This window comes from Cydia fagiglandana, chromosome 1 (genome assembly GCF_963556715.1).
Source record: "Cydia fagiglandana chromosome 1, ilCydFagi1.1, whole genome shotgun sequence".
NCBI classification, from domain to species: Eukaryota; Metazoa; Arthropoda; class Insecta; order Lepidoptera; family Tortricidae; genus Cydia; species Cydia fagiglandana.
The window spans coordinates 5661037-5805215 of record NC_085932.1 but is presented as its reverse complement, the minus strand read 5'-3'; the positions used below and the strand labels follow the sequence as shown (position 1 = coordinate 5805215).

Below are 144179 nucleotides of genomic sequence, written 5' to 3'. Positions count from 1 at the left end.
TTGTTTGATGTTGTTAAAATTCGTTGTCGAAAATGCGTCAAGTTGTCAAAAGTTAAGTTAATTATTTATTCATTTAATTACCTATTCTATCATTATGTGCATTAGACAGAGACAAGAGAGGGGAGGCAGAGGGGAGGCAGAGGGAGGGAGCAGTGTGGGACACACTAATAGGTTAACGAAAAAAAAAAATCTATGTCCCAAGTTTATGTTTCATAGTTTGCAGTTGCACGAGCGACATAGAAACGTTAAAATCGAAACATTTAAGTAGATGCTCCTTGAAAAAGATTATGCCAAAATACGTATATTTTCTAATTTATGTAAAAGTTTAACGCGAAAATTTTGACGAATGTCGAAAAACCGTGAGCCCACCCCTAGTACGAGTATTCCGTATGTGACATCTCAGAAGCCGTTTGCGCCATTGAGCAGAATAATCGGGCTATTATTCGTGGTTCCACCGCGGCCGTGAGCGAGACGCTTATGAAAACTTATTATAATTAAGGTTACCTCGACTGTCGACTGTGACTGTCCGTTTTGTGTGAGTTGTGTGACTCCCGTTTATATGGTTAACACGTATTGTTGATATGCCTTTTGTCTATAATAGAGAAATGTCACTCAAAACTATGTGTAGCGTTCTGTACAGAAACGAAGGACCGGAAGAAGGGATAGTGAGTGAAAATTAATGCTTTCGGAGAAGCTTTTGTAACTCAGAAGCTTTTGTAACTAAGTAGGTATAAATGAGTTTCAGTTTTAAAATACTGACTATTATAACTAAATATTTTAGTTCGTTTAAATCTCTTTAAATATAAATCTCTTTTTTGGTCTACCTCACTTATTAATTAACTTACTTAAATAAGTAAGGTATTTTTTACCGAGTACCAAGTATTTTAGAGCAACCTTAAGCTAGCATTACAGCAAACTAAACTCGTACACGACATGGTAAGTCCCAATGTTGACATTCAATTTGCAGCTAAATCCCGATACTCCGTGAAGCTGAAGGTCTGGAGTCACTCTGGAGTATGTTTAGTGTATGCGCCTTCGTACATTCGCTAGCATTGGTAATGCAAACAAGTTCCGTGAGCTATCTTGGTATGGCTACTTTCCATAAGAGAATATTTACAGGAAACTTGTATTATACTTCTCTATTTGGCTTAACAATTTCTAGATTTTCATCTTAAATAAAACTTTTATTTAATACAAATTCCTTCGCCACATCTTAATGATTGTTTGGTTGCATCCCAAAGAAGCCCAGGATCTGATTGACTGTCTAATGAAGAGTTAGCGACAGTCATTGCCATTTTGACCACTCCTAATTTATTGGAAAATTTGTCCTTGTTCAAAAATATTATGCTTAGATTTTGTCTTTATTACAACCTTGTGTTTATAGTCGGTAACGTATATGAAATTATTGTTTATCTTTTATGAAACATTACAATCAACAAAATATGAATGTAGATTGATTGCGGTTACGATCATTGTGAACAGGCTGGAAATGTCACCGCAATAATTAATCAACAATGGAAATGGATTAAGGGACCATAGTTAACGTGGCATAAATAATAAATACAGGGGTTAACATGAAGAATAATATATTACTTCTAGAGTTCAGGTGAAAACTCTTAGTTTACGAGTAGGTACGAGATATTTTTATTTTCTAAAACTAAGAAGTCCAAGTCTTCTCGTGTGGGTACAATACATCTTAAGACACCAAACTTACTGGCACCTCGCTGCAACACAGCTCTCAAGCCGCGGTTAGTTTTCTATTTCGGCCCCAATTTGAAATTTAAAGGACGCCTGCCGTGTCGCCGATCTGCTTTGTTTGCATAAAACAGAAGTGAAACGAGAATAAACACCGCTTTGAGAATAGCTACGTAAGCTGGGCACCAATTCCGGCTGCTAATTAATAAAATTAAGACGTAAACCATAGATATTTAATAAACTTGTAGTGAAGATTCGTAGAAACTAAGTAATTTTTAGGCAAACATGGGAACAGTCTACCTAATAGTAAACGAATAACACCTCCTATGGATAAATTTAGCTCCAAAAATACCCAGAGAGATCCTTTATGTACGCTGATAACTGATATTGATAATAGTGTTAAGAGCCCCACGAACTAGTCGCCAAAAAGCGGCTCCCGTACAATATAGGTTACGCTTTTATTTTAAAACTACATGCCTCAATTATGCCTCATGCCTGAATTAAATGATTATTTAATTTTACTGACTTATTCACTCCGTTGGCTCAGCGACCCAAAATGTGACTTGACTTCCGACACAAGACAGCGCCACTTTAGACCTCTCGCCAATTGTAAAATTGTTGACTCAAGTTCGCGTAGATCCTCCTCCACCATGTCGCACCAGCGATATCTGAGGCGTCCGATAGGATGGGCGGTCCAGGTATGCTCTTTTCACGTTCCGATCTTCATTCAACATTTTCTCAAGGTGGCCCAACTAACGGAGTCTGTGAGCTTTAGTCTTCCCCATGATGTTTGGTATTTATTTTTAATTTTTAAATTACATGACAATTAGCATGAACATTAACGTAACATTATAATCAAGGTCTGATACTAGTTTTTATTGCTAATAATGGTTAAAATAAGAAAATTAGAGCAAGTAGAAGTTTTATATGTTAAGTTTTATGTGTTTTATATGTTATATGTATATTTATCATAATATAAGTGTAAATATACATATTTCCGTGTTCTTATAACCCGGCAACCTTCAAATCAAGAGTGAACAGGCACCTTCTGGGCGAGCTCGCTCCATCGTAGGCCACGTCTACGCCTCGGCTAGTCTGTGGCCATGAGTAAGCCCATTCATAATAAAAAAAAAAAAAAAAAAATATGTAGTTCCCCATCTCGCTGCTAGAATGTTATGTGTGTAATCTTGTCCGCACTGTAATGATTATTATTATCGTCTGACTATCAATGTTACTTTAGTATCTATTATCCTGTTATACCTCAATCAGATGACAATGCCACTTAAATATCCTAGGTTTACAAATCATAGTGGGAATTGTCTCAGGATGTAGGTTGCACCTACTAATGTATAAATCTATGTCCTCTTTTGTATTATATATCTGCCTATGTCTGTTTTTTTCCCCAATAAAGAAAATAAAATAAAATAAACTTCTACTCGTAGTGTAAACACAGATATTAAATAACAAAATAAATAAATCATAAATCTAGCCCTAAATTAGCCTGAGGCATTGTTCCCAGGACGCTGGCCGCGTTCCCCCTCTGCACAGCGAGGCTGAGTTTTTGTGCGAAAAAAGGGGCAGTCTAAATACTATTCACACTGCAATCTAAATAAGTATGTACTTTGCCGTACATATTTATCTTGTACCACTTACTGTGGTAATAAGTAGGTCAATATGTAGTAGATTGCCACATCATATTTGTTTAATTATTGCAGAAGTCCCATATCCCTATGACAAAGACAGCCACTGCCCCAGGCCCCAATTTCACATCGGTGACAGGTGCGACGAATTGTAAAATCACTGTTGCTGACGTCACAGGCATCCATGGGCTACGATTACCACTTACCATAGGGCGGGCCGTATTCCTGTTTGCCACCATCATTTTATTATTTTAAAAAACTTTATTATATCGGAAAAAAAACAGATATTTCTCCTGCGAAGTTTCTGACAATTGTCAAAGATTTAGAAGAATTGTAGGTAATTCTTGACAGGTAATCTATACAGGGTGATTCATGAGACGTGAGCAGGACTAATGCTACACAGTCAGTAACTGATAATTGATCGATCACCGTAGTATTTAGGTGAAACAACCACACTTTTTCCTATTTTTTAACTTTTCGGTGAGGGCAAATTTAATTCTCTACAATCATGGTCACCCTACAAAACCTAATTAATAAACATAAAACCTCTTTTACCGTAATGACAGCATTTTGATTACGAAGAAAATAAACTGTCAAACTTGGTGAGATACGAGTTTTCAAAAGTAACCAGACTGTGATGACAGTGATGACATTCAATTTGACACAGAATATCGGTAGTTTGGTATTCTAATTTTAGGGTGACCACGCATGTCGTAAATAAATGAATAACTTTTTTTTTTCAACATGACTACAAAATTAACGTTAACCTCACTAATACTGATACGAAACAGTTGCTTATAATTTACGAAATGCGCAGTGTTAGTCCTGCTCACGTCTCCTGAATCACCCTGTATATATAAATGCAAGTGTCCTGACTGACTGACTGACTGACTGATTCATCAACGCAGAGCCGAAACTACAAAAGCCAGAAAGTTGAAATTTACACACCAGATTGCATTTATAAAGTGTACAAGAGATAAGAAGCGATTTTGAGAAATTCAACCCCTAAGGGGGTTAAAAAGGGGATGAAAGTTTGTATGGGGTTAAAGTTTTCTTTTAAGCTAGGAATTTGAAACTTCTTAAAAAGATATATTATTAAAATACAAGAAAACTAATTTCAGCGTTTTTGAAAATTCATCCCCTAAGGTGGTGAAAAAGGGTTGAAAGTTTGTATGGATATCAAAAAAAATTTCAAGTGGTGGACTTGAAACTTTGTATTTAGGGATATTATTAGAAGACAGGAAAAGTAATTTCAGCGTTTTGTAAAATTCATCCCCTAACAGGGTTAAAAAGGGGTTGAAAATTTTAATCCATTACAAATGCTTTCAAACTTCGTAGAAAGGCATAATAGCCGATTACAAAAAAAGTGATTGCAACGTTTTTGGAAATTCAACCCCTAAGGGGGTTAAAAAGGCGATGAAAGTTCGTCTTCGGGTGCAAATTTTATTTTAAGCTAGGAACTTGAAACTTTGTAAAAAAGTATCAAATTCAAATACAAGAAAACTTTTTCAGCGTTTTAGAAAATTTATCCTCCAAGGTGGTGAAAAAGGGGTTGAAAGTTTGTATGGATATCAAAAAATTTTTCGAGCACGGGACTTGAATCTTTGTATTTGGGGATATTATTAGAAGACAATAAAAGTAATTTCAGCGTTTTCTAAAATTCATCCCCTAACAGGGTTAAAAAGGGGATGAAAGTTTGTATGGGGTTAAAGTTTTCTTTTGAGCTACGAATTTGAAACTTCGTTAAAAGATATATTATTAAAATACAAGAAAACTAATTTCAGCGTTTTTGAAAATTCATCCCCTAAGGTGGTGAAAAAGGGGTTGAAAGTTTGTATGGATGTCAAACATTTTTTCGAGTGTGGGACTTGAATCTTTGTATTTAGGGATATTATTAGAAGACAGGAAAAGTAATTTCAGCGTTTTGTAAAATTCATCCCCTAACAGGGTTAAAAAGGGGTTGATAGTTGGAATCCATTAAAAATGGTTTTGAAACTTCTTAGAAAGGCATAATAGCCAATTACAAAAAAAAGTAATTGCAACGTTTTTGGAATTTCAACCCCTAAGGGGGTTAAAAAGGGGATGGAAGTTCGTCTGCGGGTGCAAATTTTATTTTAAGTAACTTTGTAAAAACGTTTGAAATTAAAATACAAGAAAACTCATTTCAGCGTTTTTGAAAATTCTTCCCCTAAGGTGGTGAAAAAGGGGTTGAAAGTTTGTATGGATATCATGCATTTTTTCGAGCGCGGGATTTGAATCTTTGTATTTGGGGATATTATTAGAAAACAATAAAAGTGATTTCAGCGATTTGTAAAATTCATCCCCGAACAGGGTTAAAATGGGGTTCAAAGTTTGAATCCATTACAAATGCTTTGAAACTTCTTAGAAAGACATAAAAGCCGATTACAAAAAAAAGTTTTTGGAAATTCAATCCCTAAGGGGGCTAAAAAGGGGATGAAAATTCGTCTTGGGGTGTAAATTTAATTTTAAGCTAGGAACTTTAACTTTTTGGAAAAAAAGGTATAAAATTAAAAAACATGAAAACTAATTCAAGCATTTTTGAAAATCATCCCCCAAGGTGGTGAGAAAGGGGTTGAAAGTTTATATGGAGATCAGATATTTTGTGAGTGCGGAATGCGGAACTTGAATCTTTGTATAAGGGCATAGGTACCTATTATGAGAATACAAGAAAAGTAATTTCAGCAACCAACATCAAAATCCACTTGACTTTAAACTTCATACAACTTGCTAAAAAAGAAAAGTACTTAATTTCAACATTGCTTGGATATGAAAATTATAGGTACTAAAGATGTAAAATGTTGAAGATAAGATTCCACGCGGACGAAGTCGCGGGCAACAGCTAGTGAGTTATATGTCGGAATTTCGTGACAATTGTAGTGTTTCTTGTGACAATTGTCATAAACTTAGCAAGAGAAATGTCGGTTTTTTTCCGATATCGTAAAGTTTTTTTTAATAATACAATGATGGTGGCAAACAGGAATACGGCCCGCCCGATGGTAAGCGGTAACCGTAGCCCAAGGATGCCTGTGACGTCAGCAACAGTGATTTTACAATTCGTCGCACCTGTCACGTTGGTGAAACAGGGGCCAGTCTGTCACTGTAATTTACGGCGGTGGATCACAGGCAGTGCGAGCATTATGCATAAAGCGGCGCTTAGCAATGGCAGTCGCAATGAAAATGCACCTGAATATTTATGCAAGCGGCGTGTTATGCGTTTATGGTTTATGCGGATAGGTTTTTTACTATTAGGGATCAGTTTATTCCCACCATGATGGTTAGCTACAAAAAAAAACCGGGCAAGTGCGAGTCGGACTCGCGCACGAAGGGTTCCGTACCACAAAGCAAAAAAAAACAAAAACAAAAAAAAGCAAAAAAAAAAACGGTCACCCATCCAAGTACTGACCACTCCCGACGTTGCTTAACTTTGATCGAAAATCACGTTTGTTGTATGGGAGCCCCATTTAAATCTTTATTTTATTCCGTTTTTAGTATTTGTTGTTATAGCGGCAACAGAAATACATAATCTGTGAAAATTTCAACTATCTAGCTATCACGGTTCGTGAGATACAGCCTGGTGACAGACAGACGGACGGACGGACGGACGGACGGACGGACGGACGGACGGACGGACGAACGGACGGACAGCGAAGTCTTAGTAATAGGGTCCCGTTTTACCCTTTGGGTACGGAACCCTAAAAAAATTACCAAGGAAAGTCTGCAACGATTTTGATAGCCCACGCAGTGCAAGTGTAATTTTAAACATCAAACTTCTATGAAATTATGACGTACAAAGTCGTTGCAGCCTTATCTTGGTCTAATTCTATTCGTTTGTCACTGTAAACATAATAGACCAAATGTAGTAGTAAATAGAACATACGTTAACCGAAGGGTAAAAAATATGACTGTCCTTGAAAACCTGATTCTCTACGTGAGACTTTCATAATTAAACGTAAAATGTAAGTTGTTTCATTACATTACACCTCCGTATGTATATTTTAAACCACATGTGTCTGTTGACTTATAATCTCTAATTTAATTAAAACATCGTCCCTCTATCTACTTCAAATATAAAGAAACTGAAAGATCAAAGTGTGATACGGCAAAGTCTGAATAGCGCTCACCCCTTCTATCTGAAAGGTTAACCACTAAACTAACCTATGCAAAATGAAATGTAATGGAAGAAATACGAAAGATACCTATGTTAAAATTGTTAAAATTCTGTTATGTAAACGTGCATAAAATATTAAAAATGTAGATATAATTTCAAAAACACTATCTACACCTTATAAAACCTGTGTAAAATAAAAAAGACTATAGAAATTTGTTTAAAATATGTAATATTCTTCCGGTGAGTCTTAAGCATAAATATTTAATTTTGTACAACAATCAATATCAATATCAATCAAGAGCATACCCAGTTACACCGTAACGATGTTTGTGGAACCAGGTCCGTGTCTGCGGGCAAGTTTGTTGTGCCGAGGGTTACTAATTACTACGGCGATAGATGTCTTCATAAACGCCTTCCCTACATACTCAACAGCCTGCCCTCTGACATCAGACAGGAAGTCAATAAAGTAAAATTTGGTAAAAAGCTGCGTAGTTACCTAGTAAATCACATTTAGTAATTGTTGAGCATTATTAGTAATGACAGATGTAAACTTTAATGTAATATAAGAGAGTAGAGACTGCATGATCCCACAGTCAAACCGTGTAAACTGTTTTGTGGGACATTGTATCTGTATAAGCTCTACACTTTTATGTTAATAAATAAATAATAATAATAATAAATAAAAACAAATTCCCCCGCCGCGTCTGTCAGTGTGTTTGTTTGCATGTTCGCAATAAACTCAAAAACTACTTTACGGATTTTCATGCGGTTTTTACTTATCAATAGAGTGATTATTGAGGAATACCTATATAGGAGTATTTGGTAACATGTGTGAAGCCGGGGGGGCCGCTAGTGAGTTATATGTACGGGCATATTTTCTTTTACTACAATTAATGCGTAAGTAGAGTGCGATAGAGATGCCCGCAATTTGCGAAGATCGTGTTCGCGGTTATAGCCCACGGCTCGCACATCATCAGGGAATACAAGAAAGTGTGCGTATCGTAAAACCTTCGGTCGCTGGCAGTTTTACGATTTCTACAATTTACGAGTTTTCCTGCAACAAGTACCTACCTACAGATGAAATGTCGCAGCGCTGTGCAACTAATGCAGATCACACCCGAGCGGCCAACATTACATTTGCATTAGGTACACTGAGAGAAAAATCATCACCAGGAATTAAAAAACAGTTCTGTACTGGGGGAAAAAATTAAGTTTTAGTAATAATTATGGACGTTTCACTATATCTGTAAAGTTTATTTATTTCTACAAACAGCTCAGTAATCCCAAATATAATTTCAACAAACAGATAATAGAAATTGCCAGAACTAATAGAAATTGCAAAAGTCAATTTGTTCCTATTAGTTAACTCTCCTTGTCCCCGGATTAAGTTTATTTTTGTAATTCTAAGTGTATTTTTGTTGTACTTTTCTCTCAGTGTAGTTTATATTATAAGTATTTTTTTTTAGTTTTTAGGGATGTAAAATTTACTTTGAAGATAATACAAATACATGGAACGTCACATAATTGTTAGAATACCTACTAGTGTTGTTTTTGGAAAACCATCCTAGAGAAGTAGGTAAGAACTACATTAGCTCAAATCCCATGCGGGCCGAGCCGTGGCTCGATTCTGATTTACGAATTTCGTTCTAATCATCATCATCATCTCAGCCATAAGACGTCCACTGCTGAACATAGGCCTCCCCCTTTTTTGGGGGGTGAATACCATAATCGCCACGCTTGGCAGGCGGGTTGGCGATCGCAGTCGAGTACACCGAATTTGAGGGACGCTGCTGCCCGTCCACCGGTGGTCTTGGACGTCGTTTAAGGACATACCCGGGTCCTGGACGCAGTTTAAGGAGTTCGGGGAATTTCGTTCTAATGTTAGGTATTAGGCATTTCACACAATGTTGCGGACACCTTACAAAGACCTACATTAGTTTCCTTTTTAAGCCTGATCTATGTTATAACATTTTTGTCGTCATGATTTGAAACAGTAAATAAACATGTCAATCAGAAAAAGTGTGCTTTATTTGTGAAAAATAAAAAATAAATATCATTTATTTCGGAACACAAAATATATTACAAATAAGTAAAAATACTTTAATGTAACGTATCGTGTTACCGCGCGTCTTTAACACGCAAACTAATAAGAGCGAACGTGATGCCTAATGTGTAACATACAGATTGCAACTCGCTTGGACTAATAAGCGTGAGCCATCGTCAAGGTCGTATCAAAACCAGACGAAAACGTCAGCAAATCATTCCACCAGGAGCCCAATTCAGATTTAAAAACTTCGTATCAAAACCAGTTGAAAACCATAACAAATAGATAAATGAGAATAGACCTCGCGACGGGACGCAGCCATGCGGTAGAATGAGATAGCAATATCACTTGCTCCCTCTAACGCATAAATGCGTCCCTTGGAGTGGCCGGCGTTGACCCATCGTGTAGAGGAGCCACGTAATAAACGCAAATACATGTAGGCAAACTACACTCGTTGGCTACGAATATGATTATCGTAGACTGTGCTACGGGATCCATTGTAGCGATATAGCGATGGATTTCGTAGCACATTATTTCGTAGTCTGCACTTACAATGCACGTTCGAAGTTCAAGGAAACGAAATGAGATTCTGAGGGCCTACCGCGAACCACGTTTGACGTGTTGCCTCTCTGTCGCACTTGTAAATTCGTACGTAAGTGACAGGGAGGCAAGACGTCGAACGTGGTTCGTGGCAGGCCGCAGCTCACCACCCGTGCAGCGACTCCAAGTGCTTAACGCGCTTTCTCAACTCCCTACTCGTCAGCCTTCGTGCATTAACGAAGTAAGAACCTTTATAGAGGCTTAATGAAAATGTATTCTGGCTCTAAATGCTTAACTACCTCAAATAAAACCATTTATTTAGTTTTGTCGCGTAAGTATAATGACACTTAGTTCAAAAATAAATACTTAAAATAACTTGCTAAACGTTCAAACATTGTTTGTGCCAGAATTAGTACTAACAATTGTTTTAAAACAAAACCGAATTTCTACACCACGCATATGGGGCATATGGAGTTAATCACATTCGAAAACTCATTCAATTGTTCACCGTATTCTCAAGCAATAAAATACAAGTTGGAACTGATTTTCGATTGGTACATACGGTTGTTATGCGCGTTAACGTAGCAAACGTTTGAATATTAACGTACATTCAACACGTAGCTAGTCGTTACAAACACATACAGTCAGCAGCAGAAGTTGCTAACCGGGCGAGGTGTGCAAAATTACCTTGACACGCTCTTATTCTCTTAACAAAAAAGTCGCGTCAAGATGATTTTGAACACATGGCCCGCTTAGCAACTTCTGCTGCTGACTGTACATTATACACGTGTTTCTTCCACGCGTGTCGTCTAATAAATATTTCATTTATTGAGATAAAACCAATCAGAATACACCAGGATTCCTGTAATGTAGGAACATATAAGACTTCAAAGAAATCAACTCTATTATGTTGGTAATATTATGTAAGACGTGAGTTGACGTAGAGATGGTCAGAAACCGAACAGCTTTTACTTAAGTAAAGCTCTTTAATTCTGTATTACTTAGCGTTATTTATAATTATAATTAAATATTATTTAAAAAAAAACATATATCAAGATATATAACTCACATTCTTCAATCATCAGTTACTTAGTTTAGGTATCGATGTAAAATATTATGTTAGAGCCAGTTACAATTTTTGCTTGTAAGATCTTTTATTTTATGTTTACTTCTAGAAACCATGATTGTACATTTATAATATTTAGGTAACTATTTATGCGTATTACGATTGTTTTAATTTTTGATAATTTTCAATGAATCATGTAAATATCGGAAGATTAACAATAATTATATTACAATTTATTCTTATTTTTATATTAGGTGTGTACACCTAAGCTAATTTTTGAAAATATTTCTTATAATGGATATGTATTTACGCCGACGACCCCTTAAAACTATTAATCTTCAAATACCATTATTAAGAGATATTGTATTTATTTACTTCCAAGTACATTTTCTGTTGTGATAATCACAATACACTGGCCTTAAACATAACATTAGTTTAACTACAATATACGTCGCTTGCAGCATACCTTTATTCCCAGGCTAATGTCCCTACAAATTAAATATCTAGTGTGTAATGCCGACATTATCGCCCGGTGGGCTATTATTCACCGTGGACAACGTTTGATAAATTATGGCACTAGGGCACGTTGCCTCCCGGCGGGATAAATAATTAAATAAGCCGCCTAAGCGATGGCGATGAGCCCGGGACGACCTTAATGTATATTAGGAATTTGTTTCAGTAGTTTTGTGTCTGTGCTATGATGGAAATAGTAAACTATTTGTGGAAGATATACAAGAAGGCATATAAGCCTGTTAATATTATAAATGTGACTGTCTGTCTGACTGTCCATAGATGAAATTTAGTATTGAGATAGATTGAGTCCCAGCACCTCTAGCACAACTGGCCGCGACAGGCGCGAGAAGTGACAGATCGGCGCGACTTGGCGGCTTGTCGCGTGTTGGCAGCACAACTCACGCGCGAGAGCCGCGACAAACTCGCGATCAAGTGTCACTGTCAGAAAATGACAACGATCGCGACTTTGAACTAAAATCCGTAGCACAACTGCCTATTTTGAGACAAAATATTCTCTCGTCTTTATGTCAATCCGCGAGTCGAAGTCTACGCGACTTTATAACGCGACTCGCTCTCGCGGGTGGTTTGCTTGTACTTTTTTAACTAAACTCATGATAATTATAACTTGAAAACAAGTTTCATATATTATGAAATAATATAATTTGTATAATTACTTATTGCCCTAAGGAATAAGGAAGTATGGAACAATCACTAAATGCGCTTTACGCACTCTTATATCGATTATGCACGGTGATACCTACAAGTACCACAACACACCCATCATGTTTACAACTTTAATTTCAAACAGCTAGCTTGTAGGTACTCAATTAAGTAAATAGGTACATATGTAGGATTTTAAAATTTTAATTCAGGTTTGTAAGTTTGTAAAAGTAATCCTAATACTTCCTTACACAAAACTTTCATCAACCTAACAACGGAGCCCGCTTGCTTGTACATAAATGAAGCCAATGAGGTGGGTAGGTACAAATGTTCAAAACAAACTATCCAACTTATTAAGTAAGCCATAGTCTTAGTAGTAATATTTAGGATGACGGTTAGATGTCTAATTTCAACAATCTCTTACTATTTAGTTACCATTTGGAACCTTCCTCGACTTCAACAAAACATACCTACATGTGGCCTGTGCCCGCTGCATCGTACTGTAACAGAATGATGTAATACGTGGCTATAACAGGATCATGTCCGGCTCAAAATCATGCTTTGTATGAAATATTATCAGTCATCACCCACTAAACCATTCCATCCCCTGCCAACACCATACCGTGACGTGACTGGACCGAGCTGACCAACAATATTTTGAAGGAGTCGTTACGCTCATGTCATAGTCTGCGTAGCATAGGTACGGTAATCATATGGTCTACCATATTGAAACTCCTCTAGATCATACCCGTGTTCTAGATGTTTCACTTCATGTTTGACAGGGCCTGATACGATCCTGCTATGATACATTGCTGTCAGCATTAGGTATGAAGTGGGCCTTGGGGAGCTAATCATGGCTTCTAGGAGTTCTAGTTACCTACCTACTTTATTTTTGTTTATTTTCAGGTAAAAATACAGGAGAGAAAAACAAACAATATTTAAATTAATAGTATATTGCTTTGCCTTATATATTCTTGCAATATTCGACTTCTTATTATTAAACCTAATATATATTAACATCTAGAACCACAATAGAGAAATTGTAAGAATCTTCTTTATTACCGTTGAAAAGTATTTTCTCTCTTCCTTTTTCTTCGACCTGCGGCGTAGGACAATTAAATATCACCCTGGAAAGAAAATTGGTTTGTAAACAAAACAATAAAATATGGTCATGACTTCATCGAGGACTATGAAATAAGCTTTTCATATCAATTTGTCAAATCATAAACAGTTACACAGTACAGACACATGCCGTCCATTATTGGCACAAGAAAACTATATGAAACTTATTTGAGAGTTACTGCGGCAGCTTAGATAGGTACGCCATAACCATTAGGGTTATTATTAATAGTTCACTTCCTCGGTGGTGTTCTTAAAGCTAAAGCGCTTCTCACATCTTAGTTAATTTAGAAAAGGGGACAGCTCCGCGTTTGAAACCTACAACTCCTACAAGCTTGCCTAGTGTGTTTCTTTTCCTGACTCACCACTTCGGGTTCCGTTGGCACGTTCCTGTTAACAATATTTTCCTTTGGGTGCTGGGTTATCAATCGTGTCTAGGATAATGCTGAACTTATTCTGAAAAAAAAAACACTATTTACAACAGGAATATGAGAACAAAACCAATAATAGCAATTCCATTAATTATAGTTACTTACGAAAATATTCTATTTAAAAGGTTTATTAAACAGATATTTTTAAACAATATATATTTTAAGGAATATTATCAATTAATAAGTATATTACTTACATTTTTTTCATATTTTTTCCCGTAATTAAATGTTGACAAAATTTGAAAGTTCCTTGACTTTGACAGGAAAAACTTAACCATCGACAAAAAACTAAATTTTTTTCCACCAAAGAACGAATGATTTAGCGCATCCCTGGTTTCCGATTCAGTGTTGCCACTTGCAAATATAGATTTGTTTAGACTTTGATTTCGCCGGGTAACACTGACGAGTCGCGCCGCGACTTTGAGTTCTCTACGCGGCTGTTGTAGTCGCGGGTACAAGTTATGCTACGGAAATCGACAGATTTGACAGCCGCGGGAATGGCGACTCGAGTCGCGGTCTAAGTCGCGGATGCAAGATGTGCTAGAGGTGCAGGAAATGAAACAGGGTTATTTTAAAGGAATTTACTAAATACGTGGGATATCAAAGTATCTACGTAGAAGAAGGCCTGGTGAAATGCTAATTTGTACATACGGTGACTAAAAAATAACTGCATTCCCGTTGCCAGGGAAGTTTTGGGAATATACTGAGCAACTATTACTATAGGACCAACCCCTAAATTGCAAAAAAACATTAGGCTGTTCTGTTAGTAGGTATAGAAATATAAGAGAGTGAATTACGGTGATTATCTCTGTGAAAGGGCAACCATAAGCTTACTGGGAAATTTTTTTATTTGCTTAAATATCCCATTTGCTAAAACACTAAATTGAAGCATGAAAAAGAACTCTTGCTACCTTGTAACATTTTGCTATTCTACTTACGAAAAACAGCTGAAAGTTGAAATGCAGTCAGTTTAATTCTGCTTTTACCATACTATGTAAAATCTTAAAGCCATCTCCCGCATTGGATTATTCGTACCTCGTGCAGATGTTCACCCTTGTTCAACTTGGCTATACATACGTCTTTATATTTTATTATCCCCAAAAATAACATCAAGGCGGTATAAAAAATACCTACAGGTTGACTTCAACAACGTATCCTTCAGAATCAAATAAAATAAAGGCACCTGGACGTAAATAAAAGAATCCCTATGCTCCAGTTGGTATTGTGAATCGAACAAATTAGATTTAAGTTGTTGACTTTGATGCCCCGCTGTCGGACAAATCATGTATTCACCAGGGATGGACGGAATGCATGCACGTTGCTTGGTTTTTTGTCACCATTTGTTAGAGTTTGGAATTTTAGAAACAGAACTTGCTTACTGAAATATAAAAACCCGTCGAAAACTAGATTCACTCGTGAATTGATTACAGCTTGCAGTATAGGCGTCTCAAACGCTTACGTCGTGTACGGCTGCCATCAGTTTGGCATTGACATAAACCCTATCGTGAACGTAATTTACTTTCTATGCATCTCGCTCGTACTGACATATTAGTGCGAAAGAGATATATAGAAAGTAAATTACGTTCACGATAGCGTTTATGTCAATGCCAAACTGATGGTAGCCAAAATGGTAGAACGTCACTGACAGTTAGGGTCAGTCGATGTCAGACTGCGAGCAAAGCCGGTCATACTGTGTGATGTTTGTGCTGGCGAACCGTTGGAAATACATTATATCGTATGATTTACTAAGGTAAATACAGTACTTTACACAGGCCCAGTGCCCCCTCTCATACTTAATCTAAGATATTTATATTATGGTCTGCCAACAAGAAGTTGATAACCACGTCAACCAGTTCCAATCGACAAAAATCGATGAAAGATTATATTAAATATTCCCTTTTCGCATATCCAAATGTCCGCACCTATCACATTTCAAACGCACCGTACCCACGTACCTACAGTTGCAATAGAATTACTAAATAACTTCATAACTACAGTACAAATCGCAGATAAGTGGTCGTCCTTGCAACGTAGTATCAGGATTTTTTTAAACTCTACCTTACATAGGTAGTTAGTACCTAATATATATCTTTAATTTAAGTTCCTAGAGATAGTTTGAAAAGTGTATAGATGTTCATGATACTGACTATGTATGTAACAGTATAATTGTCTTGGCAAAGGTAAACTTATACTTGTGTTTGTTAGAATAAAGAATAAACGAAATGAAGTATTCTTCAGATTCATCAATAAGGTTTTCATTCGTCTCCAGTCTTCACCTATTGCGAGTGTTGTCCTTTTATACGATCTCTGTCACGTATCCAAGAAATTGCTTCGCTCCAATTCTCGTGATCAAATATTTCATCGGAAAATATTTTTGGTAAAACTAAATAAGGCGCCTCCTGTTTCGAACAAACACTATTATGTACAGTCGGTATCAAAAGTAACGGATAAGACTACGCGTCAAAAGTGTGTACTATTCTTTAATAGTTTAACAAAAATATATAGTGCTTTTATGTACGTGTAGTTCAATAAGACTGTGATGAATACTTTATTTATTATTTTATTTAATGTCGATGATAGTAAGCTTCACTTGAGGTCAAATTTAATAAAATTATTAACATACTACTATTAATAAGGTTTATTATTTGTTACTCTACGGCGGTGTAATTACACGTGGAAAGTGTCAAGTGGTTGTTTACACGTTAAAAACTAGTGCCTACGCCAATTCTCGGGATTAGTTGTCAAGCGGACCCCAGGCTTTCATGAGCCGTGGCAAAAATGCCGGGGTAACGCGAGGAAGAAAGAAAGTAGATTGTTTAAATAACCCAATATTCCTTGTTCCAGCTCGGGGCCACACCGAGGTCCGCGTGGAGCTCCAGATGGAGCGCTGGGCGGCCCGCGGCGGCTCGGTGCGGTTACGCTGCGTGCACGACGTGCCGCCGCACCTGCTCGACAAGGTGGTGTTCCTGCGGCACGGGACCAAGATCTTCCAGTACATCCGGGACCGGAAGCCGCCGTACCGGAACTTCACTACGCCCGGCGCCGTCCTCAACGTAAGTATTTCGACATTGACACGCGCTGCAATCCGCAACGTAAAGGCGGGACTCCACCTGTGTGCGACACTATGCAGCACAAGCATGTGCCGCACAGTGCCCCGCACTGGTGGAATCTCGCCGTAAGTATACCTGGCGTGTGTGCATGCCCGCTGCGTTTACGCAGCGTCACAGCCCGCGTTATGTGTTCCAGCACCAAGGTGAAGTTTCAATAATGTACCTATAGGACAATGCCATTATAAGTAATAATGCCACAGGTTGCAGCTCTGAACTTATAGTGTACTAAGGCGAAAATAAAAGATTTAAAGTAGAGGGGCCAAGGTTCAAGCCACATACATATAACCTATTCCTTTATTCGTCCGTCCACTCATACATTACCTCAGGTTAGATCCCGATCATAAAGCGCATACTTATTGGTATTGATGACACTCTACAAATTTTAATAATCAGAAAGACGGTCAGAACTTCGGTCATATACCTATTCATATTAAATATTCGTTTCTGTGGTTATCAACTGTTGTGTGCGTAAACTATGGTAAATTAAAGACAAATTTCTTAATATGTATAAGTAGATAATATGTAAGACCTTCAGCCATTTACCACAAAAAGGTGGGTTTGGAGTGTGGCTGTAAAAACACTCCAGAATTAATTATTCCTGGATGATCCGCTGAAGAAATGTTCATATGAGTGATAAGCCCAAATTAAATATAATATATGCTATGTCTAATGGGAAACAGGGATTTGTGCTCGGCACACATAAATCGTTCCACCACATCTAAGTTTCATGTTGATAATTTCGTGTTTTACCGCAATTAAGGGCAAGACAATAAATCAACTGCTAACCCAAATTAATCATTACTCGCTTGATTACTTCGATTGATGTTCCGACTTGTTTTGTTTCACCCTTTTACTCGAAAGTGACTTGGGGAATTAGAATTATAAATGCGATGTTTGAATCATCATCATATCGACTGAAATCCTGCTGCTACGTCAGTCATCTTAAAGATCGTATTGAAAACGATTCATACGCTGTTTTCATCCTAGAAATGACATTGGACAGTAGATATCCACCATCTACTTGCGCCATCTACCAGGCACAAAAAGAAGTTGAAATAAAATTAATGAGATGGTGGATGGCACAAGAACGTTGAAATAAAATGTCATTAAAATAATTTAGGCACAGTGTACCTATCTCAAAAGAAGACAGATCACAGACAGGGGCAACCTGTATCAGTACGATCCAAAACAATTAACCAAAACGATAAATTAGATCATTACTTACGCCCGTCCACTTGTGTTCGGGTTCACCCAAACCCTATCCGTAACGGTTCAGATTGAACGTTAACGCTCATATTTATTAGACACGGAAATAGATTCTTCCGAATCCCATAAAATAAAACGGTAGTGGAACATTTACAAAACAAATTCGGGTCGGCGGGCCTCGGCTTCATTTCATATGGATGAAGCGTACATACGTATTGAAAAATACTTGCCGCGTATTGCTCGGCACCGACACCTAGTGAAATGTGCGTGAAACATATTGATTACGTTGCGTTTGCTTTGTGAGTCAGTCAATGTCAGATAGCTGGATCGGTGTATTTTTGAATGTCAATAAAAAGTGTGGCTTTTTAGGGTTCCGTACCCGAAGGGTAAAAACAGGACCCTATTATTAAGACTCCTCTGTCTGTCTGTCCATCTATCCGTCTGTCTGTCACCAGGCTGCATCTCATAAACCATGATAGTTACCGTGGTAGTAAGTCCGCCTTTTATACTGTAAGGTTTTCTTTTGTGCAATAAAGATTAAATAAATAAACAGTTCAGCTATAGTTGAAAATTTTCAGATGATGTATTTCTGTTGCAGCTATAACGATAAATAAACTAAACAAATACTAAAAACATAGTAAAATAAATATGTAAGCGGGGCTCCCATACTACAAACGTGATTATTTGCCGGTTTTTGCGTAACGGTAATAGTTAGGGAGGCGAGGTAGCTAAATGGCGTAATTCAACGGCGCCGTCGAGACCTATCAAAATCGAAAGATAAAATAATTTCGAAAAGAAAAGCTCGTATGGCAAAAACCATTTTAGCGGTGGGTTTGGCGTGTACGGTTTTTCAAAAATGTTAAAAAAAACAGTTACTTGGGCATTCTCGAGCGCGTCAGATATTCATACTACGTATGCCCTGAGTGCCTCTGATAACAACGGTATACTAATCTGCCGGTTTGCGTGGTGGGGGTAGGCATATAAAGTAGTCAAAAATGCAAAAATAAAAAATTTACTCGAGCGCGTCAGATTTTCGGAAGGGGTGTTAAGTAGGCCCCAAGGAAGCTTCCTTTAAAAAAACTGACGATTTCGGCGTGACGATAAGTTACGATGAATTTTTGAAAATGCAAAAAAAAAAAAATTTTTTGAAATACTCGAGCGCGTCAGATTTTCATAGGGGAGGTTTATCTCGGTATCCTGAAAGCATATTTTTTTAATCTGACAAAAATGTTGGTGGGTTCTCTTAATCTGACCGAAAAAATTTTGAGATATAATAAAAGTCACATAATTTAATCATCGTTATTTCATATCAATTTTTTTTAACACCCTCAGTTTTCGAGATATACTCAAAAAACCGGGAGTTTGAGTTTTTATGATGCTTCAAGTCAAAAAGTTTTAACTTTGGACAAAAATGTAAAGAGACCTTTTTTGTATAAAATAAAATTACCTTTTTTGTTTATTTAAACTTTTTTTTTGTAAAATGTATCGTTCGCGACTTATATGCCGCAACGCGTTCTTAGGAAGACGAAATGGCTCCTCCACACCTCCGGTCATGCGGAAACCGGCAGATTTTGTATTTTTAGTAAGTTTTAGATTATATTCTTCAAAATAAAAAATAAAAAATCGCGGTCGAGAATGCCGGATTAACGTTTTTTTTTTACAAGTTCGCGACCCTATAACTCGGCGGCGTCAAGGACTTATCGTCAGATTAGTTAAATTTAGTCTTTAAACACTAAAATCAACCCCCAATATCTTAATCTGACGCGCTCGAGTATTTCAGACTATCCATTTCTTTTTACTAATCTGATCGTCTATCCTAGGCGCGCGTCACTACATATAGAGCTAAATACTTTACAAGGTTGTTCTATTAGGTCTAAGGTATCTCTCATATCTTAAACTGCCACGCTCGAGTATTGCCGAAAATTCCCCTATTCGCCTCCCTAACTATAAGGAACCCTTCGTGCGCGAGTCCGGCTCGCACTTGACCGGTTTTTGTTTTATAACTACTACGATGGTGACAAAGTTAGGTTCTTGTAGCGCTGTAGCAGTGGCTTGGTTCAAATGTGCCACTTTCATACTACTTAGTTCGAATCCTGGCAAACCCAAATGAATTACCTGCCACCACCAACCTACACCTGGCAAGAAAAGTCATTTTCACCACACCAGCTCGGAAAGGCTTACTTTACACTTCAAAAACTGATAGCAAAGTTGCATTTTATCCACATGTGAGGCAAAGTAATCAAATGCAAATTTTGAGTTGTTTTCTTATGTTTGCTGGTAGAATTGACTTTTAAATGGTGATTTTGGATGATAAATATTTAATAACATTCATTTGGATTTGATTTAGTTTGACTTTGTTTGATATTTTACATTTTATATTTGCTTCGGGTTGGTGTGGTGAAAAATTTTGTGTTTCACTCGGGGGCAAATTTTGTTTAATCGTCGTGCTTTGAAACCCTCGCAACGCTCAAAATTCCATTTTTCGAACCACTCGCTACGCTCGTGGTTCAATTTTGGAATCTTTCGCTTGCTCGGATATCAATATTAGCACGAGCGGTTAAACAACAACTTTGCCCCCTCGTAAAACAAATAACTATTGATATGTGCTTACTGCTTACCGATAAATATGTTTTCGGCACACAAGGCCAAGTTTTCCCTGTGAGTTGAAATGTGTTCAAACTAACTAACTTTACAACGTAGAGTGGTCATATATGTATGCTTCTTTAGGGTACAAGCGGGAAAACGCTGATAGAGGCAAAATGATGTCTGTTGTTCTTAAACGAATTTTGTGTAGGTATTTAATACATTTATTCTACTAAATTGCATTCGTCATGGAACGAGACCCTTTTGCGTGTTATGGTGGCATAAATGGGACCACCTGATGAGGTATACTCTGGTTAAATGACGGAGTTTCGAGGTAACAACATTATACATTTAAAAAAAATTAGTCCAATTTGAAACCCTAAAAGAGAAGGTTTCAAATTAAAGACGATTTTTTTTGTTATTAAACATGAAAACTATATTACAGCCTCGTTCAAGTATTACATGATAAATAGTGATGGTATTTTTTAAATCGGGATATTTATACAAACTTGCCTACCACATATAATAATTTAAAAAAAAGAAAAGATTTCGTATTTTGTACCAAATTTTGGAACAAAGTATGCAGATTTTATGGTAAACCATATACAACTATACTTCTGAAACTAAACTACATCAGCCCGGCTTTTAGCAGCTTTCAAACGACCATTTTATTGAGTTTGGCAAATAAAATGAATACATTTCGCGCTTAGAGCCGCATAAAGTTGCAGTGGAAACACAGTAATGAAATCAAAGCAGTGTGCTAACCTCGTACAGGCCGTCTAAATGAACCCACACATTATATGCTTAAATATTTATTGCATTCCTCGTATTTCTGGGTAAAGGCCCCGTCACACGCTCGAGATGCATTGGGCTACTAGTCCCCACGGTGGGTAGGGTACCTACATTACAAGATCATATACATCTTTGAATTTCTTCGCCGATGTAGGTACAGTTTCCCCACGATGCTTTCATTCACCGAAGAGTTTGCGATAATATGACATTTCGTACCTACTTAACTTTCAAAAACTCATTGGATTATACGATTTTTATTAACATTGGAATAAGTTTATTGTTTTATAGTAATGAATAACGTTATTACAAATCCAATTTTTATTCTGATGTCGGTTTACGTTCGTTTGGCCTGTAAGTCACTTTACTCCTTATATTTATACTTTATAGAGCACGTGACAGTATTAGCATGCCAAGCACGATGAAGAACTTGCGACATATTTTTATTCAAGACATACTTACTAAACGTTTGTCTGTTTGTACATTTATAAAAGTGTAGGTAAGAATATTTTCATGGGTTCATACCCGTTACTACTTTTCTTAGAAAAAGACTTCCATTTTATAGGGACTTTATAAGTTAGAAGCTTTCATGACACGGACCAGTGCATAACATAACCGTTACTATACTACTACCCAACTATAGACTACCACCTACCATAATAATAAGGTTCAGGGTCATAGCCTCCGTGAGATGAAGTAAGTACACACGATAGCTATAAAGTATGTTACCTATTAAGAAATTATGATTGTTAAAAAACTTAACTATGCCTTAAACTAACATATTAATAAATACCTAAATAAATAATAAGTATACTTACAGTTTGTTCTGTACTCTGAATGTAGTTATAACAAGAAAGTAAGTACAATTAATAATAATGAGAGCGCACTATTCGCCAACAAACTGTCTCAGTTTGGCGAAAATATTGTACACCTAGTCTTAAGTGTCTTGTTGAAATAAATGAACTAAAAAAAAAATATGGTCAAGGCAATCTTGTCAATAGAAAAAAGCGCGAAATTCAAATTTTCTATGATATCCCTTCGCGCCTACATTTTTCAGCCGTCTTTTTCTACTGACAAGATCTGCTTGACCATCTGCTTGATATCATGATAGAAGTTAACATAATATTCGGCTAGTTCATATTTCCTATTCTTAAACCCGTGTGCCATTTCCTAATTATATCATTCCGTTGACGTGTTCAATTAGAGTTAAATATTATAGTTATTAAGTTGACCCACTTCAGTGACGGGTCCACTGGGATTCGGCCCTCATAACTTGTATTTTTGAATTAGGTCAGTATACTATTACTTCAGCTTCACAGTTTTTTGTCACCTTTTTAAAGCAAATAAATTAATGATTTTAAACATAGTAGGTACCTGCTTACATTACCTACATTACATTAGGTACCTATAACTTAAATATTTCTATAGTAAGTATGTAAACTAAATATGAACTTCTGACGCACATTCAACTACTTAGGTAATGACGAAATAATTTAGGGACAAACCAGTTTTTAAAGATGCTTTGATTCATTATCACAATACTTATTATAAAATTTAAAATCCCAGCAGTAAGTTCAAACAGATACGGAATAAATCTACAAAAGCCACATACCTACGTCTGATAGATCTCTACGAGCATAGGTAAAGTAGTTAACAGAAAGAAAGTGGAATAATTTCAAAGACAAACAGTTTAAAATAAAAATATGACGAGTAATCCATAAGTATCTAGTATAAATAGCTACACAAACGGGTCTACCGCGATATAATTTCATTGTTTTTACCTTTAATTCAATATGTGTACAAAACGCGAGAGTTTAAAGTGTTATAAATAGCTACTTATACTTAATTTGCAGATAGAAAGCTAGGAGCTTTAACACTATTTTTAGTGGGAAACTGTGAGTTCTATAATATTTGATTGAGATTTTTTTACACCCATTGCCAAATTATCTTGCTGATTGTAATTGTGTATGCCTACAGCCCAGCCCTACATTAATTATGTCAAATTCATGTTATGTGTATAATGCAATCCTCTAGCATTCCTAACTAGAGCAACATACACGACAACGTGACAGCGATAGCGACTGATATAATCAGACATCTGTCACTATCACATTACATATGGAGAATTTGCCTCTATTTCGCCATCTTGATAATTGTTTCTTAACAACGACTGTCGCACTTAGAATAATAAAGTCCTGAAACCTAATTTCATATAGTCAATCGGTCAAAAAAGTTAAACATAATCGATGTATGCGTAAGCCGACGCACATATATCTGAGCTTCATTTAATATTCTTAGACGCACGGTAGCTCAAAACATTGCCTAGGTGTTTAAAAACTGTAATATCTGACTATAAATACGTTGAAAACACTTATTTTAATATTAATACTGTCTACAATACATTGCATCAAGTACGTCCACTCCATAACTAACTACCTACTTTATGAAAAGATTTCCTTAAGCCGTCTTCTAGCTGGTGGTTTCAAAAGTAAAAAATGCATACAATATTTTTAAGATTTGCACATTCAAGCTGCTGCAATTCTTAACGTCGTCGTCGACGTCTAACTTTTTACTTCCTTTTTTTCTTAGCATTTTATTGTCACTTGATAGCTTAACGTGCATAAAATTTTTTTTTATATATTACTTAAACTAATGGCGTTGGGTAGTCATCTTAATGCGATTCCACTCCAGTTTTTCGAAAGCCCTTTTAGCTATGGAAAAGAACTAAGTACCTAGCTTATGTTGACGTACGTAAGTATCGTTACAGGATAGGTAACCAAAAAGTAAATAGGTAATCCTACTGATTTTTTTAGAATACAATAACCCCCTTATTCATAAACGCGCTACAAACCTCAATTACCTAATAATCGTTTGTCTTTATCTGTCAGTTTGACTTATTATTTGTAGGAAAGGGATAAGTTTTATGAATAAGGGGGTTAATAATTACGGAGCTTTCAATATTGTCAACACTAACCTCATATCTAACTAATCTCAAATCGATGTCGTATTCTTTAACAAATCGCTTTAAGGTTCAAAGTTGCACAGAATTCAATTTAGTTGACCGTAAGTAATATATTTAATACCAGAGCGCCCGCAGTGAATCGTGAACTTAAGGGATATTTTAAAATTCCGGAATTAATTAAGTATTCCGGTCAGTGAGCGGCGGCCATGTTCCGGAATCGGACGGAACAGTTTGTTTCTGTTTACGGTAATGTCCTCTTTTATCTTCAAACCGCCCTTTTTTCGTTAAGCTCCGTTGATTCATGATAATCAATATAGTACGTGAATGAATTCGGCTGGGTTAATATATTATGTTAAATATTTAATGCGATGGAAGTGTCTCGGGTATTTACCTTGTATTTGTGTTTTATACAATACGAGTAGACGGTATAAGACTTTCAACATACACACACAGATATAGGTCAGTAAGTACTCGAACTCGAGTCATATTCGAACTTTGGAATATTTGAGTTGCAGAAAAATTACCTAACAGAATTGTCTGTTTTTTACTGTAAATCACCTACGGTGTATATAATCGTTTTTACATTTCTAAAAATATAGCAAATAATTGAACTTGAGGGTGACCATATTGTTTTAATTTGGGTGCGATGGAGTAGACAACAACCGGAAAAGCTATAGGATAAGGAAAAACTAAGCACGATAAATATTTATTGGATACGAGTATGACGGAGGAGGATACGGTAGGGGTTGACCCCGGAAATAATTAAATTAGGTTACTACACAGTATTATTTTTCTACGTCATGAATCAAAATGGTATATATGTTATCAATTTCAATGTATGTAAATTATATTTGCTCATATATGTATTTGATTGACTACCTATGTGCTAATTTTGGGTATATGCACGGTATATGTATATAAAATTTCTTAGCGTCACTTGCACCATTCCACTACCGCAGGGTTAAACCTGGAGATACCAGTACAATTTGACACACGGTTAACCGCTTAACCCCGAGTTAGCAGGATGGTGCAAGTGGCCTTTAAAGGATTAAAGTCAAATAACATCCGTCGTTGTTTGGCTTCACTCTATAACCAGTAATCAATATGGTACAGTCTTCCATGCTCCCACCATACTTATAGTCAAAAATATTGTCCTTAGTAATTTTGTATAAGCCACTTTAAAAACAGCTTCTTTAAAGCCGCGTCATTACACATAATTGTACCTTATCTAAATTCAGGTAGACAACGAATCACTGATGTTTTACCAGGACCTTAAGCCTTCGTAATAAGAACCTTAGTCGCACGGAATTCACGTTGTTATAAACCTCGGTTTTTGTTGAGAACATTAAACTCCTAATATCCTAACGTAAGCAATAATTCTATACTGTTATGATGGCAGGCTCCGTCGGTTTATTATGGAATCCGGCCGTATGTTTACGTGGTCGGACGTGGGGCGCATATTGTGAAAGTTGACTGTATAAAAAACAGTAGGGGACATAGAGATAGTTGAAGAGTGATAGTTTCTCTATCTCCTGAAATATTCATGTAACTTCAGTAAGACTCACTTAACAAGATTCTGTAAAAATGTGATCTCTATTGAATTAATAATTTCGAAGCAAAGAAAAGAACAAACACTCAACACGTTGAATTTGGAACGAAACAGAGCTCTATGGAGGTGATCGGGTTCTAGATAAGGTACCCTACCCTTTACATGTGGAATTGTGGATCCATTGACCTATCCTGACAGAGATTTTGTCAGTTCGAAGAAAATCTGCTGCCGCGGGATACATCGATTCGGAGCAAGATAGTGCGCGACCATTCTGTAGGTATGAAATACTTTTACATCTGCCTGCCAAAAATGCCTGCAAGACGAACACAATATTGTATCGGAGTGTACGTAATAATGAACACAGCTAAAAGGCGGCTCAGGGCGGTAATGGTGTGGGCGAGGTAATTTCCCGCCCGCCCTGGCACCACACCGCGTTAAACCTGAGTCTTGAAAAATGTTGCTGGTCCTCTAGAATAACTCTCATAGGTGCACAACTATTCGTGTTAATTTAAAAATAACACTAAACTGTATCTAACTATCGTAAAATAACAGGAATTTTAGTTTGGTACATTAATTGCCATCAGTATTTTAAGTTGCCATATTACATTGATATCATATTTGACCGTAGTTACATGTATTCATTAGATTGATACCACATTTCATGTGTCGGAATATATGTCCTGGATTACGTGAGAAGACCCCGTTTTGATTTGATAATATGAGTTCAGTGATTGACTCGAAATTCGAGTCGCGTGTGTAGCGGACGTAACAGGCCAATATCATATTACAGTCCAAAAAATAGTATAATATGAAACTTTGTTATTACCTATTTATTATTTTATAAACAAGATTTATAAATTGAATATTTTTTTTTTTATTATTATGAATGGGCTTACTCATGGCCACAGACTAGCCGAGGCGTAGACGTGGCCTACGATGGAGCGAGCTTGCCCAGAAGGTGCCTGTTCACTCTTGATTTGAAGGTTGCCGGGTTATAAGAACACGGAAATATAGACGCCGGCAGGGAATTCCATTCCTTGGCAGTTCGCATAAGGAAAGTAGAAGCAAAGCGCTTCGTGCGAATTGGTGGAATATCTACCATGTAAGGATGGAAACCGGCCGTACGTCTAAAAGTCCGATGGTAGAATGGGGACGGTGGTATAAGCTCGTGTAGCTCTTGGGCACACTCCCCGAAGTGCAGCCTGTAGAATACCGACAGGCTGGCGACTTTCCGCCGATGGGCCAAAGACTGAAGCTTAGCCGTTAGCTTCTTGTCGCCAATCATCCTCCTGGCTCTGCGCTCCACTGAGTCCAAAGCAGCGAGTTGGTATTTAGCTGAGCCATCCCACAGGTGGCTGCAATACTCCATACACGACCGGACTTGAGCTTTGTAAAGTGTTAGAAGCTGTCCAGGTGTGAAGTATCGCTTCACCTTATTTAGGACGCCCAGCTTTCTGGCCGCAGTTTGAGCTTTAGACTCAATGAAGCTGCCGAAGCTGAGGACTGAACTCAGCTCCATGCCGAGGAGTTCCAGACTGTCGGCAATAGGTACAGATGCACCCCGGAAAGAAGGAGTCAGGTCGAATGGACTCCGTTTTGCGGAAAATAGACACGTCTGCGTTTTGGAGGCATTGAACGCGACCAGATTGTCATCACCCCACTGGGAAACGAGACTAAGGGTCAAGTTCATTCGCTCAACCATGGCCTCTCTCTGTGAACGTATATCCTCCCTGCTGTCCCCTGCACTAACCAAGTATCTTTCAACAACCGTACTGTCATCTGCATAACCTACAATGCTGGGTTGCAGCATGTCGTTAATGTGGAGCAGGAAAAGGGTTGCGGAGAGAACAGACCCCTGAGGAACACCAGCGTCAATGGCCATGAGGTCCGAAGAGCAGCCATCAATAACTACTCTGATCGACCGTTCACTCAAGAAATCAGATAGCCAGCTACAAAAGTCAGCAGGGATGCCGTATGCAGGAAGCTTGCTAAGGAGACTTGCGTGCCAAACCCTGTCAAAGGCCTTCGAGATGTCCAGTGAAACAGCAAGCGCTTCACCGTTCCTCTCGATGGCCTCGCCGCAGCAGTGCGTGACATACGCTAAAAGATCCCCAGTAGACCGACCTCGGCGAAAGCCATACTGACGGTCACTGAGCAGATCATTTGCTTCGAGGTATGCCAGCAGCTTGCCGTTACGTACCCTTTCCATGACTTTACAGAGCATGGAGGTAATGGCGATTGGTCGGTAATTGCAGGGATCAGCACGACTACCCTTCTTGGGTACTGGCTGCACGTTTGCAAGCTTCCAGGATTTCGGCACCGTTCTTGTTTGGAGAGAGAGGCGGTACAGGCGTGTCAGTACAGGAGACAACTCAGGCGCACACTGCTTTAGTACACGTGCAGGTATACCGTCTGGTCCATTGGCCTTATTCACGTCAAGATTCTGCAGAGCTCGGCGTACCTCTTTTTGATGTATAGCAATTCTCTGCATAGAGGAACTGCATTGAGGTAGCGTAGGTGGAAGTTTTGAGCCTGCATCTAGACGTGAATTGCTCGCAAACAGAGAAGCAAACAAGTTAGCTTTCTCTGTCGCGGAGTGGGCCAGTGTCCCATCAGGTTTCTGCAGAGGTGGCAATGTAGGTCGGCAGAAGTTGGATTCGACCGCTTTCGACAGGGACCAGAACCGCTTGCTACCAGGAGGGTAGGAGGCGAGTTTGGCCCCTATTCGACTGACGTGGTCGAATCGGGCCTTTTGAAGCACCCGTTTGCAGGACTTGGCAGCTGAGTTAAAGGCTTTTTTTCCTCGCGCGAACCCTCTGTGCACCAGCTTTGGTATCGCGGGCTAATACCCAAGCCTGGTATGCAGACTGCTTAAGGGCCTCGGCTCTAGCACAGTCCGAATTGTACCATGCTCGGGTCTTGTGATCGAGCGATAGGTCGGAGAACGGAATGAAATATTCCATTCCCTGCCGAATCACATCAGCAACAGCCTCAGCAGAACAAGAGGGGTCACCCGAAGAAAAACAGACCTGCTGCCAGGGGAAAGACGCAAAGAAATGCCGCATCTCATCCCAGTCCGCTGACTCGTATCGCCATACTCTCCTCGTGCCCCTAGGGCAGAGATCAGGAGGAGAGTGGATCGACACGGATTTCACTAGACAGTGATCGGACGATCCTAGCGGAGCTGAGACCGAAACCGAGTGCCTGTCTGGATCAGTTGTCAGCAGAAGGTCAAGGCAATTGGGTGTATGGTCAGTAACATCCGGTATCCGCGTCGCAACATTTACCAGCTGGGTAAGGTTTAGGGATACAGCAAATTTGCGCGCCTCCCTCCCAGCGTGGCAGGTATTCTTGAACGGGAACAGCCACTCCTCGTGGTGGGCGTTAAAGTCCCCAAGGAATACGAGTTGAGCCGCAGGGTACCGCTGTTGGGCTTTATCTGCCATCTCAGTAAGGTGGTCAAAGAGCCTAGTTGTCTCCTGGTTTCCGCTGTGCGATCGGTAGACACAGGCATACAGAGTTTTCTCTGAGCCCGAGTCAACCATAATCCACAAAATGGAAAACCCGGCAGCCTCAAAGCAACGGAGACGCTTGCAGCAAATGTCATCGCGGACGTACACACAGACCCCAGCACGTGCTCTGAACTTATGTTCCAGTGAGTAGCCTGGGTAGTTGAGGTACGACGCGTCCGCTGGGGTTTTGATTTGCGTCTCCGTCAAAAAGAATAGGTGCGGTTTTTCGGTTTCAAGATGGTGGTGGACCGGATCGATATTTGAGTGCAACCCCCTGATGTTGGTGAGGTGCACTTTCAATGGGAGGAAGTGCAGCCGGTGTTTAACCCTATTCTTTTTCCTTTTTGACTTCATGTTTGTGGAGTGTGGGATGGGTGAAAAAAAAATGCCTGTCGAGGTGTTGTGTTTACCAATTGGATCACTTAATGCTAATTATCCCATAATGCTAATATGATATTAATAATTATAATGTAGTACTGTTTTTGACTGAACGAGAGTAAGAATCTCCGTTACAGCTTGGACAAAAATGTCCGGATCGGATATCTAGACATAAAAAGAAATTTAAAAGATAGGTAGGTAATCTAAAGTGTTATTGGAAAAAGCTGAGCGTTAAATTTCAGTGTTCGGAAGCCGGCTCGACCTGTTACGCCCTCGGCAGTAGGTAATGCACGCGGCACATGCAACCAAGGAATGGCCTAGAATTAAATGCAGCCGCGTTGTCATAGTGTACTAGTATAAGTAGTAAAGTCTTTGTGTCATATGAAAAATAAATGTAAGATATTATGAATGAGGCTCTCTAATTTTTTTGCGTGTTCAAAAGGTATGAAACCGTTTTGAAAAATCGAAAATTTTTACAAAAATATGTTTGGCACTAAAAGGCTCTAAATATACTAAAAATCAGGACTTCATGACAGATGTAAGTAGGTATATTTGTATACATATATCATATCACTGTTTAAAGTTATTTTTTCTTTGCAATAAATAGGGACAATACCATTGTCGTATCATATAATTCGTTATAGCATTTTAAAATGTAATCAAAATAACCTACTTGTTTGTTTTCATGTTGCCTTCAGCGTATTCCATTAACGCGGGCGCTAACATAATGTGCTCCTTACTCGGTATAAAATCCGCCTTACCTGTTATCTCTATTGTGTTACCTTTATAATATTTTAAACTTTCGCGTTTTGAATACATATTAACTCACATTATAAACGGGTCTAACGCGAATTATATTCAATTACCTTTATTAAATAAAGCAATTTTTTAGGTTTTTTTTTTTAAATAAAGGTAATTGAATATAATTCGCGTTAGACCCGTTTATAATGTGAGTTAATATGTGTTACCTTTATTAAAATGTACCTACATCACTTATAATCCTGGGCGCATAATATGCTAGCCTGATGTAAGCGAATAAAATAAATAAATATTCTTTCACTATACTAACTTACAAATACTCTCGTTGTACAGTCGCCATCAGATATATCGGAGCGGCCAAGGTGCTCACAAATATTTGAACACCGCCTCTATTGTCAGGGAGTTAGAGCGCGTGTTCAGTCAGATATTTTGAACACCTTGGCCGCTCCGATATATCTGATGGCGACTGTACCTACTCCAAAAACTAATTAGCAAATTGCATTTTATGCAAATTTTGCTCATGTTGGCTGATAAAATTGATTTTTAAGTGAAGTTTAATGTTGTTTAGTGATTTTAATAACGAATTTGATTTGTAATGTTTTATTACAATAGGTACGTGGTACTTTCCTCGGGTTGGTGTAGTGAATAATTTTGTGTTTCATTCGGGGGCAAAGTTCTAAGAAAAATATTTCCGAGCATTCTGTCTCCTCAATGGCTGTGACAAACGGACGGACAGGACATGACTATTACAAATAATTTAGTTGGTCACACAGACTGGTCACTACGCAGATTGCTGGCGTGAATGCAAATGACTCGCTCGACTCATTTGCATCCGCGCCCCGCTAACGGTAAAATAATGTTGCAAAATGCAATTCCGAAGTAATTCCACAACATTCCGCTGCATTTACTTAGTTATTATTAAGCAGCTTTCCATAAATATCAATATTTCGATTATTCAATACAGATATTTGTCATTATAAGACCTATTAAATGTTGTACTAATATAATTATGCTACCATATTAATCCTAATTATTTCATTGTTTATCACGAATGTCACGATACTTACGATTTGTGAGTTGCTATGTATACGAGTGTTTGTTTGTGTCCTTTAGAGAAAACAACCCCTTAGAGAACCAAAAAATAAACCTTATTATATTATCAATAAAATGAAACTAGATAAAACTGCCCCTCCTGACTTTGGGCCCGATTCGGATTTCGAAATAGACATCTATTAGATATCTTTTAGACATCACCAAGATACGATAATGATATGTTTAAGATCTAACCTGTCAAATTTGACATTTGCGCGATTCTGGAGATACTCTTGAACGATTTCCACAGGATATGACTTAGAGATCCAATTCACATCTAATAGATTTCTTACTCTATCTAACGTAAAACTGAGATTGGTTGCCCGAATTGCGCTGCAAGAGAGAACTAGTTGATATTTAAACGAAAACGTATCTAGAATGGATCTAGTACGTGTCGTCTCTTGTGAATATCTTGAAGTTCGAATACGGCAGTATATCATGTCGAACATGAAAATGGAATTCGTGGTCAAGTTTACGACACTGTAAACTTTTGACGGCTTTTCTCGTGCTGACCTTACTAATGTTGAGCTGTAAATGTTTTGTAATAAAAATGGAGGAAGCACAAAGGAATGGCTCAACCGGACGTGGAAACTTGTTTGCTAAGATGGTACAACTATTTTAAGTATCTACTCCGGGTTTTCGCTGCACGGCTTGTTTTCTGGTTAGCGTAGCAAAGATTTGAGAAGTGGTTTGTGGAGAAAATTTCCTACAAAACAACAGCGTAACCTTCCAAAGGTTACATTCGAATGGCGACTGCAGCAGCGTTACTGCTACAGCGCTGCGCGGGCGATGTCACTTTCAGCCTCCTTGATAAAATGAGTTAAGGATTGAACATTCAGACAACGGCAGCTTCGCTTCTCGCTGATGGTAGGAGGTTGTTGCATCAGCGACCGTAACCGTAGTAGATGATAGCATGCGCTATTTTTGCATCCGTCATAATGAAGCCTTTTGGCGGTGACGTTACACGTAGATATGGTATCGTCCTGGGTCGTCCCATTCGTTTTTCGTCAAGTTCTTAAATTAGTCCTATTCTGCTTTCGTCACTCATTCTACATTGAAAGCCACCGACGATTGTGATGAATGTAGAATGAGTGAATTTAAGAACTTGGCGAAAAACGAATGGGACGACCCAAGACGATACCGTAGATATAGCCACTGCCTATATAACCTACGTGCAGAAAATAAAGATGAATTTTAAGTTAAGTTATCGAATTATACATATCATGTTCAAATACTCGTTTCAATAGCTTTATCAAAGGCAAGCTTAAATACTTTATTAATTGCGGTAGCATGGTCGCATTTTCATCGTCTGTCATGTCATGCGACACTTTCGCACTTACATACTTGTTAGAACGTGAGTACGTTACGTGACAGGCATGGTGACACGCGATAAAAACGCGACCATACTACCGCCGCTGGCTCCGTTTCCTATTCCACTGTTTCTACTATTAATACCGAAACTTAAACCGGTTTCTTTTTCCCAGATCGCACTGGCCACAGAGAACTCCATCATCCTGCAGAACCTGGACTTCGCGGCCAGCGGCAGCTACTCCTGCGAGGTGTCCATAGACACGCCCATCTTCACCAAGGAGTCCAGCGAGAAACAACTTACTGTTTTCCGTGAGTTCTCATGTTATCCATCCCAATAGGAAAGGACGGTAGATGCTAAGTGTACAGTCACCGGCAATACTATGTTACACAACTAATGCCGCAAAAATATCTGACACGATCTTATTTGTAGAGCCATAAAGGTGTGTCACATATTTTTGCGGCATTCAAAGAGTAACATATTAATGCAGGTGACTGTACTAGCCGATGATGCTATTCTAGATTCCATATGTATTCCACACGACGAGGGAGAGAGACAGAAGATGAATGGTCCTTATCCCTTTACCAGGCTGACATTTCAAAAATGACAATCGAATGTCAGTCTTACTTATCGAAAACAGAACACATATTCGAACTGCTGAATGTGGGAAATATATATCCCTTAGCCTGGTTAAGGGTTAGCTATGTAGGTACCAACTCCACATACTTTTAATTAGGTATAGGGATTAACTTAAAACAGAGGATCCTCATTTCGAAATAGTAGAACGTGAATAGAATCAAATTTTCAGAAAAATAAATGAGAAATACATCCCGTAATACAAATTTTGCTTTTTTGAATGCCGAAGGACGTTGGCAATGTTATTTTGACAGCTGCTTATCCCACTCAAATCCCGTAAGAGCGCTAGGTCCATTTTGCAATGACAGATTATCCTTCAGGCATACTAGACACATGTCTAGATTACTAATGAATCTAAAAGAGGTGCTAGCCTAGGGCCCGGACGACATTTAAGTAATCCGACGGATACAGGCCGCTTGGTAACACGATCCAAAGACATATATGGTTTATGTACTATGTACAGTCAAGGAATTTAAATTCCGACCCATTTCGTACTTTGTCACAGTGACAATCAATATGAAAGCCGCTAGAGACCTCATACGGTTGTCACTGTGACAAAGTACGAAATGGGTCGGAATTTAAATTCCTTGACTGTACTTACCTAAATGTACAATTGTATATTTTTTTAATGAATAGATAGGTACTAGAATAGGTAGGTAGATAGGGCCTTTGTACATTGTATACTTTCTTTTAATTGTATCTTAACCTGTCTTATGTACAATAAAGTGTTTGCATACATACATACATACATATATACATACATACAAACATACATACATACTTTTGGAAATAATTTCACTGAAAGTACAAAATAAAGCTTTGGTTACAATCAATCAACGTTTTGGTGCACTATCAGTCTAATATACCCGGTCTAGGGAATGCAAATCGGTTATTTTTTGTATGGAAATAACCGCGGTTGCGGTTAATAACCAATTATTTCCATACAAAAAATAACCGAAAATAACCGATTTGCATTCCCTAACCCGGTCCAACAGCTTTGTCAGTCGAAATAGGAGCAAAATTCAAATTTTCTACGGAGCGTTTAGCCTTCGCACCTACATTTTTTAAATTTGCCGCTTTTTTCTACTGACGGAAATGGCCTGACAGACTATATTCATTTGTCTTTCCAACCCATCGCCGTTTGACCCGATTACATGTGTACAGATACTACGGAGGATGTCTCTATCTCTTGTCTCGCTCACGCGACGGTGCGTGCGTGATAAATGACTTCAGCGGAACCTTCAGAACGCATTTAGCCACACATGGCACGCTATCTCCGGTGTTACCAACTTAACAACAAGGTTTTGAATTTAGCAACTCTTGAAACCTCCTAGCACTCGTTTGGCAGTTGGCAACTTTTTTCTTATACAAGCGGTTGTATAGATAGAGGATTAGCCGACATCGATAACATAGAAAAAAAATCTCGTGATAAATATTTTTCTTCTACTAATTTCCCAATCAGAACACGGTACCGAATATGCCCTTAAACGAATGCACTTTATTTTTGTTACACCTTGACCTTGGACATTTTCCGCCCAAAAAATGTATTCTCGTACATTGTAGAAACTTTTCGCCATCCGTTTAGCATGTTTTAAAATTCCAAGTTGACAACACTGACGCTACCAAATAAAGAAAAGCTTTCCGTGGACGATTTGCGACGTTACGCGTGATTGCAATTTGTTTTGGCGGGCTTCAAGTTCCCCTTTTTTTAACCCATGACATGACATGATTTGATGGGCGGGGGAAGAGTTGGGAGATCGAAAGCGATGGTAATAAATCATGACAAATGAAAAAGTAAACGTTCAAAACGTGCGGTTGCGTGAAATGACGTTTTCATTTAACGACAATTGTCGTTCAGTTTATCTTGAACCTAATTACTAATTTAATACATTAGTTATTTCTCAAACTACTTAACTACTTATAGCAAAACTTTCGTGTAAAACTACTAATATTACCGATTAGTCAGATAAAACTATTGACCAATGATTGCTGTTTCTAATTTAATAAAAAAATAGGCAAGCTACTTTTTAACATGCTTATTAATGCTAAACTCGATTACAGCTGTGAGTAATTCATTTAGGATGCTGAATTAAAAAGGTGCATGAGTAGGTCTCAATCTGCATCAAGTTCGATAAGTGTACATGTAAGTATATCTATGTGAGCGTTATCCTTGTAGCGTATTTCTCTAGGAGCCAACTCCGAGCAAGTTGGCTGAAGCCGTGTAAACTCCTTAACCGTAACTTGAACTCGAATAACTCGGGAAACCTAATACTCACTCTAAATAATAAACTGTCTGCCGCGGGACTACTCTGGCGGAGTTAGGACTTAGGACGCTAAATTTATTACTAGCACTAATTCAGTACAATACGAATTTACATTTATTTATTACTGATATATTAATAACATAAATAATATATGACATCTTGGGAAACTCTTAAAATGTTATAGAGTTTAGACAATGGACCTGATTTGGGTATTTTTTACAGTAAGTACTTAACTGCGCGTGCATGTGCTCTCGAACATAACCATTTTGTGGAAAAGAAGACGTTTCTTGGGTAAATCTTTTAGATATCGCAACAGCTGCCTAAAAGCCATTTTGTTTGTTTTAGATTTTTATTATTATCAGCTGGTAAAATACCTACATCAAATTGTAGGTATACAAAAATATTTTTCATATAATGTCAATACCCAGAGAGAAAAATGGTAAACTACGTTTGTAAGAAGAACCAGTCGTCCCCTTTCTTAAAATTCTCCCACAAAGTGTCGCAAATAAATCGCAACGTAGTCTCCAATTTGTGAATGTGAACTAGTTCGGGAAGCTAGTGCCTAATTGAACAAGTTCCTGCGGACAAGACACAGGCACGGCTAACCTGGATTAAACTAACCACTACTTAATTCTGTTGAGACTGTCGAACACGACTACAAACTACAATCCTCCTTTCTAAACTTGGAATATACAGACTAACTACAAATTCGATATTTTGAATACAAACGCAAATTTAGAGGAGACGTGTGCTTTAGTGTTATGATAATACAATTTTTAATTTATCCTTAACTATAACAACGCAATTAGTTTTTGAAATTATTCTAGCGGCAATGTATCATCTTGTGGTAGTTGTGACAGTCGCGTCAGTAAATCCAATGTTTTAAATAAAACCAAAGTACCTACATACTTATATATATGTGTGAAGTTTGTTGTGGGGGATACAAGCGACATGGTGAAAATATGTTCGTGGGACGACATCTTCATACCAGGAAATGCTCCCGGTACTGAGTTTGTATGGCCGTTATTCCCGGTTCCGGTACTGTATTTGTATAGAAAGCCAGTACCGGGAGCACTCCCTACTTCATACCATTTGGCGGCTGTCAACTGTCAAATAAGCAATGTGTCCCACACCCACTAGGGTGGCGCCACTGTCATGCAAACATACCTACACAAATGGTTAAAAGGTTATTTATTTTATTATAACCACAAACATATGCAAATGGTTACGAGGACTAAGTGCCCATTGGTGCAGCTTTTAATATTTTTCCACCCCTTCCAAAAACACAAAAAGGAGTACGGCAATAAACCTTGGGTTGGGACCCTTAAAACGATGACAATGAAAACAAGGAAAAGCGTTGCAAAAATATATCACATTTGAACATAGTAGATGGTTTACTAAGAACCTTTTCTCTACGTACCTACTTTTTATAGAATAAAATTGTGTCGACAAAGTACCTACATACCTAGGAAACAATGCTACATAGCAGATAAAAATCTAACAAAATATTCTGTATTTATTTTATTTAGTTAAACAAGGTGTCGTGTAATTAGGTAGGTATGTGAAAGGTGCAAGGTCAAAAAAAATTTAAATGGCTAATATACTCTGTCAAGCCATTTCCGTCCGTAGAAAAAGCTGCAAATTTCAAAAAAAAATTACGCGCCAAATCGTGTCATAGAAAATTAGAATTTCGCGCCTTTTTCTATTGACAAACTCGTTTGACCGGCTATATCTACTAAACTAGAAGTACTTTGTACTGTAGCAGCATAACCAGTAAGCAAGATAGATGCCTTGGTAAGCGTTGCATGGCAACTAAGTGTTGCTAAAGTAGCTTCGGGTTTGATAGACATTTGCGATTTTCCAAACTAACCCGCTTTCGAAAATGGAATCGACACTTTGAGTGCGATCTATTTGCGTGGCGATGGACGGCAGTGTATAGTGAATGCTTGAGATTCTGTGAGGCGATGGATGCTAGGTGCTAATCTGTCCCAATATAATTTGTCTATTATAATGTAATGTGCTGTTATAATTGTTGCTGTCATTAACAGTACTTGTTAATGATTTTCATCAACAAAATAAATAAATAAAATAACCTGTAGGAAAAACTAGAAAACCTGTACTAACGTAGACAAGAATTACGTTATATTTTTATCTTGGAAAAAAATCTCCGGGAGCCTGGTAGTGGGCGTTGAAACGCCAAACAGTTTTCCAATTCCAGATTTATGTCGGGCCCGACACGTTTTCTATTATTGGGCTCCGGCCGTCACGATAAATAACAATTTATATTACTTTTGTATACATGCTGTTAAGGGGCTACCCGAGGTTCATCGATTTTTGACATGTTTTGAATCGTATCTCCTACTTCAGCACTTCAGATAGAATTATAAAACAAACGGCTATGAGTTCTTCAATCTTTTATCTCTATTTTTGTCTACTAGATTTTGAAGGAAATGAATACTTATTTTTTTATGATATTTTTAAAACGTTGTCTACCATAGAAATCAATTATTTGTTAACCACAGTCGTGAGATAAAAAAATAAATTAGCTCTACTGAGTAGAGTCTACTCCTAAAATCATAAATTTTATTATTTATTCAATTATATTATTTATTTTATCACAATTCCAAATAGCCCGAAGCATTCCTAATAGTCTAGGATAATATGTGGCACGTATCGCGCTCCAAACGAAATACTTATACCTCCCTATAAGTTCCCTAGTAAATTTAGTACCGTAAAAATGTTCTGTGAGAAAATGAGCGTATTGCGTCACCGTTTTACGTTGTAGCGCTGAAACTACTTCCTTATTTAATGCAATTATTTACCAAGTTTAAGTAAGTTTCTGTATTTCAATAGCTGTATAATCACGCTCCAACACAATTTGTTCAGACAGTTTTACGTTTACTAAGGTACGTTACGTATTTTTATTGTACGTTCTATTTATAACATCTGGAGCAATAACATATAGCACATGACCTTATAGAAACGTAGAGACCAAATAGACCGCAAATCATAATCTTCTCATATGAGTATCACTTCTCAAATGAGTGTCCAGGTTTTTAAAAGGTCGGCAACGCGCATGTAACACGTCTGGAGTTGCAGGCGTCCATAGGCTACGGTGACTGCTTACCATCAGGCGGGCCGTATGCTTGTTTGCCACCGATATGGTATTAAAAAAATAGTACCTACCTATACTCTTATACTTTTACAGTTGAGTCACTCGCAGCACAATTTCCGTGAGGTCGTCTTTGGCTTGAGTCAACTTCTAGAGTAATTCTACTTCGTTGTAGCATAAAATTAAAAACTAAAAGATTTCGACGAATAAGAACATCTTCCTTTTTTTGAATCCGTTGAAAGTATGTCGCCCTTGTTTAAAAATTTTCTTAAATTTTCCGACGTTACGTACAATGTTACGAAATTCCAATATACACTATTAAAATCATTACCCTTCCTTTTGGCTTTGTCGTAGTTGCGTACAAATATTGATATGAATCTCGCGTCAGTACACATCATTGACTTGACCTATACAGACAGTAAAGAAATAATGTTTTACAAGTCTCCAAAACGCGTGCAGTCAATTTTCTGTTCAGTTTAACAAATTGCTCCATTTCGCTCCCCTGAAAACGTTTAATCTTTTTATAAGCGCACACATCTCTATTCAAACATGACGTACGCATTTAAACATGTGTGCAAATACCTCGTCGCCACATTCAATTCCAAATCCGGCATCAAAAGTTCAGATGTATTTCAGTTTCCACCAAAAACAACATCATTAAAGGTCCATTTGAATTTACAATGAGGCACAACCATGACGCGCATAGCAAATAAGCAAATACAGCAAGTTTACTCGGCTAAACTAGGTTTCTCGAAGTTTGGACTGTAGGCCGTCGGAATAGGAGGCAGGCTAGGGCTAGCACTCGGTACGCAGGGATTTCTGAATGGATTGAGGGCATTCGAAATCGGAAATGAAACGCTTATTAGGTACCTACTGAATGGCTCAACATTAGTTGCCGAGGGACAGTGTTCAAATTTAGTGGGCGCTTTGCTTCCGTAACTACTTAGTTCTCATATTTGCATTTAGGTTTTAAATTATACGTTTAGGCCTTAAGGCGGGGTATAAGGCTTTGATCATTTTGTTGTATTTTTGAGTTATTTTACACCTATTGAGCAACCAATACTCATCGAGACATTTCTAAGAACCCCAAACACAACCTACGTTGAGTTGTTTATCAAATTATCACAGTGTTCCAATGGCCACCTCCTGTCTCAATCATCGAGCTGATGTCGATGGTACCATAATATTGCATTGTCACCCTACTACGATGGAAACCCGAAGTGGGTCAACAGGTCTTAGGCAGGTGAATCTATTAAATAAAAGCTTGTAAAATACAAGATCCTCTAAGGAGTGTGTAACGAAGGGTAGTGATGGATTTATGCGCTAGCGGGTTTCCTGCCGGCGTATTATTGGATGGTTTTATCCATGTGATAAAATAACTGTCATAAACACCGCGGGATAAAAAGTGACGGACACTGTTTTATCACGCTGTCACGTAGACATGAACTACCATCATATCCGACTGGAGTCGCAAGTTCCAAACGCGACGGCGCCGATAATTTTTTCATTAATTTCAAAAATTGCAAATTATCTTCTCAAAGTGCAGTTTACTGTAATTATGATTCTAGTTTTATTTTTACTATTTTTTGTATTTTCTACTCACTTATAATATTATTCAAAACTTACTTAGTTACTCTGCTGGTTCAGCTAGCCAAAATGGGCCGTTGCGTCCAGAAAGCGCCCTTTATACTCTCATTCCTCTTTTTCCTCTCCTTCCTCTCCTCCCTCTCCTCCCTCTCCTCCCTCTCCTCCCCATACCTCCTAATCTAGTAGAAAATAAATAGTTTATAAAACATTTTCACTGATTTAACTACTAGTCACGTCCTCGGGCGGAATCAGTTCAGAGTTCAGATTCAATTTAGCCAGCCAGACAACTTTCCTTATAAAAATGCTAAACCAATTTTCTATAATTGGTCTAAATACTATCCAAAGACTCGAGATTTAAACGTTACGAAAACTAAAAGATTAATTTAGTGCCTAGTCAATATCCAAAAATATGTAAGGGGGAAACTATGAAATGTTACTTAACCCTCGTAAGCGGCCTGTCAAATTTGATCATTGAAAAAGTGGCCTTGACATTTAAAACAATATATTCAAATTCAGACGCACGGATCCGTACGAGTATCTAAGCATACGAGGGGTTAAGTTACCTAATAGCACAGAATAAATAATAGTACTACCGTACAGAAAGGAAACTTCCTACAAAACCGAAGTTTGACAGCGGTTCAGGGTCGAATCATGCTATCCCTTTCTAATATATGACACTATCCCTTTCGGCTATTTAGGGTTGTCAAAATTCAAGTGATTATCTTATCTGTGGTCGTGCACGCAGAAGGAAGTCAAGTGGTGCCAACCCTAATAATTGCTCGGAGCAATGCTGAGCCGAGCGGAGCCGAGTTTGACCGATCTCAGGAGTTTCGCAACCCTGTCCATAGGTCGAATCGAAGTAAGCACCCGAGTTTAGCAATAAACGCTTGTTTTTAGATTTCTCAATCAGATTGGAGAACCGTATGAAAGAACGTATTTTATTCCTAAAATTACATTGAGGTAGTTCCGAGATTCCGAGACACGCTCAGAAAGCTCGATAAAAATCACGTTTAAAACCAACTCGAGCTCGCGTCTTACATTTTTTTCCAACGAAGCTGTATTTAGACTGATCCCTTCCTTGATATCCAATATATATAAGGAAAAAGCAACTCTGACGTTTACCAATCAGAGTTTCCTTTACATGAACACGCAATTGGGAGATATTTACTTTCGGAATTATGTTTCCCATTTCATTCGGACCATTTATCAAGCTGCCGGGTTTTTATCGACAGCCCGCGCCGGTACACCTGGTTATATTTAAATGTCAACAAAACATGCCTTTCACGATTAAAATTGCTTTCATTCATTACATTACATTACTTTTCAGTGGGAAAGTATTTTTAAATATTTGTTATTTTACAATACCTCATTCAACTATATTTAGTTCATTATCGAAACTATGGTCCACAAGTTCAAGAAAAATAATCAATAATTTACAGTACCGGTCAAAAGTTTAAGTTCACTCTGTAAATTCGGTTAAATGAAGCTATAACACAATGTACTAATAAAAGTATTTAATAATCTTTTATTACATAATAAATTAAAGGTAATTCTCTAATTTAAAACCACAATTAAATAAAAAAGATCAGTTTTTGCCAACTTTAGACTCTTCAAAATATCCGCCTTTTGCTTTCAATGCTGCCATACACACTTTCGGCATTCGCGTAATTAGTTTTTGCAGTGTTGATGTCGAAATTTTATTCCAACAAATGTATAGGTATTCCCAAAGCTGTTCTTTATTAGTTGGCCGCATTTTTCTCACACTCCTGTCCAATTCATCCCATAACAACTCAATCGGATTGAGGTCGGGCGATTGAGGAGGCCAATCCATATATTTTAATTATTTTTGGTTCTCTTTGGATGAAATGTAGTTTTTGCACAACTTCGACGTATGCTTGGGATCGTTGTCTTGTTGGAAAACAAAACCTCTGCCTACAATCCGTTTTCCAGATGGAAAAGCGTGACGTTGCAAAATGTTATGATACATTTTCTTATCCATTATGCCATTGACTCTCACGAGATCACCAACTTTATCACCCGCAAAGCATCCCCAGACCATAACTGATCCTCCACCGTGCTTCACTGTTGGCATCACGCATTGCTTTATCATTCGTTCGCCTACTTGTCGTCGAACATATTGACGACGTCTCCCTCCAAAAATTTCAAACTTCGATTCGTCAGAAAATAAAACTTTAGACCACTGTTCAGACGTCCAGTTTTTGTGTTTCTGGGCCCATTTCAACCTCTTAACTTTATTCTGACTACGTAACAAGGGTTTTTTGGCAGCAATACGACCTTTTAGACCATAGTTTCGCAGACGCCGTTGCACTGTCGAAACCGATACTCGCTGTTCTCGGGTGGCGTTGAGTTCTTCGCAAATTTCTGGAGCAGTTAGAGTACGTTGGCGTTTGCTCTGCACGCAAATAAATTGGTCTTCGCTTTTAGACGTGACTTTTGGCCTACCTGATCGAGATCGACTGCAATTAAGACCGGTTTTTTGTTTTCGTTTCAAAGTACTCACGACAGCGGTTTGAGAAACCTTCATTTTTTCAGCGATTTTCCGCGTCGTGTAGCCCTCATTTGACAGAGTTACAATAACAGCACGAGTTTCGACACTAAAATCGGCTTTGCGACCCATTTTAAATGATTTCTAACTTCACGAAATCTCATAGGAAATACGGAACAAAAATATTAAATGGATCAAATTTTCCGAATAACATAAAACGATTCCTCCAAGAGGTATTTTTATTGTTATTTGGTAGTCGTGGAAACAATTAAACGTTTGAAATTCAAAACATATTCTATATTTGAGCATAATTACATATGATAACCTTATTTCGCAGAGTGAACTTAAACTTTTGACCGGTACTGTATGACCCAAGCAAGAAGGTCTTTAGCAACTTGCAAATATGGAAACGAGAAGAATTAATTAACACGATTCGGTTTAAGTTCATGTTTTGTTGCATATTACATATTTAGTGCCCCGTTTACTATGCTCTTGAGTTTATTTGACCGTACGTAAACAATATCCAATTTATATTTTTGGGTTCTATGAATGTCGAGCCGTCTTAGGATGGTTTTACACCTCTCCAAGTTCTTGGTCCAATATCATTGCGTCTCACTCTCTCATTAAGCAAAATGTGAGACGCAATACACATTGGACAAAGAAAGTTGATTGGAATACCACCCTTAGTGACTTTCACTGAATTTTAACGAAACCGACGTCATGCTTTTCTAAATTCGTCCTCGCTTCCCGCTTTTAGTTATTAATGTTCTGGCTGGCGAATTACCGTCGTGCCTGCTCATTTATCACTATTACTTGAGATGTCGTTCCTGTTGGTTACAAAGCTGTCGCCTCTGCTGAGGCGTATTCAGTTTCAGATTTATACAATTCGATTCGTACTCTGATAATAAAATTTGAGCGCGTCTCGTCTGCACTATATGTTGGTGCGAGAGAAACACAATGAGATTATTATTAATCTCCTTAAGAAATATCTCTATCAACCACAAGAGTATGTTAATACTAAGCCTTCCCCCATAGAGTGTTTGTAAAGTACAGCCGTTAAGCGTGAGACCCATATCAGGCGTGGCTCCCTCCGCGATTTCGTCGCTTTGCTACAGGTAGCTAAAAGTACATCCATTCCACCCCAATTTTGGGGAAAGCCATAAGCCGCGCGTGGCGCTGTCGCCACTTAGCGGCCATATCTGTGCTGATCGTAACAGATGCGTTTTGTTAGAGAGTGAGTCTTCTGTACCGAGTACTATTATTTATTCTGTGCCCGTATTACCTGCGCGTAATCATAAATTAGTTTGCCGGGGCCGATACTCTTGGCTGGCGTTGTGAATGAAGCCCTGTTCATACTGACGGATCTCAGACAAAGGCTGAAATCGCGGCCAGAGCAATACGTCTTCCGATGGACATTTATCTTTATGTATAGTACAGTCAGCAGCAGAAGAAGCCAAGCGGGCATACTATGCAAAATTAACTCCAAAAAAGACGCCTGTTTTCCCGAACGTTTTTGACTCACTGACATACTGTGCATCCATATTATTATGTTAATGGAGCAAATTTGCTTAATATAAATATCCGATCACGCTTTTATTCATAAAGCTTTAGAGGATATTCAGATTAATTTGAGGACCTAAATTATAAACCTTGATTACTTATATATATGTGACAATAACTGTATTAACATCTTGCAATGTACGATGTAATGTTCCTAGTCTATTATTGTCTTCATTATCCTGTCCTATTATTAGGATTCGTATACAAAGTAAGTCGTTGACTGGGTATAGCTGCCAGCACCGATGCCTCTAGACAGGAAAGTTTAAGTGGCGTCCACGTAAACCATACATACTTATATACCCACGCAGTACCATAAAAACCATGAAAATACATTCAACAAGGATAACATGGCAAAGATCAAAACACAAAAACATACCTAGATCATGGTATATACCTAAAGCACGAGCACTCGCAACAGAGATCCTTGAGGGATGCCTTTGAGCAATGAATTTAATATATACTTATTACTTTATTTCTTTCTTTGTTCTTATGTAGCGTCTACATTGTAGCCTTCAGGCGGACGCCATTATCGCGCACATCGTCAATATAAATCCTGGTTTATCTGCCCTACAATTTCTGCTAAAAATGTAATAGTAAGTAGGTAACTACTAAATAAAAGTACAGTCTCGTCTCTCCGGCATGAAAATTACCAGTTTTTGCAAATTAACACTTTGGTCTATTTGATGTCTACTGTACCTACTCGTATTTTTAACCAATCGAATAAAAAAGTTTAGTAAACAAACAATGTCTACGAAAACAAATAATTATTTTGAACACTTAGATCAACGTTTTATATCAGTAGTATTAGCGAATTAAATTTCCTAATCAGTAATTTAATTTAATAATCTGGTAGATTAAAAGGTAATGAATAACAATAAAATGTCAAGCGCTAGATTAAAGCGCGCGTGGGCTATGTTAATAGGTACATACTTATGTATAACTAGCTGTTGCCCGCGACTTCGTCCGCGTGGAATCTTTATCTTCAACATTTTACATCTTTAGTACCTATAATTTTCATATCCAAGCAATGTTGAAATTAAGTACTTTTTTTAGCAAGTTGTATGAAGTTTTAAGTCAAGTGAATTTTGATGTTGGTTGCTGAAATTACTTTCCTTGTATTCTCATATGAGAACATGCCGCAATACAAAGATTCAAGTTCCGCACTCACAAAATATCTGATCTCCATACAAACTTTCAACCCTTTTCTCACCACCTTGGGGGATGATTTACAAAAATGCTTGAATTAGTTTTCTTGTATTTTAATTTAATACTTTTTTACAAAGTTTCAAGTTCCTAGCTTAAAATAAATATTTGCACCCGAAGACGAACTTTCATCCCCTTTTTAACCCCCTTAGGGGTTGAATTTCCAAAAACGTTACAATCATTTTTTTTTAAATCGGCTATTATGCCTTTCTAAGAAGTTTCAACGCATTTGTAATTGATTAAAATTTTCAACCCCTTTTTAACCCTGTTAGGGGATGAATTTTACAAAACGCTGAAATTACTTTTCCTGTCTTCTAATAATATCTCTAAATACAAAGATTCAACTACACCACTCGAAAAATTTTTTGATATCCATACAAACTTTCAACCCCTTTTTCACCACCTTAGGGGATGAATTTTCAAAAACGCTGAAATTAGTTTTCTTGTATTTTAATAATATATCTTTTTACGAAGTTTCAAATTCCTAGCTTAAAAAAAGACTTTAACCCCATACAAACTTTCATCCCCTTTCTAACCCCCTTAGGGGTTGAATTTCTCAAAATTGCTTCTTATCTCTTGTACACTTTGTAAATGCAATCTGGTGTGCAAATTTCAACTTTCTGGCTTTTGTAGTTTCGGCTCTGCGTTGATGAATCAGTCAGTCAGTCAGTCAGTCAGTCAGTCAGGACACTTGCATTTATATATATAGATAATAATTTTAACCATTGATAACGACAACTTTTCAATTTATAAGTTAAACCCTCGTAAAAGACAACTGGTTCTCAATTTATATACCAGGTTTTTATAAGTTGGTGACCTTAAACATAAACTTAAGCATCAGTTTTTAGGGTTATGTAGCCCACAGTAGTCATTAGGACCTGACCACGTGACTACAGTTCTTTTTAGGGTTCCGTATTTTAAAGAGCAGTACTCGGATTTATTATTTGTTAATATTTTTGGATTTTGTTATGACACGACCGTGACACGACTCGTAGTGCATCAAGCGCGCACCAACAACTTTAATAACAAATGAACCAGAGAGCCATTAATTGCCCCGTAGATAAAATAAATAAATAAATATTATAGGACATGTTTACACAAATTGACAAATTGAATTGATGAAAAGAACATAAATTTACAATTCCGGGACAAACAGTCCAGAAGAGTTAGGTCTGACTTTGAGAAATAGGTCATTCGTTGTATCCAACTCGGACGGGCAGCGCTCGAAAAGCCAGGTATATAATTAACCTTCTCGTCTACAATATCACAGTGTCTTACAAAAATACTGGACTTTTTACCGTACTTTTTAGTATTTGTTGTTATAAGAACATCAAATAGTTACTTATGTGAAAATTTCATCTGTCTAGCTATCACGGTTCGTGAGATACAGCATGGTGACAGACAGACGGACAGTGGAGTCTTAGTAATAGGGTCCCGTAATTAATATAATTTGGGTACGGCACCCTAAAACTGGTATGCCAGCTATTAAACGTAATTGCTAAATCAAATTCACTATCTCTTGACACACTTTTTTCCACTAGTCAAATTATTTATGTGGAATCAAATTGGCACTGAGGAAGTTTCCGCATAGCGGGGAACGAGGCACACATTACTCCGAGAACAAATATCCGCTATAGCAATAAGGTAATATTTGAATGACGAACACATGTATAACGTAAGACCCAGCTCAGAAAAGGCATTCAACAAAACGAGATGACATTCGATCATTTAATAAAGCTTGTCCCCGTAGAAAAATGGTAACCGTCGGATGAAGACAACGTACGGTCGGCTGATCCTTGGTGGTTCTTGGGACGTTATCAATCGCCCTTGGTTAAAAAATACATGTGATAAAAATACAAACAATAAACCCGTCTAGTCACTAATTTCGATTGCAAAACAACTTACGATATGATACAAAAGTATCCGTGATTAAAAGGCAATAAAAAATCAGATTAAGACTGGAAAGACCAAAACCCAAGTAGCTGTCTAACCGAAGATAAAGGATTAAATCGGATAAGTATATAAATAATGGAGTTCGCTCAGACTAGTCAAATCAAACAACATGCGCGTGCTTGTGATCGTTCTTCTGTGTGCCACTGTGGGCCAGGCGGCGGACTGGTCCGGCTACCACCAGAGGGTGGGCATTCCAGAAGCAGAAAGAATAAGACAAGCCGAGCAAACCATACTCATTAACAAAATCGTTGGCGGAGTGATCGCCCCCATCTACCAACACCCGTACCTCGCCGGGCTGATCATGGACCTTATCGGGCTGCCCCAAACCTCGGCTTGCGGGGGCTCCGTCATCTCCAGCACCAGAATCCTCACAGCGGCTCACTGCTGGAACGACGGCCACTTCCAAGCCTGGAGTTTCACCGTCGTGCTCGGTTCAGCTTTCCTCTACCACGGTGGATTGAGAACACGTGCTGCCGCCATAGCGCCCCATCCTCACTACGATGCCGCAACGCTAGCCAACGACGTCGCTATTCTATATCTTCCTACGCCTGTCCAGTTCTCTCACGCGGTTCAGCCAGTAGTGCTGCCAATAGGATCATGGAGAGACTTCGATCTACACAACATATGGGCGCAAGCATCAGGATACGGAAGGTATTCTGACGTGACTAACCCTACTATAAACACTATGGTAAGGAACGTATTTCTTCGAATAATTACAAATGAGGAATGTTCTAGAGTGTACGGTAATATGGTTACCGAGTCTAACGTTTGTACTTGCGGACAAGGAGGGGTAGGTATTTGCCGAGGCGACTCGGGAGGACCGCTGATTGTGCAGAACGCAGGACAAAACGTCTTGGTCGGAGTGAGCTCATTCGTGGCTAGCGACGGATGTAAGCTGGGACATCCGTCTGCTTTTGCCCGAGTGACTTCCTATGTGGATTGGATAAGCTTGCATTTATAATGTGAACTAGAGCGTTTGAAACTCCATCACAATGTTGTTAATTGAGGAATAATCTTACGTTTTGCTATTCATGTACCTGTTAAATATTGTTGTTTTTTTAATAAGAATAAACTATGTTTATTACGCTAATTATTCTTTAGTATTTTGAAACCCACGCAGTACATGTGCAAGTTCCGGTAACTTTCCAAAAAGTTGAAAAATATTCATATTTTGGAAATTTTCACAGTAGATAATCATTTATTATGGAAATGGACAACTTCGGCTTCCATATAAAAATTTGAGTAGTATTCGTAAATTTTCTATTTGCTTTCCCATTTTGGAAACTATCTTAGAGCACATCAATGGCAGCCTTAAATTCATCAAAAAAACGTTATAGGAAGCAGTAATTATTGCCTATCACTCGTTAAGTAACGTATTAGTTTCCAGCAAGCCGTGTCACCCCCGGAAGCTAATGGCAAATTCAAAATGACTCGGCCTCGGAAATTGACTAATGGAACTGATCTATCCATACCTACCTATAACGCGCTAAACCGTCGTGATTTCTAATTATGCAGATAGCTTGTGTGCACAAAAAAATGGCATTGTATTATACACCGTGTTTTTATTGAATTCCGTTAACTTCGGGGTATGGTTAAGAACGTTTAAGTGAACTAATTGGCATAGTTAATTACCAAAAAAAAAAATTTTTTTTTCTTTTTTTTGGTTTAAAAAGTAAATTAAGTTTAAAAAGTAATTAAATGTAGCATATAACGTTGTTATTAACACGGGCATTACATTTAACTCAACCAAACAATTGAAATCTGTGACATATCAATGTCATTTCGAACATCGATCGACCGAGATTGTACTTAAGTTTAGTAGCAAATGTATGAACTCATTCTTAACACTAACCACTATGTAAACCAGCCCTAAGGCAAGTGTACACGCTTGTAGAGGCCTTATAGGAAAAAAATAAATTAGTGATTATCTCCGAAATGGAGTTAATTAGAACATCGGTGTCTTTGAGAAAGTTACTTAATTTAAGCTCAGGAATGCACCCTTGAAATTAACGGAAATCAAAAAAAACACGGTGTATATGAAGTTAGTATCGGGAATGTGTACTCAATTGGAATACATGAAATATTAATAAATCAATGTTAAGTTAGTAGCTTCCATATCAAAAGTAGGAGAGGTAGGGGAAGTCTTTGTTCGGCAGTGACTTTGATCAGCATAGAATGTTTACCTAATAAAAATATATTTTTTATTACATATTTGTCAAAGTTATAGGTAAAACTAGTCTAGTGTAGATAATGCTTTGAAACAGAGACATTAATCAAGAAATCTAGCTTATTCCGCTGAGATCCGTGACAGGAATCCCCATCAGCAGTTTAATAACTCGGTGGTTTTTCAGCCCAAATCGAACGGTTGATAAATTTCCCGAGGGCCCATCGTCGGCGCATACGTTTAAAATATCTGGGTGACCGACGTCGTCGGCGATCGCCGAAATAACTCGTATATACATTTATAATGAGGTGATTCATTATTCTTTCTTTTTGAGCCCACCATATGGCATATATTAAAAATTGTAAACGTGTTCTTTTCATTCCTGACAGTGACACCATGTTAATTAATATTATTAAATAGTAGGTTGTAAGTAGGTACCGAACATGACATGCTGGTGTTACCAACCATGGTGTTATTTACAAATAAGTAGAAAACCTAAGGCTTTTTACAAGCTTTTATTTAGTTTCACCTGACCGTTGTCTGTCTGTCTGTGTGTAATCAAATCTTGCAAGTTAAATTTGATCCACTTCCCGGTTTCCGATTGAGCTGAAATTTTGCATGCATGTATAAATCGAATGACAATGCAATATTACGGTACCATCGAGCTGATCTGATGATGGAGACAGGAGGTGGCCATAAGAACTCTGTGATGAAACAATGCAACTTAATTGTGTTTGGGGTTTTTAGATTTGTCTCGATGAGTATTACTTAGTTGTCTGTCGTAAGAAAAGTATACAGTCAGCGATAAAAGCTTGTACCAAAAATGAAATTTTTGTCAAAAACTTTTTTATTTCAGTTACAATTTTATTAATATCCATTACCAGAAGTAATATTGTATATGTAAATGTACAATACATATATCGTTATTACTTCTGGTCCTCGGATCAGATCATATATTTGCTACTGTATGTTACATGTATAGGGAAAGCCGATAACTATTCAGAGGTTTGTCCGAACTCGATTCGCTACAAGAAAACTTTTCGCATCGTATAATAAACACTTATATTTAAGTAAGTAGTTTTAGAAAATAGTTAGTAAGGTACTTCAACGTCTTGGTGTTTTCATGACAGCCCATTTGTCCCTATTGTTTAGAGATAAGGTGTCTAGATCATTTTGAACACCTCGCCTGCTTAGCTGCTTCCACTGCTGTCTGTGTATGACGTAAACGAATACTTGAAACGGGTAACGAGTGAAAAGCATTGCAAATAATATTCATAAATATACCCGAAGACACATGAGTACGATAAATATAAAGAAATTTCACCCTCGTGTGTCTTTTACAGTACAGGGAACGAATGAGAGGATTCAAACCATATATCAGACAAATCGTGTAGGCAAGGTATTATGGCACAAAGACACAAATTACCGGGACCACCGTACACATTTTTTGACGTTTATCACGTAGGTTCAAGATTTAAATATATCATATTTGAGAAGGAAAACCGAAAGAGATTCGTTTCTTTTTTACTTAATTCAAAATTTTTGTAGGCACACTTACCTAAGGTGTATTCGGGTAATACCGAATGTCGGATAATTCCGAAATTCAGATGAAAATCACCCTTATTTCCATCATAATAAAAGTCTCTTTTCGGAATTATCCGACAGTTTTCGACATTCGGAATTAGCCGAGTAAACCTTACTACAATATTTACGATACGGGTCAAAAACTGTCGAGAAAACCGGCGGTTTTTCTGTGGACATTAGGTACAAAAGTTAACGATTTGGATACATTTTTCTAAAACTTTGATGTAAAGTAAATAAATTTGGCTTTAAAATACGTATACTATATTTTATGATGTGTACAGAAATGACGACGGAACCTTAACGCAACGTTTTTGATGCGATATATGTATGATATTTTTTTGCATGCATTTTGGGTAAATTTTCTTTGGAACTGATATGAAAATACTAATTCTTCGCAGACGAAGCCACGGGCAGAAACTACTGCTTTATCTCAACGTTTTCAACGAGTTTCGTTGCTCTACAGAAATTATGAAGTAAAAATGTTTTGTCTCCCGGAGCAATCTCCGTCAAATATCTCTGAGAGCAGTAAATCTCGACGACGATTCTTAACGGTATCGTTAAGCCTGCGTCCCCTTCTAGACTGAGAGCCGAGTGTAAATGAATAATAGGACAGAATATAGTGTAAATAGTTCATATGTTAGGCAACAAATTAGAGTTTCTGCTTATGAATTACATAGGTATCTAAACGTATAGCTAACCTAAGTCTAAACCTAAACAATCCTTAATATAGGTACATGAAGAAATCCAAAGCATGAAGATTAAGAAATTACTCTTGCCACTTTGTACTAAAGGGATCATCCATTAATTACGTCACACGAATTTCTAGGTTTTTTGACCCCTCCCCCCCTTGTCACACTAGGTCACATTTTGCAAATCGGGAGGGATTTGGTGGCACCTGGTGTGACGTCACATTTTAGGCAATTTTGTTTTCGACGAAATCGACAATACTAACTCGGCATTATTTTTTTAATAAAAAAATATTTTTGGTAAAAATAATATTAGTAATTTTATAAGTATAATTAGATAGAAAGTATTGAAAGACAATGAACATCCATGCAATTTTCACACTCGTCTCTCAGACTCCTAAGTTCCTTCGTAGTCGTTCGTAATTACGGCACCTCACGGCCCGGATACTTACAAAATAATCTGCGTACCTACTATTAAAGTCCTGACATAAACAAACGAGAATCCTTTGAGCCGTAGATTGACTGTAATTTTCCAAATACTTTGAAGATGCTTTGTTTCATATTTTACCTTGGGCGCCTCTCTTTTACCTAAGGCAAAAAACTCTTAGATTTTTTAAAATCAAACTATGGAGTGAAGCGTCATTTACCGCCCGAAAGCTGAGCAGATTTTTATTTTTATATTTCACGTTATTACAAACTAGAGAGGTTAGCTGGAAGAGATCCCTTAACGGGATAAGTTCGCCTTTGTACACATTTATTGTATTCTCTCTGTGTTATGTACTTGTTTTGTGCAATAAAGTGTTTACTACTACTACTACTACTAGAAAATAATCGACTTGTTAACTTAATTAACCAAGCGAAAGCGAAGGCTTGCATCTTGGCAGCTTGTCAGTCTATTTATAATCAAAATATTTTTTCCACAGATCCCCAGAAACATCACCCACGCATTGACTTCCCAACGCGCAACCTCATCTCCGGAGAGACCCTTCGGGCCAACTGCACTACCGCCCCCGCACTCCCCGCGCCGCACATCACCTGGTTCATCAACGGCAAGAAGGTAGCCTGTACTCCATTAAAACATTAATAGCTCTCTAATGCTTTAGAGATCATACAACAACCTTTTTCGTTTCTGAGATTCTACAACTACGATGACAAGAACGATGTCTAGCACTCCATACAAAAATACCTGAAGATTCCCAAGACTTCCTAATATTCTACCTCACCTAGTCAAGCAACAGCAACATTGTTGTAGCCTTTTTGTTCTTGAGACATTGATGCTTTGCAAGAGTGAACTAACATCATCATTGGCCTGTAACATCAATAAAATGATGGTTCAAGCTGGCCCGAGAATGCCGCGCCGATAAGTAGTTTTTCATTAGATAAAACCAAAGGGTTGTTGCACCATACAATACGTGAATGTTTATTGTATTTCATCTCATCTGCCAAATCCACTTTCAGAGGTTTCAGGAATTCAAACTTTTCGCGAGTCGCAAGTTTTAGTAGTTTTGTACGAATTCCTTAAGTCTCAGGTAACATTGTCATCTCCAGACTGACGAGCTGCTGGCCCATTCGCACAAGTACCGCGTGCCCATGAGCGAGCGAAATGGACGACGGCTGCGACTCGAGCATGAGTCCAGCACTCCGCCACCGCTGCTCACGCTTACACACTCTTCACACGCTGCAACGCGTGCGCCCGGCTGCAGCCTTAGGGAGCATGATAAAGTAAGTGCTAGATGGAACAGACCACGCCAGGAGCACGCACAAGAACGCAACGCACGCACACACCACACGCACGCGCCGGATTACAGAGGGCTTACCGCATACCACGTTCGACGTTTTGCCTCCCTGTCACATTTACGTACGGATTTACAAGTGCGAGGGAGAGGCAACATGTCGAACATGGTTCGCGGTAGGCCCTCAGCTTACTGCTTGAACATCCGTGAATGGGTGCGAGAAGTTTCTTACTCCAACGTATGATCACTTTACAACCGCCACTCGCGAGGTTCCGACTGTGTCGTGTGGAAGATTTCCATAGTACCATCATACTGCCTAGCATAATATTTTTAGATGCGGATACAGCTATGGTACATTTTCCGCCTAATTGTTTTGCCTCCATCACTCCATCTGCCCTTTATTACATATCACTAATCTCTTAAAAAAACCACTTGTCAGCATCGATTCAGCAAATAAAATAAAGTTTTATTCCCGCGCCACTGTGTCCAGTGCTCGTTCGACTGCCTTCAAAAGTTTTTGACCTTACTACTACTACTTTGTCATCATCACTTTACAATTATAATAATCGGTCATTTAAACTTCCAGTTACACGACTCGCATGAGCACGAGCCGAACGTCGTCCACGCGTCGTCGCGGCACCGGAGCCGGACCCGGTCGCGGCCTGACCGGGAGCTATACGTCACGGTGTCGGAACTGCAGCTGGTGGCTACCGGCCGGCTCGAGATCACGTGTGTCAGCACTATACCAGAGTTCCGGAGTATCCACGATAGGTTCGCGGACCAGAGGAATGACACTGTCATTGGTGAGTTTCCTAGTACCCACGCGATGTGAGTTAACCCTTTATGTTCAAAGCGCGTAGCAACTAGATATCTTCATCGTCCCGCACTTTTAGTAGCCCGAAATTTAGTACACCAAATCATATACTTATGGATCGTTTTGACGACCGGTCTGGCCTAGTGGGACCCTGCCTGTGAAGCCGATGGTCCCGGGTTCGAATCCTGGTAAGGGCATTTATTTGTATGATGATACAGATTTGTTCCTGAGTCATGGTTGTTTTCAAAGTATTTAAGTATTTATATTTATATATTATATATATCGTTGTCTGAGTACCCACAACACAAGCCTTTTTGAGCTTACCGTGGGGCTTAGTCAATTTGTGTAAACATGTCCTATAATATTTATTTATTATCGTATTTGGCGCCTCAAACGAAATGATAGCCAATATACTCGTATGCATGCGTATGTAATTAGTTGAAATAGCATTTTCTCTCTTTTATTCAAAATGTTATGATGGTAGTTTATACATAATACATAAAACGCTCTGGGCACTCTTGTTATTACTAGTACAGCCGATGCTACATATCGCTGCGTTGGTTATTTTATTATTGTAATTTAAGGTGCAGTAAGTAGGTTCAGAAAATGGATTTTAAAAAAGTCATGGCGCTTTTTTGGATCACAATACGGCTGCCCGGACTGTCATACCTATATTAGCAATCTTGATGCCTTTCTCTGGGGACTTCAGAGACCCAAATCCTGAGTTTTTAACTTTCGCTCGATAGAAAAACAATCACGAACGACCTGTGGTCTAAATAAACTTATAAAAATTAGCAATAATATGCTTGAAGAGAGCGATTGACTCAGCGATTACTTTTTATTTTTTTAAACACAATTTAAAAAGAAAACATGATAGCTTCGCTCACGGGCACGCACTTCCAGATGAGTCCACCGCTTGCATCTTGCGCTTACGCTCAGTGAGAGAAGAACACGGACTTACTGCACCTTAACAATTTCTACGCATAGCATATGTAGTACTCACACACACAGGGAGACAAGTGGCTCGTTACGTCACCAGTAGCTAGGATCGACACGTCCGCTCTCACCAACGGCTCTCACGTGACTGTCGCCCCACCACCCGTGAACCCGAGACTACGTCATCCCTACTATAGCTCAATAGCACAAACACTACATCCCTTCCTTATTATAATTTTATTGAGAGAAATCGGTTAACATTTAAATCAGTAAGCAAAAGTTCTTTATTAGTTTACTTTCGTATATATTATTTTTAATTTATTATTTCTTTTTCTTCCCATTCATTTGATTGAGTTCTACATTTTCTTCAATTTATCTAGTTTTTTTTTTTTCATTACTTTACTCTTTGTCACCTTCTGTAAATGACACCTCCTCTGCTCTTCTCTTCCAGACCCATACTCCTTCCCTTTCGCCTTATATTTTGTGTTCTTGTCTCTTACTTCGGAATCATCTAATTCATGTTCATTGTATAATAATCAGATTGGCACTTTATGCTTAATTTGTCTATTGAAAAATAGTTCAGCAGGTGTTTTTTCCGTTACTGAATGTGGTCTCGAGTTGTTCATCATTAAGTGCTCCATTACAGCTTCTTCGAGGTCTTTGTTTTAATTTTGACTTAAATCCAGAGACTATAATATCTCGGCTTTTATGTTATTTCACAAAAGCTCGCCTAACACTAATCGAATAGGTACAGCTAATCAACACTGAATGACGCTCTGATCAATTATTGAAAACATATTATAATCGCTCCTTATCCTGTGCGAGTCAAGGGCTATAAAACCGGTATACCTAAGTGAGCACTCACGTTATGGTCACGTTACCCTGGTGTTTTTGAAATCTCTACACGCATGCTACTTGCCAACCGCTGGAAATTGTTTTACGGAACTATGACGTCCGAAAACAAATGTGACTGTAAACTTTCTAGTATGATAAGACTATTCGCCATTTGCCATAGCATTGTAGCAACGAAAATTCTCTGACATTTAGGATATCGATATTCTAAATAAACATAACTAATAATGAGAAACACTATTAACCCTATGTAATAACAAATAAATTAGAATTTTACTAACGTAGGTACCATCAGCCGCAAAAGTGCATGGCGACTTTATCCATGAATTCATTCATAATTTCTCCATGCAATTTCGCAGCTCACTGTACGTACGTAAAGAATGTCAACCAGACTAGTTTTTCTAAACTAAATTATAAAATCATATTTTCTGGAAATACCTTCATGTGGAAGATTTTTGTACCAATATTATTAAATATCTGCAGCTTAATATTTACTGCACAATACAGCAATTTTAATTTAATAAAAACATATTAGGCGGGCATACGAATCACATGAACATCTTTCGAGTACCTAGGATGTAGTTTACAAAACAACTGAACATAGTCTGTGCATAAAGTGTCGGCCCCTACTGAATGTCGGATTTACGGGAACGCCCACTTGCACTTGCCCTTGCGGAGAACATTATCATGAAAGCAAAGATGCGATTCAAAAACTTCTTTTTTTAAAAAATGTAATGGACACTTTCGGGTTTAGCTTCATCTTCAGTTGAAATTACTCTCTTTTCACCCCTGCTTCTTTTAATCTTTCTATCTTCCTCTATGTTAGTTTCCATCTTTCGTTTTTGAGGTATACTCCTACTCCTACACACCGCGCTAAAATGTCCCACTTTTTCACAAGCGTGACATTTTTTCTTTTTTGCCGGACATTCCTGATTTGAAGTATGCGCATTATAGCCACACCTTCCACATTTTTGCGTTCTTGGTTTATTTGAACTCGGTTTGGTTGAACGATTCAAAACCGTATTAACGTCGGAATTGTTAGTTGTCGCATTTTTGTTTTGTCCATATCCTTCTAGCTGATACCCTACCGCTTCTAGTGTATTAGCTTCTGCAATTATTTTATCTAGAGTGACACTATCTCCTAACGTCAATATTTTTTTCCTTAGCTCTGAAGAAGAACATTTATCTACAATTTGATCAATCAAGTTTTCATCTGAACTCTTAAAATCGCATTTGCTAGCTTGATTTCGCAACCTAACTACAAATTTCTCAAACATTTCACCGTCCTCTTGTTTGATTTGGCGAAACAGGTGCCTTTCGTAAATTTTATTTTTCTTAGGAAGGAAGTATCCATCCAGTTTCTCAATGGCAATTTTAAAAACATCGTTACTTTCAGAAGCATCAACGTATGCTCCTGGCACATTATAAATAATTTCTTGCAGCTCAGATCCACCCAAAAGTAACAAAGTAGCTCGCTTCTTCTCTGCACCTTTAATTTCAGTCGCATCCAGGTAGATCTGTAACGACCTTTTCCACCTTTCCCAATGCAACGCGATTGTGGCATTGTCACCTTCGAAATCAAGTTTCTCGGGCGGTGGAAGTAAATTTGCCATGTTTGGAGTATATTTGGGGCGACCTGCAACCAAAAGACCACGCAGTCAACATGCCATACAATATACGTATGATTTACATTTTATTATATACTGCCTAAATCGTGCTCTTTCACGTTGGTGTAGATACCTATATAGCATATTACGCGCGGTTTACAATTTCATGAAGGCCCGTACTGCCTATCTACATACTTACGCACGGTTTACAATTTCATGAAGGCCCGTACTGCCTATATACATACATACTTACGCACGGTTTACAATTTCATGAAGGCCCGTACTGCCCACAACATATTTACGCATGGTTTACAATTTCATGAGGGCCCATACTGCCCACAACACATTTACGTATGGTTTACAATTTCATGAAGGCCCATACTGCCAATAACACTTATACGCATGGTTTACAATTTCATGAAGGCCCATACTGCCCACAACACATTTACGTATGATTTACAATTTCATGAGGGCTCATACTGCCCGGAACACATTTACGCATGGTTTACAATTTCATGAAGGCCCATACTGCCCACAACACATTTACGTATGATTTACAATTTCATGAGGGCTCATACTGCCCGGAACACATTTACTGCCTACATCATCTACTGAATAATGTACTATAATATATATTTGGTCAAACCAATTTGTCAGTTAGCAAGAACCAGGAAAACTATACTCATCTTTTTCTTTTTGGTGCTAGTACTGCTAGTACATTAGAGTATGATTATCTCTGTCTATGATTGAAATCAGACAGTCCTGTGACAAACTATACATATTCTTTTTTTTTTTTAGTTTATCTACTTAAGGTACGTTAGATTAACAGGTTACATATATTTTATTCTAGATACAAAATAAATAAATAAATAAAGAAAATACAAACTGTTGATGAACTGAATACCACTGTGTTTTTTTTTTAATCAATTGTCAAGGAATAAAATTTCCGCAATGTCTACTTTTGTACGATTGTAAAACGTACGTATCCATAATCTCAAAAGGAACAACAATATACTTAGATTATTATCTCATTATATAAACTACCATAATTCGTTAGATATATTTACTTGTCAGCATAGTTACACATCTGCAGATACAAAGTAACATTTATTACGGTCAAATAAGCATTAACTTCGCTGTATAATACATGCGCCCGTCTATCATCAGTATAATAAAACTATTGATGACGTAGCCATCTAGTTAGGTATTCAAAATCGTACTGCACTGGAAACGCGACAATGTTTGTACTCAATCCATCTAAGTAGGTACCCCTGATAGATAAGATTTAAATAAGTTTCTTTGTTTACTTCAAGTTACCTACATTTTTTTTTTCTATATTACAACTTTTTTGGCAACTGGTTATTGTTTATTAGATGGCTTAAATTCGTGTTATTTACTTACTTTCGGTCCCTGATCGTGTAGTTAATTAGACATCAAAGGATAGATAGACATCTACTTAATGTAAACAAATGTATTTATTGAAACACCCTCATTTCCTTTGTAATTTTTTTTTTGTTTACTTACTCGAAAATATATATTTCTACTGACCTTTTTTCTCGTCGCCACATGTAGTACTCACACACACAGGGAGACAAGTATATGGCTCGTTACGTCACCAGTAGCTAGGATCGACACGTCCGCTCTCACCAACGGCTCTCACGCAGTGAACGCATATATTTAGTATGGAAACCGCCTTTAGGAACATTACCGTTCAAATTATCGGGCCAAATTAGCACACATACAAAATTACGCCTACATTTAAATAAGACGACGAGTTTACAGAGCCTGTAATCAAAGCTGGTATACAAAATAATAGTCATCTTTATTACACTAATGGTACATAGCTAAGTGTAGATGAAATGCTTATAATGTCAATAACTACCAATCAGCGACATTAATCCGCTAATAACCTTCTTGCTGTACGTACTGGCCGCTGAGAGTTTGCGGTTCATATTTGATTAGAATATGACTTGGACAGGGATAGGTTTATGCCATACATTGAAGAACCAGTCAAATAATTCACGTATAATAATTTAATGAAGATTAAAAGATAACTAGTTAAAATGTTGTTATGAAATGACAGACTAACTCAATATAAGTAAATATATCATTGTTGTATAAATGTATTCCGCTATAATAAGTATTTTGTATATTTTATTATTAATTTGTATGGCACTGCGAAGTCACGTTCAGGTATAGTCTGTCCGTTTTTCTAAGATCAAGTACGCCATTGTAAATGTATCGTAAACTTGATCTTAGAATTCGGACTGGCTATACACGAATCGGGTCAAAAATATTTGAATAGGCGGAGTCACAATAAATCCCCACTTTCAGTTCCAATGGAATTATTTTATATGTATAAAGCCGGTCAAGCAAGTTTGTCAGTAGAAAAAGGTGCAAAATTAAAATTTTGTATGGGACCACACCCGTTCGCGCGCTCACATTTTCTAAATTTGCTGCTCTTTTCTACTGACGGAAATGGCTTGAGAGAGAACCTACATATATGTGACGGTAGAGGGTGGATTCGAATGATCAACATTTTCAGATAATGTCTGTACCTATTTGTTAAATTAATTCAGTGGAAGTGTATCTACATATAGGAGACCGGGTATATGATTATCTCACGAGTTATATCTCATGAATAGAACATATTCTAGATATCTTTCCAGGCATCCACTTAATTTCATGTCTCTCTAATTGGACGGCTTTTTTCCATAGTTCTCTGCAAATAGCATCTTGTGGGAATCTGAATGGAAAGTCATGTAAAATGATAATATCAAATTTGATTATTAATTTGAAATAATTAGGTAGTTTTTTTACAGCTCCATCTCATGAAATAAAAAGGAAAATCCAAATCTGTATGAAAGAATTCATTACTACATTTATAATTATATAGAAAATACCTAAACCAAGCACAAGTTAATAAAATAGTTACTTCATTTGGCATAACACCATCCCTATTATCCTCGCAATTTAAAAAGTCATATGTTGTTATGAAAGTCGTATGCAGTTGTTACGTTTTAGCTTAGCACGGTAGTATTGAAAACAAATCGTCATGTTTATTCCAAATTTTACTGAAGTTATCTGTTTACTAGAAGTGAAAAGTGATTCCACTATCCTTGGTATGAACTAAAATAACTTCTGCACCACTTCACGACACATGAAGACATTTTTAATTACAAAAAACGTTGTTTTTATAAATCAATTTAGCCATCCGTCACTGACTGTCATCTCGGACGAACTGAAGTTGCGAATCGAATAGTTTGTAAGCACCGCCTACAATCGAATAGTTTACGTTGGGTCATAACTGAGCGGACAGAATACTTCCATGTATAACAGTTCGCTGCTCTCACGTGACTGTCGCCCCACCACCCGTGAACCCGAGACTACGTCATCCCTACTATAGCTCAATAGCACAAACACTACATCATAATCTGGCTGGAATCGATCGTTCCATATTCATGTTATTTAAATTCAAGGATCTTGTTTTAAGTGGATACACAAATATTATCAATAACGCCTCTTCGGCCAAATACGCAGGCGGGAAACTGCGGCCGCGGGGCAGTTACATTATTTTCCTTATTGCTTGGAAGTTTATATGGGTTGTAAATCGTATTGTAGTGTTGTTTTATTTCTTTACTAATCTTAACGGCCTGTTTGAACGCCTTTAATACTATTAACGTAGACGTTAAATAAATAGCGATAGTTGTAAACTTGGGGTCATCACAAAGCAATAATAAAATGGAATGACATGAAGCAAGGAGCTTCGATCACGTGTGACAATAATGCAGCTTTAATTTTGTAAAACATTCTTATTATAGGTACCTAGGTAGGTACTAGCGTAAATTCTAGACATTTATTCAGGAATAACGGGTACCTTTGTCAGAATGATATGAAAACCACCTGTAAATTACAATCCAGCAAGGGCTGGCGTTCAAGATTTCCCCAAAAGAGCAACTAAGATGTACTTTATAGCTCGCGCGAAGAATCCTCTCCCCGAAAGGGCTTGCGGACGAAACTTTGAAAATAATGTGACACTATCTGTGTAAGAACCCTCTCGGCGGGCGCTTGATAATATACCCCCAGCCGGAGATATGAATCGAGTTTTATGTACTTGGAGTTTGATATAGAAATTGCCTGATCGCGGCCCGCTAATGGGTATTGGAGTTACGTAACTTTTAGTAAACGTCAAGCCGTATTCCGTAATATTGATGATTTCTCTTATCGCTAGGTCTATTACCTTTTTGCTAGGAGAGCGTTCGAATATGTTGTGTGAGTCAAAATACGGAAGACGGGCGTACGATGTATACCTACCAAACTGTGTGTACAATGGTGTATAACGACCATATATGGGCTAGACCATATCCTAGCTAGAATCTAGCTAATCTAACTTTTCAGACACAAAAATACCATTATAAGAATAGCGTTATGATCCCTGAGAGTCTTATGTAAACATAACACGAACACTGGCAGAATCTAAAATTAAACTGTTATTGTCTCCTTGAACAAGCAGAAGCACCCGTTTGTCGTGTTTTAATTTTGTGTTTCCAAAATTCGCCCAATTATTATTTCTCTTCACAGTGGACGCGATCCGGCCGTCGACATTCTCCCAGCCGTCGGCCAACCTGACGATGCCAGAGCCGACGGCAGCCGCGGCCAGCCCGCTGCCCTCCCTGCTGCTCTCCGTTCTGATGCTGCTTCACGCCTGATGCTGAAGCGTTTAGACTATGACGCGTGTCACAAGTTTACGTTTACTGCCAGACCTAAGAAGTTACACCAGAAACCAAAGATATTTACCGGTTACACCGAAAATTGGCGTGACGTGGCGATCTTTTTCCATCGCTGATGAGCCTATCGTAAACCTGTATTGACTGTTATTTAATTATGTGTAAATCTATTGTGAACCTGCGTTTATAATATCTTGACATTACTTACAACATGTTCAGAGCTTAATAACGGTGGAGCGGATTTCTTACGCGTGGCAGACGGTAATCTCTGATGTTAATCTAAGATCTGCGTAAACTGAGATGCCTCGAGGTGAATTTTCTCTGATACCCAATTAATAAAGTCAGGTACTCGGCAAAATGAAATTTAATACACGCCAAAAATACGCTGTTATATAAGGGTTCTTTTATTACTGGTCAAAGTTTGTTTTTTATTGTTACGAGACGATAATTGCTATTGTGATTCAGTTTTAGTTACCTACATAATAGTGGGAGATACGTAATAAAAAACATATACCCTCATGTTAATAGTGATACATAAGTCATAAATTATCTATGATTTATTCCTTATCACTAATAAATAACTGATGAGGATATATATTTTCTTATACCTTATCTTATCTTAGACCAATATCAATTCGATGTTGGGGACACGCATCATAGTCTAAATGTAGCTTTAATTACAAGATTTTAATAAACGGGCTGTGATAAAAACTTATGCGTTCACTTAACCTGGTTGGCGTGATTTTGCATGTAAATATTTTGTCAGATTTTTATTTCATCTGTAATTAGTCATGGCCGTTCCGCAAATCATAGTTTCACCATTATCGTTTTAAATTTTTTTACGTCAAAGCTGCACGTAGGTAAGCTTCGTAAATTACATTTTAGTAATTACGAATTTTATATGGATTGTCGTTGATTAATGTAAAACTAGGTCCATATTATCCCAAGTTAGACCAGACACCTATTCACCGTCTGAGAAAGAAGATTCCCATAGTGGTAAACGTTTTTGTAAAAATATAAATAATTTAACTCAAAACATTTCATATCAAGTATAACTAAGTGTTAAGGTGCTTTCGTAGGATATTTACGAAACTACAGTGTAGACATTAAGAAATACTGGATCTTTTTTTTAAATAAATAGGTAAAATTAGCTACTACTTTCATAAACTATACCTGCTTATTGCACTTCATTGGTAAATTATGTTATGTGCGTAGCAGCTTTTATTGCCATAGTTTTTTATGTTTCTTTTTTCGTCTATTTCCGTGTATAAGTATACCTATCAGAAACTATCACACTTCATGAATTTACAAAAATGGGAGAATCAACAATGGCTCTACAAGATTTGCTCACCATTAAACACAACCATAGAATAAATAATTACTACAACAGCACAAACATAAAGATACAGGAGCCCGATTCATAATATTAAAAAATTGTTATGGTTTCGATGTTATTTAGATACGATACGAAACGAACTTGAAGATCGCTCAAGCATTGGATGCGAAATGAAATGAGAGTCGTGCATGAGATGCGAAGATTCCGTATCAAAACCAGTTCAAACCCAAAATAAATTACAATCGACCTCAAGGATTATCCTTATGTCACTATTTTAGTGAAGGGGTTTTCAAAAAAATAAAAATATAAGTACCTAAGCTAACTTAAAACATCAAAAAGACGTAATAACGATTATTCCCACCTAGGTACTAAACTAATAATGTGAAGCTAACGAAACCGCAGCAGGCGTATGTAGGTACCTACATACTGGTTAAATGAATAGTGTGGATACGGTGCGGTCTGTGTTTCTGGCGTTCCTTTAGCGTTCTGTCACAAAACAGATAAGTACAGAAGTCAATCACATGTATGTACTTTACTTTTCATACCTACGCTCGGCGGTCGCTCTAGGGTTGCGATTGTTGCGAACTATGACTTATGCACAAAAAAACTATCGTGGTAGTGGCACTCGTATCCATCGTATCGTATCTCGTATCTAGTTGTTTGATTTATTGTTGAGGATGAAACGGGAAGAATGGAAATATAAATAAAAAAATAACATTAATAACTCATTAGGTATTTGAATTTTAATGTCATTGTTATATTACAAATTTGCCACAGAAAATATCTTGCGATGATTTCGAGATTGGCGATATGCACGATTATTATATTTTAAAATGTAATAAATTCGCATTCTCATGTACGATGTAATAAATTCGCATACGCATTCTCTCTGAAACCACTGGTAGCTTAAAAAACGACAATTCACCGGTTAATGTTGAATTTAAACAACCGTCCACTGTACAGTTATAATAACTTTTTGATTTGTTTTTGTTTCTCCATTATTGCACAAAAAAGTTCACAGAAGCGTGTCTCAAGCGGATGGCACTCGCGCTCGCACTGGTCCCAACTGGTCCGAGATATCGTGTCCGTGAGCAGTGTCTATGTGTGCGTTGCTTGAGCGCGCTTTGTATGTAGATTGATTTCTGTACCTATCTCTTTTGTGGTTCTGTTTTCATTATTATTTAACTGAATAGAATGGTAAGATTGGTAAGTACCTCGTTGACACCAACGATTTGTTATTGTAGTAAGGCCGAGCCACACGCCGGCTTGCGTGTGCGTGACGTGCGCGTGTGCGTGCGCTAAAATGTTGGAGCTGCACACGCACACGTCACGCAAGCGGTGTGCCGTCTCTCATAAGGATCTGTATACTAGAACGCCGCACGCGCACGTGCACGTCACGCACACGCAGCCGGTGTGCACAGGCCTGTAGACGAGTAACCTAAGAAAATTTCGTACTTAATACTACGTAATTAATACCTCTTTTTTTGACGGAGTGGGAATGCATTTACGCACGGTGTGTAGGACTCGCCGCTCCTTATCCCTCACGTAATTAGTACCTACCATGACCACAAAATAAATAATTAAATAATAGTACTAGGTACAGAAGACTCACTCTCTAACAAAACGCGTCTGTTACGATCAGCACAGATATGGCCGCTAGGTGGCGACAGCGCCACGCGCGGCTTATAGCTTTCCCCAAAATTGGGGTGGAACGGATGTACTTTTAGCTACCTGTAGCAAAGCGACGAAATCGCGGAGTGAGCCACGCCTGCCATGACACTGTTGTTGTAGTTATGGGATTCTAGCGGAAAAATGTGACGCAGCAAATCCAAAATAATATCTTAATGCACCAGATTGACTAACCTTTGAATTGAACGTAGACGTCGAAAGACCAGGGCTTTAACGTCTTAGTCACCGTCATATTTCAAACACTTATTCATTCAATAGATGCTTAGTATTCACTCGCGAACAAAATTAAGCGTTCAATATATTTTTGCAAATTAAGAAGTAATGTCAGGGATTCATTCATATTAAACCATTTTGCCTGGATAGGTACGAGTCAATTAAAAGTTTTAATTGGGTGTTTTTAAACATTTCATTTCACGGCAGAGTCACTAGGTAATCAAATCAGTCAAGCAAAACAAAGTCTAGGATTGCGAACAGATTATTTTAATGATTTCACCGATAACTTTGCACACTATGTTTAAATTTATTTGTAAAGCGGTGTCAACATTTTATTCTTAATTTCGTTGACAACGGCGTTCGTCGGTAATGGAAAAAAGTAATATATGTAGCACCCATCTCCAATGAGTCTTGCGAAAAAGTTCTTGCTTCTTAAGAAAATTACAAAACGTTATAATATTTAAGAAAATAATTCTTAATCCAGCTTGTACGACCAAGGAATACAGTATACAAGCTGATTACAAAAAAAAATTGTGTGTTGTTAGGTTGGAATTGGGTTCGAATATAACCTATGGAATACCTAATTTACATACATTCATACATACATATAATCACGCCTATATACCCAATTTATTATTGTTAATGTTATTATATTAGATTATTTATTAGTCTAAAGATATATAAATTAATATATCTTATTGGTGCTTGTTGGAATACCATATCTACGCACTATCAAAGTTTTAATGGAGTAGATTACATATAACATAAGCCTATTCAATAGAAGGGAATTCAGAAGGCTGCTTCTTCGTTCCCTCATTATTACTGAGAATCGCGACCACATGTGATTTGTCTCCATTTTGTGCGGTCATAAGGCATGTGGACTGCATCCGACCTCATAGCGTTCGACCATCTTATGAGTGTTCCACCCCGAGCAAGTTTGCCATTTATTCGCCCTAAAATTACATGTGTCTCCACATCAACCACATAATATATATAAATATACAAAAAATCTAAGGCTTCTACTTATTAAAAATCTAATTCTTGCTCATGGCATGTTGTAGAGAGCCGAGTATAACCTATAATTCGTTTTTTAGCATTATAAAGAACTTGCAAGAAGGTAAGCGATCTTGACATGCCTTTTAATTGAAAAACGCTTTTTAAAAATCAATATCAGGGTCCCGTTTTACCCTTTGGGTACGGAACCCTAAAAACTATTACTTATGAAAGCAGAAGAATATAAATGATCGTATTAGATTCATAATTGTTACATATTCGCCGTAACTTATTTTTATAATGTGTTTTTCAATTATAATCAAGATTGTTTACCTTATTTCTAATGCTAAAAAAAACTAACTATAGTAGGTACTTAGTAGGTACTCGTACCTACTCCTAAGGAAGAATGTGTTGCATATTTTTTTTGAAGTTTAGGTATATATAATATACCTACTCAATTCAGACATAAACGTGGCTGCTACCTAAGTATTGATACTTATATTGAGACAATCTATCTGTCAATTATAAACTTACTCGTACAGTAATCAACTACCTATAGTATTTCAAACATAGGTTTAATGTTGTGTACAAATTGTATTACGCATGCCTAGATATTCATTGCTCTTTAATATTTCACTGATTCAATAAGACTAGACGCGCCGATGTATTATGTACCTACTAATATTTAGAAAATAGATTTTTTGACACCGTCTTGTAAAATATTACATTTTCACTTCCTATAAGTAATGTGATAATGACTGCCATTCATTTGTTCATGATATAATAGTTTATCAGAGCTATGGTTCATTGGACATAAGAATTAAGATGTACATAGTTAATTCTAACAACAAAGATAAATTTAACTTTAAGAGTCACTCGAACCCGCCGCCAAAAAGCCGCTCCCATGTAAAAGTTACGCTCTCATTTTAAAACGACATGTTTAAATGACATGGGCATGAACATTAAAGTAAAATATATCTGGTAGGTACTAGTTTTCGTTGCTACTAGTAAAAATGGTTATACAAATAAAATAGAGTGAAAGCGTATAGAACTTCTACTCGTTCTAATTTATTTGTACGCTAGTGGACGGAATAGCTCCTTTGACGGAATTACCCACATTTGCCTTATTACAATTTCATAGCAACGGAGACTGGTACCAGACATAGATATAGGTATATATGTTACATGAATGTGCATTTCAATGTGTAGTTTTAAAATGATAGCGTAATTTCGATTGTATAGCGGCGGCTATGTTCGCGTGACTCTTAATCACTATGTGCTTGGACACTATCAATTAGTTAGGTATAAAATTTTCATAGAAATATAAATATGCAGAAGACGTTGTGGTTTTTATTAATTGATATTTTATAAGTTAAATAGTAGCGATATGCTAAGCATCTCTTACGGCCAGGCCACGACTTTGCGCGTCCGGCGGCGGCGGCAACCATAGGTGGGAACGAAAGGTCCGATCGCTGTGTTTTGTTCCAAGATATGGTCGCCACCGCCAGTCGCGCAATAACGTGGCCGAGCCGTTAAGCACGAGGTTTTTATCAGACACTTATATGTAACTATGACATTCATACATGTTACTTATTTTATTTCATAAATTTACATAAAGTGTGTAATAAAATAAAATAACCTCATGCTTTCTGTCTGTGCATCTGTGAAATGTTTTCTAATGCTAAAACAGTATAAAATCATACGTATAGGTACATATTTACCTGTTCGATAGTGTCTGCACCTATCCTATGATCAGTGCATTATTAAGAAACAAACATATCATTAGAGTAGCTCTACTATGAGTTCCGTGAATGACAGTGAGAAGTGAAGATAGTGAGAAAGTTAAGGAAAATGTATGGAGTAATTGTACAGTGCCTCTACCGGTCACGTAAAGAACTAAAAATTTCAATTTGTACCATGAGTTACAAACGTTTTTACGCGAGTTTTCCATACTTGCCTAACTTCACACCTAAAACGCTCTCTTTCTAATTATATAATGAAAACTGAGCCAGAATTATTCTGCGTAAATACTTTACGCGAGTAAACGTGACAGATGTTATGGAAAAATACGTGCGTTTCCAACGTGACATTTCTGTCAACTTGTAAACACAACAAATACGCAGATTTTTCACGAATATTAATGCAATTTTCAACGTAATATGTATAAATTTATAACAGTATGTGAACTTCAAGCAAAACTTTAAGGGATAAATCAATTAATAGTTCGATAAAAGGCTGATTTAGTACAAAGGTAATGAGTTATACTTGACTTCATATTTTCCTATTTCTACTGCTACATTTGCGAAAATCACATTGCTTACGAGCAGTTTTTGGTTTTAGGCAAGAAAGCTAATTGAAAACAACATTTCCCTGAAAACCCGGATTGCATCATGTATGCATGCGTATGCATGTAGAAGTTACATATGTATTAAGAATTAAGGCTCAATACAAGGAGCGGTACATAGACATGTTGCTGTTTTTGTTGCTGGGTGCACATAACACATAGTGAGAATATTTACACAAGAATTGCTATGTATTTTATTAAGCATTATTATCTTAAATAAAAAAAAAATACAAATGTTCTGTGAGTTTATTTATTTTTCTTTACTAAGTAAGTATTATTTTATTTTCCGTTGTTCAAATTATTGTGTTTGGTAGGTACTCGTTTTTCATGTCAACTTGGTAACAGGAAATATAAAACTTTCTTCAAAAACTTTTGCTGGTGGTTCAGAATCTGAAAATTTAAAACACATTTATTGCCAAAAACCCGCTGCGTGGGTTCATTTTGTATTGGAAATGGGGCGCTTGGCACTGAAATATACTCGAGATCATATAGGTACTATAAAATTAAGATCGCTATTAAGGTCATACGTAGGTCGTAGGGTCTGTGCGGAAAGAGAAGAGTCGTAGGTATAATGTATGGGCTCCCCTAAATTTCACGACTCTTCTCTTTCCGCACACTCTATTAGATAATGTTACTTAGCAGTAGGCGGTGCGGACTGAAGCGAACCATTATAATACATACCTATTTTAATATTTTAAGATTTCTTCTCATGTGTGTATTATTTTCATCAAACGTAATAAATATGTAGTCAAAAGTAGCCTGTATAATCGCGCCGTATACTTTGCTTCCTATTTTTTAACACGCAAAGTCATAATTTTAACTCGATTATTAATGATGTTTACGTAATTATCATATTTTGCAATTTTTGTCTTGAATACAATATATTTTATTAATTTATACATTGTTTACTAACATTGATGTGTTTATTATTTTCGTAACTATGGCAACGTCAAATCTTTAAAAAATTGTAGAATGTAGGTTGAGTCAGTAACAAAGTGACAAAATTGGTCTTAGAGCATTTAATAACTGGAGTGGCCATTGAGTGCTTACTGTTAGGATTTAGGATTAGGGTTCCAAGCAGGAAAGAAAAGCTTGTTTTAACACCATATAGGTAATGTATTAATCTCAAGCCAAACTACATAGTAATGGCGTCTCATACGGAAAGAAAGAACACCTACATTTGTTTTATATTGACAACCGAATAAATTAAATATCATAGTCGTAGTAGTCTCGTAGGTATACTCTTTATTTTTTTGTTGACATTATTACTTACCCCTCTGCCGAAAAACACAATTGTGCAAACTTTTGTATGGACTGACATGGCTATTTGTACGTTACGTACAAATCATGTAGAAATAGCAATACATTTGACGTCCCCTCCCCCGCAAAAATCGGCAGACTGTTTTGTAAAGAAAATGACAGCGATGACATGTCCCTTCTAAATGCTCTTAGTGGATGGTAGAGGTAAGGAATACAATCTCCATGTAATTAATAATGAAAAAGTGTCCGTCAAAAACCTTAAGAGGGAAGTATACTACGTAATCGTCCATACAAAAAGAGAAAACGTTTTTTCACTTGTAAATACGAGTATCTTCCATTCTCCATGATTTTTAGTACGGTATTGATACAATGAAAAACTAGGTTTATGGGTTTTCTTTTTTTCACTACTCTGGAGAGATTTAGAAAAATTATAATAGCTGACAGCGTGCCCACTTTTTGCAAATATTCTCCCATAAAGGAGTTTTCTCATAAAGTCATAAAGGATTCTCCTTACCTCTACCCTCCATATTCACGGCTACCATCAGTATATGTAACATTACTTTCTGTGCATCTCACTTGCACTAATTTGCGAGAGCGAGATGCATAGATAGTAAATTACGTAGACGTGAGAAAATGTGTCAATTTTGTTATTTAGTTCTATAGGTGAATCCTAGAGGCGCTGTATAAAACTCCGATATAACTCTTGCTCTGTTTTATAGTATACTTAGAAAGGGACAACATCGTTTGGAGTGGAGTGAAGTTAGGTACACAAGACCGTAAAGAAACGTAAAACGTGACACACGGCACGTTTATTCACCGAGTGTAAGTGAAAAATACTCTGCCAACTGATAGTAGAGGCAGTACCTACTTGTGATTTTAGTCAACGAAAATACTAGAAAATTATTTTGAACACGAGTACAGATACAAAAATTTACAGTACTAGTAGACCTACACGAGTACTACATATATATACATATATGTATATGTGTATTTTATGTATGTATATGTCTAAGTATATATATATAGGTATGTTTATAATTTATGCGTATTTATACTATTTATTAATATGTACCTAGTACTGGTTTTTTTTCTTTACTTATTTGCTCTCGTCGTCCTTTGTGTATCCAAAATTCTCATAGTGCTATTTGTCCATATTAAATTGTCTTTCACCTGTTAGTATCTGATCCTTTCGCATTTTCTCAAAGGTTAGCTGGAAGAGATCCCTTTTAGGGATAAGTTCGCCTTTGTACATAACATTTTTATTTTTGTTTTGTTTTTGTCCGTTTTATGTAAACCTGTTTATGTGCAATAAAGTGACATACATACATACATACATACATACATACATACAGTACTGGTGGGTACTCTAAATTTTTGAAAAATAGAAATGAGTTGTGTCTTAAATAGTGTCCGACCGAAGTTTTAAAAATCATGTTTCGCCCGAAGGTTCGGTTTCGGCCAAAAACCTGCCGATCCTTTCGGCCGCACCGAAATTGTATAATTTTCGACAGTGTCGAGCCGAAGTTTCGGTTTCTATTTCGGCATTAAAATCATGTTTCGGCCGAAGGCTTGGTTTCAGCCGAAACTAGATCAAAACCCTTGGGTTTCAGCTTCGGTAAAAAATCCAGTTTGGTTCGGACACAAGTTTGTCTTTCAAGAGATAGGTACCTAACTTTGGCGCTAACTGTATAATATTTATGTACATAATACCTATCTACGTACATTAATTAATGTGATGCCTGAACCGCAACGGATACATATCAAACAATTTAGTGTTAAGCTTAATATTTAAAACTTTGTAAATACTATGTCTACATTATCCACTCTTTTTGAGGGCTCTCTATGTAATTAAACATTTCGAATCATCTAACTTTATGACTAAATTAAGGATTAAAAGAATTTATCAGTTACAATAAAGTGGTTGTTTTATTTTATAAATACCGCTAATATATGTACACCCTTCTCCTTGTATACAGAGCGTTATTTCAACCTTTACCTTTATTTACGAGGTGATACAGGCAGGTCATACCTACATATTTACAATGGGATGAACCGATTCGCGAAAAAATTGGCCGTTGCAAACATTTGGGATAATCAGATATACATAGATCATGTTTTCTATGGGGGAGCCAAAATATTTTTCAGTTTTCGGGGTTTGGGGGGAAAAAGTAAGTAGGTAGGTAGTAAACTTTAATCTGTTTTTGGTACGGGCTTTTAACGCGGACTATAGGGATAAGTTCGCCCTTGTATGTACTATATTTATATTCTATCTGATGTACCTGTATTCCTCTCTTCCGTACAATAAAGAGTTACTTACTTACTACTTATTGTTATAATGCTAATTTTCACTCAATTAGGAAACCATCAGAAATGCCTGGATTTGATTAGGTACAGACACCGTAGCAAGTCATAATATAAGTTTGTAAAATAACAGTAACAGAGCCCGTTTTTGTCTACTCGTAAAGTACACACGTGAATCTACATATATATTATGTCACTGTTATGCCCGAAGTACGGCAAAACCTAGGATTTACCGGTAAACCGATCGGTAAAAGCCCGAAATGTTAAATTTTACTAGTTTACTTCGGGCTTTTACCAACACCGATATGGTAATTCCTAGGTCTTACTACGGCGACCGGTAAAGTTTGAATACCATATTACTTACCTATCTTCTTTCACACAGCACCCGGATTGAACTGCGATTATGTGTAATAAAGGAACCTGGATTTACCGTGGCTACACACAAGAGAACAATTTGACACTGGGTTAACCGTTTAATCGGCTAACCCCGGGTTAGTAGGATGGTGCTATTGGCGCTAACTAAAAACATGATAACAAACATAGTTAATAAAAATAAATAGGGTTCATAATGTAGTTACATGAAAAGTCTAAACTCAGTAACGCAAGAATAATTTATTGAATAATTAAAAATGTACCTAATAATTATGTACATAGTTCGTATCATAGTGTAGGTGTGCTATATTTTCTAACATAGACCATTTTTCTACATAACAAAAGAATTTCCAATACAATAACACTTGTACATTTGCTAGTAATTCGCATTTAAAAGCATTTGAATAATTGACTGCGATGGTTTACTGCCATTATCTAATATGCAAAAATGTTATACTCACGCCAACGTCATTGGTAGTTGGTAGCTAATAGAGTAATACCTGCTAATACAAACCTCACTTTTAGGCTCACTTAAAATCATGAATGTTACTTTGACAGAGTTGTAACGCCATCTATGGGCACGACAACTCACACTACGCATACCAAATCATAATTTGTAATGAGTCTAACTCGATTTTTTTTGTTATTATCTCATGTACGGTTGTATGTCTGACCCTTGACAATAATATAGGGACTATATTATAGGTAGGTAATTAAATAGATATATTTATACCTAGATATTACCTATATCTAATAGATACATAAAGGTTTATTGTAGAAGTGCTAGCTCAAAGATTATTATCGGTATTCGTGATAACAAAGCATGTAATTTCAAGAAACATGTGCTAAAATTGTTACAACTTCTAACATAAAAGATAGGTATTATATATAGAAGATAGATAATACAGTTGTGCAAAATTGGAATTGTAGACGCAAGATATTGGCTTAAATTAGGTGTGTACAGTTAAATATACAATATACCTATTTAAAAAAGAAACTAAAGCCCAGCTAAGAGAACTAGCTATAATAAGTACTAGTATAAAAAATATTCACAATCAGACTCTTTTATAACATAGACACATCGAAATAAATGCATAATTGGACTGAATAATTTAATAATTATTGATTTCTCATTCACATAACGCTCTATTTTTTTTTTAATCTTGCAAGGACTTGTTATAAATTGTTAGAATAACCTAATAGGTACTTAGGGGTTATTCAAGTTAATTATTCACATACTTAAATTATAGTTTTACCTATGCAAAAATGGTAACTACAATTAAAAACAATAAAAACGAAAATACCTATGGTTTCCTATGTACCCATTTTCGATGCTTTAAAATGGTTGAAGTTTAATTCTGAAGTAGGAACTTATATACTTGCACTAAGCATAAGCACTAAAACTAGTTACTAGTTTTAATATTAAATACGTAGCTTAGCTATGTTTCAAAATAGAAATTAACATAAAATATGTGCAAATGAAAGCAAAGTGAGTGTTTTATTATGTAATAACATAATTTTTTTATAAAAAAAGTAAGTAAGTGCTCTAAATTTCGTTAGGCAGACTATCGAATAGTTATGAATACTTTAATAATTTATAAAATTTAGATCCAATTCTAGATTTTCCTCAGCAAGGACAATAATAACAATAAAGCTTATAATACACTAATTGGGTTCGAAATCGAATACTGAGGCGAATTTATATTACCTTTAGGAATCATTCTACATCCAAATGGTTTATTTGTTGTCCAACTGTTGGACTATCTGGTTAGACACCACTTTAGTTGCCAACGAAGCGTTGGGTATCAAAAAGCGATCCATATCCTTAATTAGCAAGTTATCTCCGTCGGGCACGCCGTACTTGAATGTAATTAGTTCTGGGTGCCGCTTTTTCGCCGTTATCTTCACAATGGTCGACAGTGGCCTTCGAGACAGCACCTTGTACATGCCACGCTTGTTTGGAATGTCTCGCAGAACTATTAAATGTGTCTCGGTAACAACTAGGCATGAGTCATACATGTAACCATTCAATAGAACTTCTTGACACAAGAAATTATCTACGACATTGTGCTCTTTTAGGAATGTGTTAAGGTCCACAGTCTCTTCCAAAATATCTGAATCTGTCAATTCCTTTCTAGAATCTGGACGAGAATCATCATCTTCGTCATTAATACTGAACACTGGAGGAACATTCCGGTACCTCTGTTCTTTCCTGTCGCTTGCAGAAACATGCCATTCCCCTGTGCCTGCAGTAGCATTTGGATTCACAATGTATTCTATCAACTTTCCTTTTACTTCTTGGCTTTTAGCCTTCATTGCTGATGAAAGTTTACTAAACAACTGTATAGCAGGTGCATTGTCTCTCGTGTTACTTTGGTTTGATTCAACTCCTTCATTGTTGTTTTGCGGGGCACAGACTAGACATGAGGCTGGGTTGTGTTCTTCCAAACAATCCGTCATGTGGGGACCAAAGTAGTCATGTATAGCTACAAATCCACCATCCAGCATTGAGATATATTTGGTATTCCTCTTTAAGAATGACGCTATCACCATGTGTGCATAGCTATCCTCCTCTGTCCTTCCAGAACCAACGAAACACAGATGTTCACCAGCTGCCAATGATCCAGCGGCCAGAGCCTGTCTCTGTGCATTGAGTAAGCCTTGTACTGCAGTATTGAAAGCATTAGGTTCTTGGAGCATGAGATTGCAGTCCAAATGGAAGGCAGTAGATAAGTGCCCAGCATTGTATTGCTCTGCTGGCCGGCAATCAACCAAGAAGTACTTAACACTATCAATGTCTGACGCATCTACTGTGGCACTCTCTATCAGTTCATGGACTGCTACTGGAAGACAGAGGGCTTGGGAATAAAGTTTAGAGTTAATCTCAAGGCCGTTTGTTGAGAACAATACATCTAGGACATCATCTCGGAATGAAACTGGTGTTTTTAAGGAATAGTAATGAGCTAATGAGCAAAAATCTGAAACATCTGGCGCTTCCAAATCTGCGGGCATTCTGCTCATAGTTTCTATGATTTCAGATTTGTCTTCATTCTTCATTTGGAGCAGTTGTTCTCTGGAGTTTATTATCATAATAAGACAGAGGAAGAAAATGAAGAAGGGATCAGATCTCTGAAAATACAAGTCCCACATGAAGAGGACAACATCCAGACTGCATGTTCCAGCAAAGAGAGACCTGAGCCATGGCAGGCAGTACTGCTCGGGAGTTATCCTCTTGGTATCCAAGAATGAACACAGCTCCGGGTCATGATATTGTAAAACCAATCGCAGTATATGGAATGGTACACCATTTTTGGTACAGCCTTTTGGAATGTATAGATTTATCACTTTTTCAAACAAATTGTATGTATCTGCCCTTGGTAATTTTAAACTCAATAATGGCAATAAAATTTCAATCCAACCATTATTGGAGGTGTATTGAATGGATTTGGACTTGCAATAAAATGTGATAATTGATTCAATATCAGAAATTACTGAGAGTTTGTCATCATCATCATTACCCAGACTTTTTACGAACTTCTTCACATCATCTCTCAGTTCATTCTGATTGGTCAAATCAAAGATTTCATCAAAGAGCAATAACTGATTGCTAGCATCTTGGCAGTTGAGACAGAGGAGCCACACGTCAGGACGCAGACTTTCTGGAATCTTTTTACCTTTTGTGAGCATGTTTATTTCGTGAGCAGAGCATCCATCTAGAAGCGCCGACTCTAGTTCAATCAACCTGAAAATGTAATGTAATGTAATTAAACACTTTTAATTTAACGCGTTTACTGCCTATCGCGTCACGGAAGCGAAAAAGATAAGAAATGTCTTGCCGTGCAGTCATACATAAGTCTTAATCAATTAGGTCATACTCGATATACCGATAATTAAAGCAAAGATAAATTTCTTTATTGTATTAGCATCATATTAAGCATAATTATAATAGTAAAGAACTGCGTTATTCGAGAACCAATTGCGTCTATTTATTTACCAAGTGCTGTCGTCTTCTTCCATTGTGATTGTGACAGGCAGGCCAAAATCACTGTTGTTGTTTTTCAGCCACCGATGATCCACTGCTTCTCGGAAACTATAATATTTAGATAGATATCACCTGTGCTCACGAACAATCTACTTATTTCATTTTTGGGAAATTTCAACCATAGATTTCAACACAACAATAAAATCAATGCCATGTATGACAGTTCTAAATTGTCAGCTGTGTCCAACTGTCATCAAAAAGGATAATCGATTATTTTTTGCTTAAAAAATGAGATACTTAAGGCTGTTAAAACTATGTCTTGAATTAACCTACAAATGTCATTGTCACATGTCACATGACCACGGTCCAAAACATGTTAAAGGAATCTAGATTTAAGTGATAGCTGAATTTTGTTTACCTAATAATCCTAATATCGTAATATCACAAACTTCTTGAAACCTTATTTATCGAGAAATAATTCCTAATAAAGTAATATATTTCTGTTGAATTGCAGTTTTTTTTTTCATTCATAAGATTAAAAGTTTATCATTGGCTTAGTTTAGTTTTCGTTGAGGCCATTCTTTAATTCGGACCGCTCTAGATCTCCTTTCTTGCTCATTTGTTTGTTTTTGTTTCCTTCGCGAGTTGCGAGTTTCCGACTCATTTCGGAAAATCCGGATCTGTAAATAATTTAAATTTAATTTTTGTAGTTAGTTGCAGTGTGTGAACGGGAAGTGATGGACTTAAAATGAAAGCACTCCAAAACTTATTCCCCAATAAAGAGGGATTTATTATATTTGCTTTGTACATAATATTATTTGTATTTCAAGGTAAGTTTCATTATACACTATTCGTTGTTGGCTATTTTGTCCTTATCAAAAACATGAGGCTTAATGTGCCATAGCGTTATCGATACATACTTCCTCTGTTCTTTCCCGGAATTCGTATTTACCTACTGTACGACAATAGGCGATTGAGCATTGAGTTTTACTTTTTGTTACAAACATGAATGTTTGTTTTGTGTTACGTTTCAGGTGTGTTCGTGACTGCATCGAAGAATGCAAAAGGAGGATATTCGTATAACACAACCCTGGTGGTGTTTCTGACTGAGCTGCTCAAACTTGTGGCTTCCGCCTCACTCTACTCATATAGACGAAAGTATGTTGCATGTATATTTTCCCCCAAAACTAGTACTTCAAAAATATGAACAGAGCCCTTTTATTATGAGGCTATAATTCGTGGAAATATTCTGTAGGTGTTTATTGGGTCTCTATAATACCTGCTATATTATACTGATTTGGTAAATATTATTTTCCGTAGATTTCCTCCATTATATCTGCATAATGTAACAATTTTTTTTTAATATAATTATAAATGGACTCTATGGTTATCCTTCCGAGGCCCATGGCTCTACCTTAGAAATAATTAACTTTAAATAATATACATTTATCCATTATAGATGAAGAGCAAATCAATTTAATACCCTATTATTGATTATAATACTATTACTATTTTTGTGTGTATGGCCTTAGAAGAATAAATGCTATGTACTGCATTACTAATTCATTCATTGAAATATTGGTATTTCAATCAATGGTGGTGGTGCTATTATAAGTAACATATATTTATCTAAATTACCATAACTTTATATCACAAAACAAAGAAGTAATAGAAGTGAAACGTATGTCTATAGCGTGTGGCAAGATTATGGTTAGCTGCATACATTTTCAGCACAGACTATTGTCAGTCGTGTGACAGTTTAGCATGGCGCTTTTGACATGTCAGATGTGAAAACGATTCCAGTAAAAATTAGAAATAATTACGAATATGCCGTGCTGCTCCATTTTGGAGTGTAAAAACACTAGCGGGACAAAAAATATTAGATATGGAGGCATTTCATATCATCGGTAAGTATTATTTTATGTAATATTTCAATATTTTTTACATTTTCGGTTTGCGCAAGGATTTTTGGATTGTTTAGTACAAAAATGAGATTTATGTAAATGAGATAAGGTTGATATCTACTTAGCGTAAAAGTCATGTACGGGTGCGCTATTTGCCCACAGTGCGAGGACCATATCAAAAGAGTTATCGATGTCGATGTTCGTATAAATATACACAGTTCGGTTTGTTTATGTTCATACATGTTCTTAATAATTTAGTTTTGTTTTGCCTCTGGATGATCATATCAAAAAAGTCGTCGCTTATGCACATTTTATATTATGTAGGTACAAAATATGTTCTTACTTATTTATTTCAATTCAATGGATTATTTGATTTTAAGTTTTTCTTATAGTATAGTATCTAGTATCCATACATATTTGTCAATTTTCTCTATTAAATATGAGTAGGTAAGGTGTCAGTTTTAAGCTGTCACATAATTTTACTGCCGGGTATTTGCTGGCCAGTTTAAAGCCCGCTCCACAAGCTTGGACAAATCTTGAAGCGTTCTTCACATTGGATGCGAGTACACATCATGCTCCGGTAAAAACGTGCATAGTGCTATCTCGCTCGTACATCAGAGCGGCATTTATATCCGCATTATTGCGATAAGTTGATAACCGTCTAAGTGCAAAAAATATTGTTAATATTTCCATTGTTTATAATTAGCATTTTTTAATAATTTTGCATACCTACGAGCTTATATCGGAGATTCATATTGATGTATGACACAACATTATTGCTTTGTTTTGCCTTAAAATAATAACGTGCTAGTTAATAAGTATTGTGAACACTTATTAACTAATACTTACACTTACTTGCGTATTTTTTACGCACGCATCTAGTGAGAATATTAATTGCAGGTAAAAAATACGCATCTCGCGTATTTTTCACGCTCGCACACACGCATCGCGGTGGGAGGGTAAGAAATTTGATTTATTTAAAAAAACTATAAGTACACAACGGGTTAGCACTAATTGGCTAGCAGGTTATTATTTCGCGTCATTACAAAGCAATATTGTTCTGGGGTGTGCTAAAGAGTAACAGTTTTTATTATATACCTACTCGCTTACAGTTATATGCGTGGTTGGTGGCGTGATTACTTTCAATACGAGATTTTTTTTATTAATAAGTAAGTAGGTAAGTACCTAAGCGTCGAAAATAAAGTAATACATATGTATAAAAAAAACTGAATAGTTTACGTGTACATTGATAATTAATAAGCGTTTATCGATATCACACCGAATCATGCACATCCCTATCGCATGTGTCAACCTCATAGTCGAATATTTTATCCTATCGCATTCACTCTTGGAAAAACCATGCAAGTGTAAAAGGGATAGAGCATAAATTACAATTTGTCAATGTTTTGTGTATTTTTACAAAAAATAAAAATCGTAGTGCAATTTTGACATAATTTTCTTGACTGTAAAGTTCAAATTACTGTGATGGGCAAGGGCTCATAATTCCTTTCGAAATAAGAAAATATGGCCAATTTTTGTGACAGCGTTTTGGCGACATAGGTTCTCATACTAATCCAGGCACATGCCGTTTCCCGTCGGAGCGCGGCGCGCTCATTCTTTCTTCCGTGCTTTATATAGTTACAAATAATATAATTACTGTTGCATTGAAAGCACCCATTACAAGCATGTTTTGTTTGTGTATTTAGTACATAAGCTTAAATAGCTGACAGTTGACTAGTTAATCCAACAGGAAACATCCAATAGGATTCTCATTGAAAATTCTTACAATAAGTATTTCAATTGGGTTATTGCAGGATAATCCTGGGTTTCTCTGCCACCTAGCAACTAATATAGTCGGCATGCACCACATATATTTTCTTTAATTAATTTTTAAAACAGTGGAAGTAAAATATTTAATAAAAAAATAAATGTATTGTGTGCCTTGGATCTCCATATAGTAGTGCATAGTAGAAAAAGGCAGCTAGCTACCTACCTACCTACTTTCACCACCAGATGATTATGCCACTCTTGATTAGATGTATATGTATATTAATGTGTGATGAATACTGTATTTCTGATGTTAGATAGTCAAACCTTGAATCAAGTTGTTGGTGAAGTAATAATTTGTTATTTACATACCCAATTCAGACATTTTGTAGAAACATCAAGATTTTACCTTTAGATATATAGAGCTTCCTGTTAAATTCCATTCGATTTCATTTCTTTTCATGTCAAATTCCGTTTGGTGCAATGAAGTGTATTGTAAGTAATTATTTATTGATAACAAGTATCTGTAGACAATTTGGGTAGAATTTTTCATTATTTTTCCCATGCTTGGGATAGTAATTTTTATTTATCATGAGACAATTAGATTCAATGAAGATACTATCTTTTCTACTAACTATTGAACACATTCATAGCCATATAATAGTTATATTTTTGTTAAAAAATTAATGCATTTTGCAGTTTACACCCCTAACATCTGTATGTAGGTTAAAAAAAAATGCTTTTAACTTAGAACTGGTGCTGATAATCTACATGCTTATGCTTCCCTAGCATTTAATAAAAATAATTACGTAATGTATAAATATATTTCCGAATATACAGGATGGCACAGAATACACCAACCTACTTTAAACCTCGTCTTCCTGTTTGTAACACAAATATTTTTTAATATCATCATTCATCATAGGCGATCTTCACATCCGATGTGCAAGTCTGACATCAGTATAATACGCGCATAGCGCTGCCACGCTCATAAACCGAAACGCGTGCGAATTCGCATCAGTCAGTATAATAACCGCGTAAATGCAACATGGCAACGCCCATATACTTAAATTACATAATTACATGGTAAATTGCCAGCCTGCTATCAGCTATTACTGTAGCGAATGTGTGCAATTTGATAAGTAGGTACGTAACTAAACCACTAGGTTAAAAAGCACATTAAATTTACAAAGTATATTCTAATAAAACATACACCTATGTTGTTGCTGCTTTATTTCGCTTTTTAATATGTAGACTAGAATTAAATAACAATCAATAGTACCTAACATATGTATAGTAAATTGAAAATTTTCAGTTTTAGTAAGTACTTACTTTTAGTTTATCTAACTAGTTGTCAACGCCAGATAGTTCACATTTTATCATTGGACTTTCGTATTTTCCCTATACGGATAAACTATTTTTATTACAAAAGCAAGTATGGTTAAATTTTCTCCAACAAAAAACGCATCTGGGTTATATTATACGCAACAGGGATCGTTTTTATCCTAAGGCGAGGGTCGAAAAAACGCGGCTCGCTGATCGCTGGCTCTTTGTACCCGCAATTGAGACTCATCAAGGCAAAACAAAACACACTTAGCTAAATTAGACAACTAAAATTAACTTTTATAGCTTTGCGAAACTATAAACTGATGATTTCTACTGCGATTGGCTCTTCTCCTGACTAATTTGGCGACCTTGAAGTTTGGGTTCCTAGGGCAAAAAGGGGCAGCAGCCTGGAGCCTAAGTTATAACATTCACGCACAGTTTCGGGTGTAAAAAATATTAATCAGCAAGTAATTAGTATTTACAGTACAGTAATAGTTTTGGATAACATTGTTACAGTGAAAAACCGCACATTTTCCGAGCGGTGGCCTTGAACTACAAGTTGCTGCTGCTGTACTTTATCCCGTCGCTGCTGTACTGCTTCTACAACAACTTGGCCTTCGTGAACCTCTCGCACTACGACCCGACCTCGTACTACATACTACTGCAGTTCCGGGTCGTGCTCACTGCTATACTTTTCCAGGTAGATTACTACTTAGTCAAAAAACGCCTTTTTCCCCCATTCTGGGACATTTAACGACAGTTAGGTTTACCAAGAGCGGTCAGATGTTTGAAGAACGTCAATAGTCCAGAGGTATGAAGGGCAGCGGCAGGCGTGGCTCACTCCGCGATTTCGTCACTTTGCTACAGGTAGCTAAAAGTATACATCCGTTTGCACCCCAATTTTGGGGAAAGCCATAAGCCGCGCGTGGCGCTGTCGCCACCTAGCGGCCATATCTGTGCTGATCGTAAAGGCCTGGCCAAACAGCCGGCGCGACGCAGCGCCGCGTCCGCGCTGCGTGATGCCGACGCGATGCCTGTTCAAACAGGGCGCGCGCAGATCGCGCCGGCCTCACGCTCTCAACACGCCCTCATCGCGCGCGCGAACGCGGCGCGGCCGCGCGGGAACGCGGCGCACCGCTCGCTGCCTAACGTCCGATCCGACTGATGTGACCTTGCGCGACGCGGCGGGCCGCCGCGTCCGCGCGGCGCAGCGCTGCGCACGCGCCGCGTGGACGCAAGGGGCCGCGCGACACGGGGCGCGACAGAAGCGGGGCGTGATACCGGCGGGACGCAGTCTGTTTGACATCGGTAACCTGTTAGCATGTGTCGTGCGACATCGGTAACGGTCGCGCGGCGCGGACGCGGCGCTGCGTCGCGCCGGCTGTTTGACCAGGCCTTAACAGACGCGTTTTGTTAGAGAGTGAGTCTTCTGTACCTAGTACTATTATTTATTCTGTGGCAGCGGACTAATGTTTCCACGCGGTCGCAGCACATAGAAACAGTCTTCAAACAACTTGATTGTCCCCCATAAGAATAGGGATCATCATCATCATCATCATCTCAGCCATAAGACGTCCACTGCTGAACATAGGCCTCCCCCTTGGACCTCCATTCGTACCGGTTGGAAGCCACCCGCATCCAGCGTCTTCCGGCGGCTTTAACAAGGTCGTCCGTCCATCTTGTGGGTGGACGTCCTACGCTGCGTTTGCTAGTCCGTGGTCTCCACTCGAGCACTTTTCGACCCCATCGGCCATCTTCTCTGCGCGCAATGTGGCCTGCCCATTGCCACTTCAGCTTGCTAATCCGGTGAGCTATGTCGGTGACTTTAGTTCGTCTACGGATCTCCTCATTTCTGATTCGATCACGCAGAAAAACTCCGAGCATAGCCCTCTCCATAGCTCGTTGAGCGACTTTGAATTTTGAGATGAGGCCGATAGTGAAAGACCACGTTTCGGAGCCGTAAGTCATCGCTGGTAACACACATTGATTAAAGACTTTCGTCTTGAGGCACTGAGGTATGTCGGACGAAAAGACATTACGTAGTTTCCCGAACGCTGCCCAACCGAGTTGGATTCGGCGGTTGACCTCCTTCTCGAAGTTGGACCTACCTAATTGGACTACTTGTCCTAGGTAGATGTACGAGTCAACAACTTCGAGTACCGAGTTCCCAACAGAGACTGGGATGGGAAGAATAGGGATAGGTAATGTATAATATTAATATCATCATTTGAAAAAATATTGTTATTGATGCTTTTAATGCTGACTGTACAACCCTGTTCTTGCTCTTGAATTGCTTCTAATCTGCCATTCTTTTCCTTTCAGTGTCTGTTCCAAAAGAAACTGACGTTAATGCAATGGGTGTCCCTGGGCATCCTGACCCTCGGTTGCATACTCAAGAACTTCGACGCTGCCTCAGTCCAGTCCAAGACCGGAGACACCGACCTCTGGTCGCAAGTATTCAACATCTACTTCCTATCCATCAACTTCCAGAATTTCTGCTCATGCTTAGCCGGGACTTACAACGAATATCTTCTAAAAACGCAGGGCGCGAGCGTAGACATATTTTTACAAAACGTGTTTATGTATCTAGACTCGGTAATCTGTAATTTCTTCATACTTATGCTTAAAGGCGAACTAGATACGGTCTTTGACGATTTTAGCTCGCTAGCTAATATTATTGTGATACTTATTATTGTAAATAGTGCCGTTGTAGGTATAGTGACTAGCTTTTTCTTAAAGAATCTTAATTCTATATTGAAAACTTACGCTAGTGCGCTAGAATTGGTTATAACAGCGGTAGTTTGTTATTTATTGTTTAATATTTTGATCACTTGGGGTACAGTGACGTCTATATGTCTAGTCAGTGTAGCGGTGGGGATGTATATGAAAAATCCAGTGAATAATGCGATCCTGAATGAACCTATGAAGGATCAAAAGCCCTTGCTAGAAGAAGTCAGAACTGAACAGTAGCTACCTATACCTACTGTGTATTTTATAATTCTAAAAGTGAGACGAATTTTAAACAGTGATATTTAAAGCGTGGCCTCGCATTTCTAGATCTTAGTTAAGAGTCACACCTAGCCGCCGACATACCGTACCTTCTTCTTAACGCTTATCCACGTGAAAAGGTCCTCCTTTTATTTAGGGAATTATGATAAAATCAGTACTTACATGCCCACAAGCTGTTAACTATTGCCCACAGAAGAGAAAAATGTACAGTTCGCGCGAACACGCTAGTTTTCTCTCCTGTGGGCAATAGTTAACAGCTTGTGGGCATGTAAGAATGATTTCATCAAAGTTCTATAAATAAAAGGAGGACCTTTTCACGTGGATAAGGGTTAACTAAGAAAATTAACCTTTATAGCCCTTAACTCTTGTGTATGTCTACAGGAAAGACGCGAACACAGTTTTCTTTTTGACCCGGGTACCTCTTGTCTGTGTAGGTATGATAAGGACCCTGACCGGATTTTAGCTATATCTTTGCATTATTTTCTATTAAGAATAACCGAGGTTTGGACCTACAATTTTTGACCACCACACACATGAAAGGTTGATAGTCCAGGTATCTCCGTAGCTGACTGTACATACGGTATAGAAAGACGGGATGTATTATGAAACGCCGTCGCTAAGTAATGCATTTTAATATTCATTTTCTCATGCATTTTGGTTTAATAATTGTCTATTTTTTTTTATTCCATGAAACTATACATTTTAAGGCATTTAATTACATTATTCGATTTTAGTGAGTTTAAACATGCTTTCTGCATTTTTGTGAGTATTAAGTACCTAATCTCGAAATTAATTAAAACTTTAAGGTTTAAATCTGCGTTGGATACTGACTAACTATAAGTTCAATTATATTTTTCAGTTCCTTCGTATGAAAGATTTAAAAAATGTTTATTTGTTCATTTGAATGATTATTTGCTGTCTCCTGTCTATTGCCAATATTGGTTTTGTAAAGATCTAAATTAATATTATTTTTATTTCAAAATGTTAAGTTGAAATAGGTGTGGTGTGATTACTGTGATTACGTAATTCTAACGAAATAATTATGGTGATGAAAAATCTGTTATCTATATAACAGTTTTTTTTTTATATGTTGTATTTCTCACGTAAAATGTTTGCACGTAGACATTTTTTGGAAGTCTAGCATATTCATTTATTTCGTTAATGTTACATTAGTAACAAAAATACGGTAAATACATATTGTCATATGGACCATCCCATCATTCGACGCGAGAGGTATACCTAGTAATGAGATGACACTTGAAAACAAAAGAATAACGGCCATTATAATAACATTAATAACTGTACCACTGCTGCTTATTTTAGTATGATTTAACGACATTATGGACAGTTCAATATTTCTCGCTAAGTACTTAGGTATATCTAAAGTTTTCGTTAGAAAACAATATGTATGTTGATTCGCTTATGGAGATTTTGGAGTGCTCATAAATAAATAATATGGATATAGGCACTTTTTTTATAAAATCGTTCGTCCCTCACCTGGGCAAGTCTCCCGGATTCCCTATGCCAATTCGTGCGCATTGCACGGTTATCATACTGATGCGAATTTGCACTTCTTTCCGGTATATGTGCGTGACAGCGCTATGTTACATCTCGCTCGCACAGCACACCGGACCGGCGTGCGAATCCGCATCCAATTTGAAGACCGCCTTACTCATGTTACAGAAAAGTGTTACTCCTCATCAGGGCTTCTCAAAGTACGCTACACGAAGCCCCGGGAGTTCAGCTGTGGTCTTAATATTCGCAATAAGGCAAGATAACGATGACTGGCTCACTCGCATTTTAAAAAACTGCCTGGGAAAGGGGTTCGTTCGTGGGTTAAGTTTGAACAACTCTGATCTAGATAAAACGGAAAGATATGTAACTCATTAGTTCAATTAATACTTGTGCCAGTATTAGAAGTAGTCTCAAACTTACATGTAAGTATAAGTATTATGTATTATGGACAGTAGGTATATTTATCTCGATAGTGTGACATGAAAAAGAAGCAATACTTTATTATTAGTACTATACTATATAGTAGGTATACTTATTTTTTACTTAAGGAGTATTATTATACGTGCTACTTAAGTAGTATTATACGTACCTAAGAAGTTATTAACCCTTTGACCGCCTTAGGGCCACTTGCACCAATCCAAATAATCTGAGGTTAAGCGGTTAAACCGTTAACCCAGTGTCAAATTGTATTTGTAAGTTTTGTAACCATGGTAACTCCATGTTAAACCGGTTGACCCCGGGTTTGTGGGATGGTGCAAGTGGCGCTTAGACGTTAACTGACGTGCGCGGCTACAGCCCAATATCGACCTTCGTGCATTCCCACAAGGTTCAAGATGACGCGCCGCGCACGATAGGCGTCGCGTTCAAACGATTAAGTCGCATACCAGAGGCCTCATGTAGATAGGAGTTAACTTTCCAATGTTATGTTAAAATACCTATATAGTTTATAGATGGCCAAGCAGATCTTGTCAGTAGACAAAGGCGGCAAACTTGAAAAAAATGTAGGCGCGAAGGGATATCGTCATAGACAATTTTAATTTCGCCCCTTTTTCTACTGACGAAATTTGCTTGACCATCTACATTTTCCACGTTCCTCAAAGACACACTGTCGCAAAACTGCATGTCCACTTTATGAATTACATGATTTATTCAAAATCTGTTAAATTTTGCAACTCGTTGGACATATTAATTTGTGGGTAACATGGAAATATAATTTGAAACTTAACCAAACCATATGTAAAATTATTTATTAACTGTATCAGAATTAATTTTATCGTATGCTTTAAGTAACGTGTTCCTTTTGTTTGTTTAGAGTTATTAGCTTTTTTAAATAAATATTATCAAATACCTACTTATAAATTTAGTATTATTTACGTAAGTACTATAGCCATTTATGTGTGCGTTTTCAGTTTTATACTGAAACACGCCCAACTTCTCAGCAGAAAGAGGCGCGAAATTCAAATTATCTATGGGAAGTTAACTCTTCGCCTTTTTTAACCGACTTCCAAATCTCAAAGAAGGAGGTTATCAATTCGGTTGTATGTTTTTTTTGTTTTTTTTATTTTTTTTGTTTGTTACTCCATATCTCCGTCATTACTAGATCGATTTTAAAAATTCTTTTTTTGATTGAATGTATATGCATACAGATTGGTCCCGTTTTTGTCAAAACCCAGTTCTAATGATGGGATCCATGAGGAATCGAGGGAACTCCTCAAATCTTAAAGGCATACATATAGTGATTTTTGGGTTTTTATCAACAAATCAAGCATATACACCCAAAAAAGTGACATTTGAAGGAAGTGGAACTGCTGATGATGATCAGAACGGAACTCTTTAACGACGCATAGTTCACGGTTGGCGATTTGTCCTCTTCGTTATGTTTGTTAAGCAAGTTAAGTTTTTAAGCCACATTTTTGTCAAGCTCGAGTTCTGATGATGGGATCCATGAGGAATCAAGGGAACTCCTCAAATCTTAAAGGCATGCGTATAGAGATTTTTGTATTTACATCAGAAAATCAAGCATTTTCATTAAAAACTATTGCATTTGATAAAGTGGAACTGCTGATGATGATCAGAACAGAACTCTTCAACGACGCATAGTTCACGGTTGGCGATTTATCCTCGTCGTTATGTTTGTTAAGCAAGTTAAGTTTTTAAGCCACATTTTTGTCAAGCTCGAGTTCTGATGATGGGATCCATAAGGAATCGAGGGAACTCCTCAAATATTAAAGGCATACGTATAGATTTTTTTGTATTTTCATCATAAAATCAAGCATTTACATTAAAAACTGTCGCATTTGATGATGTGGAACTGCTGATGATGACCAGAACAGAACTCTTCAATGACGCATGGTACACGTTTGGTGATTACGAATTTCGATTTTGACTTGGACTGGGACCCGGACTCGGACTCATACCCGAATCCGGTTCGGACCCGGACCTGGACTCGGACCCGGACTCGGAACCGGACTCGGATCCGGACTCGGACCCGGACTCGGACCCGGACCTTGACCCAGAAAACCACCATGATACCTTAACTAAATAAACAACTATGATTACCTACCATAAAATTAATGTAGGTATAAAGTACGATAATGCCAATCTTACTAGCCCCTCCCGCTTAAACCCCCGTACACCGCACGGCATGCGCCATTAAGTGGGTTAGGTTAGGTTTGAACTGCGATCCTCACAGAACCGAACAAGGATTAGGTTAGGTTAGAACTGCGAGCCTTACAGAAACGAAATGCTACTTGAAAAGTGGGTTTGATTAGGTTCGAACTGCGATCCGCACAGAACCGAACTGCTATCTGAGGAGTGGGTTAGGTTAGGCTAGAACTACGACCCTCATGGCTCTTCTTCACAATGGGCTAACGCCGGCCACTCCAATACAATACAATACAATACCATTTATTTCTCTCATATAAGCTTACAGTAGTTTACCAATTCGCTTACACGGTAAAATAGAAGATAAGACACATTAACAAATTATAAATTCAAAGAAGTAAAAACTCAAATACAGTGAAAACAAAACAAATAGAATTAGGAAGCAGCCGGCCTAGCCAAGGTTACAATCGCTATCGCTTCGACAACGAAAAGCATTATGTCTCTCTATCACTCTTCCATATTAGTGTGACAGTGACAGTTGCGTTTCGATCGCTACGGAGCGTAAGCGATTGGCATCTTGGCTACGCGGCCTGATTGGAAAACAAATACAAATAGTGGCATAGCCTTAAACAAAGGTAAATATTTTTATATTAACTACCAAGTTCGGTAAGGTTTAGAGCAGACATGGTGGCAATGATAAATTTCCCCAACCTGTCAGAGAATAAGTCGGCATCCGGGACCTGGGTGAGTATACCGGGTGTGGCCTGTAACATGAGCAAATAATTAAAACATAGATTGTACTCCTCAAACGGTGACACTTTTTATCAACAACTTTTAAAAATTATGAAGTATTGATACTCCCTATTTTTCATACAAAATAAATATTATCTTCAATGGACGCCGTCGGCGTCGGCACGCCATATCATTGTGATTGACGTTGCTTGTCAAGCCTTAAACATAACAAAATTCGCAATACATTGCGTCTTTGAATAACCTTTAAAGTGTATTAAAAATCAAACTACAAGTTATTTTCAAAAGTCGCTGAACAAATGTTGATCAGTATGAGGAGTACAGCCTGCAGTTAAATTTTTTGCTCATATTACAGGCCACACCCGGTATTATTTATTAGAGAGATGGCTCGGGCGGTGGGCGCGTTTGCGGCATGCACAGTGCGTGTCTCAGGGGTCGCCAGGAGGCGCCGGCAAAACCGCGCGGGGCGCGCGCCGCCAGTACTCGCACCTTCCAAGGGACGCATTTATGCGTTAGAGGGAGCAAGTGATATTGCTATCTCATTCTACCGCATGGCTGCGTCCCTTGGAGTGGCCGGCGTTGGCCTATCCTGTAGAGGAGCCATTATACAGAAGCGAAATACTAGTAGAAAAGTGGGTGGTTTTACCTCCTTTTCTACATAGTGTACCATCTACAATAATATTTCATCGGCCCCCATGGAAGTCGGTTTTTTTTTCTTAAAAATTATCTACTGACAGGGTCGCTGCAGTATTTAAGGTAGGTACATATTTACCTATGGGACATTAGTTGCCTGTTTTTTTTTTCATTTCATACAAGAAGTTTCGGAAACATCACATATTTTTGTATGGGGAATTAGGGATCGATTCCATATCCAAAATGAAAGTTTCCGTTCCTGTAATTTTTTCCTGAAATTACCGAGAACTGTTCCAACTTTTTGAAAACTTTTCCCAACTTGCACATCTGTGGGTGAAACATGGGAGCAATACACAAAACGCAAACCGACGCGCATAATTTATTTCATACTTAAGTAAGTAATCATTAAATAGAATTTCTTACATTATAAACTATCTTGGGAGACATCATTTGGGCTTCGTTGAGGCACATCACACTTAATATTTTGACAATGGAATTTTATTCATGGTCTTTATATGTATGTATATACATCACTTCCTTATTTTGCTAACCCTTTTAACTACAAACGACGTCATATCACGCCGACATAAAACCGTTTTCCAAGCCATTATTTTCCATCTATCTATGAGTGAAATCGGACCACGCTATGTTTTTATGGCAGGTGCTTCGAGTAGCTATGGCGTTAATTATTTGATATTTACATACATTGTCGCCGCCCATTCAGTGCAAACCTAGCGTGGTCGGAGTCTATCACTGATCAATAAGCAACAAATATGACTTTCTAATATTTTTTATAAAAACTTACGAGTTAGAAATCAAAGCTACATACAACAGCATACTCGTACCTGTAAGATTTTATTTAAGCATTATGCATATTTCGGTATTTCTCTACACACTGGACACAATAACCTTTCTTCGTCGACGTGGAATGACGTCGTTGGGGGCTGTCCATAAATTACGTCATCGTTTTTTGACGATTTTTGACATGACATCCAAAATCATGTTCGAATGACCCCGTTTCCTCCTACGTCATGCTACCATCCGATGTCCAGACCCCCCCCCCCCCCTCCTAATTTTATATGACGTAATTTATGAATAGCCCCTTGGCAGTCAAACGGTTAATCATTTCACCCGTTGCCAATGCGATAAACGGACAAAAATAGCATGTGCGTTTTACATAACCCTAAATTCCTCCATTTCGGTTAGAGGAAGTCCGACCAAGCCATCTATTTTAAATATTGCTTTATTCATGACTTATTAGCGAACTGTGGCTAAGTTTTTGCCAATGCAAAAACGCTAAAACAATGACAAGAATACTGTTAGTACATTTCGCGTGAAGGGTAAATGTCTAGTTGCTAAAACCTAAATAACAATATTATATTTACCTAGGCACACTCCTGAACAAATCGATAAGGCATGTATATTCAAACAATTTGACTCTGACACAAAAGTATATGAAATAGGTATGTAGTAGTATATTAATAATTTTCACATCACACCAAGTGCTACATTACGACACCGGGTGCTATAATAAGCACATTACGTAACTACGTCGAAAATTTAAAGGGCCATATGTACTGTAAAACGTCGTATGATACAGTTGCGAATAGGTACCTAATTCGCAACTCGTGGCGATTGGAAAGCACTCCTATCGGTCGTATTTTAAAATTTGCCATCGCCCCTCGTTGCGAATTTCCTACTGTTCACACTTGTATCAATAGTCTTGTTATTTGTGTATTTTATATGTAGTTTATTATGTCCTTCAGTTGTTCGCAATAAGTAGTTCTAAATAAATATTTGACTGGTAGAGAATGCCTCTAGGCATCAAGTCTCCCATTTGTACATTGTACGATAAACTTTAAATAAATAAAAATATCATATCAGCTATTCTGCGATCTTAACCAGATTGTCGGTCCAACTTTGGGCCTTCTATTCACACTGTTATTCCGGTCTTAAGTCAAATTGTTCCACTATACATACCTGTACATACATGTACTAGGGTAGGGTTACAACCTTAGACCCACATTGACGATCAAATTTCTTACACATGACTTATCAAGACGCGTATAACGTCTCAGACGTCTTGTGACGCCTAGATGTTCGGGTCTCAAAATGTGGCCAAGCCTTAACGGATTCACTACCAGCTCGACGTTGGCAACCTACACGGGAAAACCCATATGTAAAAATCGCCTAGAACAGAGAACCCTCCTAGCGGGCCGCCGGCAGTGAAGGGGATTATATTATATTGCTAACAAAATTGATCGGTCTATGTGGGTCTTTCACCTTTATAACTAGCATGGCACCGTGACCTATATTGGCTTATACAGAAGGGTGGTAACATATTTCTTCCTGTACCTATGGGTCGCAGATAGGACCATGACTCCATCTTTGATTGACAGCGCGTATAGATGGTTCAACATCACGTGGTTTGGTTCTGGTAGGAGAGTTGGTTCACACTGAAAAAAAGTGCATTTCACTGAGAGTTGAAAATTGAGGATGCTGTATTTTAATGTAAGTATATGCTAAAAATGCTATAATTAATATATTTTTAATAGTCTCTATAAAAATAGTGAGGTAAGTTTATGTTTTGATAATTAGCAGCAAGTTTATTGTAGTCAATAAATATATAGCATCTATAGCATGAGGCAATGTCTAAAATTTGGCTTTTTTATATTTAGGTCCCTCTGGCTGTATTTCATTTAGGCATGATGTATTATTTAAACAAAATATCCAAATTAAATTCAGATAGGTGCAGTAAAAAATAAGGACATTGCTACTCACTGAAAGTGGTGTATCTTTGTTCAATATGACTTGTAATAGGTGAGGCGGCAATATTGGTGGCCCTGATACCTTCTCCCATGGTTTAGCTTGTGGAATTTCCTGAAATCAACAAACAATTTTTTTTTGTATAGCCGAAGCCGAATATATATTGTGTCCCACTGCTGGGCAAAGGCCTCCCCTGTCTTTCGCCACTCGTCACGGCTTTGTGCATGCTCCCGCCAGTCGCCACAAAATGAGTCCAAGTTGTTTCAATGTCAATTTTATAAGTAAGGAAAAAAAAACCTTATCCCAGCTCATGTGTAATGAATACACAAATATGTACAAAATAAATGAAGTAATTTATTAAAAATTAATTTACCAAAGACAGAAAAACGAAAATTAATTATTATAAAGCCTATAAGGTACAGTCAGCTAAGAAAGTGGTCTACCACTTTTCGACTCTATCAGTCAGATGATGACTCTATCAATGAGATGATGGTGGTAGACCACTTCCTTGGCTAACCATACTACCTAATTTTTCTAGGCACTTTCCGAGAGTCAGTCATTGAGCATATTCTACGTAAAAAATGAGAATGAGATGAATATTTACCTGTGAATACTCAGTCTGGGCGCTGCTGTGTACTCCTTCACTGTCCTTGGCCAGAGCTTGGAACACCTCAAAGTCGGACAACTTCACCTTTACCAAGTTATTCTTGGATCCCATGCCATTGTCAACTAATTTCTGAAAACACGTAATGGACTATGCAATTGATTATTCTTCTGAGTAATGCTTATTGTAGTGTCTGTCCTGAGAGTGTAGCCAAGATGATATTAATCCTAGCCACCAAGCGGCTACCTGCAAGGTGTTCAAATAAGTATCGCCTTAAGGCTGAAACACCTGATGACAGATGCTATGAAGTCACATGACTATTTCCATACATTATTTTAGTTTTAATTTGCTTATAGATATCAATGTTCAACAAAAACTGTTCATCAAGTTATTGATATACTATATAATATTACAACAAGTAAATATGATATGATGTTAGGCAACTATAGTTTTCTTTTATTAAACTGAACTTTATTTACTTTTTTCTTTTTACTACATACAAAAGAATTGTGAAGTTGTTATGGGTAAGTGTTGCCACTAAACACAAGTAAGTAAAGTATGAACTTGCGATACATATTAATCAAGGTATAGACAAGCCCCAATGTGAAGACCAGTCACACTTAGCTGTATTGTATACCATACTTACCCTTTTGACCAAAACTAAACAATATCCAATTATTACTCACCACTGTAGGGTCATTGCGCCACTCTCCATCCACAAAATACTTGTACTGGTGTTCGCCTTCTGGGAGGTCTATTATGGTCACAAAATCTCCATGACTCTTCACCATAGGAATTGTCTTCCAGTCAGTAAATGTTCCACTAATGAAAACCTACAAGTAATCATCATTATACTTTAAGTTCTTAAAATGAAATATTTTCTACAGTAATGTAGAGACATGTACCAAAATTTGATCGCAAAAGTACCTGTTTACCACCACCTTCCCATCTAAACACAGTGGGCAATACTTTCGATTCGTCCGTAGATTTACTTCCTTCAGTCAACGTGTTCGATCGTTCACGCATAACACCGAATTCTTCCTCGCTCTCAGGCACGGCCTTGGTATAATAAGGAGCCCCATCCTCAATGTTATTGTCGTCATCTCTGCCACTTCGATCGTCGTCTACCTTTTTGTCAAACGTAAAAGCCTCGCCTTCTTTGGTTGGGGAAGAAGGACCAGCGCCTATTGGTTTGGCTGCAGCATCTTTATGCCATTCTTTGGGATGATTACTACCTGCGTTTCCCATTATGTATATAAATAGTTAACCAAATTAAACCTCACATTTGAGGAAATAATAGAAATTTTAGTGCACTAAAAGCAAAAACGTCATTGTCAATCAAAATAACAGTCCGAATTGGACTCACTACTTCATTATAGAACTGTTTGACATGCTGAAAGCTGTAGGAATTTTGCTAAGGAAATATTTTGTTAACTAAGCCATTGAAGCCATATAAAAAAAAACATTTTTTATGTATTAAAAAGGGGATTTCACATTATTTTACTAACCAATTAAAACCCAAATCTACGTTTTGGACCTAACCTTTTTTTTAAGCTATTTAAGTTAATGTTTTAGACGTCAGAACGTCGTATTACAGAACATCTTGTTTTCCCATATGGCTTTCCTTGTCCTTTTTAGCAAAACGTACTGCGCTTAAAAGGGATGCAAGATAAAATTTGACAGAAGTATAAATATACAAAAAATTTTGATCCTGTCGAATTTGATTTAACTTCGATTTGGTCGCTAATGAGAGTAATGTAATTGTATTATTGTAATGAGGAATGGGCGCTTACAAATCAATTTTATTTGGTGATAACCAATTATCTTATCAACGATTCTTCAAGCATTCTACTAGCATTTTATTGACTGTGACGAGAGAAGTCAAGACGGAATGACGTTATCGGTTTTCGTCATAATACGCACGCTCGTCCTCCGATTTGTACGGATGATTAAATGTTAATTAATTTATATAAATCGCGCGGATAATAACTGCACTAAGTATTCAAACTCGATTAAGTGTATGCAAATTCAGTCATCAAATCGATTGTTTAAAGGTTCTTCATGCCGTGAAAATAACATCGCAGCGATCGCGCAAAATATTCTAATGGAATTTAGATATTAAAAAGTTTCGAAACTTAATTATAATGAGTGATGAAAAACAACCACTTCTCACGGGGCCCTGTATTGCTATAGAGCATGCAGAGGTGCAGAGGGAAGCCGTGGAGTTGTCCAGTGATGCAATATTACCGATCAAAGATGAGAAACCGAAGGCGGACTACTGCCCGGCCTCGGAGCGACACCTGGAGCACCCCACCTCCAACTTGGACACGATGATACATTTGCTGAAAGGGAATATTGGCACAGGGATCCTGGCTATGCCTGATGCCTTCAAAAATGCGGGGTTATTGTTTGGTAAGTTTCTTTTTAGTGCTATGAACTAGAAAGTCGTATAAATTTAGCCACTTCATAGACATTTACATCATTATTAAATTATCACAGGTCTCCTCATAAACAAGAATTAGGTATAGTTTTTTGTTGTTGTATTTTGGGTTGCAGTTTTGTTATACCTTATCTAAATAAGGAACATGTACAGTCGGCCAAGAAAGTGGTCTACCATTTTTCGACTCTATCAATCAGAAGATAGAGTCGAAAAATGGTAGACCACTTTCTTGGCCTACTGTACTGTATTGGTTTACAACCTTTACATTATACAGCATATAAAAACATGTCAGATAACTAACTGTAAAGCTACCTGAACAATAATATAGGTGACCTCTTACATTATACAGCGTATAAAAACATGTAGATAACTAACTGTAAAGCTACTAAATGATAATATAGGTGACCTCTTACATTATACAGCGTATAAAAACATGTAGATAACTAACTGTAAAGCTACTAAACAATAATATAGGTGACCTCTTATAGGTACATCACCAATATTCACCTCTTCTGACTTTACTATAATTTTCTATTAAGATTGTAGTTGTGTGAGGGGTGCTGTGAGACAATCCTTCTCACCATGTTACCTATCTATTTTGAATAGCCTAGCTAGGTAGTGCGCCACTGCCAAAATTTAGAAACTTGCAAGTGCACCACGGACTAAAAAAGATTGGGAACCCCTGGTATAAATCATATATTTCTTTAGCATTTTTACAAATCTACAAAACTAGTAATACAACTGATTTAGTTTAAATGTCAAATTCACCATAAATAAATAAAATAAATTTAGCATTGTAACATATAGTTGTGTATATCATATGTTACATTATGTACCTATATGTCACAGTGAACTGGTTAGTTATTAAACCTACTCTCCATTTATCATTAATATCATTATCAGTGAACAAATATATGAATAAGCAAGCATGCTCTCGTAATATAAATATTTACCCAGTTCATGTTACATTGTAAATCCAGCATAGGTATGTAATTGAAATTAATTCATAATTATATATTAACATTGTTCTATATTCACCATAGTAGGAGTTTTTTGTTAGTATAATTATTATTTTTTGTCATTACTAGGAGACAAATTGAATACACATTTTTGTTAACTTTTCTTATAAACTTTTGTTTACTCTTTTTAATGGCTTATACAATTATGTGTAATTAAATTAGTTAATTAATTTCTTTTTTTGAAAAATAACAGATTTCTGTAATTTAAAGGTACCTAGGCTTTTCACACAGATTAGGTGGCACAAAAATATATTAATATCACTAAGGGTGGCGCGTCGTACAAAAGGTCGGGGGAACCCCCTTAAGGTCCTTGCAAGCCGCGTCTTTTTAACGCGCCGTCGACGCCCGTTTTGGGAACGCACACGTTTTTCATTCTAAATAAACAGTTTGCGTTTGTCGGGATACAAACGCGTGTTGTTTTGACTGCCGGGGCTGTCTAGCTAAAAAGTCTCTAGCTTTTTAGAAAGTCTGCTAAAACGCATTCGGCCAGCATTGGAAGTGCGATAGCATCGCGTCTGGGCTATAACCGCGAAAATCGAAGTTCGAAGATTTTTCTCTGTCACTTTAATTACGCCGTCATTGGAGTAAAAGAGAAAATTCCCCGCAATTTGCGACTTTCGGTTTTCACGGTAGCCGCTCTGTATCGATGTGGGTGTGCAAAGTTCTACAACCCGCGTCTGACTTACGTGCGATGTTTGTATCGTTACAAACGCGCGTCGACACGCGTTAAAAAAAACTCGATGTGCATAGATTCTTAGCATTATTTGAATTGAACTTTCGTCTTTTCTTCTTCCTTTAATAACAAAGTACTACCTACTTTGCTAATGCCTTCCTTACCTCGGTAGATAAAGGCAGCTTTATCTAAAGCAGAACGAATTGGCTAACTGACTCTAAGTAATAGTATTTAAGTTTAAGTAAATCGTGTTCAAACTAACCAGAAACCCGTTGACAGGCGTATTCGGCACGCTATTCATGGGCGCGGTGTGCACGCATTGCATGCACATGCTGGTGCGGTGCTCGCGCGAGCTGTGCATCCGGAACCAGCGGCCGGCGCTCGGCTTCCCCGAGGTGGTGGAGGACGCCTTCGCGTCCGGCCCGGTGCCGTTGAGGCCGTACGCTAAGAAAATGAAGTAAGTTGACATATATGTACTACATACGTCCTAGTCTTACGCACCAGTCGCTCGCCCACACTGCACGGATAAGCTGTTCGCCCTTCTCTGTTCTGGTTACTTGGCTCGCTAGCTAAGGTCAACTAGGTAGCTAAACCCAACAAAAGAACCTGCTCACGGTGCTCAGAAAATTATACGAGAATCGGTTAAGAAATACCACATGTAGAGGGGTGCGCCAAAGTTCATATAAAATTGCAAATTCGATTATTGAAACTCCGAAAATGTATCGCATATCATTTTACATCCTAATGATCATTATACATTTTTATTTTAAACAATACGCATTGAAACTTCGAATTCATTATATTCATAATGTCATTCTACATAAATATCTGTATTACTAAAATTTATGCATATATTATTACTCGACATATCGATTTCGACATATTTGATTTTATTTATAGCAGCATGCATCTGCAATAGTAAATTCTAAATAAGAAAAAAAAAGACAAAAATAAACAGAAAATTAGGCCAAGTCAGGTTAAAATCCTGCCAGAAAGGTGGGTTAGGTTAGGTTAGAACTGCGACCATCACAGAACCGAAATGCTGCCAGAAAGGTGGGTTAGGTTAGATTAGAACTGTGACCCTCACAGAACCGAAATGCTGCCAGAAAGGTGGGTTAGATTAGGTTAGAACTGCGACCCTCACAGAATCGAAATGCTGCCAGAAAGGTGGGTTAGGTTAGGTTAGAACTGTGACCCTCACAGAACCGAAATGCAGCCAGAATGGTGGGTTAGGTTAGGTTAGATTATAACAGCGACCCTCACGGAACCGAAATGTTGCCAGAATGGTGGGTTAGGTTAGGTTAGAACAGCTACCCTCACGGAACCGAAATGCTGCCAGAATGATGGGTTAGGTTAGAACAGCGACCATCATGGAACCGAAATGTTGCCAGACAGGTGGGTTAGGTTAGGTTAGAACTGCGACCCTCACAGAACCGAAATGCTGCCAGAATGGTGGGTTAGGTTAGGTTAGAACTGCGACCCTCACAGAACCGAAATGCTGCCAGAAAGGTGGGTTAGGTTAGGTTAGGTTAGAACTGCGAACCTCACAGAACCGAAATCCTGTGACCCTCACAGTGAGCGAGCGTAGCGAGAGCAAATGCTCCCCGCCTTAGTCTTCGAGAAATTCTTAAAAATAACATTATGGGTACAGATACATTCTCAGTGACAACATTATGAGTTAAAAAAAACGGAATATGTATCGTTATGAATAATGTAGATAGTAGTACAAAAAAGTATAAAAAAAATATATGAGAAACAATTTTCGGAGAAATGATGATTATGACTTCAAAGCGGTATTATTAGAAATATTCGAATAATAAATTGTATATGAGCCAATATGGACCCCATGTAGAGACTAGAGAAGAACGGCCGGACCGCCGATTGTACGAAAGCATATCTGCCCACGCTAATACGATGGGTCAATTATATCCTGGGGGCTTACACAAGATTTGATAGAAACGCCAATCGAAACTTGAATAATGTATGGATAGTCATGTGACTTTTCGTAACATATATCTGTCATCCCGATACATTTTTACTTTTCGTTTTGCAAATTGTATTTGTCGTATACGATTGTCAATGTCATGTTGGCTAGGTTCCCAACAGGGTGGCCACTTTCTGGAAAACCGGGAAAAGTCAGGGAATTTCGCTAGTCATGGAAAAGTCAGGGAATTGTCAGGGAAATTTAATGGAGGTCAGGGAATAAAAATTGTTTCTGTATGTACATAATATAAGTACATAATTAAAAATAAAAAAAATATTAATTTTACCATCTGCGAACATTATAATATTCTACTATAATTAGTCTAACGCATTCACTGCCAGGGGGCGTGGCCTAGGAACAAACTTGTATGACGGTGGACGCACATTTGCGTCGGGGGCAGTGAATGTGCTACCTGTTCCCTTTAAAAAACCGCAAACGATGTACAGGTTAGCCGTTTACTAAAGCTAAAGGTCGAAACAAAATTATTGACCCGCAGTTCCTAAAAATATTTCCCTTAGGAGGGGAGTGCTGAGTCATTGTTTTTTTTTGTTGTATGGGAATTTTTTTTTTCAGAAACCTATCGTGTGTGGTATCATATGAAAGAGCTTTTGAGGCGATTCTAAAAATATACCACATCATTACATTTCAGCCATTTTTTTTAAATTAAAACAAAAATAATTTTCAAAACACACCAAGTTTGGGCTTCTCTAGATACGATATGGCTGATTTGTTTTGTACAATATACCACTAATAAAGCAATTATGAAAATAATTTCATTAAGTATTTTTTTTTAATTTTTCAATAATACTAGGGGCGGAGGAAGACCAAAACGGAGATGGCGGGACGACCTTGACACATTTTGTAAAGAGTGGCGGGAGTGTGCATCGGATAGGACCAAATGGCCTTTGCCCAGCAGTGGGACACTCCTACAGGCTAATAAAAAAAAAAACTAAGTGATACAGTTCTACTTCAGTACCTATTTTACGAGACTTAATGGAACTGTACTGCAGATACGGTGCATATTAATCATAAAATGATACGTAATATCCATATATCCAACGGGGAATACCTCTTTAACCCTTTTCATCAGCTGGTATAGTTTTGTATGATAAACTAAACGAAACTACACCAATTGATGAAAAGGCGCAGTAAAGAGGAATTTCCCGTTGGATATACGGATATTACGTATCATTTTATGATTAATATTTACCGTATCTGCATTACAGTTCCATAAGTCTCGTAAAATAGGTACTGAAGTAGTACTGTGTCACCTGGTGTCACTATGTAATAATGAAAAATTAAAAAAAAAATACATGAAATTATTTTTAAAATTGGTTTTTTGGGGTTAGATATGTCTATGAGGATATCACGTATCAGTGGTATATAGTACAAAAAAAAACATCGTATCTGGAGGAGCCCAAACTAGGTATGTTTTGAAAATAATTTTATTTAAATTTTATTTTTAAAAATGGCTGAAATGAAATGATGTAGTATATTTTTAGAATCGCCTCTAAAAGCTCCTTCTTCATATAATACCATAAACGATAGGTTTCAAAAAAATTTTATTCCCATAAAAAAAACTATGTCTCAGCACTCCCCTCCTTTAAAAACACCAGAGATAGGAATGTATGAACTTTTTTTGTTTCATTGATCAACAAGTTACCCTACAGCTTTTAACAAAAATGGTCAAAAATTTAATTAATTATTGGGTAATTGTATGAACTGTGATAGCAAATTACAATTTATAAATACAATGAAACAGTACAAAAACGTCACCTGGGCCCAGTTTTATAAAGTTACAAGTTACAAGTTTACAGGCGTTTACTGGCAACACTTGCTCCGTTTTTTACAATTTGCGTTTTATAAAAGTACTGTGTTACAATTTTACAGGTTACAGGTACAAGTGCCTGTAGCTCAACCATAGACGAAAATACGGGAGTTTTATAGTTTTAAACTCATAATCGAACAAGCGTTTTATAAAAATATTGTAAATTACAAGTGTAGATTGGTACACTTGTAACAAAAACTTACATACGTCTTGAGTCCTGTAACAGCACAACAGCAGTTACTTGTAGACTCGTTTTCTGAGAGATTTTAAACTTTACTCTTTATTGTTAAGCACCAACGCCAACGATTGTGCTAGGGCATGCATACTTTTCCATGCACCTTATCAGTTTTTGTTAATGTATCTGAAATATATAGTAAATATAGGAAATAAAGTGACAATATGTTTGATATTGATTTTATTGACGATTCGTTTTATTTTATCTACTAGGAAATGGTAAGGGATTATTGCCGATATTTGTCGTTGATTTATTAGCATTCGTCTCTTTATTTAAGTATAGTGCATTCACATTATGGTAAAGTGTACTATTCATAATTTTCGATATACACCGTATTTATCTTTGAGCCGCTACCGAAACGATACATTTTAATGTAAGAATGTGAAAGAGTACTTATTTACATGTTATTTACTTATTACGTAAATATTTCATTAAATCTAACTTAATCTGAATCTGAAAACGGCCCAAAAAGTATATCCTTGGCATGGAACGCCGCTCTCAACCACTCGATTTTTCCTTCATTTCTGACCATTTTTCCAGTAATCAATATTTTACAGCAAACAAAAACACATAATTTAGTAGAGAACCGAGTATCTATGACACACGTTTTTTTTTAAATAGTGATGTCCTTCACACCTGTAGATTTCACATGTAATCGAGATTGACCGTGGTTCTTTACAACTGTAATTATTTATGTGTATTTATAAAACACCTGTAGCCGTTCACAGTGCATTACAGGTGCCTGTAGCCTGTACTCTTGTAACCTGTAACTTGTAACTTTATAAAACTGGGCCCTGACGTAGGATGTGAACCCACGACTTCCGTCTAACTATGCTTTCGCTCTTACCAACTGAGCTATTCAGAGGGCCTACCGCGAACCACGTTTGAAGTGTTGCCTCCCTATCACACTTACGTACAAATTTACAAGTGCGACAGAGAGGCAACACGTCGAACGTGGTTCGCGGTAGGCCCGCAGATACTACTTCTTATTATTTCCGTTTTTGTATTTATTCATTGTATTGATAAATTGTAATTTGCTATCAGATAATTCAGCAAAAACTCAAAAATGTATTCTAATTATATATTTTATATTTATTACATTTAAGATTATGGTCAGGGAAAAACTTGAAAAAACGCCTGGAAAACCGGGAAAAGTCAGGGAATTTAGGTTCCAGTAAAGAGTGGTCACCCTGCCCAATTTAGTTAATTATAGTTGATCGAGCAAATCTTGTCAGTAAAAAATTGCGGTAAATTATAAAATGTAGGCGCGAAGGGTTATCGTCCCATATAAAATTTGAATTTCGCGCCTTTTGCTACTGACAAGATTTACTTGACCATCAAGTATAGCTAAACCCATTACTTAAATAGGTATAAGATAAATGATTAATTTAAATGTATTCTTATCAATAGGTTACTACACTACTCTGATTATTCCCTTCTGTAAAACTTCCACGTAGATTTCCGATAGCTGTAGTACCATCGCCCACACTGTTAATTGTACATCGGTGCCTTTTGTAATTAGGTCAAGTTAGGAGTGTTGCTATTTGTACTTGTACCTATTTGTTAACGATTAAATTCTGACTTGCGCTACTACGGACATTTGTAAAATTATAAACTGAAATAAATGTCATATACTAAGAAAAAGTGACCAAGGCCTCCAGTCACTGGAGCACTGGAGGCCTTGGTCACTTTTTCTCACACACACAGGCACAGGCACACACTCACACACACACAGGCACACACACACACACACACACACACACACACACACACACACACACACACACACACACACACACACAGGCACACACACACAGTCACAGGCAGTCACTGGAGCACTGGAGGCCTTGGTCACTTTTTCTTAGTATATGACATTTATTTCAGTTTATAATTTATATAGTAGTGTTTCTACTTGTTAAAAACAAATTAAAAATATTTCCTGGAAAATAATTTAATTTGTTCAAATACTTCATTGTATTTGTAAAATTTCCCCAAGATTAATATATTTTCTCATTTAACTAAATGCTTCAATTAAAAAATCTCCATAAAAAAAATTACCATAACTAGTATTAACTAGTTTTTAACACATTTTGTTATCCCTTAAATGAATGCAATTTAATAACCGTTTGTGGTTTCACTGCAAACAAATTTTCAAACTGCAAAGTGATTAAAAGCAAATCGCAACAAACTGTTAAATGTAACTCAGGTCTTAGTGTTTTATACGGGGTCCCTTTGTTTCCCATAAAGTTTTAAGTCATAATGTATTGTTTGTCATATCATCGTTAGTCATAAAACTGAAACCGTTAACTTTTCAGGATTTTCCTAAGGTTATTCTATAGATAGGTTAGGTTAGGTTTGTTTTATGGCAATGCAATATGGCAAAACCAATTATGACTAACGAAAATTCGGACAAACAATACATTGTGACTTAAAACTATTTGGGAAATAATAGAGACCCGTTTTATACCTATTTTGTCGTGCACTTTGTAAATGTCTAATTGGACTTGAGTGACTTGACAATCCATTACCTATTGGTTGAGCGCTGCTGCGGAATATCGGAGCGCTACTATTGTGGTTAGTTAGTTCATTGGATCGGTATTAATGTGCGGAATGTTTCCTGGTTTCCTGTCTCTAGATCTATCTCGATTAGTTTGCTGTCTTATCTAAGTGGCTCAAAAGATCGCGTAGCAATGACCGACTTAAAGTTTATTGATAGTAACAAAAGCATTTGAGCCAGTTTCGTCCATATCAAGTCAGAAAAGTTCTTTACGGGGGCGCTGTCCGATATCATTTGGGCTAAAATACATGTGATATGTATAACTACAGGCATTTTTGAATTCAGTTTATAGCTATAGGCATAGAACAACTGATAACAAACTTCCAGACACGTATCAGTTAATATAACAGTGCGTTATGAAATTTTCCACGTGAACAGGTCGTGATCTGCTTAACTTTTCCATTTAAATATGTTGTAGACAGTGAACAAATAGTGACAAACTAATCTACTGTGCTAATTTACACAATGATTGTCAAATTTAATTATTGTACGGTGTGCCTAATGCTGACCTAATGACATTGTAGGAGATGACAACATTGTTGCCAGGTAGGGGCCCCGATTCGGATTTTGAAATAGACATCTATTAGATATCTTTTAGACATCACCAAGATACGATAACGATAAGTTTAAGATCTAACCTGTCAAATTTGACATTTGCGCGATTCTGGAGATACTCTTGAACGATTTCCACAGGATATGACTTAGAGATCCAATTCACATCTAAATATAATAAGATATCTTACTCTATCTAACGTAAAAGTGACATTGGTTGCCCGAATTGCGCTGCAAAAGAGAACTAGTTGATATCTAAACTATAACTTATTTAGAATGGATCTAACACGTGTCGTCTCTTGTGAATATCTTGAAGTTCGAATACGGCAGTAGGTCAAATCCTGATAATAGTAGGTAGTGAGCTAGAGAGATGGAGAGATAAGGCAGGCAAGCGAAATGCCATCTCGATTGAATCTAAGGTGACCTAGGACAGTAGATCGTGAATGCTATAATGCCTATAATAACACTACACTACTATTTACTCCGTAGTGCTATGTTAACTGTGAAGCATACCTAGGTACCACAGCTTAACCCTATGCGTATCTACGTCGTCGTACGAACACGCAAACCTACATGTATAGAATCAATTTACAAGAAATAAAGAGAGATTAAGTACATTTTGGATATGAAAAAAAATTGTTCTTAATACAAAATTATAAGATTTGAGAAAAAGAAGAGATTGATTGAGAAGTTACCGAAATTATTCCGTGTAAAAATTTCGCAACTTTAGAAACTTAGCCGTACAGGCCCGGTACAGGGCTATAACCGCGATAATCGAAGTTCGCAAATTGCGGGGATTTTTCTCTTTCACTCTAATTACGCCTTCGTTGGAGTAAAAGAGAAAGATCCCCGCAATTTGCGAATTTCGGTTTTCGCGGTAGCCGCTCAGCCCTCACATGCGTGAAAACTATCTCACAATTTAGGCATGTTCGTACGGTTCTAGTAGCCCAGATGATTGTAGCTCTTTTAGTTTCCCAAAAAACCGGCCGTGTAACTCGTGGGCTTATGAGTAGGGAAGTAACGGGAAATCAACAACTTTGTTCATATTTTAATCGTTTCTCTCTGTCTTTTGACAAGAGCATTCATAATCATTAAATATTAAAATTGGTGTCAACGTGTCTGCTCCCTAACCATTTAAGCGAAATGTACACCAAACTGATAAAAGCAATCTGTTTACAATTACAATATCGGGTACTAGGGCACTATCGTTACACCCATTATAAAAGATTCCAAGCTATCTGGGGCGAGCGTCGAGTTCAAATGCCAAGCGGAAGCTCTAATGGAAGGTTTAATGAATAAACATTGGATAATTATAATAATATCAAGAGATTTGGTCGCGTGCGCAGATTCTAAAATTTAAAACGCGTTTAATTTGTCTGAATCCTTACTTTTCCTACCATTCTAACGTCTTAAAATTAAGGATCTATGTATACTTCGCGTGGTACAGTCACGCTCCGTGATTGTTGAGCCATTTAAGGTTCTATCTAAATTGGACATTCCATAGCGCAAGTATTGGACTACCAATTTAGTTAGGACCCTAAATGTCCACATCATCCGACATTAAAACAACATCGTCTGCGTATAAAATATTCCAGGGTAGTGACTTTTGGCATTTTCTTATAAGATGTATTAAAAAGCAGAGGGCTGAGAGTAGAGCCTTGATGCACTCCGGCCTCCAGTTCGAACCTTTCACTGATACCAGCTGGACTTAGCACCTGTGTGGTGACCGCTGTGTACATATCCTGGATTAGGTTCACATAGCACTCTGGCACTCGTTGTTGTCTTAGTGCTTCCCAGATCAGGTCTCGTGGTATGTGGTCAAACGCTTTCTCCAGGTCTATGAAGATCATGTGGAGATTGTTGAGCCATTTAAGGTTCTAGCTAAATTGGACATTCCATAGCGCAAGTATTGAACTACCAATTTAGCTAGGACCCTAAATGGCATAACAATCGCGGAGCGTGATGGTACTTACAATGAACCATATGTGAGAAGGATCTCTACATTGTAAGTCTAATTTTTGTCTCGTTTGAGTAGCATAATCATAATTATCATTATCACCTGATGCTGTAAGAAAGTATACTCTGTAAGTACGTAGGTATTCGTTTTTAGGGTTCCGTACCCAAAGGTTAAAACGGGACCCTATTACTAAGACTTCGCTGTCCGTCTGTCCGTCCGTCCGTCCGTCCGTCTGTCCGTCTGTCTGTCACCAGGCTGTATCTCACGAACCGTGATAGCTAGACAGTTGAAATTTTCACAGATGATGTATTTCTGTTGCCGCTATAACAACAAATACTAAAAACAGAATAAAATAAAGATTTAAGTGGGGCTCCCATACAGCAAACGTGATTTTTGACCAAAGTTAAGCAACGTCGGGCGTGGTCAGTACTTGGATGGGTGACCGTTTTCTTTTTGCATTTTTTTACCATTAAAATAACAAATCTAACATGTTTTTTTTTATTGTAATAATGTAGATATACCTACTTTATTACAATTCTTACATTGTTTGTATATTTTAGGATAACGCTTCGTAACTCACAATAAGCTATATTAAAACGGGAGCTAAGCAAATTGCTAAGTCTCCAAAATAATTGTTTAACATTCCACAATGTGCTATGAATGACAAAGTGAATTTTCCACCATCCCACGCTTCGGGCGTGCATCGCGGACGTCAAAGTACTTGTTAAGAATTTAATATGTTTCAGTCACGTTCGTCCTTTACCCCCGACACACAATACGCCCCCTGTATACAGAGAGGAACACAGTATGCTTATGGAAGCAGTACTGCAGGCCCTTATAGGCACTTAATTTTAGAATTGAACTCGAGTTATGGTTGGCCTGCAATAAAATTTAAGGTCCAAATCGACCCAATCGTATCTATTATGGAGGAAAAATCGGTTACGGAGTGAAGCAAAATATAACCATTTAATAAATTGCATATACGGTAGTTTTAAATTTTTGTGAACTATATGTATGTATTTGTTCTAAAATTGAATCATGAGTAGGCTAACATTTGTGTGCTACTCTGCAGCGGCGCCACCATAATGAATACCAATGAATTATATGGTGAAATGATGTACCTAAAAGGTACATCATGTACATATAATGTTTATGGCCGTACCTGTGATAGGAAACGAAATAATCGGCATTGAAAGTGGCGCCGCTGGGGAGCATACTCCCCAGCGGCGCCACACAGTACTCATAGATAGAAATGATATTAGCAATTTTTTTCTTATGTAAATTGATGTACTAATGCTGTTTATTACGTACCTATTGAAAAAAAGAATTATTTTGCATTGATTAGTGATTTTATTTACATTTTAATTCCGCATTCCGCCTAAACGGTATGAGTTGTAAGAGAGGCGCGCGGGTGAGCGAGATGGAGATAGAAATTCTTCCCGCGGGACCGCGCTCCCGCGGCCCGCTCCTGTTTTCAGTAATAAATACTTTTGTTTTTGCTTTCGTTATGTTTCTGTGTCTGTACTTCTGTATCAAAAGGAAAATTAAATATATTAAGTTCGTTGTATTTTTTATGATTAAAAGTATATAATTAATAGTAAGTTATTTGAGTTATTTGTTTTACAAGGGGGCAAAGTTATTGTTTAACCGCTCGTGCTAATATCGATACCCGAGATAGCGTAAGATCCCAAAATTTAACCACGAGCGTAGCGAGTGGTTCGGAAAATGGAATCTTGAGCGTTGCGAGGGTTTCAAAGCACGAGGGTTAAACAAAATTTGCCCCCGAGTGGAAACACAAAATTTTTCACCACACCAACCCTTACCCGTAGCAAATATTAAACGAAATCAAATCCAAATGAATGTTATTAGATATTTATCATCTAAAATCATCATTTAAGAGTCAATTCTTCCAGAAAACATAAGAAATCAACTCAAAATGTACAGTTGATTACCTTGCCTCACATGTGAATAAAATGCAACTTTGCTATCAGTTTTTGAAGTGCAAAGTACTTAAGCCTTTCTGAGCTGGTGTGGTGAATTTTACATTTTCTGTATGATAGTTTCAAATGAGAATTCTATGTTGTTTCATTGTGATTTTCAGTAGTCTGGTTTTAATTTTTGAACTTATTTATATTTTTGTGTTGGCTTTCGTTATGTTTATGTGTCTGTAATATAGAGGTACAATAATATAGAGATGAAACGGGGGAGGCGCCTAATGACTGAACGAGATACACTTATAGAACTTTCAGTAGGAGTAGCAGAGAAAGCGGTACTATTGCTTGTCCTTGTCACAGTCTCACTTTTTGTTTGTTCCCCACCATAAATTCAGTATGGGTTATGGTGGGCAACAAATAACCCGACCGAATTACGTAGATTGTTTTTGGTATATTGTCAGGAATGTTAAAACGTGTTTTTAATATTGTCGCATTGCGTATGTTTTGTCCCTCACGGAGGAACGCGCACACCACTTCTATAGGATGCTACCTTCTATGGTCTGTAAAAAGAAAAATAGTTATTTGTTTTACTAGGGGGCAAAGTTGTTGTTTAACCTCGCGTGCTAATATTGGTACCCGAGCAAGCGAATGATTCCAAAAAAATAAAAACAAAATCAAACCAAATCAAATTCAAATTAATCTTATTAAGTATTTATCATCCCAAAAAATCATTTAAAAGTCAATTCTACCAGCAAAAAAAAGAAAACAATTCAATATTTGCATTTGATTACTTTGCCTCACATGTGAATAACTGATAGCAATTATTAAGTGCAATATTGCTAGCCGTTTTTGTGCAAAGTAAGCCTGTTTCAAGATGGTGTGATGCTGAAAATATTTAATAACATTCATTTGGATTTGATTTTGTATGATATCTTACAGTTCATATTTTCTCGGGTTTGTGTGATGAAAAATGTTTTATTCTATTCGGAAAAGAGCTTTTTCTTCCCTGTTAGGATGGTCAAACTGGCACTTTTCCTCCCTACAAGGAGGAATCAAAGTAACAGTTTTCTGTTCTAGCACACAATTTTTACATTATTCGCTTAAATAATCTGTTTAAGCATCAGATTGTGTCAACACTAAGAATCTTTAGTTTCCTCATAGTTGATGTGAAAAGCAGTATGGGTCACACGGTATCAAAATTATTTCGTCTTGGGCGTTAACACTTGAATCCCTCATCACGCTCAGGATTCTACTTTAGAAGGTTTGTGTGATGAGCACTTGATCACAGATATTTTTTTCTGAGTCATGTATGTTTTCTGAACTTTTTCAACTTTGCCCCCTTGTAAAACAAATAACTTACTATTACTGATTTAAACTTTCACGATTATTAAACATTATCAAACTGCACAACGGGACTTAATCGCGTATTTAAGTTTTAAGATTTACCTCCGACGTTTCGAGGACGGCGTTGTCCCCGTGGTCTCGGAGAAGACTGGCTCAAGTTGACATCAACATCTTCTAGCCGCGAACTTAAATACGCGATTAAGTTCCGTTGTGCAATTTGATAACTTACTATTAATGATATACTTTTAATCATAAAAAATACAACGAACTTAATATATTTAATTTTCCTTTTGATACAGAAGTACAGACACAGAAACATAACGAAAGCAAAAACAAAAGTATTTATTACTGAAAACAGGAGCGGGCCGCGGGAGCGCGGTCCCGCGGGAAGAATTTCTATCTCCATCTCGCTCACCCGCGCGCCTCTCTTACAACTCATACCGTTTAGGCGGAATGCGGAATTAAAATGTAAATAAAATCACTAATCAATGCAAAATAATTCTTTTTTTCAATAGGTACGTAATAAACAGCATTAGTACATCAATTTACATAAGAAAAAAATAGCTAATATCATTTCTATCTATGAGTACTGTGTGGCGCCGCTGGGGAGTATGCTCCCCAGCGGCGCCACTTTCAATGCCGATTATTTCGTTTCCTATCACAGGTACGGCCATAAACATTATATGTACATGATGTACCTTTTAGGTACATCATGTCACCATATAATTCATTGGTATTCATTATGGTGGCGCCGCTGCAGAGTAGCACACTAACATTTGCCGTCAACACGACCTCTAATCTAAAGCATAATCAATACTGAGCAGGTCTGTTAGTTGGTCTGAATCTGGCTGAATTCTGAGTTGCGCCATAAGTGTGGGCGGTTAAGTGATTATGCAACTGTTGTATGTCGTAGGTGGTTCGAAGTTTCCAAATAAAATAGAGCCTATATTTCCATCGCATTTGTGTGACAATCAACCATCTAGTTTCTGAAGAAATCGGCGCGAAGTACCACTTTGTGCGCCTAATCGTTGTATACTAAGGCAGTTGAGCTACTGGTTTAAGTTTACACTGTGAAGTAATGAGGGTGTTTCCCCCCTCGACCTTGCAGACTCTATTACTCGATGCAATCATGACGTAACCATTATGGTGACTATAATGGTTACGTCAATGGTAACAGCTCTAATTCCGACCGGCACATGTATATTAATTGCGTTATAGTATGGGCATGTTTTATCTATTACCTACTGCAGATATTAAACTGATACTTTAATGCGTCACGTTATTTAGAGAAAAATTGGTACTACAGCGGTTTACATAAGCTAAATTGAACTTTTTTAACCTTCTTAAAGACTTAATCCGCATATAAAGCTTCAAATTTCATTAAATGGAATGGATCGAATGAAATATAGTATACGAGTATGAAATGAATCTTAATACAAGAAAAGGAACCCTAATTGTTTCGCAATGTGTGTTCGTAAGGCGGCCCTATAAGGGGCTCGATAAAAAGTGCAGGTCCTAAGATATTCTCTATGTTAACTATATCTTAAACTGTGATAAGTCATATAACTGTGTCTTAGTCAAACAAAAGATACTATTTTGCCAATCAGAAAAGCACTTTCGGTAAAAAGAAGTAATAGAAAATTTGGTATCGTCTTGGGTCGTCCCATTCGTTTTTCGTCAAGTTCTTTAATTAGTCTGCTTTCGTCACTGATTCTACATTCGTTACAATCGTCGGTGGCTTTCAATGTAGAATGAGTGACGAAAGCAGAATAGGACTAATTTAAGAACTTGACGAAAAACGAATGGGACGACCCAAGACGATACCGAAAATTTAATCGAAAAATAGCAGGACAACTAAAAAAAAAAGTACAATTCGCATATCACCATCCAAATAACACCTCAATTGTTCCAGAAACGTGATCAACGTGTTCCTCGTCATAACTCAACTCGGGTTCTGCTGCGTCTACTTCCTATTCGTCGCCACCAACTTACAAGACACATTCCGATTCTTCCACATCAACTTGAGCGTTCACAGCTATTTAGTTCTACTCTTCCTACCTATAGTAGCCCTCGCCATGGTGAAAAACCTGAAGTATTTGACCCCAGTGTCGCTGATAGCGAGCATAATGACCGCTTGGGGGTTGATGATTACGTTCTACTACATATTGCAAGACTTGCCGAAGACGAATTCGGTGAAACCTTTCGCGAGCTGGCATCAGCTGCCGCTGTATTTCGGGACCGCTATTTATGCTTTTGAGGGGATTGGTGTGGTGAGTATCTGTCTAAGTGTGAACATTAAATGTACGCTCGAGAGGGGTGTGCGGCGCGGTGTCCATTTTTTAAACAAATACAGAGAGCAGCATCAGTGCAGACTGTAGGTACTTAAACAATTGAAGTTTGGCGCCCTGCACGCCCCGCCGTACGGCCGCTCACTGAGGCTTGTTTTTTTTCCAAATATAAAATAAAACCATGTACTGAAAAATCGGCCGAGCTATTATATCTTGCATTATAGTTATAGCGCATTAAAAGTATGTATTTAGTTATACTGTACCTGCAGTGTACCCTCTTAATAAAAATATGTGTACCTTACCCTAGAAAGTCGGTCAGTCTAACGCTCACCCCTCTTTTAAAACAGCCCAACAGGCTTTCTGAACGCCCCATCAATGGCACCCCACCAAAGGCGCATCCTTCCGCCCACAGTAAAGCGAACCGGGGTATTGAATAACATTGAATTATTCAACTGCGTAACAAAGAAACTACGCTGAACGCGGTTAGCTGTATTTGTAGTGGCCTTGTATACGAATCTAGTAGACCAAGGCGAAACAAGTTAAATAAAAACAAAAACCTCACGGCTGATATGTCGTTCGCGTGATTAGGCCGGTATCCAGATGCTAGTTCAAGTTTAGGTGATGGCTTTAATATCCTATTTATTTATTATTTATTCTCGAAATGCGTCTAATGATTTCAAAGTTATGTTCGTTTAGGACCTGTTCGTTGTAAGCTAGTAACCCGTTTTTCTTGCTCACGTCTGCATACCGTAGGGTTTGTTTTGTGTCATAAACTTATAAATAGGTTTAACATTATAATAATGTAATAAAACCAAGCAGCAAGAAGTATCTGTAGCTTCTAAGGTCACATTTTCGGAAAAATTATTTGTGTTCCAGTTTTTTTCGATCTCCTACATTTTTTCTTCTTATCTTAAAACTGCCTGGTTTCAATATTTTATGAATACAAAAAAAAAAAAAACATTACAAAAAGTTAGTAAATATCTATGACGAGTGTTATTAAACAGCCTTTGTTACTCTAAGAGAGCATTGACACTCTGATAGTTATTATGTCTTGTAATTAACTTTTTATTATTATCTACGTTATATTTAAGTTAAAAACAATTTAATCTAGTTTCAACTGCAGACGAGACTAGTACAGAAGGCGACATTAATATCATTTTAGTTATTCTACGGGTCAAAGTTGATTTTTATCATTAAATTTCAATTAGAGCTAACGCAGATAAACTCAATGAGTATCTTTATCAGAATAAAGTAAAATATGTGACACTGTGTTACTTTATTGATAATATAATTTGTATACCTACTGGCAGAATACCAGCGATGTGGCTTGCCGCTTGGCGCCAAGCTAAGCCGGCGCCTTTTCTCTGCCACGGCACATGGCTTCATTATGTAATATTTTTAGTAATTAAATTTGCATGCTTTTAGTTTGTGCTTTTCTTTTTTGTTTTTATACCATTGCCATATATGTTGCGAGTCGAAATATATAAATTGTCTAACTATACTAGCTCCCGTCCGTAATTTCGTCCGCGCAGAAAGCATTCAAGTGTCACCCCTGTAGAATTTCTATTAATTATTTTTGGAGTTCTACAACATTTAAAGAATATGTAATTAAAATAATAAGGTTTTACCGTCACCGGTGTAGGTTGTACGCTGTATGTTAATATAACGCGACTTGACACACATTTATGAATAACGCCATTAGGTCCTAATTAGTTCAATTGATCAGCAGAACATTGTTGAAACAAATGTACACAAATGCCAACCCATTTTCCCAGGTTCTACCGCTCGAGAACAACATGAAGACACCCGAAGACTTCGGCGGTTGGAACGGAGTCCTCAACACCGGCATGGTGATAGTTGCTGCTCTATACACTGCTATCGGCTTCTTCGGGTATCTGAAGTACGGAGAACATGTGCTTGGCAGCATCACGCTCAACTTGCCAAATGACTTGTAAGTTTATCTCATTGAAATAAGGTATATATTGCATCAACATATTTAAGTGGCTGCTCTATACACCGCGGCTACTTCGTGTATCTGAAGTATGGAGATCACGTGCTTGGCAGTATCACGCTCAATCTGTCCAACGACTTGTAAGTTTATCTCAGTTGAATAAGGTCCATATTCCATCGACACCGCGACGGCATATAACTTTGTATAAAATAAGGTAAACCAAAAATATTTCTTATCAAAATAATCTCTTGATGTATTTAACCCTGGCAGTTAAGGTTAAGATTAAGTTGACATCATTGGCCACAGAATGCCGTAGACTAGGAATACTCTAGACCGAGTCATTATTTCATGCAACCGATGATGACAAAAATGCGGGGGTGCGCGGGACGAGGTGAGCGAAGTCCCGTGCCGTGATCGGTCCGTTCAAAGACACGGACGTCACACAAAAACACTTTCGACTCGAACATGGAGTAAATTACCGTATGCGTGGCAGAGGGGGTAGCGTGACTATGCTCAGTCTGGAGGATGTTTTATCTGTGAAGAATGCAAAACACTTTCTGTGCTGCCGTTATTTAAATTATCCCATTTTCTTTTCCAGTCTAGCACAAAGCGTCCGCGCAGTGATGGCGGCGTCCATATTTCTTTCGTACGGACTGCAGTTCTACGTGCCCATGGGCATCGTGTGGCCCGCCGTCAAGTCGCGACTGACGTCCGAAAATGCACTCAAACACGGCGAATCCGTCACGAGACTCGTATTGATCACTATCACATGTAAGTACTTAGTATGGTTTATCATCTTAACCGGCAATTTGTTAACCTTATTAATAAGGACCGATAGTTCAACGTGCCCATGGCATGCCCCTTCGTCAAGTCGCGACTTAGTAACGGGGACCTTCGCATAGCTCGGTCAACAAAGCCAAAGGGGGAATTAAAGCAGACTTCAAAAATTACCAAAAAAAAATTGAGAATGTAATTTGGCAATATCTAAATTGGCAATTTAATGAAAATTTATTGCATTAGTAATTATGACGTGATTTCAACTGCAACTAGCTACTTTCTTCAAAGTTTTGCCAACGCCTAACCTCTGATTTGGTTAGGTTTTTTTTTCAAATGGGGGCCGCGAGCACGAGCATATCGTTACTCCGTATACAAAACGAGATAAGCTTGTGTCTTATTAAATGCGATTTATTGAAGAATCCTGTCAATTTGCAACGGGACACGTTAATTGACTGGCGAATAATTAATAGGTACTAGCGGAAAATACTGCTTATCAATATTTATTGACAAACCGTCTGGATCGGGTCTGGATCGGTCAGTATTGGCCGGTTTTGCGGTCAAAGATCGAAGAAAGCATTAGCACGATAAAATTTCTATACAAATGACCAATAACAGACCATCTCACTTTGTAAATATGTAATGTATGTTGTATATTTGAGAATCGTGAGATTATTGTTTCTTCGATGGCATAACTCTTGCCAAACGCGATTGAGCTTTGAAGAATTTTTGTAAGACGGGGGCTTAAACCAAAATTAAGTTAGATGGGTCTGATGGGTGTTATAAGTTAACACGGATGAACCGATTTCAGTGAGGTTTTCTAAGAATTTTGTCTTTTCTCCTCAGTCTATACCTAATTAATTAATTATTGACAAAATTCAAATTTCATCGCTAAAGAATATGCCACGTATCCTCGACTCTCCGATTAGAGTACCTATAGTTCGTTTTTTTTAGAATTAGAAAGAACTTGCAAGAAGGTAAGCGATCTTGACATGTCTTTTAATTGAAAAACGCTTTTTAAAAATCAAAAACTATTACTTATGAAAGCAGAAGAATATAAATGATCGTATTAGATTCATATTTGTTACATATTTGCCGTAACTTATTTTTAAAATGTGTTTCTCAGTTAAAAGACACATCAAGATTGTTTACCTTATTTCTAATGCTAAAAAATCGAACTATAGGTGAATTTTATTTGTACTTTGTATTTAAAATTACGCTTCTTACACTGGATGCGACAGGAGCAAATTGTAAATTTCGTTATATTTGCTTGATAAAATAAATCATTAGAGTATCAATACATAAAGTTCAATTGCCGATTACCGAGTGGAAGATTTCGACCACCGTGCGTTGCAAACAAATACATTAAGAGTAATGCACTCTTGAAGATGTATGCAAGCAATTTAGAACTTTACTGATATGATTTAAGGTATATATTATAAATTAGGTAAGTCCGTTGTAATGTACCTGAGACTCAGCAAGCATAGCAACGGTTATAATAGTTTATTAGATTATTAATGAAATTGATGTTTATGTTTACAATAATAACAAATTACAAAAAATTACTTATTATGGTTGACACCACTCAGTGAACATTTTTGATGAATGTAAGTGTCAAATAATATTAGCCATTTAGTTTTGTTTGCTTTTTGGTGATGTATTTATACTTGTTAGCATACAGCAAACTTTGGAACATTAGAAAGTGCATGTAAATAATGTATTTATGAATAATATATCAGGGATTTATTTGACCTGTAAGAGGTAGAGTAGATAGTCGCAATTTGTGTATTTCTACTGGCAAATAAAATAAAATTATAAAAGAATAGCGGTTCCTTTTTGTTCCTACTTACCTACGTTTTTTAGGGTTCCGTACCTCAAAAGGAAAAAACGGAACCCTTATAGGATCACTCGTGCGTCTGTCTGTCCGTCTGTCCGTCTGTCACAGCCAATTTGCTCCGAAACTACCGGACCAATTAAGTTGAAATTTGGTACACATATGTAAGTCTGTGACCCAAAGACGGATATGTAACGTCAACAAATGAATTTTAAACATAGGGGCTACTTTTGGGGGGTAAACGATAAAATTAAAAAACAAAGTTTTGAAAACTATATCGTGTTACATATCAAACGAAAGAACTCATTGTGAGAATCTCAAATATATTTTTCTTATAAATTTACGATAAAAAGTTTAGAAGTTATTCAAGAAAATAAACAAAAAATGACCATTCCCCCCCCCTCTATCTCCGAAACTACTAGGTCTAAAATTCTGAAAAAAATACACAAAATAGTCCTTTACCTAAAGATGACAGGAAAACCTATTAGAAATCTAGAGTCAAGCGTGAGTCGGATTTAAGAACAAAAACGCGGTTAACGTTTTTTAGGGAGACAGCCGCAATGGTTTAAGTGAAACGTGATGTAGACAGCTATTGCGAAGGCCCTAGGCCGATATCCACATAAGGCCGAAAGCTCGAAGCGTCCCAAAGAGGCGTGCCTTTAGCTTCAAGGGTGATTCGGACTGAAGACAAAAAAATGCGGCTAGGCTGTATCTGGCACACAGCCGCAATGGTACTTGTAGTACAGTCAACGGCAGAAGTTGCTAATCGGGCTAGGTTTTCAAAATTACTTTAACATACTCTTATTGTCTTAACTATAAAGTCGCGTCCAGATCATTTTAAACCACTCGCCCGCTTAGCAACTTCTGCTGCTGACTGTACTGATTGATTAGTTTACTATTGTTAGGTGTTTTAAAAAGCACTAGGTATACAGGGTGGCTAAAAAATAAACTAAGTGTATTCCCGTTGCGTTTTTTTCGCGATTTCGGGGTTGGTCCCATACTAAAAGTTGCCCAGTATAATCCCAAAACCTCCCTGGCTTCGGGAATACACTTATTTTTTGGCCACCCTGTAGGTATTATCTCTCTTTGGCCTTAGCTTTTAAAACACTTTCGGAAGTTGTAGGAAGCGCGACCCGTCGGACGCTCCGAGTCTTCAGTCTTCGCACTTGGACACTTGTACTATTGTTCGGCATTTAATCTTCAGAGATGTAGAGATATAAGCCAGCACGCCAGAAAACTTAATGTTACATCTGGTTTTTGATTAACCCATTAGGGTTTTACAAGACGTTTCACTCACGTCACGTTTCACGTACAAAAAAAAAATGATGAAAATTGTGTGATGTACGGAACCCTTGAAACGCGAGTCCGACTCGCACTTGACCAGTTTTTTTATCTCTATACCGGTTAAGGGCCCTATCACACTAGCGATTTACGAGCGTGTTGAAAGCGAAGCGAGTTCGCCGCGAGCGCGCAACGTGTATGTCGCGAGTGCGCAACGAGTTCGCCGCGAGCGCACAATGATTGCGTATCGACATACTAAAGTCTATTTTCTTAATTTTTTTTTATTCGATAGACTATAACATTTCATAGTATGAACATAAAATAACATTTCATATTATGAAATATCATTTTAGTCTACCGAATAAAAAAATAGACTTTAGGATGGGAGCGAAATCATTGCGTGCTGACGACAATAAATTAGAATAATTAGAAATCTGACTAGAGGTCAAAAACGGGAATTGTGCCGAGAGCTACTCAGATTTTATCTTTTGTCAAAGATCTACAGATGTAGTGTTCCTCGGAAACGTTCGTACATATTTGTCATTCTACTTAATCAACCTCAGTACTTTTTGTTCTGAGACTGACTGAAATAGCATAACACGTTCGTCCGTTTCCATGAAAATACGATTTTAAAGGATTATTCACTACATCTTTATATGAGAGGTTCGCTCGAGTATATATGTGTGTATTCCGTCGCTGACTTTACATTTATATTTTATTTTCCTTTTTTACAGTCGCCGCCGCCGCATTAATCCCGAACCTAAGCGGCATCATTTCCCTGGTGGGCGCCATCAGCAGCTCAGCCCTAGCGCTCATCTTCCCGCCCATCATCGAGATCATGACCTTCTGGCCCGACAACCTCGGCAACCACAACTGGATGCTGTACAAAGACCTCCTGCTGATATTGTTCGGGTTGACCGGGTTCGTGTTTGGCACGTATGCCAGTGTGAGCAATATTTTGCATTGAGGCGGTTGGATGGAAAGCTAAGTTTGATGGAATGTATTTAACCTCCTGAGACCCAGAAGCAGTTGTTTTGATTTTGAATTTGGAACCGTTATTTACATAGTTAAAGTTCATAATAGATTGAGGAATATGTACAAAAATTTGTACGCAGGGTTTTAGGAGGTTAAAGCTTTTTGTGTCAAAGACGTGAAATGAGTATCTAGATCAGAGGGGCTAATGTACCTAAACATAGAAATTCGAATATTGCCTATCTGTATCCTGTCACTCGAATTATGTTTTAAATGCGATAGAGATAAGACCTTATTCGAATTCCGATCTTCGCGGTAGCCGTCCTAAAAGCTTGTACGGTCAAGGAATTTATTTTGAGCATCATTTTGTTCTAATGGCTCTTGAAGTAAATTGTCGAGGTCTTCAAATGACCCAAGTAAATATTATGACGTCATTTCACGATTAGTACAATTACAAGCTTCACAAGCAGCTTAACGTGTTGCCGCGTCTAATTGAACTAACAACTTTGACACAAAACGACAAGGCGGAATTTAAAAGGAGTTCTACCAAATAATAATAAACATGAAGTGGATGGTAAGCTTACTATAGCCTCCTAATGCCACTGAATTTTGAACCTATAATGCAGGCAATAGAGTTGATTTTGTTTTGTTTGAAAATTGAACGAAATAAAACAATTTTGCAACTCTATTCCTATTTTAATATGGTTTAAATTTCATGGAAATGATTAAGTACTATAGGTAGGACCTTGGGCCTTAGGAGGATAGTTTTTTTTTTAATTCGCATGACGTGGCATTCAATAGGTTTGACCTAAACCTTTGAAAACTGTCCTATTAAACTATATGTTTCAAGCTTGCCTGAGTGAATACCCTGATCTATGGTCTCCTTACCAAAGGGCCCATTGCCAACGTCAAAAACCTTATCTGCTTCTCTGTTGCTCTAATATACAAGAGTGAGAGAGAGACAGATAACGATTCTCGATGTTTCGACGTTGGCGGTAGGCCTACAAGTCCACTGACGATTTGGATAACCAAAGATTTTGATAAACATTTATTTATTTTCCCGATCATGACAATAATTGTATGTAGCAAGATTTTAGATCTGATTTTCCTTTTTATATTATTATATAGCTGTTAAATGAATTATTTTTAAAAGAATCGTGACTTATTGATAAAAAAGTATTATTGTATTTTAAATTCAAATTATGAGATGTTATTAGAGTAATTATTAAATGTGTCGTTCTCAGAAAAAAGAGACTTTACTCAGTTGGCGCTAACAGCAGCGTCACTTTTGTACTTCTAACGCTCATATGTGGCTTTCCATTAGAGAAGGGTTCTTATGGTTCATGTGCATAAGGGTGGTATTTCACCTGTCCAATTTTAGGGTCCAATTTGCATTGCGTCTTTCGCACTAAGCAAAATGTGAGACGCAAATACACATTGGACAAAGAAATTGGACAGGTGGAATCCTATCCTTAAGGGCCTTTACATCAGAAAAGTGTCCTAATGCTTCATGTGCGCAACGAGTTCGCCGCGAGCGCGCAATGATCTCGCCGCGACGCGCAACAATCTCGCCGCAAGCGCGCAATGAACTCCCCGCGAGCGCGCAACGATTTCGCTGCTTACTGTCATACTGGAATGGGACCGAAGTCACTTCGTGCTCGCGGCGAGATCGTTGCGCGCTCGGGCGAACTCGCTGCGCGCTCACCTCACTTTCAATTCAACTCGATCGCAAATCGCCAGTGTGGCCTCGCTCTAAGGTTCATTTTTCTAAGAACGACACAAATACGAGCGTGCATTATATTGGATAGTCACAAAGTCTATATTACTATTAAAGTAGAGCTCTATGTGCTATGTGTAGGTAAGTACCTCTATTTATTATTATGTGATAATGTTAACATTCCGAATTGAGATTTTGCAATACCTTGGGTATTTTTTTGCTTTGGTGTATGTTGATTTATTTGTTTATCGTTGTTATGCTTATTGTTAATTCATTATACTAGAATGTGGTACAGTATTTAGCATAATATTAGGTACATTGTAGTGCTATACGATACGCCTCAGTCAATGTTTATATACCTAATCGTATTTGTTTTGATAATGTTTTTTATGCAGTTGGATTTTTCTAAATACAAAGGCATAAAAAAATATTCGGATCATATTGTTACACTTACCAAAAAGCATGATTATCTAATAAAATAATTGTATACAAATCATCATATATGTAGGAAAGTATGGACTGCTGGAAAAAAATATAGAAAAATCCAACGTGAAAATCATAATCATTTGCAAATAAATATACGAATATAACGCTCAACTCTCGTTTTCTCAAATGTAACGCTTATTCGGCCTCCGCCTCGCGGGCTTACTTTGTTATTAACCAAGAATATTTAAACAATAGGTACTTAAATATATTATATTTTTCTCTAAGTGCTACTTAGATATTCGTTATTCGTTATTCGGATCTAATCTATAAATACAAGCAACTTCGTACAAAATTAATATACAGGGTCACATTCAATATAGATCAAACGAAGGCCAATTATAGATAACATAACTTTTAAGGCCTTAAAAGTTATCGGTTTGACCGTTTGAACCCCATGTATGCTCAGCTGAAATTGTTTCTACCAAATTATCCATTTTTAAAAACTTTGCAGTTAGCAAGTATTTTCTAGAAGGTCAACGCTTCGAAATGGACACAATAAATTCTTTATTTCGTGAGAAAGACTATACCGCATTAAAATATGCTTCAGAACGCATGTTTTACTAATTATAAGAGATGTTAATTAATATATATAATTGGATAGTTCAATAGTTTTAATACCTTGTGTATTCCAGCTTTTATTTAGTTCAATTGTGATTATTTTCTTGTTTTTATATATTTCAGAATACCACCCTAGTTATGTAGGTAATCTAATGTTGTACCCTCAATAGCTGTGATTTTAAGTAAGAACTATGTATTATTAATATGCAACAGTGTAGCTATGTCAGTGTACTTATAAATATAACTATGCAAAATCTATGATGTGTATAATCTGCTTTATTATACTCGTATACTCGTATACTTTCATCTAAAATATATTTATGTTTCTATAAAACGAGGCGGCATATACGCAGGCGCGAAGAGTTGACTTCCTAAATATTCTAATTTACATTTCGCGCCTTTTTCTACTGATAACTTGGGTGTGTCTCAGTATATCTGAATTTATTCAATATTTAATCAGTCTGCTACTAAAAAAAATAATGTATAAAATTTACTGAAATCTTGAATGTAACAGTACTTATACGAAAATATAATTAGATATGGTGCAACGATGTCGTTTTTTTAATTACTAATCGTGATATATTGATAAAAAATAATATATTATTATAGGTTCCTTTCGGCTTTACATCTTGAAACTGCGCGCGAAGAAGTACCGCACCCATGCCACAGATAAGCTGCAAACTTGCTTACTAACTTCTACCTTGGTGATGGCAGTTTGGCCAACTTAACAAAACAAATTGCAAGTTAGCCCCCGTTCGCATGGGAGCTTTTTCAACGCGCGTTAAAAAAGCGTTTGAATGACACAACTGGATAACTATACTGGGTCAAGCAGATCTTGTCAGTAGAAAAAGGCGACAAATTTGAAAAATGTAGGCGCGAAAGAATATCGTCCCATAGAAAATTTGAATTTCGCGCCTTTTTCTACTGACAAGATATGCTTGACCATCTATATGTATGTATTTACACGACAGCGGTGGCGCTTTTTATCAAGCGTTGTTGGATTTTCGACATTAAGCCTTGGTCGTTAAATCGAATTTAGAGTGCGGACAGATTCAAGCGCTTTTTTAACGCGCGTTGAAAAAGCTGTCGTGCGAATGGAGGCTTAAGATCGGTTTTCCTAGGATAGCGGTCGTCTCCATACTAAATAATACGGCTTAATATGGATCAAATATGGATGTCGTAGTATCCATAGACGGCACCTTTATCCTAGGAAACTAGAGCATTAGTGTTCAGTTTAACGAATTATAAGACAAAGTATGCATATATAAATTTCTATAATAAAATCTTTGAGTTGTGCAGAAAATATGTCGTAGAACATGTGTGTATGCCCGGTTTAAAGAGGTGTAATAAGAAAGTCAATCAATTTCTGAACGATAAGAAAAAAAAAAGGCAACATTCAGCTGAAATGTCATTCACCGACAACAATTAAAAAATGTCGGAATCGTGTCAAGGCGGTAATTGTCATGAAAATATCGAATATGGGCCCGACGAATCACCCACCAAACTCATCGTCAATTACATTCCTGAAGTCATGACACAGGATATGATGTTTTCACTGTTTTCCACAATGGGTAAACTGGAAAGCTGCAAGCTGATAGCCAACAGAGGATACGGGTTCGTGGAGTACGCGAGTGCAGAGGATGCCGTGAAGGCGAGGAAGGCCTTCAACGGCCTGCTGATGCAGAACAAGACGCTCAAAGTGTCGCACGCGCTGCTAAACCCCGAGACGAAGCCGCCCACGAAGCCGGAAGCCGACTGGAACCTCTACGTGTGTAACCTGCCCAACGAACTCACCTTGCAGGACTTGCACGGTCTTTTCGCACAATTCGGTAAAATAGTTAATTCCCGCATCGCCGCAGGCATAGCTTTTGTCTTATTTGAACACCAATATGAAGCGGAAAGAGCCATCCAAAACATCAATGGCACCACCCCGCCAGGTTTTTTACACCCTTTAACTGTTAAGTATGCTAATAAGACTAACCCTAATAAACATAAAAACAATAATAATAACTTTACTAAAAACGCGTTGGTTAAACCTTATCATTGGATTAATCATATGGGTGCTATAGGAGATCACAGCTCACCGAGCACATGGTCTATCTACATTTATAATATTGCTCCGGAGGTGGAAGAGCTGACTCTGTGGCAGCTGTTTGGTCCGTATGGTGCTATAGTGTCAGTTAAGATTATCAAAGACCACCACTCTAACAAGAGTAAAGGCTTCGGATTTGTGACGATGCGGAACTATGACCAGGCCGCCATGGCCATCCAGGCCCTGAACGGCTACGTTCTCCACTCTCAGCCTCTCTCTGTTAGTTTCAAAACACAAAAAAGATAATGTCTAAGTGAAAGCCTTAAAAAAATTTACAATATCAATACAGTAATAAATAGACAAAACAATTATTGGTCCGCATATACAAACCGCATCAAAATAATCTGACTCTTGACTCATACACCTTTGTGAAGTCTGGCGACTCTTGTTGAAAATATTATATTACTTTGAGCTATCAACATTGTTAAGTTTGTTTCTTATTATGAATAATAATTTATTCAGTTTGCTCGTTAAATATTTCAAGTTTACTAGACGTTTAAGATTGTATTGAAAAATTGTTGTTTGGAATTTCAACATCAGTTGAGTGAGCTATTGTAGCTTCATTATTTTTATCTATTATTTAAGTATAATAAACCATTTTAAAGGAAGTGCTTTTACAAGATCTTACTAATTGATAAGCCACATTGAGATGTTTAATCAACTACTAGTTTTAGTTGTACACTTTTTATAACATGATGTCTATTTAGGTAGTGAAAATGAGATCTAGATTATATCATATTTATACATTTAGTATAAAATTTGCTGAATTAAAGTTCATTTTCACAATTTTAGACACTCTTTTGATTTCTATTCTATTATCCCTTATTAGGATAAATGTAACCAATATTTAACAAAATGCATTATTTTTTTAATAAAATATATTTATCTTCTTAATTATTTAAGTTTTTTTTTATAATTTCTCATTATAATTTGACAAATCCTGATTTCCTATTTTCCCAAATATGATACATTTTTCTTACACTTTAAAAACAAAGATGTAATTAGGTTGGTGTACATTTGTTTTTTTTAAACAAATTTGCTTTGATGTAGATTTTGTAAATACTCTTTAATCTCATTACCATTATTCTTCTTTTTCATTCTTTTTTTTCTTTAAAACTTTTTTGTGTATAAATGTACCTAATATTAGTTGTGATAAGAATTACTTGTTAGGAATACTTCTAATTAATACAGTTTTTATCTGGCATCTAAAATTGATTGGGATGAAGCCAGAGGTTGATAGCCCACTGAAAAGACTTAAATAGGTAAAGGGTTGATTTATCAAATGTTGATAAACAGTTATCTCAACTACATATATTATATAGATATGGATGTACGTGACACCACTGCAATTCCTACGTGCCAAATCCGGTGCAGCAAACCACCGCCACTTAGGTATCTTGACCTTAGCGTGTTTGCGGCTTTATACACCTTATCTTCTCACCATACAATCTTATCAGTTTACATTGCTCAATGACTAGATGGCGTGAGGTGTCTGCCGTCGCGACCTACAAAATGCTAGCGGCTACTGCGGTACTGCAAACACTGAAGTAACATTCCAAAAAGACGTAAGTTCTATTCGATTATAACGGTTAAACTCCTTTCTATAATACTTGTTTTAAAACACGTGCGTGCTCCGATGACGCATAGGATAGTGAGATGATGATGTGTGTCGGTGACCGAAACGAGAAATCACAAGTAGGCGTCTCCCGGCGATAACCTAGGCCCAATACTGTTCGTGGCCTTCGGGCTATTGTTAGAATGTTAGAAGAAGTTAATTTACATTTAACGCGAGGAAAGCGCTACTATTCTTATATAAAAGTTGTGTAAACATTGTATCATGTTGAGACGGCAAAGGGCAATGCTGATATACTTGCGTGTAGCATGTAGACTACAATAAATGACCTAAGCGCCTACCTAGGTAAATGTAGAAACTATTAAGTAAATGTATTCAAATAACAGTTTAATTATGACAGAAATATCATGTACCTGACCCTACTTTTAACAACCGATTTGTATGAGCGCTATTCAACTCTTTTAATAATAGTTCGTAATATGGCCATTTTGTGAAAAGCAACAGCGTAAGTTATTGTCAAAATTTTTTTAAGTTTTAGGTACCTACATGCTCGAGATGCGTATTAGCAATAGGAATTAAGAGTGTCACAATATGGACAATTCATTATTTCGTAATTATATAGGAATCACAACATTTATGACTTCAAAACTTTTGAAAGTTTCCTTAAACCTCAATCGGCGCATGCCTGAACTTTCCTTAGCGTAAATCGATAAATTTGTGGCAAAACGCAGCTGTCAACTGGTCAACTGTGACCTTATTTATATTGTTATTAATTAGTGAAGTTTATAGCTAAATGTTTCAGCCGTGCGAGTGAACGGGTGTGGAGTGCGTGTGTTGGTGTAACCGTAACCTACTACCACTGGGTAGTTTGAGTAGGGGTGTCGCGTGGAGCGGCCGTGGCGGAGAGCGAAGGGTCCGCAGTAGCGGGGGGCGTAGGCCTCACCGTGAGCAGCAAGGTAGCGTAGTGTGACGTAAATAATCAACTTTAGTAATGAAGGAGCTCGAGAAATATAGGTATGCTATCTGAAGGACGATAACACGCAGGGGATACCTACTGCGATTTAATTTCGTAGTTGTATAAAATATTCATGGTTAATTGTTACCTATCAAACTATGGTAGGTATTAGCTTTACCTTTAAATTATTTGATAATGTTATGTCACGTTATGTACTATAATTAATTAGGTACTTACATTACCGAACCTAATATAGTGGTTGGGTTATGTTATGATCTTAATGATTTTAAGACCTTAGTATATTAGGCCTGTAGGCAAATGTTGATATTGCATGACCATTGCTGAATTATTCAACTCGACTCCATGTTTTGGTCCTTCGAACCGGATCGAGATCGAATTAATTAAGTGTTGGTTGTAGTTCCACTACAAGACTAGACAGATTGGGTGAAAAAACTAGCAGATTAAGCAATCAAACTGGCATTTTAGTACTTATCTCGGATAATAACAGAATTTACAATGTTAAATAATAAATAGTATTACGCGTACAATGAACATTTGGTCTTGAATAGGTGTACCCGAGCCCGGGGGCGGCGCGCGGCGTGTGGGCGCTGCCGCAGCCGCCCCCCTGCACCATGGCGGCCGAGGAGCCCCTGCCCCCGTGCTCGCCGATGTCCCCAGACGCGCCCGCAGCACCCCCTCGCACCATCACCAGTTACCACCACTCGGACCTGCACCAGCTGATCTTTGAGGCCGTTAGGTCCAGGTAACCTATTTAATTGTAGGTACTTAGCATAGGTACCACTTAGAGATGTCTTTCCCCTCACCATCGCTGGTGCCAGTCGCAACTAAAAAGTCTTGTTCATTTTCTAAGAGAGTTCATCAAGTGTAAATAAATACACGCCTACCTATTACAGCCTACAGGGTACTTTGTCGGCTTTCTAAATTCTTACTATCTGCCAAGATGTAGTGGCGACATTTTTGTAGGTAATTGCTTTTCGTTGTGGTTTTTATTAGTTACGATAAGATAAAGAATAGATAGATATCTGATTGTTCCTTCGACCTTTCCATGAGAGAAACATCTGAATTCATTCATAGTCCGATTGTGTAGGTACCTATTCAATTTGCTCTGATAAATTCAGATCTGAATTGGCGATGGTCACCAATTTCCGTGACCACTAAATAACCTAGACTTGAAATCGAAAAATAATTATGAATTCAGATGTCTCTGTAATATCTTTCAGCGAAGTATCAGAAATCGAGCGGCTGGTCGAAAAGCTTGGCGTTGAGGTGCTCAGCGCTCGTGACCAACATGGCTACACACCAGCGCACTGGGCGGCGCTGGATGGCAGCGTGGCAGTCATGCGGTATCTCCTGGAACGGGGAGCGCCCGTGGATCTGTCCTGCCTGGGCACTCAGGTCAGTGACAATCAGACGCAGCCAATGGGAAAGGTAATTTGGGTCTCGGCTAATAGATTTTAGGTGTTAGAGGGAAAATTGGCTAAAGCATAAGATGAATAAGCGTTATTGTTTTTGGCGATAGGAGGCCGATATGAATTTATTTAATTGCAGGGCCCTCGTCCTATCCACTGGGCGTGCAGAAAGGGTCATGCTTCAGTGGTACAAGTGCTGTTACAGTGTGGAGTTGCAGTCAACGCTGCTGACTTTAAAGGTAACCTTAACAATTTTTGTTAAGGGCCAGTTGCACTAACTATCACTTGACTAATCAACGTCACTCAGCAATGAACTATGAAGAATTCCTAAAGAAAAGAACAGGTATCGTTTTAACGGTGACAGTTAGTGCAGCCGACCCTAAGTTGATTGTCGTCATCCTTAATTTTCTTCATACCTCCTGTTACATTTTCACACCGCTCGTCTTCTCCCCAGGACTAACCCCCCTAATGACCGCCTGCATGTACGGCAAGACAGCCACGGCAGCCTATCTCCTCGGCATGGGAGCCGCCACCAGGCTCGCAGACATTAACGGAGACACCGCTCTTCACTGGGCCGCGTATAAGGGGCATGCCGACTTGGTCCGTTTGCTGATTTACTCGGGAGTGCCGTTACACTGTACTGACAATTTTGGCTCGACGCCGCTGCATTTGGCCTGTTTGTCGGGGAACCTGACATGTGTTCGGTTGCTTTGTGAGAAGGTAATTATTTATTTATCAAGTGCTGTGTAATTATTTGTAGACGTCTGTGCCACGTACAACTATCGCTGTCTGTACCTACAACTTCTTAGTGAGGTGTCTTGACAGCATTAGTTTCAGGGCCGTAGCTATGGAGGGGAGCATTATATGGGGCAATGGATGGGTCAAGAGAGTTCTATGGGGCACACCTGCTTGGCAAGGCAATTTTGGCATAGATAATGTAATTAACTTATGAAGTATATATAATTTAAACTGTTAAGGATCCTCGTATCCTTGCCGTTTATAGTTTCTGGCACAGGACTAAAATCAGACTATTATTCACAGGTAAAAGCAGAACTCGAGCCTCGCGACAAAAACGGCAAGACCCCCCTCATGCTGGCTCAAAGCCACCGGCACGCCGAGGTGGTCAAACTCCTCACGAAGGAAATGAAGCGGAAGTCCCACTGGATGCCTCCATTATCGGAACTCTGGGCACTTCTGTTCGGCGGCGCGGGGGACTCGAAGGGACCACTGTTGTTCTTCCTTGTGTCGGTGCTGCTGTGGGGTTACCCTATGTATGTTTTTAGGGTAAGTGTCCTTGAATACATTTTCGGTAAACATGAGCTCTTAGTGCTGTATGGCTACAAAAATATATGAGAAATAAAACAGGTCTCAGTATTGATCCTTGTGGTACACATATGTCACCTTGTGTAATTTTAGGGGTTCATGCACGTCTACTAATTGGTTTCGGTTTCTAGATAGTTTTTAACATGCTGGTATTCTAATCTACGAAACTTTTAGATATTTTCTCCAGGAGGATGTCGTGTCTTAAATTAATAATAGGCTAAGGCCTTTGACAGGTCACAGCATTTAACCATGGTTAGGTTTAACTATTTGTGTTCACAACGTGTTTTCTTCCACAGTGTATCCCCCTAACTTGGAACACCCTCCGTCTCTCCCACTACTGCTTCCTCTACTGGAACGGCATCATGTGGCTGAGCTGGGTGATCGCCAACCGCCGGGACCCGGGCTACATCCCGCAGAACTCCGACACCTACTACCGCGCCATCCGCCAGATCCCGTACCTGGATAAGTGGAGGAAGAGGAATGTCATCCTGTCGCGGCTGTGCCACACGTGCCGGTGTCTGAGGCCGCTCAGGTAACATCATTCACTATCTTGTTGTTTAATAGGACCTCGCCTAGATCTTTGACATTGTCTCCATTCCATGTTCTCGATATTCTCCTGAGAAAACGCTAGCGGGATTTGAGTGAAGGTGTTTGATTGGCTCTATATTCCTATCGAGAAGTCGTAAAGCGGTATTAATAGCACCGTTAGCGGTAATATTGAAGCGATCGAGTTTTCTAATATACATATTACGGTGTACCTCAAGGAAGAGTGCTAGGGGCCCTCTATATTCCTAGCTTAAATTAACGGCATCTACTGTTATCTCCACCTACCCACATAAAATAAAAATTTTTTGCTTTGCCGACGACGACGGTGATTTTCGTTAGAGGTAGGGTCAAGAAGTATACAGAATCAAGAAGAACAGCATAGGAGCGGTGTTCCATGTCTTTATGTCTCCGTCTTATCTCTGGGAAAACGCGCATTTTTTAGTTTTTATATATGTTTTTCGAGCAAAGCTCGGGCTCCCAGATATTTATTGACTATGTTCGACATGCGTAATATTAATGGGGGAGCTGAAAGCTGAGACAACGCAAGCTATGAAAAAATTGTGAACCCCCATTCAACTATAGATATCTCGCTCACAGACCGGGCCGGAGCTGACGGTGCTTCATTTTCTATGGAAAGCACATGATCGCCGATCAGCCATCATAGAAAATGATGTCGGGTCGGACGCATCGGTCCGGTCTATTAATTATACCGCGATCACCCTTTAAACGAATCTAATACTTACTTACTTTGTTTAGTTTATTACATGCACATATTGTTCCAATCATGTATTTCCTCATAACTTTATGTAGTATAGATAAAGATACATAGGTACTTGTGAGTAGGTAACTACCATTTTATGGATCCATTTCCTTCTGTAACGTGTCTTTAACACATTCATAGTGATTTGCATGAATGATCACTCATGCGGAAAATCCATCATTCTGTTTATTACCTGCTACAATGTTTTAGCTACTCAACCACATATAATACTTAAACTTTACAACTTGGCCATGCGCTTTGAGACATCTCTGGATTTGCAGGCGTCCATGGGCAAACCGCTTATCATTATAGGTGGGCCATATATATATATGCTTGTTTGCCACCGACTTGGTTTAAAAAAATTACATTTGCATGAAATGCAGCTGGCACTATGGGAAAGAGTCAATTGACAATAATTGTCATCAGACAACATCAAATTATTTGATGTTGATGTTTATTGTGTGGTCTGCCCAAGTCTTTGTTATATGACAAATAGACATGTCGATGAACTCAGAGCTGACATCATCCTTTAGTTTAGAGAACTTAATTATATTGGCATGACAACTTAATTTATACAGTAGGTATGCGGTATGCATGAGCAACTGCAATGCGGTATGGGAAAGTCTAAACCAAAACATATTTAAAGTAACTAATAGATAATTAATGAAATATTAGCAAATAGTGCATTCGCACAGCTAATAATCGTAAATAGGTAAGACCTAAACATACCTAAGTAATTAATTCCTTCGATTCCTTCCTTCCTCTTTGGCTTTTTTCTTGACTGTCCGATGAGTGGAGCCTGATGGGCAGTAGGACATTTTAAGGTGTTGATGATGATTTACCTAAACTGAAATATCTCGAAGTGGCCATCGTATTTTGCATATTCGGGTGGCATGTCGGGGTGATAGAAAAACACAAAGTAGATGGATAAAGAAATTAAGATTTACGATGTTCGCGCTAGGGCCCCAAATTTCTTTACTATAGGCATGGACTAACCTATAGGTTATGGTCCTTGCTATAGGTATCTGGCCTCAGATCCAGCGTTTGACAACAAATTACTTCTGTTCTCAGGGCCAAGCACTGTCGCATCTGCAAGCGCTGTGTAGCCTACTTCGACCACCACTGCCCCTTCATCTACAACTGCGTCGGAGTTCGGAACCGCATGTGGTTCTTCCTGTTCGTCATGAGTGTGGCCATTAACTGCACGCTGTCCATATACTTCGCCTGCTACTGCCTTCTGCTTGAAGGATTTGGACTGCTGTATTTATTGGGACTGCTCGAGGCGCTCACTTTCTGCGCGCTGGGGTGGATTCTTACGTGTACTTCTGTAAGTATCATTTGTCAATTTTTTACTCCTCATCCTAGTCATTAGACTACTAATGCAGGCTGTGTGTAGGAGGAATTGGCGTCTAAAATGAGGAGGTTTTTGTTCATATCAGACAGTTTTCTCCTGACCCGATCTTCCGAGGTTACTTTAGTTATCCGGCCCTTTCTAAAAATATTTTTTCCAGATACTTCATGCCTGCATGAACCTGACCACGAACGAGATGTTCAACTACAAGCGCTACCCCTACCTGCGGGACAAGCGCGGTCGCTACCAGAACCCCTTCTCGCGGGGCCCCGTCATGAACCTCATCGAGTTCTTCGTCTGCCTGCCGGACAAATGCGACGAGCAGGATTTGTTCCACGAGGAGAACATTTAACAGCAGGCTTAGTTGTTGTTTTATGAGCTTGCTTGCTGCCAGAAAGGAAAGGTGAATCGATACACTACGTCACGATGATTAGACTTGGAATTGATTTTTATGGACGAGTTGGTGGTTTTCATAAAGTTACCCTATGTCCAATCCGACCAAGAAGACCACCAGACTGAAGTGGGACTGGGCGGGTCACGTATGCCGCATGCATGTAACCACCAAGTGGATGCCGCAAAAGAAGCGCGGACGTGGCAGGCCCAGACCGAAATGGCGGGACGAGTTAGACGCCTTCACCAGTAACTGGCCGGAGAAAGCACTACAACGGGAGTTGTGGAAATCAAGGGGAGAAGCCTTTACCCAGCAGTGGGACACTATAACGGGCTAATTAAAAAAAAGTCCAATCCAATGGAATATTCGTTAGCGATGTGAACGCAATAACTGCCTAAAATATCGTGTGTTGTTGGTGGCCACTTAGCCTCTACATCTGCAACGATCAAAAACGTCGAATAAGTATAACTTTTGGCCTTGATGCCATTGGTTATGATCAATTAGCACTTTTTTTTAATCCCATTAGTGTAACCACAGCCAGTCTAAGGCGATCATAGAGCTCCATAATACTTATTCTTCACGCCGTATACAGCTTAAGCAAATTTCCAAATTACAAAGCACTTTATCAAGATTCGCATTTAGTCTTGTACAAATAAATTTATTGGAAAGTTATTCGTTGTTATATTATTTCCTATTTCTGACTTAATTCCTACAGGTTAATGGATACAGGTGAAAGGAGAATTGAAAGACTCATTATAGTTTTAAAATTTAGTTAACATAGAACAACAAGACTATGTCTACGACATACTTAAATGAAAGAGACAGACTCACAACACCGAGTCTAGTGCGTTAAGTTTGGGCGACGCCCGGAGGATACGTGCATGTGCTATTAGCTCTGCTTAATTATATTATATACAGCCCGTTGATATGAAACAAATAGGTATGAGCCCTTTACTGCGTGCCATATAAATTGAAATGATTTGTTTAAATTTGTACTTTAATAGCTGTCAATAGAGTTGAATATTGTAACTGCCATATTTGTATGACTTCGTATCCACTATTGGGTTAGCTCTTGTCATTTATGACCAGGACCCCTATTCGACAAGCGACGTTTGACGTATCGTGTTGATCTCCCGTTAATGTGTAAAAAATCATACGTTCTCGAATACGTACAATGTCAAAATTTGACATTAACAATCCACAGTTAGGGTGACAAGCAAACCAAACCGAACCACCCTTAGTTTAGAGTTGAGTTTTGGTTGTACCAAATGATATTATCCACCGTTGATGGAATCAACACTCAGTATGCAATAAAATCAACTGTTGATTTGACGTGGACGCGAAATCTGACAGTTGTACGTGTCGAATTTGGCCCCTGAGTTTAAGTTACAATGCAATATTTATATAAATACAACACCATCATGAACACACCTAAGTATCAGTGTCATTTTAGTTCAAACTTAGCATTAATTTTGCTCTTATAAAAGGACACCGGGACTTAGGAGGTAAACCGAAATATCGTATAGCATATTTCAAATACATAAGAGCCAACTTTGGTAGTTAAATTGTGTTACTGTTAGTACATTGTAGAAAAACTTAGATACTACATATTTGACTGTAGGGAAATGTATACTATTTTCTGGTATTAATTCTTGATATTTTTGCTTATAAATTTCATTACATACATGGAAAGTTAATATAGGGCTGGTAAAAATATACATTTCTTTGAGTAGCAGTTTCATATCAACGTTGCTCTAAATGGTACTCTAATATCACAAACATCTTCACACATCAGTCCAATACATATTGTATCAAATACTCGCTCTCAACTCTCAAATAATAAAGACGCAACTGCACTAAGCTATACTTTTTATATAAAACTTACAAGTTAGAAATATTTGCTTATATAATCTCTTTATAATATATGTATATTACAGATACACATATAAAATGCAGTTGAGTCTTTAAAATGAGCGAAGTTAAAAAAATACCACCGAATTAGAGCCAGCTAAGTTCGGTGAAGCTCAAATCTCTTCGTGCATACAATATGCATAAATTACAAAACTTATTATATACCACATATCCTTAATATTAAACAAAACTTGATCATTACGTGTAATGAACTCTGCCATAAATAAATTACTGGGATATTAAAATTATTTACCCGTTTACATGAAAAACTACATTCTGTTAAAAATCATTAGCAATTTCGTTGATTTGGCTCTGAGATTAATTTGATTGGCAGACAATGCATTGATAAATCTTTGTGCTACCATGCTAGCATACAAAACATTGCAGGTACATATTCAAATTTTAATTTTGTCTCTTAATGAACAATGGAAGATCTCAAATTCAGGATATAACTATTGCTTCTGAATCTCAGAAGAGCAAAAATTTATTTAAAAAAAAAACACATTTCGACGTATAAAATAACCACAAATTCAACGAATCTCAGGGACTTGACGTAAGCCAAACTAGCTCCTGACAATGGAATAAAATAAATTACCTTAATTAAGAAACGCATTAAGACTATTATGATTTTTGTTTCATAACACATTTAATGCTGGAATCTAACTGAAAGTTTTACTAAATAAAATGAACTGGTAAAATGAAGTACAAAATACGTTTTTTACTACAAAAACAGGTTGTAGGCGTTTATAAATCTATTACGTTATTAATGAATGAAATCATATGCTATAAAGTGGATTGATGTTAATGCTCAATAATTATTGAATTGAAAAGAGGTATCTTCTTAACACGTTCGCATTCCTAATACAAATTCAAAATGTTCAATCTCTTTAGGTCAGTCCCGCATACATCAGATGCACAGTGCAACCACAGTGACAAGAACGTGTTAATCCTCAACTTTTATGAGCCTTTTCTCATAAAATATAAATAAAAGCAAATTCAATATGTGGTCTATAATACTGATGTGTTATCACAAAGCCACGTATCAGAAGCAATCACACAATTCTATAGATACTATTCTAAATCGCAATCACTCACCAAGTTGCATCTCATATACTTTACTAGTGTGTTTTTCATTCCTAAAGACCGATACGACATTTTATGTAATTTTGAAGTCATTTCCAATAAAATTACATTTTAAATCTTATGGAATTAAAAACAGACCTTGAGTGTCTGCAAGTTAAAAAACTTAAGTTAAATCAGACCGTAAAAGGAAGCTCTATATTAATATTTAATCATCTTTAGGGTTTATTCTGACAGCCGCGTTGACCTCTTCCTTGGAGTGGTCCTTATCGCCCCACCCCCATAGATGGTGGGTCCCGTCTCCCGTGCGGTTGACTCTCTTCTGGATGATCTCATCAGATACCGTCTTCATGTCATAAGCCCAGCCGATTTTTGCGAAGAAGTTAATGAATTTGGTTGTAAAATTAAGTCGGTTGCTGCTGAGTTCCGCCGTTTTATAGTCCCAGGGGAAAGTGTGGTGGTAGTTGTGGAAACCTTCTCCGAAAGCGAAGAGGGAGACGGAGATATTTTCCGAGGGTTTGATGGACTTGTCGTAGGGCTTGTCGCCCCACTTGTGGGCGGCGGAGTTGACGAGCCAGGTGACGTTGAGGATGAAGGCGTAGCGGAAGAGCGCGGCCACGAAGAACGCGTTGGTCCAGGTCTCGTTCCAGAGGTAGACCGGGATGACCGTCGGCAGGATGAAGCAGGCTATAGGCATCAGGATTAGGTAGTACCTGGAACAAATAATGAGTTTTATGTAGAGATGCAACGGATAGTTGTTTGGCCGGATACCGGATATCCGGCCTGGACACTGGCAGAATATCCGGTATCCGGCCGCCGGATATTCGGCCGGCGGGACTATACCTACATTTAGGTTTTTCAGGTGCGCATTGTGCAGGTTTGACCTATTTCCTAGTAAACGTTCGCGCGGACTCATTTCTAGGTTCGAAATAAGTGCGCGTGCAAGTCAGTGGAATGATTAAATTATTTTAAAATAATAAACAAGTACGATTATGACCGTGTCTGTTTCTTAAATCCAATTTGTTTACTCCGAAATCAAGCAATGTTACTATCCGATATCCGGCCGGATAGAAGGTCACTATCCGGTATCCGGCCGGATAGTAAAATGATGGCCGGATACCGGATAGTAACCGGATATCCGGTGCATCTCTAGTTTTATGTTAGTTTCGTCCAAAAAAAATCAGTCCTATATTTATTCTTCATTATGTAATACCTACTAAGAAAGTAAACAAACCTAAATAAAATAATAGAAGTGTATTTGATTCTGATTGTAAACTTATATTAATCCTAGCATTTTTTTCAGTTTAACGGTTTACATAAAAGCGTGATAAAAGCCAGACGTCCGCCTGCCTAAATGAAATACAATCGGAGTTACGCTCTCATTCTAAAAGAACATGAAACAATGTCTACGTCTGGTACAAATTTTCGTTGGTAGATATTGTAATATACCTACTGTTCTTTACGCCACTTTTTTCTTTTATGCTGCTTTTAAACTCACAATAACTATTAATTTATTTTTTCACTTACTTCTTCGATATCACGGGCCTATAATCCCGGTTTTTTGATAGGCTTGCGTGGGGACACAGATCCAACACGTAGAGGCCCCTTGGAGAGCTTTAATGTCATGTAGAACGCCTGCTGGAACCCGTTCACAGGTGCAACAATAGACACCCATGAACCGGTCTCAGCAGGCATTGGGACTATTGTAGCAGAAGTGAATTCACTTACTTTATTATTATGGTTTTTATTTTTCTGTATAATATATATATATATTATATCATTTTTTTTATATTACTAATATTTAATGTCACTCCCTAAGGCCTTGGCAGAATAACAGCGTTGGAATTTGCCTCGTTTGCAAATTGCAACAATATGCTGAGACAGGGCCTTTTCCCTACGCCACATATTGCTGGACCCAAGTGTGTATTTTTTTTTTGTTTTTTTTTTTTATGTGTACATAATTTCTTTGTTTTGTTGTTCTAATTATCTTATTTCTTTCATATTATTGTCCTGTGTATGTGTGTTTTATGGAATAAATGTCTTTCTTCTTCTTCTTCTTTCTTCTATATACCTACACATATTAGAGGAAATAAAACTTTTACATACAAAACTTCTACTTTCTCTATTTTCTTAGTGTAACAATTTTTAACAATGAAAACTAGTATCAAAGATCGTAATCGATTTTATGGAAGCGGCTTTTTGGCGGCGAGTTCGTGTGATACTTAAAAGATATCAAAACGAAAATAGCGATGCAACGTCTAGAAAGTAAAGCTGTGCGCAATTATACACCTTACTCCATCAAGATTAGGTCCAAAATGTCCAAATCATTTGGCACTTACTGCATTTCACTTGAGCAACGACTTCTACAAACATTTCTATCTGCCATGCGATAATCTAATGCTGCATTCTGAATTTTATTCTAAGGCGATAAGGTACAAATTAGCTCGAACTACAATTATTGTCAATCTAAAATAGACAAACACTGATATCCGGATCATATCAAAATCTGCTACAATAATTTGGAATTTACTGATTACATAATAAGGCTTAAAATGGCTTTTATTTCTTGTAAACTGCTGTTATAGCTAAAGCAGTTGAAACTTGAAACATTGACTTAAATTGTCTCAATTTGAATGAGCATGACGCATATTCATTACGTAAGTTAAAAAGAGTCATAATCTGCAACAATATGACACGTACTTACTTAATGCATGTTAGAATGATAATGATACCTTTATTACAAATTGACTGATTTTAGCCACAAAATAAGTGCTTTGCAGTCACGAGTAAGACTATAAACGCCAATAAATTTACCAATATAATTTCGTTCCACGTCAGCAAATAGTCAATCATACAATACAGGATTGAGATTGTTGCAATAGGATTTTGTTTAGTTTTATTTCGCCTTTCCCACGATATATGTCACTAAATTAATATATCTGAAAATATTTTTACTTCCTTTACTACAGAAACAAAAACAAATCCTGTACGAATCTATACAAAATTCTATGAAGTGCATCCAAACAATCCAAACCAATTCTCTCGGAATTACAGATAATAGTAGGTAGAGTTAGACCAAGAAAAGTCTGCAGCGATTTTGATAGACCATGCAGTGCAAGTGTTATTTATACGTCATAATTTCATAGAAGTTTGACGTTTAAAATAACACTTGCACTGTGTGGGCTATCAAAATCTCTGCAGACTTTGCTTGGTCTAACTCTACCTATTGCGCGTCTAACTCTACCTATTGCGCGTCTACCTAGTCATGGATCTGTGCGTCTACCTAGTCACGGAACTGCGCGGATAATACATTGTTTCTTCTGTGGCCCTAACCGTCCGTACACTGGTCCTGCTCTACTGCTGGTAGCACTGTAGGATACATATTTTTAAAAGAATGTTGTAATATAAATATGTACTCACTTCTTCTGGAAGCGAAGTATAGGATCAGCATACAGGTCACTAAGGTCCAGCCCCTGGCCCTTGCGCTTGAGTTCAGGGTGCTTGCGAACGAGCAGCCACCCGATGTGGGAGAAGAAGAACCCGCGGGTCGCGTTGTGGGGGTCGGCGTCGGTCTCCGAGTACTTGTGGTGCATGCGGTGGTCGCGCGCCCAGTCTATCGCAGAGTCCTGTGAACAATTGACAAAATTATATTATAGAAAAAGGAATAGGCGTTGGTAGCTTATCAACTTTAGTTAACATTCATGAATAAGGGGGTTAATGATTAGACACTCGCTATCGTAAGAATTAGTGCCTACGCTAACCTTGTAATTTGGTTGCCGTCCCTTAGTGAGCCAAAACAAAAGCAAGGACTTATGAAAATAGCTCCTTGGACCTTAGTTGTCCTGGCTTTTTGCCACGGTTCACTAAGGGACGGCAACCAAAATGTATAGATGCCAATTAGAAGTACATAGAAGGCGCTACAGAGTTTCCACTTCGTTCATTATGCGGTAACTAAGTTGTCAAGCGCGGGGTCAATTATTATTATTATTATTATATAGCCTTTTCTTTTCCACAATTTACATTTTTCATTTCAAACTATATATATTTCTTTAATTTTTTGTGGGCCTCCTCCAAGCTTTGCCATTTTAATCTATTTTTGCGGTATCCATCCAGTCCCTTCCCGCTGCCTCCACAATGTCGTCAGCCCATGTTTTTCGTGGTTTTCCTGCCTTTCTCTTTCCCGTGGGGCCTGGCCATCTGGTTGCATGGAGAGTCCATCTCTTGTCTCGGTATCTCGCCAAATGTCCTGCCCATTTCCATTTCTGGGATAGTGCATGTTGAAGGGCATCTGTCAGCTTAGTTTTCTTCCTTATTTCTTCATTTCTTGTTTTCTGGATTCTCCTTAACTTCAAGATGCTCCTTTCCATTGCATGTTGGCAAGCGAGAATTTTGCTCTTTACCCTCTTGGTGTACACCCATGTTTGACTCGAATAAGTGAGGCTGGGTAGGATGCAGGAGTCCATTATTATTTTCTTAAGTTTCAAACTGTAGTTGCCTTTTAGAATTTCTTTTTGAGCCCAATATTTAGTCCACGCTACGTTAATTCTTCTGTCTATTTCGTTTTCGTTACTATTTTTGTTAAATGATATGAGTTTTCCCAAATATATGTACTCTTGAACGTAATCTATTTTTCTTTCTTCTATTTTTATTGGTTGTTGGTAGCTATTAGTCATCACTTTTGTTTTTGTGGCATTCATCTGTAGTCCTATTTTCTGACTTTCTGTGTTTAGGGTTTGCAGCATATTTTTTATTCCCGAAGCCGTTTCACTAAAAAGGACTATATCGTCCGCGGGGTCAATTACTCCAATCTAATTAGTTATTGTACTCGCATTGGCTGTTCGCGGACTAATCCCTACTAATCTAATGCCATTCGATAAATACGCCCCTAGCTGGCCCCTAGAACTTAACTCATTGTCGAAACTAACTATACATAATTATGGTGTATAGTCTGACCTTGTAGCCCAAACAGGCATGTAGATATTAGTTATTGTCATAGCGAATTCCAGGCACGAAACAATTAGTATTTATATAGCTAAGGCTAACATCCTTTGGCCTTCTCTAGGGCAATTATTGACACAGGAAAGATGTGTCACTGAAAATAAGATTCGAGCAAAGTTTGAGGACTTTATGCCGTTATTATTTAGCATTTGATGGTAAATGTCTGTCTATGTTTAGTTTCATCACCTTTTCAGAGACAATGTTTTAGAACAGCTGTCGGCAACCAGCGGCTTGCGGCCCGCCACCTCTCGCTTGCGTCCCGCGAGCCTCCTTGGTATTTTGTATGTAATAGTGACGGTCGACAATGTCTCCTAAAATATTACTAAAGTGCGGCCCGTCATCATCTTCGTTAACTACTATGTGGCCCTTGCCTGCTAAAAGGTTGCCGATCGCTGTTTTAGAAGCACCATAGGTACTTAATGTCGTAGTTGGCATAAAAACATAACGTGGGTGACTATTTATTTTATTTTCTTTCATTTTTTAAACTAAAAATCACTAGAGTCAGACTATTTAAAGAGCTAACTCTACACTGCAGTGACAAACAATCAAATTCTATGAAAATATGTTTAATATGGCACTTCCATACTTTGTCACAACAATATTGGTGCAGTTACCTTGGCCTGGCTATATAGAATGGGGTAAGCAAGCCGCCTTTGTCACAACAATATTGGTGCAGTTACCTTGGCCTGGCTATATAGAATGGGGTAAGCAAGCCGCCTTTGTCACAACAATATTGGTGCAGTTACCTTGGCCTGGCTATATAGAATGGGGTAAGCAAGCCGCCTTTGTCACAACAATATTGGTGCAGTTACCTTGGCCTGGCTATATAGAATGGGGTAAGCAAGCCGCCTTTGTCACAACAATATTGGTGCAGTTACCTTGGCCTGGCTATATAGAATGGGGTAAGCAAGCCGCCTTTGTCACAACAATATTGGTGCAGTTACCTTGGCCTGGCTATATAGAATGGGGTAAGCAAGCCGCCTTTGTCACAACAATATTGGTGAAGTTACCCTGGTCTGGCTATATAAATTCTTTAAAAATTAGCAGATTCCTGTGGTTGTTACCAAAAGGCTGGTTTGGTTAAAAAAATATGGAACATGGTTCTCACCTGGAATGCGATGGTGTTGAAGATGACAAGGATGAGTCGCAGCGGCCACTTAGCCTTGTAGGACTTGTGGGCCCAGAGCCTGTGGGCGCCCGCTGTTATGCCCAGCCCAGATGCCACATACAAGAAGTAAGCTGCGGACAAAGGTAATGCTGAGTACACTTCAATCACTTTCAAAGCCCAAAAAATAGTTCAAAAATAGCTTGAATATCTTTTTTCAGGTATGGCTATTAATTGAATGAAGCAGTTTTGAGGCAAAATATTTTCATAAATGAGAGAAAAAACTGATGCCTCCTCTACACTATCGCCAATGATAGACAATGACTGGCAGGGACGATTGTGTAGAGGGCACATTCAGCAGTCAGTGGTAAATAGTGTTCTCCAAAGATACATTAAACAATGTAATGTCTAATGTAAACACATGCAGAAGCAAAACAATTTTTTTCCAGATGTTTTTACTTTTTATTAATTTATTTCGAATTCAAATATAGAATAGAAAGTGACGAAATAAAGAAATTAAGGACTAAGGAGTGTGACAGTATGTGGCTGGCTATCAATTTTGCTCGTAAAATGTTATATGCACGCTATTAAGTTATATGTGTTAGGTAATCGGATCGGATAAGATAATCTGCAATATGACATTATACATGTCGATAGAGATGTATAATTGATCCAGAGATAACCAAGTGAGTATGATAATCTTACCAAAAATATCCGTTTGCCATTTAGCTGACACCAGAAACAGGTAGCCGCCATACAGCGCCGCGATATGAAGATACGCGAATAGGATGATGTTGCGCCACACGTATATCCTCGGGCTGTTGTCCGCCTGCTGGACCGGGGCATTGGCAAGGGCAAGGTCAGGGGTTGCTGCGTCACTCTCGAACAGCACACCGTTCACGTCCGTCACGTTCGGAGCCATTTTTCGTGTCCTAAACAAATCGTAACATTAGCCGGCTGTTAAAATAACCTATAAACCGTAACTAAGCAATAGTATGTACCTCTCGGGACAATTTTCGACTTCGCTTACAAAATCCATTATGAATTTTCACATATTATGACGACAACACAACAAAAACGATTCAGGGATTTATGAAAAGCGACGCGCGCATAATCGGGACGGCGCAGGCCAGACGGATGGGTGGTCGGAATCGCGCCACATCGCGCGATCAGATGACGAGTTTAGTTGTCGTTGATTGACCTTGAATTTCGGGTAGTGTTTAGTTCAAATCTTTCCTATTTTATTCAACAGAATATAAATTAAATTAATTAGTTATAAAACTAATTAATTTATCAGATATTAATTTAAGGCACCGATATACAATTATATATAGATACTTATTTCGTTTTTGTATGTTTTATGACTGAAAATAGTTATTTTTAAATGCACTGCAATGACCAAAATTACCTACAAACTAAGTACAGTGACGATCAAAAACCATTTTACGATTACTTTTTGCAGTTTTTTTAACAATAGTTACATTGTTTTACAATGGACAAAGTTATTGTTTAATCCCTTAAAACAGGTAATATGTAATAAATAATATTGATACACAAGCAAGCGAAAGAACACATAATTGACCCACGAGCGTAGCGAGGGTTTCAATGCACGAGGGTTAAACAAACTTTGCTGCCGAGTGAAACCAGATTTTTCAGCACACCAACGCAAGAAAAATACCACATTTTATTTTATTACATAACAAATCAAAAGGAATTTATTTCTCTAACTAATGTATTTATTCTTAAATATTTCATTTAAAATTTAAACAACTTCATAAAAATCATAAAAGGGAATCATAAAATAGAAGCAAGTACCCTGCAAAATTACTGAATAAAAAAAAAAAAATATAATTTCATAATATAGTCGAGTCTAGACATATGACATATGTATTATAGTTACCT

The 144179-nt window shown here is 37.7% G+C and overlaps 7 protein-coding genes across 8 annotated transcripts; 4 read left to right on the top strand and 3 right to left on the bottom strand.

The window, feature by feature from the left end:
• Window positions 1–73739: 73739 nt before the first annotated feature.
• On the bottom strand, window positions 73740–77721 carry LOC134679917 (TBC1 domain family member 23). Its single transcript, XM_063538864.1, has 2 exons — window positions 77513–77721; window positions 73740–77260 (listed from the first exon to the last, which is right to left on the bottom strand). Exons 1-2 carry the CDS (start codon window positions 77533–77535, stop codon window positions 75256–75258), a joined length of 2028 nt encoding a protein of 675 aa, XP_063394934.1. The 5' UTR covers window positions 77536–77721; the 3' UTR covers window positions 73740–75255.
• Window positions 77722–78142: 421 nt separating this feature from the next.
• On the top strand, window positions 78143–88380 carry LOC134679908 (UDP-galactose transporter senju). The gene is made up of 4 exons (XM_063538852.1): window positions 78143–78330; window positions 78535–78658; window positions 83014–83197; window positions 84820–88380. Exons 1-4 carry the CDS (start codon window positions 78249–78251, stop codon window positions 85465–85467), a joined length of 1038 nt encoding a protein of 345 aa, XP_063394922.1. The 5' UTR covers window positions 78143–78248; the 3' UTR covers window positions 85468–88380.
• Window positions 88381–91372: 2992 nt separating this feature from the next.
• On the bottom strand, window positions 91373–95706 carry LOC134679902 (5'-AMP-activated protein kinase subunit beta-1). The gene is made up of 5 exons (XM_063538839.1): window positions 95306–95706; window positions 95065–95211; window positions 94379–94510; window positions 93790–93888; window positions 91373–93464 (listed from the first exon to the last, which is right to left on the bottom strand). Exons 1-5 carry the CDS (start codon window positions 95624–95626, stop codon window positions 93318–93320), a joined length of 846 nt encoding a protein of 281 aa, XP_063394909.1. The 5' UTR covers window positions 95627–95706; the 3' UTR covers window positions 91373–93317.
• A 424-nt stretch (window positions 95707–96130) lies between these two features.
• On the top strand, window positions 96131–121506 carry LOC134679890 (proton-coupled amino acid transporter-like protein pathetic). 2 transcript variants are annotated; one of them, XM_063538817.1, is made up of 7 exons: window positions 96131–96790; window positions 98790–98967; window positions 112814–113171; window positions 114965–115140; window positions 115739–115911; window positions 119764–120029; window positions 120156–121506. In XM_063538817.1, the coding sequence occupies exons 1-6, from the start codon at window positions 96523–96525 to the stop codon at window positions 119994–119996; spliced, it is 1386 nt and encodes a 461-aa protein (XP_063394887.1). In that variant the 5' UTR covers window positions 96131–96522; the 3' UTR covers window positions 119997–120029; window positions 120156–121506. The 2 variants fall into 2 exon arrangements, with proteins under 2 accessions (XP_063394887.1, XP_063394896.1); XM_063538826.1 differs by having other exon boundaries at window positions 120153–121506.
• Window positions 121507–124143: 2637 nt separating this feature from the next.
• Window positions 124144–125645, top strand: LOC134679883 (ELAV-like protein 1). Its single transcript, XM_063538803.1, has one exon. The coding sequence runs from the start codon at window positions 124195–124197 to the stop codon at window positions 125098–125100; it is 906 nt and encodes a 301-aa protein (XP_063394873.1). The 5' UTR covers window positions 124144–124194; the 3' UTR covers window positions 125101–125645.
• A 1530-nt stretch (window positions 125646–127175) lies between these two features.
• On the top strand, window positions 127176–133855 carry LOC134679866 (uncharacterized). The gene is made up of 9 exons (XM_063538782.1): window positions 127176–127383; window positions 127952–128145; window positions 128624–128798; window positions 128952–129051; window positions 129267–129532; window positions 129854–130096; window positions 130432–130667; window positions 132513–132768; window positions 132953–133855. The coding sequence occupies exons 2-9, from the start codon at window positions 128015–128017 to the stop codon at window positions 133142–133144; spliced, it is 1599 nt and encodes a 532-aa protein (XP_063394852.1). The 5' UTR covers window positions 127176–127383; window positions 127952–128014; the 3' UTR covers window positions 133145–133855.
• An 81-nt stretch (window positions 133856–133936) lies between these two features.
• Window positions 133937–143350, bottom strand: LOC134679877 (acyl-CoA Delta-9 desaturase-like). Its single transcript, XM_063538790.1, has 5 exons — window positions 143279–143350; window positions 142983–143209; window positions 142281–142411; window positions 139595–139800; window positions 133937–136887 (listed from the first exon to the last, which is right to left on the bottom strand). The coding sequence occupies exons 1-5, from the start codon at window positions 143314–143316 to the stop codon at window positions 136383–136385; spliced, it is 1107 nt and encodes a 368-aa protein (XP_063394860.1). The 5' UTR covers window positions 143317–143350; the 3' UTR covers window positions 133937–136382.
• Between the last annotated feature and the right edge of the window lie 829 nt (window positions 143351–144179).

Bases quoted from the DNA above. Each gene is read 5' to 3' on its own strand.
- LOC134679917 (XM_063538864.1), bottom strand. From the start codon at position 77,535: ATGGAAGAAGACGACAGCACTTG. The intron at 77,261-77,512 runs GTAAATAAATAG...TTACATTTTCAG, and splicing joins GAAGAAGACGACAGCACTTG to GTTGATTGAACTAGAGTCGG.
- LOC134679908 (XM_063538852.1), top strand. From the start codon at position 78,249: ATGAAAGCACTCCAAAACTTATTCCCCAATAAAGAGGGATTTATTATA. The intron at 78,331-78,534 runs GTAAGTTTCATT...GTTACGTTTCAG, and splicing joins AATATTATTTGTATTTCAAG to GTGTGTTCGTGACTGCATCG. The intron at 83,198-84,819 runs GTAGATTACTAC...TTTTCCTTTCAG, and splicing joins TCACTGCTATACTTTTCCAG to TGTCTGTTCCAAAAGAAACT.
- LOC134679902 (XM_063538839.1), bottom strand. From the start codon at position 95,626: ATGGGAAACGCAGGTAGTAATCATCCCAAAGAATGGCATAAAGATGCT. The intron at 95,212-95,305 runs GTACTTTTGCGA...GATTACTTGTAG, and splicing joins GGGAAGGTGGTGGTAAACAG to GTTTTCATTAGTGGAACATT. The intron at 93,889-94,378 runs GTAAATATTCAT...TGTTGATTTCAG, and splicing joins CCCAGACTGAGTATTCACAG to GAAATTCCACAAGCTAAACC.
- LOC134679890 (XM_063538817.1), top strand. From the start codon at position 96,523: ATGAGTGATGAAAAACAACCACTTCTCACGGGGCCCTGTATTGCTATA. The intron at 96,791-98,789 runs GTAAGTTTCTTT...ACCCGTTGACAG, and splicing joins AAATGCGGGGTTATTGTTTG to GCGTATTCGGCACGCTATTC. The intron at 98,968-112,813 runs GTAAGTTGACAT...CAATTGTTCCAG, and splicing joins CCGTACGCTAAGAAAATGAA to AAACGTGATCAACGTGTTCC.
- LOC134679883 (XM_063538803.1), top strand. From the start codon at position 124,195: ATGTCGGAATCGTGTCAAGGCGGTAATTGTCATGAAAATATCGAATAT.
- LOC134679866 (XM_063538782.1), top strand. From the start codon at position 128,015: ATGGCGGCCGAGGAGCCCCTGCCCCCGTGCTCGCCGATGTCCCCAGAC. The intron at 129,533-129,853 runs GTAATTATTTAT...TATTATTCACAG, and splicing joins TTCGGTTGCTTTGTGAGAAG to GTAAAAGCAGAACTCGAGCC. The intron at 132,769-132,952 runs GTAAGTATCATT...TATTTTTTCCAG, and splicing joins GGATTCTTACGTGTACTTCT to ATACTTCATGCCTGCATGAA.
- LOC134679877 (XM_063538790.1), bottom strand. From the start codon at position 143,316: ATGGATTTTGTAAGCGAAGTCGAAAATTGTCCCGAGAG. The intron at 143,210-143,278 runs GTACATACTATT...CGATTTGTTTAG, and splicing joins GTCGAAAATTGTCCCGAGAG to GACACGAAAAATGGCTCCGA. The intron at 142,412-142,982 runs GTAAGATTATCA...CTTTGTCCGCAG, and splicing joins ATGGCAAACGGATATTTTTG to CTTACTTCTTGTATGTGGCA.